General features: G+C 46.3%; 4 protein-coding genes, 1 non-coding gene and 1 pseudogene across 5 annotated transcripts in view; 1 reads left to right on the top strand and 5 right to left on the bottom strand.

Annotated features, from left to right (window-relative positions):
- LOC136319381 (mucin-16-like) overlaps positions 1–8,929 on the top strand; it is a 31,421-nt gene extending 22,492 nt beyond the window's left edge. The window contains exon 14 of the mRNA XM_066252662.1: positions 8,734–8,929. Within this exon, the coding sequence (XP_066108759.1) occupies positions 8,734–8,929 (196 nt within the window). The remainder of the gene's footprint in view (positions 1–8,733) is intronic.
- A 3,007-nt stretch (positions 8,930–11,936) lies between these two features.
- On the bottom strand, positions 11,937–12,062 carry LOC136321331 (U6atac minor spliceosomal RNA). The gene has a single exon (XR_010728594.1). It is a non-coding gene; the product is annotated as a U6atac minor spliceosomal RNA (small nuclear RNA).
- Positions 12,063–16,845: 4,783 nt separating this feature from the next.
- Positions 16,846–101,943, bottom strand: MUC16 (mucin 16, cell surface associated). The gene is made up of 63 exons (XM_066252660.1): positions 100,200–101,943; positions 85,528–89,760; positions 82,126–82,250; positions 81,967–82,034; positions 79,147–79,319; positions 77,302–77,337; positions 77,002–77,067; positions 76,258–76,376; positions 76,105–76,172; positions 73,463–73,635; positions 72,448–72,483; positions 72,175–72,240; positions 68,564–68,688; positions 68,310–68,377; positions 66,258–66,430; positions 65,907–65,942; positions 65,583–65,648; positions 63,968–64,098; positions 63,808–63,875; positions 63,023–63,195; positions 62,117–62,152; positions 61,799–61,858; positions 60,131–60,255; positions 59,793–59,860; positions 59,006–59,178; positions 58,859–58,894; positions 58,625–58,681; positions 56,647–56,768; positions 56,236–56,303; positions 54,672–54,844; positions 54,303–54,338; positions 54,004–54,069; positions 51,527–51,651; positions 51,262–51,329; positions 45,467–45,639; positions 45,324–45,359; positions 44,757–44,881; positions 44,462–44,529; positions 43,656–43,828; positions 43,511–43,546; positions 42,930–42,965; positions 42,547–42,606; positions 40,852–40,976; positions 40,695–40,762; positions 40,072–40,244; positions 39,781–39,816; positions 37,216–37,340; positions 37,054–37,121; positions 35,260–35,432; positions 34,185–34,220; positions 33,099–33,164; positions 32,054–32,175; positions 31,895–31,962; positions 31,562–31,734; positions 30,007–30,137; positions 29,604–29,671; positions 28,632–28,780; positions 26,958–27,121; positions 26,613–26,680; positions 24,656–24,822; positions 22,073–22,114; positions 21,442–21,521; positions 16,846–18,492 (listed from the first exon to the last, which is right to left on the bottom strand). Exons 1-63 carry the CDS (start codon positions 101,941–101,943, stop codon positions 18,442–18,444), a joined length of 11,820 nt encoding a protein of 3,939 aa, XP_066108757.1. The 3' UTR covers positions 16,846–18,441.
- Positions 75,802–75,926, bottom strand: LOC136321457 (U2 spliceosomal RNA; annotated as a pseudogene).
- A 301-nt stretch (positions 101,944–102,244) lies between the features above and the next one.
- On the bottom strand, positions 102,245–105,454 carry LOC136319379 (mucin-16-like). The gene has a single exon (XM_066252659.1). It carries the CDS (start codon positions 105,452–105,454, stop codon positions 102,245–102,247), a length of 3,210 nt encoding a protein of 1,069 aa, XP_066108756.1.
- A 4-nt stretch (positions 105,455–105,458) lies between these two features.
- On the bottom strand, positions 105,459–111,411 carry LOC136319378 (mucin-16-like). The gene is made up of 2 exons (XM_066252658.1): positions 107,571–111,411; positions 105,459–107,506 (listed from the first exon to the last, which is right to left on the bottom strand). Exons 1-2 carry the CDS (start codon positions 111,409–111,411, stop codon positions 105,459–105,461), a joined length of 5,889 nt encoding a protein of 1,962 aa, XP_066108755.1.
- Between the last annotated feature and the right edge of the window lie 26,696 nt (positions 111,412–138,107).

Here is a 138,107-nt window from a genome sequence, read left to right as displayed (position 1 = left end):
GTGAAAACTGCACCAAACAAAAGGAAAACCCTCCCAGTTTCGGTAGGATGATGTGGCAGCATGTGCACATGCGCAGAAGATGACATAACACCCTGTATACAGCGGAGCAGCCCACGGCCATGCTAGTCGAGATGTGGATGGTACAGAGGAAAGTTCAGTCTGTTCTGTGGCTCGCTTAATTAGAATTCGTGACCAAAGTGCAACGTGAATATCGGTGCGTTTATAACGAAGCACCACCACATAGGAATAACATTACTCAGTGGGATAAGCAGTTGAAGGAAACCGGCAGTTTGGTGGAGAAACCCCGTTCTGATAGGCCATCAGTCAGTGACGAGTCTGTAGAGGCTATACGGGATAGCTTCCTAAGGAGCCCTAAAAAGCTGTGCGTGAGCCCACATCGAACTGCACTGAATAGGTATGAAACTGGGAGAGTTTTCCTTTTATTTGGTGCAGATTTCACATTTCTATCATCTTTTGTTGCTTTCCTGTGACTGGTCAAAAGTGCACCATGACTTAGGGACACACTGTATTTCTCTGGTAAGGGATGGGGTGAACAATATTTTCAGATATGCATTGGCCACACAAATGCACCTCTTCCCCATGAATGTTACAAAGTCTTGCCAGACCAGGCGGTGGCACAGTGGATAGAGCGTTGGACTGGGATGTGGAGGACCCAGGTTCGAGACCCCGAGCTCGCCAGCTTGAGCACGGGCTCATCTGACTTGAGCAAAAAGCTCACCAGCTTGGACCCAAGGTCACTGGCTCGAGCAAGGGGTTACTCGGTCTGCTGAAGGCCTGCAGTCAAGGCACATATGAGAAAGCAATCAATGAACAACTAAGGTGTCATAACAAAAAACTGATGATTAATGCTTCCCATCTCTCTTCATTCCTGTCTGTCTGTCCCTATCTATCCTTCTCTCTGACTCTCTCTCTGTCCCTGTAAAAAAAAAAAAAAAGTGTTACACCAGTAGTGAGTTTATGGTCATTTCTAGTTCCCTTTTTAGCATGAAACAAATAGAAAGATTGTAGGCTGCCCTTTGCCCACGTGGGTGGGGAATCTGTGAGGCAACCTATTCACTCTCTTTTTAGTAAATTTAAATTTTCATTTTTTTCAATTACAGTTGACATTCAATGTTATATTACTATCAGATGTCCAATATAGTGGTTAGACATTTATATAACTTACAAAATATTCCCCTGAATAAGTCTAGTCCCCACCTGGCATCATGCATAGTTACTATAATATTGTTAAGTATACTTATTATGCTGTACTTCACATCCTCAAAAATATTTTGTAACTGCCGATTTATACTTTTTAATGCTGTCACTTCTTTTACCCGCTCTCCTCCCCACTCCCACTTTGCAACTATCACTTTGTTCTGTGTATCTGAGTCTGTTTCTGTTTTCTTTGTTTGTTAATTTTGTTCCTTGATTCCATAGATAAGTGAAATTATATATTTGTCTTTTTCTGACTTATTTCACTTAGTGTAATACCCTCTAGGTCCATCCACGTTGTTGGAAATGGTAATATTTTATTACTTTTTGTGACTGAGTTATATTTTATTATATGTATGTACTACATCTTCTTTATTCAGTCATCTAGGTCGATAGACATTTAGGTTTCTTCTCTATCTGAGCTGTTGTAAATAATGCTGCCATGTACATAGGAAAGCTATGTCTTTTTGAATTAGTGTTTTGAATTTCTTAGGATAAATACCCAGAAGTGGAATTGCTGGGTCATAAGGCAGTTCCATTTTTAATTTTTTGAGGAAACTCCATACTGCTTTCCACAGTGGCTACACCAATCTGCATACCAACCAGCAGTGGGCAAGGGTTCCCTTTTCTATAAATCTTCACAAACATTTCTTAGTTAATTTATTGATGATAGCCATTCTGACAGATGTGAGGTGATAGTTCATTGTGGGTGTAATTTGCATTTCTCTGATGATTAGTGATGCTGAGCATCTTTTCATATGTCTGTTTGCCATCTGTATGACCTCTTTGGAAGTCTCTGTTCAAGTCCTCTGCCTGTTTTTAAATTGGATTGTTTGTGGGTTTGTTTTTTGCTTTCTGGAGTCCTGCGGGGGGGGGGGGTGTGTTTTAATTTGTATGAGTTCTTTATAAATTTTGAATCCAAACCCCTTATCAAATAAATCATTGGGTATACCTTCTCCCAATTGCTAGGTTGTCTTTTCATTTTATTGATGGTTTCCTTTACTGTACAGAAACTCTTTAATGTAATCTCATTTGTTTGTTTGGGTTTTTTTGTTGTGTTTTTTTACCTGAGGAAATATATCCAATAAATATTACTAAGATCAATGTCAAATTGTTTTCTTCTAGAAGTTTTATGCTTTAGGGACTTAAATTTAATTCTTTAATCCATTTTGAGTTTATTTTCGTATTTTTTGCATGTATCTGTCCACCTTTCCCAACCTCATTTATTAAAAAGACTGTCTTTACCTCATTGTATATTCTTGCCTCCTTTGTCATCGATTAATTGACCATATTTAAGTGTGGGTTTATTTCTGAGCTCTCTATTGCTTTCCATTGATCTATGTGTCTATTTTTTTACCAGCTAGTACCATACTGTTTTGATTACTACAGCCTTGTAGATAGTTTGATATCAAGTAGTGTGATACCTTCAAATTTGTTCTTCCTTCTCAATATTGCTGTTGCTATTCGGGGTCTTTTGTGGTTCCATGTAAGTTTTAAGATTATTTTTTTCCAAAAATGTGAAAAATGCCATTGGCATATTGATGGAGATTGTAACAAATTTATAGATTGCTTTTGGTACTATGCAATTTTAACAATATTAATTCTCCCTATCCATGAGTATGGTATATGCTTCCATTTATTTGTATTTTCTTTAATTTCTTTCTCCAATGTCTTATAATTTTTGAAATACAGTTCTTTTACCTCCTTGTTTAAATTTATTCCTTGTTATTTTCTTTTTATTTGTTTTTTAAAGCTATTTTATTTCTTTTCCCCCCCAAGAGACAGAGAAAGAGGGAGAGAGAGAAAGAGAGAGGAAGGGAGAGAAATAAGAAGCATCAACTTATAGTTGTGTCACTTTAATTTTTCGCTGATTGCTTCTCATACGTGCCTTGACCAGGGGGCTTACACCAAGCCAGTGACCCCTTGCTCAAGGCAGTGATCTTGGGCTCAAGCCAATGACCTTAAGCTTCAACCTTGAGACTTTGAGCTCAAGCCAGCAACCATGGGATCATTTTGATGATCTCACACACAAGTTGGCAACCCTGCACTCAAACTGGTGAGCCTGTGCTCAAACTGGATGAGCCTCAGGCCCTGGCCAGTTGGCTCAGTGGTAGAGCGTCAGCCTGGCATGCAGAAGTCCCGGGTTTGATTCCCGGCCAGGGTGCCGGGGTCCAACCCTGGGAGGAATCCAGGGGTCCCACAGGAATAGACGGCGTCGGCACGAATCGAGTGAGAGAGCCGAATTCTTTTCTTTCTCTTTATTCTCCAGTTAGCATTTACTGCCAGGCATCTCCGCCAAATGCTGGTCTAGCTTTCTTTTTATGCACACACACTAAGTTACAATCACATGATATTCAGAATACATTGATTAATCATTGTTTTTGTATCACTATGCTTACATTTTTTAGGTAACTAAATCAGGTGGTAAGTCATTCAAAGTACAGTTATACAATAACTTGAACAACAATAACAATGTTGGTACAAACTTCTAAAAGGTCAGTACTGAATAACAACTCTACCTTACCTATGATGCTATTGTCTAGTCAAATTTTATTTATTACTATATTCATACTCTAGTTAAGTTCTAACTCTATTTTTCTCAGAGTGTTCCACCACCTGTAGGTCAGGTATGCAAGAAGAAAGGAAAGTTCCTCTACTCTACTACATGAAAAGGCTCAGGGAGGTAAAGTGATGAATTAAGTGAAGGCTGAAAGGTGCTCTGTGTATAGTTACTGTTTCCTACCTATTCATAAGTCACAATCTATTGTTTCTAACATGATTAATAAGAAGTTCTCCTACCAAATTAACCCTTTATGAGGGATATCATAGCCAGCCTCTTATGTCTATGAGCCCAGTTCAAGGGGCTTACAGGCTTTTCTGTGGAACTCAAACCCTGTCTCATTTCCAAAGAAATTACTACGAATCTACAGGGAAAGCACGGTACTATTATCCCTGTGCCACAAATGATAGCACACACCCAGAAAAGGGGGGATATAAGGCCAGATTAATTCAAAAAGGTCAAAAGGGGGAAGTATCGTTGTGCCTTTCCTTTGCGGTGACTTTGTCAACCCGCAGCTGTTAGTCTTCACTGTAGTGACCATTAACCAGCAACCATTGGTCTTCTCTGCTGTGACTTTGTCAACCAGCAGTTGTGGATCTTCTTCTGCTGTGACCTTGTTAGCCAGCACTAGTGGATCGGCTCCCGACACCAGGGCACACAGGAGAGGCGCCCATTTGCTTCTCCACCCCTCCCCCTCTCCTTCATCTCTGTCTCTCTCTTCCCCTCCCGTAGCGAGGCTCCATTGGAGCAAAGATGGCCCGGGCACTGGGGATGGCTCCTTGGCCTCTGCCCCAGGCGCCAGAGTGGCTCTGGTCGCAACAGAGCTACGCCCCAGAGGGGTAGAGCATTGCCCCCTGGTGGGCAGAGCGTCACCCCCTGGTGGGCGTGCTGGGTGGATCCCAGTCGGGCACATGCGGGAGTCTGTCTGACTGTCTCTCCCGGTTTACAGCTTCAGAAAAAAACACACAAAAAACTGGATGAGCCTCCATTCAAGCTGGCAACCTCAGGGTTGTATGTAATTATATGCATACAAAGACTATATAGCTTCTTCAGATAAGCTGTTGAAGATGGTAGCCACTAGCCATGTGTGCTATTGAATACTTGAAATATGTCTAGTTCTAATCAAGATGTACTATAAGTACAAAATTCACAACAAATTTTAAAGACTTAGCACAAAAACAAAAATGTAAAATGTTTTCATAATTATTTATTTTGATTACATGTTGAAATAATATTTTGGATCTATTGGGCTAAATAAAATGTACTATTAAATTTGATTTCTTTTTCTAAAAATTTTTTAATATGGCTATAAGAAAATATAAATCTATATAAGTGGTTCACATTATATTTATATTAAATAGCAAGTACTGTCCAGAACAGGAACCAGCCCAAATGGGCTAAAACCTGTTTTTGTAAATAAAGTATGGTTGGACCACAGCCATACTATTTGTTTAGGTATTGTGTATGGTAATTTCGCTGTTACAGGTACAAAGTTTAGTAGCTGTGACAGATAAACCACATGGCTGAATATCCAAAAATATTTACTCTCTTGACCTTGACAAAAAAGGAGCCTCAGTGTGGCCCCAATTCCGATTCTATAGAAACAACAATCTACAAAAATAATCTTTAGAGGTTGAGATGAAGGCAGATATTTTTGACTTTCCTTTTTGAGGGTGGTAAGAATGTATTACTTTTGCCAGCGAAGAAGAAAAACAATGAAAAGAACTTATAAACCTGCCTTTAAGTGTTACACATTCTGGTAGGAAGTCGAACCAGTAAATAATTAAAGGGTCAAGAAAAAGCACAAGGTCATTGTTAGATATTTGGAAATGTCAGGTAGACAATGATAATAATAGCCAGTAATTCCTGAAGGCACAGCAGGTGTTGGCCCCCAAGGCAAAGCCGTGTTTCCTACACCATATTCCCTTTTCCGTAGTGTCCTCCTGTCACCGTGGAGGAGCTCCCACAATCTACTGCACTTTTTTTTTTTTTCTTGTGGGAGAGACAGAGAGAGTCAGACAGAGGGACAGATAGGGATAGACAGACAGGAAGGGAGAGAAATGAGAAACATCAATTATTCGTTGCAGTTCCTTAGTTGTTCATTGATTGCTTTCTCATATGTGCCTTGACCAGGGGGGCTACAGCAGACCAAGTGACTTGTTGCTCAAGCCAGTGACCTTGGGCTCAAGCTGGTGAGCCTTGCTCAAACCAGATGAGCTCACACTCAAACTGGCAACCTCGGGGTCTTGAACCTGGGTCCTCCACATCCCAGTCCCACGCTCTATCCACCGTGCCACCGCCTGGTTAGTCTCTACTGCACTTTTTAATGGGTTTAAAATAACCTGCATGTTATTATTTTAGTAAGCCCTCCCCCTTATTTTTTTTATTTTTCTGAAGTTGGAAACGGGGAGGCAGTCAGACAGACTCCCGCATGTGCCCGACCGGGATCCACCCGGAACATCCAGCAGGGGGCGATGCTCTGCCCATCAGGGGCATTGCTCTGTTGCAACCAGAGCCATTCTAGCGCCTGAGGCAGAGGCCACAAAGCCATGCTCAGCGACCGGGCAAACCCTGCTCCAATGGAGCCTTGGCTGTGGGAGGGGAAGAGAGAGAAAGAGAGGAAGGAGATGGAGAGGGGTAGAGAAGCAGACGGGAGCTTCTCCTGTGTGCCCTGGCCGGGAATCGAACCTGGGACTCTTGCACGCCAGGCCTATGCTCTATCACTGAGCCAACTGGCCAGGCCAGTAAGCCCCCTTTTTAAAAATGAAACCATCCATTGAAGTTCTATCAATACTAGAGAAATAACTTTTTTTTGTTTGTTTGTTTGTATTTTTCTGAAGCTGGAAACGGGGAGAGACAGTCAAACAGACTCCCGCATGCGCCTGACCAGGATCCACCCGGCACACCCACCAGGGGGCAATGCTCTGCCCCTCTGGGGCGTCCCTCTGCTGCGACCAGAGCCACTCTAGCGCCTGGGGCAGAGGCCAAGGAGCCATCCCCAGCGCCAGGCCATCTTTGCTCCAATGGAGCCTTGGCTGCAGGAGGGGAAGAGAGAAACAGGGAGGAAGGAGGGGAGGGAGTGGAGAAGCAAATGGGCGCTTCTCCTATGTGCCCTGGCCGGGAATCGAACCCGGGTCCCCCGCACGCCAGGCCGACGCTCTACCGCTGAGCCAACCGGCCAGGGCCTGAGAAATAACTTTTAAGAACCACTTTTATCCTCTAGCCTTTGCTTTCAGGTAGTGGATTTATGTTCATGACTTCTCCGTGGGCACAGCAGCAGACTGGGCGAACCACAATGTGATGGAAGCATGTTTCACACCAGTTTTTAGTTGATAACAGTCTGTGGACAAACAGCCAGAGACACAACTGAACGAGGTTGTCATTTTGGCCTCCATGTCCTTGCACAAGCAGCAATATTATACACCTGTAAAACCCAAGATAATAAAACCCAAGATAATCATCACTTGTGTGGACAATGTCAAAGTTGTGTCCAGGCAAGACTGACTGAAGAATAAAGCTTTAATATCTGTCTCTCTTCTTCCACTTATCCAGCCACCGACCTAGCTTGGGCCTCTCTGCCTCATTCCTGGACTCCTGCTGAAGTCTCCAGGAGTCTCCTAACCTCAGACCTCTGCTACTAACCACCTAGCAAAGGGTGGCCAGATACACTTCCCAAATCATTGTTTTGTGCATGTTGCCCCTGGTCAAATATGGAAACAAAATTCCAGATCTTTATCTTGGTGCCCTAGGCCCTCCTCAGTGTTGCTCCAGCCTACCATTCTGCTCTTGTTACGGAATGTTTTGTAAGCTCACCTCTCTGTCTCCAGGCCAAGTGGCCCTCTTTGCCCCTAAGTCACCTTGCTCACTCTAAATGCAGTCTCTGCTAAGAGAGTCCCTGCCTGGCTCCCACAATCCTTTTGTTCTATTTATTTATTTATTTATTTATTTATTATTATTATTTTTTCATCAAGAAAAAATGGGACAGGGAGGACTCTTCAAATGCTATTGGCAATATCTGAGTGCCCCATAACCCCAGCTTGCTTTATTATATAGCCCTATGCAAACCAAGGAAGTCCTTGATACAAAGTAACACATCCAAGGCTAAAACAGAAACTCTCCCAAGGCATAAACAGGATGCATTAGTGAAATCTACGAACCTCTGAAAACAATCAAGGAGTCAGTGGAAGGGCATGTAAATTGCTTCCAGCAAGTGAAGGAAGCAAGTGAAGTGGGAGCCTCACAGCCAATATGGAGGTGGAGGAGGCAGAACTCAGCGCTTTGCCTAGCCTCAAATCTACAAGGGCTTTCTGCCACACAGCAACACACCTTATACCCCCCCTTCCCCCAGCGGGTTGAATGCTTGCAGGGAGCTGGCAGACTGGAGGCGGCAGGGGGCGGCTGTAAAATCCAGGACACAGCTGTGGAGGCCAGGGCCATTGGAGTAAGCCAGCGTGGGCCGGCCTGCGAAGCTGCGAAGGTGGGAACTGCTGCAGCCACTGCGAAGGTCTGGGCTCGCACACAGTCCTGCCTGTGGCATAGGGCCCGTCCTTGACAGGGCAGAGGCCTGAGCAACAGCAGAGGGGGTCCGTGTGGGCACGTGTGATCCCGCCAGCAAGGGTAGAAGTCACAGCGGCCACTGCGGAGATCCGGGCCAGTGCCCAAACCTGTCTGTGGCGTGGGCATGCCCTCAGTGGCAGCGGAAGCCAGGAGAGCTTGGGGGTGGTCTGAGTGAGCGCGTGTGGGTCTGGCTGTGGAGGTGGGAGCCGTGGTCGCTGCTGAGCATTGTCTGAGCTGATGCACCAACCCCCAGCGACGCGGACCTGTCCAGGGCAGCAGTGGAGGTTGAAGCAGCCCCAGAAGCAGTCTGAGCAGGCATGTGCAGGCCCACCCGCAGGGGCGGAAGCCGTGCCAGACGCTGTGGAGGCCCAAGCCCTTGCGCAAACTTGCCCACGGCACAGACCAGCCCTCAGTGGCAGCCCAGGCTGGGGCGGTCTTGGAAGCGGTCCAAGCGGGCACACGAGTGTGCGCAGCCCTCCTGGGGCAGCGGTGGCCTCGGTGGCCACAGAGGTGGGCTGGCACCAGCAGCACCTGAGCCCAAACACCCTGGACAGCAACAGCAGCGGCGGCCCAGTGGACAGACCACAGAACGGGTGAGTACACCCTACTGAGTGCTCATGCCGTCCATTATGCTCTAGGAGTACCTATCTTCTTTCAGTTACTCAAAATTTTCACCCTTCCTTCCACATCAGGAAATCTTTCTCTCTCCCCCAAGAAACAGTAAGCTCCATGAGGGTAAGGACGTCTGTTTCTGTTTCACCCTATATACAGAAGTGCCCAGTGCAGTGTCATTTTGTACTTATAAAATATTGCTAGACTTCGGGTTGGCTCAGTAGTAGAGTGTCAGCAGGTGTGTGGATGTCCCAGGTCCAATTCTCAGAGCACACAGGAGAAGCGACCATCTGCTTCTCCACACCTCTGTCTTTCCTTTCTTTCTCTCTCTCTCTCTCTTTTTTTTTTTGTGGTTCCACATAATTTTTTTATTATTGTTCTAGTTCTATGAAATACACGATTAGTATTATAATAGAAACTGCATTGATTCTACAGATTGCGTTGGGTAGTATAGATATTTTAAGAATGTTAATTTGTTCTATTATTGGTACAGTATACGCTTCCATTTATTTATATCTTCAATTTTTTCAGTGTTGTATAATTTTTTAACTACAGGTCTTTCACATCCTTGGTTAAAATTTTTTTATTAATTTTAATTGGATGACATTGATAAATCAGGGTACATATGTTCAGAGAATACAGCTCTAGGTTATTTTGCCATTTGCTTATGCTGCATTCCCATCACCCAAAGTCCAATTGTCTTTCGTCACTTTCTAACTGGTTTTCTCTGTGCCCCTTCTTTCCCCCGTCCCCCTCCCTCTCCTCACCCCCATATTTTTTTCTGATTTACTTATTTCAATCAGTATAATGTTATCAAGGTTCATCCATGTTGTTGTAAATGATCCGATGTCATCATTTCTATGGCTGAGTAGTATTCCATAGTATATATGCACCAAAGCTTTTTAATCCACTCGTCCTCTGACGGACACTTGGGCTGTTTCCAGATCTTCGCTATTGTGAACAATGCTGCCATAAACATGGGGGTGCATTTCTTCTTTTCAAACAGTGCTATGGTGTTCTTGGGGTATATTCCTAACCCTGGTATAGCTGGGTCAAAAGGCAGTTCCATTTTTAATTTTTTGAGGAACCTCCATGCTGTTTTCCACAGTGGCTGCACCAGTCTGCATTCCCATCAGCAGTGCAGGAGGGTTCCCTTTTCTCCACATTCTTGCCAGCACTTATTGTGTTGTTTTGTTGATGAGCGCCATTCTGACTGGTGTGAGGTGATATCTCATTGTGGTTTTAATTTGCATTTCTCTAATGATTAGTGATGTTGAGCATTTTTTCATCTGCCTATTGGCCATCTGTATGTCCTCTTTGGAGAAGTGTTTATTCATTTTTTTTTGCCCATTTTTGGATTGGATTGTTTGTCTTCCTGGTATTAAGTTTTACAAGTTCTTTTATAAATTTTGGTTATTAACCCCTTATCAGACGCATTGTCAAATATATTCTCCCATTGTGTAGTTTGTCTTTTTACTCTGTTCTTACTGTCTTTAGCTGTGCAGAAGCTTTTTAGTTTGATATAGTCCCATTTGTTTATCCTGTCTTTTATTTCACTTACCTGTGGAGACAATTCGGCAAATATATTGCTGCGAGAAATGTCAGAGAACTTACTGCCTATGTTTTCTTCTAAGATGCTTATGGTTTCACAGCTTACATTTAAGTCTTTTATCCATTTTGAGTTGATTTTTGTGAATGGTGCAAGTTGGTGGTCTAGTTTCATTTTTTTGCAGGTAGCTGTCCAATTTTCCCAACACCATTTGTTGAAGAGCCTGTCTTTACTCCAATGTATGCTCTTACCTCCTTTGTCAAATAGCAGTTGTCCATAAAGGTGTGGGTTTATTTCTCGGTTCTCAGTTCTGTTCCATTGATCTATTGATCTATATGCCTGTTCTTATGCCAGTACCAGGCTGTTTTGAGTACAATGGTCATACAGTATAACTTGATATCCGAAAGTGTGATACCTCCCACTTTATTCTTCCTTTTCAGGATTGGTAAAGCTATTCGTGTTCTCTTTTGGCTCCATATAAATTTTTGGAATATGTGTTCTATATCTTTGAAGTAAGTCATTGATATTTTAATCGGTATTGCATTGAATTTATAAATTGCTTTGGGTAATATAGACATTTTACTGATGTTTGTTCTTCCTAACTATGAGCATGGTATATGCTTCCACTTGTCTGTATCTTCCCTGATTTCTTTTTATCAATATTTTATAATTTTCTGAGTACAAGTCTTTAATCTCCCTGGTTAGATTTATTCCTAGGTACTTTATTTTTTTGGTTGCAGTGGTAAAGGGGATTGATTCCTTAATTTCTGTTTCTGACAGTTTATTGTTAGTGTATAAAAATGCCTCTGATTTCTGAGTATTAATTTTATATCCTGCCACCTTGCTGAATTCATTTATCAGGTCTAGTAGTTTTTTGACTGTGACTTTAGGGTTTTCTATATACAATATTATATCATCTGCAAATAATGATAGTTTTACTTCTTTTCGAATTTGGGTAAGTCTTTTTTTTTTTCTTGTCTGATTGCTGTGGCTAGGACTTCCGGAACTATGTTGAATAAAAGTAGTGAAAGGGGGTACCCCTGCCTTGTTTCTGATTTTTTTTAATAAAAATTTTTTTTATTTTAATGGGGTGACATGTCCAGGTTATCTTGTCATTCAATTCTGTTGCATACCCATCACCCAAAGTCAGATTGTCCTCCGTCACCTTCTATCTAGTTTCCTTTGTGCCCCTCCCCCACCCCTTCCCCTTTCCCTCCTTCCCTCCCCCCGCCCCCCGTAACCAACACACTCTTGTCCATGTCTCTTAGTCTCATTTTTATGTCCCACCAATGAATGGAACCCTGCAGTTCTTATTTTTTTCTGATTTACTTATTTCACTCCGTATAATGTTATCTAGATCCCACCATTTTGTTGTAAGTGATCCGATGTCATCATTTCTTATGGCTGAATAGTATACCATGGTGTATATGTCCCACATCTTCTTAAAATCAGTGGTTAGATGCCATGAAGTAGGTGGCAATGCCTTAACCGTATGCGTGTTGTTAGGTCTGAGAGCCTCTTCTGTCCTTGTCAAGGGGAGTGCTAACCTTCTCTCCTTTCATAGAACACTTGTTCCTGATCTTAAGGGGATTGCTTTTAATTTTTGCCCATTGAGTATGATGTTGGCTGCGGGTTTGTCATAGATGGCCTTTATCATGTTGACGTATGTTTTCTGTATTCCCACTTTGCTGAGAGTTTTAATAATTTTATTTTTTTTAATGGGGCAACATCAATAAATCAGGATACACATATTCAAATATAACAATTCCAGGTTATCTTGTCGTTCAATTATGTTGCATACCCATCACCCTAAGTCAGATTGTCCTCTGTCAACGTCTATCTAGTTTTCTTTGTGCCCCTCCCCCTTTCCCTCTCCCTTTCCCCCTCCCCCCGTAACCACCACACTCTTATCCATGTCTCTTAGTTTCACTTTTATGTCCCACCTACGTATGGAATAATGCAGTTCCTGTTTTTTCCTGATTTACTTATTTCGCTTCGTATCATGTTATCAAGATCCCACCATTTTGCTGTAAATGATCTGATGTCATCATTTCTTATGGCTGAGTAGTATTCCATAGTGTATATGTGCCACATCTTCTTTATCCAGTCATCTATTGACGGGCTTTTTGGTTGTTTCCATGTCCTCGCCACTGTGAACAATGCTGCAATGAACAAGGGGCCGCATGTGTCTTGACGTATCAATGTTTCTGAGTTTTTGGGGTATAGATCTAGTAGAGAGATTGCTGGGTCATAAGGTAGTTCTATTTTCAGTTTTTTGAGGAACCACCATACTTTCTTCCATAATGGTTGTACTACTTTACATTCCCACCAACAGTGTTTGAGGGTTCCTTTTTCTCCATAGCCTCTCCAACATTTGCTATTACCTGTCTTGTTAAAAATAGCTAATCTAACAGGTGTGAGGTGGTATCTCATTGCAGTTTTGATTTGCATTTCTCTAATTTTGCTGAGAGTTTTGATCATGAATGGGTGCTGAATTTTATCAAATGCTTTTTCTGCATCTATTGAAATTATCATGTGGTTTTTCTCCTTCTTTTAGTTTATGTGATGAATCACATTGATTGATTTGCAAATATTGTACCAGCCTTGCCTCCCAAGAATAAATCCCACTTGATCCTGGTGTATGATTTTTTTCATATATTGCTGGATCCAGTTTGCTAATATTTTGTTGAGGATTTTAGCATCTACATTCATCAGGGATATTGGCCTATAATTTTCTTTCTTTGTGTTGTCTTTGTCTGGTTTTGGAATCAGAATCATGCTCGCCTCGTAAAAGGAGCTTGGAAGTTTTCCTTCCTCTTGAATTTTTTGAAATGGCTTGAGAAGGATAAGAGTTAGTTCTTCTTTGAATATTTGGTAGAATTCACTTGTGAAGCCATCAGGCCCAGAACTTTTCTTTTTTGGTAGCTTTTTGATAACTGTTTCAATCTTATTTGTTGTAATTGGTCTGTTTAGGTTTTCTGATTCTTCCAGATTGATTTTGGAAAGATTATATGTTTCAAGGAATTTGTCCATTTCATCTAGGTTGTCTAGTTTTTTGGCGTACAGTTCTTCATAGTATTTTCTTACAATATTTTGTATTTCTGTTGTGGCAGTTGTTATTTCTCCACTCTCGTTTCTAATTTTATTTATTTGAGTCCTCTCTTTTTTTTTCTTGGTGAGTCTGGTTAAAGGTTCATCGATCTTGTTTACCTTTTCAAAGAACCAGCTCCTGGTTTCATTGATCCTCTGTATTGTTTCTTTAGCTCTATGTCATTTATTTCTGCTCTGATCTTTATTTTTTCCTTCCTTCTACTAGCTCTGGGATTTACTTGCTGTTCTTTTTCTAGTTCTTTTAGATGTAGGGTCAAGTTGTTTATTTGAGCTTTTCTAGCTTCTTGAGGTATGCCTGTAATGCTATGAACTTCCCTCTCAAGACTCCTTTTGCTGTGTCCCATAAATTTTGAGTTGATGTATGCTCATTATCATTCGTTTCTAGGAATTTTTAAATTTCTTCTTTGATCTCATTGTTTACCCATTCGTTATTTAATAATGTGGTATTTAATTTCCAAGTGTTTGAGTATTTTTCAGTTTTTCTGTTGTGGTTGATTTCTTTTTATTTTAATTTTTTTTTATTTATTCATTTTAGAGAGGAGAGGGAGAGACAGAGAGAGAGAGGAGAGACAGAGAGAGAGAAGGGGGGAGGAGCTGGATGCATCAATTCCCATATGTGCCTTGACCGGGAAAGCCGAGGGTTTTGAACCGGCAACCTCAGCATTTCCAGGTCGACGCTTTATCCACTGTGCCACCCAGGTCAGGCGTGGTTGATTTCTAGTTTACTGTGGGGCCCTGTTTAGCACCAAGCGGAGGTAGGCTAAAAGGTGCCAGTGCTCGGGGGAGGAGCAGAGCCAGGCGTCTCCTAAGCTCTGCCACTGCCCCAGGAGTTAACTGGAGCAAGGAGACCCTTCAGGGGAGTATGGGAGCGGCTGCCAGGACACGGTGACAGGCGCGCAGGCACCCTGCAGTCCTGGCGAGGCCAAAGCCGCTTGTTCTTGGTGCTGTGAGGAGTAGAGTTTCCCGGTCACCACACACCACCTTCCTCTGGCCTAGATGCTGCAGGCGCATTGGCCCTACATGAGGCTTCAGGACCCCGGAGGAACGCAAGGCCTGCCTCTGCCTTGCCCCGCCCGCATCATGCGAGGGGCCCTGGAGGAGGAGAGAGTGAATGACCGGCTTGTGGCGATCGCATTCAGACCCTCTCTCTGAGACTTCGCCTCCACCTGCTGCCATGTGCCGCCTCCTCGGATACCCAGTCTGTCGCCAAATTTTCCAGCTGCCAGCTTGGCTCTGAGCCGCGTTTCTGAGTGGAGTGTCCCAGGGATGGAGAACCCAGGCTAGCTGCAGCTTATCTTCTCTCTGGATCCGCGGAGGTGAGAGCCCGCGCCTTCCCTGCTCCCCGTTCCCCCTGGTCCTTCTACTGTTCTGGAGGGGGCTGATCGGTTTGACCCCGCGGTCCAGCCTGGAGGGCCCAGTGGTAAGGGAGGTGGTGTGGGGCGGGGTGTCAGCAGTTTGGTTTCAAGAGGTGGAGGGGAGAGAAGAGAATGGAGAGCTTAATCTGGAGCAGGGGTCCCCAAACAAGGCCCGCGGGCCAAATGCGGCCCCCTGAGGCCATTTATCCGCCCCCGCCACACTTCCAGAAGGGGCACCTCTTTCATTGGTGGTCAGTGAGAGGAGCATAGTTCCCATTGAAATATTGGTCAGTTGGTTGATTTAAATTTACTTGTTCTTTATTTTAAATATTGCATTTGTTCCCGTTTTGTTTTTTTACTTTAAAATAAGATATGTGCAGTGTGCATAGGGATTTGTTCATAGTTTTTTTAAGGCACAGGGTCCGCCTGGGGAAGGGACCCAGACTGCGGGGCTGGATGCAGGTGTTTCATCCAGACCAGGGATGAGGGGGAAGGAAATGGGAGAGGGAAGAGGAGAGGCGACCCCCTCTCTCCTCAGAGTTCTTCCAGAAAAAAAGGGCCAAGAGAATTTTTCCACTTGGGAGGAGGTAGGGGTGCAGGAGGAGCCCGAGGAGACAGGTTTTGGGGGGAGAGGTGGCCGGTAAAAGAATAGAGGAGCTCCGGAGTGAACAGGAGAGCTGAGAAATGCGGGGAGCGAGCTCTGAAGTGAGGGGCGGGGGCACCTGTCACCAGCCTTATCGGGGGTCAGCTTGCGAGGGGGCTGCGGAGTGTGTGGGGGCAGCTGCAAAGAGAAGAAACATCTAGAGGGGAGACAGATTTGGATCGGGAAATACGGGGAATCGGAACAAGAAAGAAGGGGGTTCGAAGGAGGAAACAAAGTCCCGAGAAAAAAATGAGGAGCTTCCAAAGAGACGCCGGAGTCCCGGCCGCTGGGTCCCGGATCCCGGGGCTCGGGCCTGGCTTCGGAGGAGACGTGGTGCCCGGGGCGCCGGCCGGACCGGGTTGGGGTCAGCCCCCTCCTGGTACACGGAGGCCTTGGGCAGGTCCAGGCAGACGGTGCAGCACAGCACCGCGTAGAGCCGCTCCTCCAGCTTCCCGCTGCCGCCGCCGCCTCGGCCGCCCGCAGCCGCTTCTTGGGCGGTGCGTCGGGGTCGCCGGCCGCCTCCTGCAGCTGCCGGGCGCCGGCTAGGCCCGCTTCGTCCGGCAGCCCCGGCCCCGCTGCCTCGCCCAGCGCCGCCGCCATCGCCGCCGGACCGCCTCCACCGGCCTCCTCTGCGCCGGACATCGCTGCGGGCCGGCCCAGCGGGTGGTGCGCTCCCAGGGCTGGAGGTTAGGGGGTCCGCGCGCTGCTGCCGCCCTCTCACCGCCGAGACTCCCGCAGCCCCGCTCCCTGCGCCGCCGCTTCAGTGGGTCCGGCCTGCGCGTCGCCCCGCAGCCGCCCGGGCCCCATAGTTTTTTTTATAGTCCGGCCCTCCAACGGTCTGAGGGACAGTGAACTGGCCCCCTGTGTAAAAAGTTTGGGGACCCCTGATCTGAGGTTTGGAGACCGCTTGCGGGGACTGAGACGTTGACTCACCTCTAACTGGGAGTAGTTGTAATTTTTCTTCATTTTTTAAAGAATACTTTCCCTAGAATCGGAGCCCTAACTCAGTGGCTTAGCGAACATAATTGGCGCCCCGGGCGGGACACTTGATTGGCTCCCCCCACCCCTTCCACTAGGCCTCTCATGTTTGTCTTGGAGACCATTTGGGCTTCTGTGCGAGTGGCGCCCGGGGCGTGATAGACCCCGTTGCCCCCCCCCCCCCCCACGCTACTGCCCTAACTGCCTCTCCTCAACTCTTTCCAGCAAAGAGCTAAGGGCAGAGGGAGGCAGCACCTTCCTGAGACAGTTTATCTTGGGGCGGATTTCTTGAAGAGAAGAAGAGCCCACAGGTTGCTAGGCCCGGTGGCGCACACAAGTCGGCGGAGAGGGCAGCCCTGGCCCAGGTTTCCCCTGTCTGCGTTGGCCCCGTGCACGGGCTATGCGAGGGAAGCGAGGGGAGGGAGGGGTTATAGCTCAGCCTGACTCTTCTGCTCCTCTGCTGCTGCTGCTGCTCCTGGCGCAGCTGGCAGGCCGGGCATTGGCCACCTCCAAGGCCCCGGGGATGCCAGGAGATCATTGTACCAATGTGCCGGGACAAAGGCTACAACCTGACGCACATGCCCAACCAGTTAGTTCCACCACAACACGCAGGACAAGGCGGGCCTGGAGTTGTACCAGTTCTGGCCGCTGGTGAAGATCCACTGCTCTCCGGACCTGCTTTTGTTCCTGTGCTCCATGTACACGCCCATCTGCTTACCCGACTATCATAAGCCTCTGCTGCCCTGCCGCTCCGTGCACGCGACAAGGCCGGCTGCTCTCCACTCATGCTGCAGTACAACCTAGCCTGGCCGGAGCTCATGAAATGCAACCGCCTCCCCGTGCTGGGGACGCCGAGATCCTCTGCATGGATTACAACTGCAGCAAGACCACCACAGTGCCCCCTAGACTCTTCCCGCTCAGGCCCGCCAGGGGCGCTGTCCTGATGAATGGTTGAAATTACTGGGACTTCAATTTTTAACCCTTGAATATCTTCAGCTGTGGTCATCTGCAAAATGTGTAGAGATCATACAATCTGTGTTGCACACCCCAGGCAGAAGAGCATGGCTGACTTCATGCCAGCAATGGTTTGAGCTGCTTATTGGGAAGATTCGGCCATAACTGTTTTTGCTGGATTCTGTGCAGAAAAATATGAAAAAAAGATTCATTCTTTCATATTTTCCCCCTGAGTTTTATTCATCCATACATCCAAAGAAGACCCCATCTTTTTAGAGCCTGAGTATTACTGTGGATCCAGTCTTCTGAGGTATCTAGTCATTTCAGCTCCCAAGTCTCAGGGCTGAACGCAGGGTCTCGCCTCATCCATTCCTTCCGTCCAGCCTACTTCCATCTTGGAGAACCATGAGGTAAGAGGCTGTGCCGAGTTGATCTGGAAGTCCTGGTGAATCTGAACTTCAGAGAATGCAGTAATGCAAGGACAGCAGGAGACTGCCAGGGTTTGGGGTGGGGAAAATGGGGGCAGAGAGGTGGGTGGTGGCTGACATGAGCCAGGGGAGGTGTGTCCCAAAGTTTCTTAAGCAGGGAAACCCTGCACTGAAGAGGGTACAATTTTATACGATGGCAATTTCTGCACCAGTTTTGCATTCTTATGTTTCAAAGGGAGAGAGTGTTGTTAAACCACAAGACAAAACTTGCAGTTGCCTTTAGGACTTGATGAATAGGAAGAATTTTATCTAAGTTTCTTGTGAAACAGACAGGGGCCACGTTAAGAAGGGCCCAGAGATGGATCAGTGAGGTTGATTCTGTTCCAGGCAAGCTCTTTTGGGTCCCAGCTGGGAGCAGAGGCCTCAGTCAGATCTAATCATTGCAGCTCCCTTGGGTCTCAGGTGGCAGGTGCCAGGCATCATTGCTGAATCTGAAAATCTCCCTCCTTCTTCCGCACGCACACAGTGACCTGTGAAGGGGGAGGAGCCTCAGAATGGACCGTTCACCTGCCCAAGTGTGGGAACTGCAGGGGAGAAGATGGCCAAAGCCAGAGACTGGACATGTCCCTCTCTTTTTTAAATTTAATTTTCTCCCTCAGTCCTTTTTCCTTTCTTTTGTCCTCTTTTATGTCTTTTGGTTTTTCTTTCCCCTTTCCCCTCTCATTTGCTCTACCATTTTCTCTCTGTTAACCATTCATATTCCTTTTTCCCTCCCTCCTTCTTTCCCTCCCTCCCTCCTCTTTTCTTCCCTCCTTCCTTCCCTCCCCCCTCTCTCCATGCTGTAGCTTAATTGCATACATTTAAAATGAGTGATTTGATAGGGTTTGATGAGAACGTATTGAACCATCACCACAATCAAGATAAAGAACACCTATCATCCCCCAAAGTGCCCTCATGCTCCTCTGTCATTCCTCCTTACCTGCCATGTGCAGACACGTTCTTATTCCCAGGCCACCACGGACCTGATCTCTGTCCCTATAGATAGGCTAGGATTTTGTAAAATTTGTTCATAAATGGGATCATACAGTCTTTTCTCTACCTAGCTCCTGTCACTCAGCATAGTGTGAGACTTACACATGTTATTGCATGTATTAATAACTCTTTCTTTTTTACTGCTGAAGAATCACGTCGTGGGGATATGTCCAGTGGTGGGATTTAGTCAGTTCACCCCGGTTTGGCAGAACCGATACCAAATTTTTTGTTGAGTTCAGTGAACCGGTTGTTAAAATGACACTTATAATCAGGGTTCTCTCCAAGGTGGGCACCTGGGCAGCTGCCCAATGTGGAAATCACAAATTTACATTCCTTACTTTGTTTTTACCGTTCATCTGTGCAACAGTGTATTCTAAGCGCCCACAGTAATGTTCATTCTGTCCATAGGTGAAAAAAATTTGACGGAACTATGCTTGTAATATTTATTCATTTCATAAAACTTATTATACCTTTGATGAAATACAACATTTTAATTCCCTTGTGTTGTTACTTCATTAGGAAATGAGGACACCAATCAGGAAGCAATGTGGAAATATCTTTTTTTTTTTTTTTTTTTTTTTTTTTTGTATTTTTCCGAAGTTGGAAACGGGAGGCAGTCAGACAGACACCCGCATGCGCCCGACCGGGATCCAGTGGAGCCTTGGCTGCGGGAGGGGAAGAGAGAGACAGAGAGGAAGGAGAGGGGGAGGGGTGGAGAAGCAGATGGACGCTTCTCCTGTGTGCCCTGGCCGGGAATCGAACCCGGGACTCCCGCATGCCAGGCTGACGCTCTACCACTGAGCCAACTGGCCAAGGCCATGGAAATAACTTACAAGTTTTGTTGTTTTTTGTCAGGTATTATTTTTAATATTTTAAAACTTTCTTATAATATAATCTAGTTTTGTGTACCTCTTTTATCATTCTTTTTAAAGTATTAAATGCATGAAATAATAAACTACCTTTCAGTATATCATTTTTTTATACTTAAAATGGTTATTAGGGCCGAGAACCGGTTGTTAAATTATTTGAATCCCACCACTAGATATGTAACGGTTTGTTTATCCATTCATCTGTTGGTGGAAATCTTGGTTTTTTTCCATTTTGGGCAAACCTCTTATGGACATCTGTGTACAAGTCTCCTTATATAGATGGATGTTTTTATATCCCTTGGATAAATTCCTAGGAGTGCAATGGCAGGGTAGGTATATGTAACTTTTATGAAAACAACCAACCTACTTTTTATTAGCACTATATGAGAGTTTCAGTTGCTTCACATACTCTGAAAAACTTGTTATAGTCAGTCTTTATAATACTTTAGCCGTTCTCATGTATAGTGGTAATTCTACCACTATGACTTGCAACTTTCAGTTACATTTTCTTAATGACTGCTGTTGTTAAAGTAAAGAATCACAAGATTCTTTAGACTGGGAAAGAAATTTGCAAAACATGTGCCCAGCAGAGAATTTGTATTTATAATACAGTCATGCACCACATAAAAACAGGGGTATATTCTGAGAAATGTGTTGGTAGGTGATTGTCTGTACCACACGTTACTATACAAAACAACATATGACTAGATTAAGCACAAGAGAAAATAATGCTGTTAAGAGATGCCATAAACACTAGACATGCGGCTGCTGCCAGTATAACATGGCATACTGTTTAACAGCAAATCTTTTTTATAAGTGGAAAGTGTATACTCTAAAATAATGATAATGGCCCTGGCAGGTTGGCTCAGTGGTAGAGCATCAGTCCAGCATGTGGAAGTCCCGGGTTTGATTCAGGGTCAGGGCACATAGGAGAAGTGACCATCTGCTTCTCCATCCCTCGCTCCCCTCTCCCTCTCCTGCAGCCATGGCTCAAATGAGCAAGTTGGCCCTAGGCACTGAGGATGGCTCCATGGCCTTGCCTCAGGTGCTAAAATAGCTAGGTTGCCAAACAACAGAGCAGCGGCCTCAGATGGGCAGAACATCAGCCCCAGACAGGAGTTGCTGGATGAATCCCGGTTGGGGTGCATGCAAAAGTCTGTCTCTCCACCTCCCTGCTTCTCACTTGATTAAAAAAAGTAATAAAATAAAATAAGATAAAATTAAATAATGATAGTATGGTATAGTAAATACCTAACCAGTAACCTAACTGTAACAGTCCTTTATGATCATTATCAAGTATGTACTATACACAATTTATACGTTTATACATGTGAAAATGCAGTCGCTCTGTTTACACTTGCATAACCTCAAACACTTGAGTAATATGTTTTGCCAGGACCTTGCTATGGCATGATGTCAAGAGGTGGTAGGAATTTTTTAGCTCCACTATAATCTTAAGGGACCACCATTGTATATGTGGCCCTCTGTAGACCAAAATGTTGCTATGCAATGCATGACTATATATAAAGAACTCTTACAACCCAAGAGCAAGAGGACAAGCATCACTTTCTTGCTTACCAGGAGGCAGCAGATCAGGCATGTGATGAGCACCAAGAGTCCCGCCAAGCAGATGAGGATGATGGTCCAGAAGGGTAGGTCTGGGGAGACAGGGGCTGGGCTGAGCCATGCTCTTTCATTCCCACAGGGATCTTGCTTTGTCCCCATTTCACCCCAACAGTCCTTGACATGAGTTGGCCAATTCTTATTATCATCCAAGTTCTTATATGCATGGTTCTCTTGAATGACACACAGCAGCAATATTTCCACCCCATGCCTGACCAGGCAGTGGTGCAGTGGATAAAGCATTGACCTTGGATGCTGAGAACCCAGGTTAGAAACCCTGAGGTTGCTGGTTTGAACACAGGCTCACCAGCTTGAGCTTGGGGCTGCCGGCTTGAATGCAGGGTTGCTGGCTTGAAGCTCAGGGTCGTTGGCTTGAGCAAGGGGTCATGGGCTCAGCTGGAGCCCCCAGTCAATGCATGTATGAGAAAGCAATCAATGAACAACTAAAGTGTTGTAACAAGTTGATGCTTCTCATCTCTCTTCTGTCCTGTTTGTCTGTCTCTGCCTGTCCCCCTCTCTTTCTCTCTCTTACTTAAAAAAAAAATCAGATATTCCCACCCCACCTAAGGGCTGCTGTGAGGCTTACCAGAATTCTCAGTCAGGGCATCGTGTCTGTTTGGAGAATACCCTGGAAGTGAATAAAATGGGGAATGTATGTGAGTATGTTTTTACTCTTTTTAATAAAACTCTTCAGCCTGACCAGGCGGTAGCACAGTGGATAGAGCATCGGACTGGGATGCCGAGGACCCAGGTTCAAGACCCCGAGGTCGCCAGTTTGAGCATGGGCTCATCTGGTTTGAGCAAAGCTCACCAGCTTGGAGGTCGCTGGCTTGAGCAAGGGGTTACTCGGTCTGCTGAAGGCCCACGGTCAAGGCACATATGAGAAAGCAATCAATGAACAACTAAGGTGTCACAACAAAAAACTGATGATTGATGCTTCTCATCTCTCTCTGTTCCTGTCTGGCTGTCCCTATCTATCCCTCTCTCTGACTCTCTGTCTCTGTAAAAAAAATAAAAAAAATAAAACTTTTCAAACACACAGAGGGTTAGAATAATATAATAAACATTCACCACCTAATTTTAGCAATGTATATTTCATCCAATGCATGATTATTCTTGCCCCATCCTATATTTTCACTCTTATCATATTTTAAAATATTAAAATAGACATTATGATGTTTCATACCATTTCAGTTAGCATATCTAAAAAATGAGGGCACTTTATTGCATAACTGAAGGCCATTATCACACTATAAGAGTGGATTAAACCAGTAGTCCCCAACCTTTTTTGGGCCATGGACTGGTTTAATGTCAGAAAATATTTTCACAGACTGGCCTTTAGGGTGGGACAGATAAATGTATCATGTGACCGAGACAAGCGTCAAGAGTGAGTCTTAGACGGATGTAACAGAGGGAATCTGGTCATTTTTAAAAAATAAAACATTGTTCAGACTTAAATATAAATTAAACGGAAATAATGTAAGTTGTTCATTCTTTCTCTGTGGACCGGTGCCAAATGGCCCATGGACTGGTACCGGTCTATGGCCTGGGGTTTGGGGACCACTGGATTAAAGGAAATCAAATTCGTATCTCTGGGCATGGAGGGCTGAAAGTGGGTGGGAGCATCTTTTGGCTGTCAGGGGAGAATCGTTCAATCCAGTTAGCAAGCACATGGGATCTCCCTTAAATTGTAAATTCTCACAATCTCTCTTCTCTGCCTAGAAACAAATCCATCCCCTTCTCCTATACCAAGTTGTTTTATACTCACTTTCCAAGATTCACCTACAATATTATTTCCTTCAAGAAGCCCTCTCTGATTACCACTCCCAAGTATAGATGGGCTTATATCAAATAATGTATAAATGACAATGGCCTTATTCTCATTATTTTCAACAACAACAGAAAGTCCACGAGGGTAGGGACACATCACACCCACTGGGCATGGGGGAGGACTGCAGGGTCTCTACTTCTACAGCTTCTCCCCAGCCAACTACTAAAGACGTGCGGTCCGACGGGAGGCTCCTACAATTAAAGTTAATTTTAATAAAATAAAATAATCTCATACCTCTGTAACATTAGAAGTCAGTAACAATAAAAGTCGATAGCTCCGTCTGACCTGTGGTGGCACAGTGAATAGAGGGTCGACCTGGAATGCTGAGGTCGCTGGTTCAAAACCCCAGTTTTGCCCAGTCAAGGCACATATGGGAAGCAACTAGTACAATGATGCTTCCCACTCACCCCAACCTTTCTCTCTCTCTCTTCTCTCTAAAATAAACAAAATTTTAAATTTTCTAAAAAAATCAATAGCTCCATGTGGCTAATGCAGTGGACAACACATAGACAGAACATTTCCATCACTGCAATAAGTTTTATTGGATGGGGATGCTACAGCTGGACTGGGCGAACTACAGCCTCTGGGCCAACCCAGGCCCACTGCCTGTTCGAATAGAGCCTGGGCACCAGGAGACAGGTCTATCCATCATGCCTGTCGAGGCTGATTCACATATAGTTTGCTACTGGAGGTCCTCACTGACCATCTGGCCCAGTGGTTTTTAGCATACAGATAAGGAAACATAGGTCCAGGTGGGAAATGACTAGCATGAGGTCTCAGAGCTGTCTAGGTCAGGGGTCCCCAAACTTTTTACACAGGGGGCCAGTTCACTGTCCTTCAGACCGTTGGAGGGCTGGACTATAAAAAAAACTATGAACAAATCCCTATGCACACTGCACATATCTTATTTTAAAGTAAAAAAACAAAACGGTAACAAAGACAATATTTAAAATAAAGAACAAGTAAATTTAAATCAACAAACTGACCAGTATTTCAATGGGAACTATGCTCCTCTCACTGACCACCAATGAAAGAGGTGCCCCTTCCGGAAGTGCGGCAGGGGCCGGATAAATGGCCTCAGGGGGCTGCATGAGGCCCGCGGGCCGTAGTTTGGGGACCCCTGGTCTAGGTGATGGCAAATGCCTCCTATATCCCACTGGGTGTCCTTCCCTCTCCCTCAATAGTGGATTATGCCTGGGGGACTGTGCCACCTTCTGCCAGCCTGAGCAGTTTAATGCTGACTCATCCTCAAGCCTTCAAATTCCCAAGAAAGTCCACAAGTGTGGAAGTTGAGTCCCCACTCCCCAAACTTCTGTCCCAGTGATTAGGAAGCCTTACCGTCCACTCGGACACTGTCCCTGTCCAGGGTAAAGTTCTGCAGCTGGGTGCCATTTTGGGTCAGCTGCAGGAATTCCTCATAGATGGCCACTCTGTCCACTCTTTGTGCCAGTGGCGAGAAGTGACACAGGGAGTCCACCCTGGTGTGGCTACTGTGGGGTCCAGGCCTGGAAGCACACGATGGATGAACAGGGGTCCTTGGAGTAATGCCCTGGTTCTAAGTTTTCTGTTCGAAGTCCTGCCCAAGAGAACTTTCTGCAATGACCTGAGCATTTGTGTCTGTTCTGTCCAATATAATCATTATTGGCCACAGGTTGTCAAGCACTTAAAATGTAGCTACTATATGTGAGTAAACAACTGCATTTTTAATGTAATAAAATGCAATGTGATTAATTTATAAATAAATAGCCACAGGGAGAACATTTTTGAAATGCTAGAGTAAGGACTTATGAAAATACATAAAAACAATGAAACACAGTAAAAATAGTTGAAGTCAAGGTTTCAAAACTCCAGAAATGAACCAAAAGGCTTGCAACAATATGAGGAGCGTTTAGGTAAGGAAAAAGGCTGACTTGTGATAGAAGGAGTAAGTACTGTGGCACGATAACTTGTGCGGTCCTGTTCTGCTCTCAGGATGTTCTCAGTAACTTTGAAAAACATCGGTCTCAGAGTTACAGTAATTGTGAAAAACAGCAATGATCCATAGTGGGTTTGGAGCTCCCCAAAAGATGAATCCTCATTTGTTTCTATTTGACCTTTCTAGCAAACCCTTGAGATTTTCAGGGCTTGTTTTTATTTGACTCGGCAAAGAAAGCCTATCCCCAGGGAACTTGCTAAAAACAATCAGTGGTAACTATTTTGCATTGTAGCTACACAAGGGAGTAATATTAGTTGAGACAGGCCAGAGATGAACAAAAAACTTAAAAGAAAAATTGAAGGAACGAGATGTCCATAGTGGGCTTGGAAAACCTCTAGTGTTTTGGAGGGGATCTAGAAGGCTGCAGAGGGAGGTATGTGCGCATGCCCAGGAAACACTTGGAAAGGTCTCAGTCACTTATCTCTACCTGGAAAGTTGGCTTAATGTACCAAAAACTGGTTAATGTAATCCACCACAGTCATAGAATAAAGTACAAATACTGTACCACATTATCTTAATAGACACACACAAAAGAATTTCACAAAATAGGTCTTTTATGATAAAAAAAAACACACCAAGAAAACCCACTCAACAAATTGGAGAAACCTTCTCAACCTAATAAACAATGTCCAAGAAAAATGCACAACTAATATTATAGTCAATGGTAAAAGACAAAAAAATCTTCCCTAAGGCAAAGGACAAGGCCCTTATCTCATATTAATCACACTGTTCTAGAGGTTCTAATGAGAACAATTAGGCAAGAAAAAGAAATCAAAGGTATCTAGATTGGAAAAAAAGATGTAAAACTATTTACTTTTGCAGATGATGTGATATTGTATATGGAGAATTCTGAGAAATAAACACACACACAGCATGTGAATAACATCTCAATAGGTAAATAAAAAACTTAAACTGCCACATGCGGTTATTGGCTACACTATTGGACAGCACAATCAGACTGCTGCATTTTAAGTTATTCCATGATAGCCCCTCATCTGGTATGGATTGTGAATTCATGAGCTGACTTCTTGAGCTATGTATTCTATCATCCACGTCCCCATGGGTCCCAGAACCAGGCCCCTCCATCGCTGCTGGGGTCTACACAGGTTCTCTTGGGTTTCTAAGCCAGTTGTACTCACTGATTTAGGAAGAAGCTGGGTTTTTTTTGTTTGTTTGTTTTTTAAAGTAACAGCTCTATATTCATAGGGCTCTCTCCTATAACAGCTAGGATCTGAGAGGTCACGCTTACTTAAAAAAGACAGTGTATCGTTATGTAAAAGAGAGGTTTACCAAGTCATTAGATCCTGATTTGGAACTCACCTGAACGCTAAAACTTGACAGTCAGAAAAAGAGCTCCTGATGCTGCTGTTTTGGAAGAGCTGGTTGAGCTGAAAGACAGGGTAGCGTTTCCGTCATCAGAACCCCAGCTGCGTGGTCTCAGAGGATGTTCAGCCACTGACCAACCTTCTCCATCTTTTTCTTGTCTCCACAAAGACTAGCACACGAATGTGTACCCAAAAAAGACTTGTTTCATAGTATGACTTAGCTACATGACCCTGGGACAGCTAGTGAACCTCTCTGTGCCTCTTTCTTTCTTTGAAAAATGAGAATAAGAACCTGTATTTATGAACTATTCTGAAAGTCATCATCTGACTCCATGCTCACCGCATTCTCCACACTTCTCTTGTTTTGCTGGTGTTCAGTGGTGCCTGGCTGGGCTATGACCTGGACATAGGGTAGGTTGGTGACAGTGAAATTCAGCTGAAAGTGCTGAGGGCTGGGACCGCTTGTTGGTTTGTCTGTCAGCTGATGAATTGATGTTTCCACTTCTAGAATAAAAAGAAAGTATGAAATTTCTCTATCTAGGGAAGGTTTTAACAAGAGGTTATTTAAGCCAGTATACTTATTTCTGGTAGTGTGACCTGAACTGGGTGTTTAAGGTGGGCTATAGAAGACCTTCTATCTAACTGTCTACCTTGAATCTATTCACCTGTCTACCTGTCTAAACCTCGTTTCATGAAGGATTGTGAGAGTTCACTAGGATGTCTGGGAGAGGAGACCAGGTCTCTCTGAGGCGTAGCTGGCTAGTGCAGGTGCTGACCAGCCCAGTAGGCATCTGGCACACACCTTTGCTGGCCTAAATTCCTAATGTGTCTTGCTGACTCTGGTCTTCTTTACCCTCCCGTTCCATCCTCCACGCAGCACCCAGAGGATGAGCTTTGGAAAACAAAGTTCAGAGTGTGTGGTGTTTCTCCACAAACCATTCCAGTTTCCAGAAATTCCCTGACCACCTCTTTATCCTCACCTGTCACCTCTTCCATGTCAAAATACACGTGCCAGCCTCACACACTTATTTTTAATTTAAATTTTTTTTTTATTTTTTAATTCTTTAATTCTTTTTAATTTTTTAGTGAGAGGAGTGGAGGCAGGGAGACAGACTCCCACATGTGCCCTGATGTGGATCCACCCAGCAAGCCCAGCTGGGGGTGATGCTTTGCCCTTCTGGGCCCATTGCTCTGTTGCTCAGTAATTGAGACTTTTTAGCACCTGAGGCAGAGCCCACAGAGCCATCCTCAGTGCCCGAGGTCAACTTGCTCAAACTAATCGAGCTATGGCTGAGGGAGGGGAAGAGAGAGAGAGAAAGAGAGAGAATGGTGAGGGGTGGAGAAGCAGATGGTCGCTTCTCTTGTGTGCCCTGACCTGGAATCGAACCTGAGATAGCCACACGCCAGGCCAACACTCTACCACTGAGCCAACCGGCCAAGGTCATCTCACATACTTTTTATAGCTCCCCAGACATGCCATGCTCTCTCTATCTTCTAGGTTAGAGATACACTAGCACAGTGGCCTATCTCTTCCCACCAGCTAGGTCATGTTCTCCATCACATCTTGGTTTATTTATCATTTCCTGATGAAAACATTCTAAGACAGGGATGTGTGTCTTTCCTTGAGGTTCCCACAGCCTCTTGAAATGGCCTTAGAGAAATTTTCACAGTGTGTCATCAATACCTATTTACTTGCATTAAACATTAGTTGAATGAATGAATGAACGAATAACTCACTAATAGAGGGCCTGAGAAGGCAACTCAGGATGCTCCATATTTGGGGCTGGAAATATTTACGTGTAAAAGCAAGCAGTCCTTGGAGAGGGATTGCTGCATGTTCTCTTCCTGACTCCTGATGGGTGACCCACTGCCATGAACACGGGTCATCAACATGAGCCTCTAAAATGTACCACTTTTGGCTCCAGATCCTACATTCATTCCATTGTTACTGAGGAGATGTCTCCTTCCCAAAGCCCCATCTCCATAAGCCATGAAACCAGTCCCCGTCTTGTACCTGTCACGTTAATATCTGCCAGATGGTAGGTGGCGCCCAGCCAGTGGGACGAAGCGTTGAGGGTCTTGTCTAGAAAGACTTGCTTCACCATGCTGGCCTCTGTCCTGGAGGAGAACAGCTCTCGGATGGTGACTGACATGGAGCCCAACCTAGAGTCAGAGACCACGGGGACTCAGCCAGCACCCAACCCCAGCAGGGTCCCCTGAGTTCCTGCTTTATGGATTCAAAGGCCTAAGGGAAAGCAGAGGAGAGCAGCTGGCTGCCTCTTCCTTCAGGATAGAGAAGAGACCCTGACCAAGAAGGGTGGGTTTTTAGGAGTTGGGAATAGAAGCAATAGCAGGAACAATTATGAACGTACGGGGACCCCTAAGAAGCGACTTACACATTCACTCACCATCACTGTGGTGGAAGGTATTATTACAACTATCCCCATGTTAAACACAATGAAACTGGAGTTTATAAGTATTCAGAGTTCAATACTCAACTTCAATACTCAAAGCACTGTGCCTCATGATCCTCCTCTCTGGTGTAGATGTTCTAGTTCCTCCACCCATCCCTCAGAGACCTGAGTTCAAACTCAACTTGTACAGTTACTAGGCTGTTCACTTAGCTGAGCCTCAGTTTTCCCATCTGAACAGTGGGATCAATGACTGTATCGCTCTCACAGGACTGTGATGAGAATTAAACATGATGATCACACATGAGAGTGCTCAGCAGGGGGTCTGGCCACGGTAAATCTTATTATTGAGCTGATATTGGCTGAAAGTGTTCAGAAGAGAAGAAGGTGGATGGCTCCATGAGATTAACCCTTTCTCACCCCGAAAAACATAGGGAAGGAAATGATAGGATTAGCAGACAGGGATGTGGGGAGAATGGGCACCACATCAGTGACTTCCAGCTCAAAGATGTGCTGCAGGAACCCAGAGCCATAAGCCACCAGCTCAGCCAATGCTTCTAATCTCCTCAACCTACTTCAAGTCAGTAACCAGGCAGGAGTGGAACACGTCTTGTAGTTGGCTGTCTCTGTAGAGTTTGGCAACCTAGAATAAAGGGGAAGGACAGTGGGTGAGATGGAGGTCTGTAGGGGCTGGAGTCAGCCCACTGGAGCCAGTGAAAGAGCAAGGGAGACCTGAAAAATCCTAGCTCTGTGTTCAAGTCACTGTGTGACCTTAGGCACCAATTTCTCTTTCTGAGCCTCTCTTTGACCATCTGGGAAATGGGGAAGGCAGCCATGGCTCTGCCTCTGGAAACTGCAGAATGCAGAATACTTGGGTAGAGTGAAGTGCTGAAACACTCACTCAATAGATGTAAGTTAGACAGAGGAATGGGAAGGGCACCAGGGTAAGGAGAGATGAGTGAGCGAGAGGGGGCACACCTTGTCCTGGATGTCTCTCAGCAGGGCGCTGTACTCAGGGGACATAGGGTCTGGGTTGCTGAGGTTCCAGTTGATGATGCGGAAATTTAGCTGGTATTCAGTCTGGATAGATGAACTCTGGGGGGCGTAGCCTGGGGCCAAGAAAAGGAAGTAAAGTCAGGTGAAGATGCTCAGTGTTTGGCATGGAGGCATGGTATCACAGCGCGGGCCCTGGGCAGCTGATAGCATCAACCAAAATCAGTCCCACACCTTAAGGACTGTGGACTTCCCAAGTGCAAAGTCAATCAAAGGGGGAAATGGGAATTTTACAGGGTTCTTCTGAGCTGAGTTTTACGCTTGTGCTTATGCAGATACCACTTTGTGCAACGCTTTTCCATCCTTTTCTCTTCCCGGAAAACTCCTATTCATACTTCAGGAGCCCAAAGGTAGGGAGCTCCAGGAGAGCAGGGACCTACCCATCTGTCTTGTTCTTGTCATGCCCCACTGCCTAACACATGTCTGGGCACATGTATTTTTTAGAAAGCCAGCCTTACCTTGTCCCATCCCCATCTCTGATCCCATAGCAACTGGCTGTATAGAGTCGCTGAAATTTTTGTGCCTCTAAGTGACCATTAGTTCACTTGACTATGAATTTTCCAGGGAGAGAAGCTGTGTGTTTTATCTCCATACCCAACCAGCACATGGTTTGGGACAGAATTGTCACACAGGCGCTTGTTACATGAATGAATGGGGATGGCAGTGGATACCCACAGATGAGGGGCTGAGACTCTCATCCTTCATTTGTGCACTCAGCCATCCTTCCAGTGAGGACTACCATGTGCCAACACAGGAAGAACTGAGGGCCCAGAACTAAAAACTGACTTTGTAGAGTTGGGTCATTACACATGTGATTGCAGTAAAGTGTGGTAACTGACTTTGTAGAGTTGGGTCATTACACACGTGATTGCAGTAAAGTGTGGTAACTGATGTTGTAGAGTTGGGTCATTAAACGTGATTGCAGTAAAGTGTGGTGAGTGTGGTGCGGCACCTGTGCAGGGACCAGGGCCATGCGCTGCAGGGTTGTCGTGCTCAGACTGCTGTTGTTTGGAGCTATGTCATTTTTGGTGTCTGTGTGTGTGTGGGGGGGGGTTCTCTTGTTTATTGAAAGATATTAGCAACATCACAGCCTCTGTCCGCTAGGTGCCATCCACCTCCCAAGTGATTGTCCCAGGTATGACAATTAAAAATGTCTCCAGACAGTGCCCAGTGTCTACGGAAGGTGGGGGACAGAATTGTCCCAGGTAAGAATGACTGGCATAGAGGAACGTTGCTTAGAAGAAGCCCTGAGCCAAGAGATACTATGCGCCCGTAATTTGGGTTTTGAATTAAAATTCATTACATTAATTTGGTTAAAGAATTTCATGTTACTTACCTGAAATAACAGGACATACCCTCCCCATGGAGGTTGGGGAGGGTGTCTCCCAGTCAGACTTGGACTGATTTCTTAAAGAGAAAATGAAATAAAGCAAAGATATGTAATGATCACTGTAAATACAATTTCAGCATAAACACTCACCATTGACGAAGAGGCTGTCCGTGACCAGGATGTAGGGGCCCATCTGGGTGACGCTGTGGGTCAGTTGGCTCAGCTCCCAGTACAGTCGTTCTGTGTCTAGCCCGGGGCCCGTGGGGTCAGGGTGGTAGGTGCAGACGACGTCCACATTGGTGGCCACCCCCTCTTTCTTAGGCCTGGGGAAAAAGGAATGTGGGGATTCTAGAAAGAGATCCTGAAAGCTCTGGGTGTGGGGCCAGAAAGATGGGGAAGCAACTGTGAGGTCAGTGGAAAGACTGAAAAAGGGTGATCACCCAAAGTAGCCGTTACTGGCAAATGCTCAAGAAAAAGCCTTACCTGAGGGAGACCAGTCTGCAACCCGAGTAGCAGGGGCCCAGACTGCTTTTCTTGAACAAGGATCTGAGCTGGAGACGAAGGAGGAAGAGGGTGAGCAGGACGGTTAGGTGGGGCTGGGTGGGATCTGCCCACCAGAAGCAGCGGGGCCCACGGTCTCACCAGGAGCTGCAGGACCCTCTCGGTGGAGCTGAACGTGGCCGAGCCATTGCTCATGTCTGTCGAGTACTGGAGGTTGGAGATGGTGAAGTTGAGTGTGAGGGTCTCCAGGTGGCGCAACAGAGCTGTAGGAAGAGAAGGGCAGAGACAGTAGTCACTGAGAGCTGGCCTACATTCAGTCCAGAGTCCTGCGGTCACGATCATCTCTCTTCTTTTCCAGTGGCACCACTACTCACCAACATGGCTAAGTCAAAACCATCCTATCCACTCAGTAATGTGAGCTACTATTCACTTCACCTCCCAAGTGATACCAATTCCACATGTGGAATGATCCTCACGTATATCACCTCTTTCCATCCATCTCCTAGCCCGGTTCCTATCTTCTCTCACCTGGACCAGAACCCCAACAGACTCACTGGGCACCTCATCTAAAAGATGTTCTCTGTGCTCGATAGTAGAAGAAATATTTTAAAATGAAAGTCTCACTATGGTCTCCACTGCTCTATATCATTCACAGCTCTCTACGGCCTTCAGCTTTGGGTTCAAGTTCATTGACGTGGCACTCAAGTTGCTTTCCACTCTGGTTCTTGCCAACCTTTCAGTTTCATTTGTCCATCTCTGCCATATTAAGCTTTATACTTCAGGCAAACCAAATGCCTCTCAATTCTCCATTTATGCCTACTGACCCTTTGCTCATGGACTTCCCTCTGCCAGGGCATCCCCTCTTCCTGCTCTCTTTGCTTGGAGCACTCCTACTGATTCTTAAAGTTTCCATTTGGGTAAAAGTTTCACCAGAAAGCTCTTCCCATTCAAATTATGTTTGATGCCTCTTCCCAAAGCATCCCACATGGTGTTAGTCTCACTAGTCTGGACACCACAGGAGGCCAGGCATTAAAAGGAGTTGTTGATATAATCTTTGAGATCAAGAAGATTGCCCTGAAATCATAATTTCTCACCCTAGCTTCCCAGTTCCTGTGTAACAATTGTCTAGTGAAGCTGTGGGGCTGGAGAGCTTCTCTTAGGAAGCAAAAGGGGACCCCTCAAATACCTGTGGTTGCTTCTGGTTGCACAGGTGATGACAGAGTGGGCAGGAATGTGGTGGTGGGCTCAGGAGCTGTGGAAACAGCAGGCATCAGGGAGGAGCAGAGTCCTCCTCCCCACGCAGTGGGAAGGTCTAGCAGGCTTCATGGGCTCCAGCAGGGGGTGCCCAGGGAAACCTCTCACAGGTATATCATAAACAAGAGTGAGGAAAGAATGATGGTGTGAGTAGAGGGGTGAGCAAACCTGTGAAGGAAATTAATTCAAGAAAGTGAGAATGGGTGAGCGATATAGAGACTAAATAGAGAGGACAGATAGGTGGGTGGGCAGAAAATGGACAGACTGATGGGAAACCTGGATGCACAGAGGAAGAATGAACAAAATAAGGGTCAAAAAGAAAGCAGGAAGAATAAAGACAAGGAAAAGAAATTGGTGAGATGAATAGAAGGGCAGAAAGAAGACAGATGATTAAACAGAAGGATGGTTGTCTGGATGTATGGATGAATGGATGGATGGATGGATGAAAGGAAGGAAAGCAGGAAGGAAGGAAGAATGGATAGATAAAGAGGAGAAAGGATGAATGAAAAGAATGAAGGGAGGGATGGGGAGAAAGTAGGGGAGAGAGGGAGAAAAAAAGTATCTGAGAGAAGGGATAACTGGGATCGTGGAAGAATAGATAGGTTAAAAGATAAAAGAACTGCCAGATGGGTACATGGGGTCAATTTGGCTTAACCCTGAGCAGTTACTAGAATTTGCAGCTTGACGCTGAGGCCCCATGTGGGCACCTGTAAGAGATTTTGTAGTTGGAAAGCATGAACTTAAAGTCACTATCTGACCTCAACCCCTATCCCTGTGAGGAATTCTTGTTCAAATTTCTTATTCCAACCCAAATGGATGTGGAGAATTTAGAAAGCCAATGCCATGGACGCAGTTCCAAAAAGAGACCAAGGACTCGGCATTCTTTTTCCCACTGACACTTTGACCTCACTCAAAAGACCAGCTTGAGTTTGGGGTAAGTTCCCTTTGTCAGTGAGGAGAAAGGCTTGGCTCAAGACACATGGAGGCTAAAGTGGGCACTGGAGGCAAAATTACTTACTTGTAGGAGGCTCATCTGGACCACGTTCATTATAACCTGGAACAAACAAGTCACACATAAGGGGACGTGGCAGGACAATTGCAGATATTCCATGCATTTGACCATATGGGGCTCCTGCCTGGATTCCTTTTCCAATGTGTACCAGGTGTGCATCTCTGTTTCTTCTAAGATGAAACAGAAATGTCATACCAATGGTAAAGGCTTTCCTGATCTTTCCTTTTTTTTTTTTTTTTTTTTTTGTATTTTTCCGAAGCTGGAAAGGAGGAGGCAGTCAGGCAGACTCCCGCATGCGCCCGACCGGGACCCACCTGGCATGCCCACCAGGGGGCGATGCTCTGCCCATCTGGGGCATTGCTCTGTTGCAACCAGAGCAATTCTAGCGCCTGAGGCAGAGGCCACAGAGCTATCCTCAGCGCCCAGGCCAACCTTGCTCCAATGGAGCCTTGGCTGCGGGAGGGGAAGAGAGAGACAGAGAGGAAGGAGAGGGGGAGGGGTGGAAAAGCAGATGGGCACCTCTCCTGTGTGCCCTGGCTGGGAATCGAACCTGGGACTCCTGCACGCCAGGCTGACGCTCTACCACTGAGCCAACCGGCCAGGGCCTGATCTTTCCTTCTTTGCTTCCTGGATTCTAGGCTGATGGCCAGTGTGTCCAAAGCCTGAACCCCATAAATGTGCAAAGTGCCTCCATTTTACTTGGGATAGGGCCACAACCCAGGACAAGGTCCTTGGCCAACCTTCGTCAAGTGTGACAAGAAAGCAAGGAGGGGAAGAGAGATGTGGGATTTTCTTTCCTTACTAATCCCTTAGAAAGACTGGCATTAGAGGCTGACCAGTGGAGTAGACGACCTGGCTCCTCATCTCTCAAGCTACACCCACTGGGGCAAATTATTTAACCTTTCTAAGCCTCAGGTTATTCATCTGTGAAAAGGATCAGCCTTGCAGGGTGGCTGGTGGGGGAGGGAGAGGAATCGGTGGAGAAGAGATTCACACCTGAGGTTGTCTCAACTTTTCCCTGAGAGAACGGGTAAATGGGAGCCCTTCGGAGTTAAGGGGTAGTGGGCTGAGAACTGCTAACCGTTGAGGTAGAGGCTGTCCTTATCCAGAGAGTAGGGGCCCAGCCAGGTGATGCCGTGGGTCTGCCGGCTCAGCTCATGGAACACCTGCTTAGCAGACAGGCCTGGGCTCCTGGGGGGCTGCCTGTAGGCGCAGAGAAAGTTCACCTGTGTCTTGGCACCATTCTTCACAGACCTGGGGGAGAAGAGGTTATCTCTGGAGGGTGCAGTTCCCTTGGTACCTTGCCACCTGTGCTCACTGGCCCCCTCAGATCCAGTGTTTCAGCCTTGTGGGACTTTCATGGTTTCTCCACCTGGCCATGCTCTCTTATCCCAGGACCCTACACCTGCAGTGACTTCTGTCTAGAAGTCTCTCCCCTTCTCTCCTTACCTGGGCAATTTTCTGGTCATCTTTTAGTTCTCAACTTAGACACCTCTTCTTCCTCTAAGAACCCTCCCAGGAGGGTCAGGGACCTCTTCTGGGTTCCCACCATGCCCTGTGATTCTCCCATTACAGCTCTGGTCGCCCAATATGTGATCATATATTATTTGTTCCTGTTCCCTCCAGAAGATGACCTTCATAAAGTAAGAGATTAGGACAGTCTAGTTCATTGTTGTCATGGTGAACCTCCAGCATCTAGCACAATGGCATATTATTCAGCCTTAAAAAGGAAGAAAATTCTGACATGCTACAACATGGATGAAACTTCAAGATGTATGGTAATTGAAATAAGCATCACAAAAAGACAAATACTGTATAATTCTGTTCATATGAGGTATCCAAAGTAGTCAGACTCATAGACACAGACTGTAGAATGGTGGGTATCAAGATAGGGGGTAGAGAAAAATGGGAAGTTGTTGTTTAGTGAATTTAAGTTTTGCAAGTTCTGGAGATTGGTTTTGCAGCAATGTGAATATACATACTTAATACTACCAAACCGTATACTTATAAATGGTTCAGAGGGTAAGTTTATATTATGTGTATTTTACAATTAAAAAAAAGATCAGCTTCCTTCAAGAATCTACATGGTGTAGATGCTGATTGTATCTCAGGCCTCAGCTCCTCTCCCTTGTTCTTTCTCTGCTCCAGCCACACCGGCTTCCACGCTGTTCATCGAACTTGCCAAGCTCATTCCCACCACAGGACTTCTGTAGATGGTGTCTCCTCTGACTAGAACAGTTTCATGGCCAAACTCTTCTTGCCAATTGGGACAAAGCTTAGATGTCACCTCCACAGGGAGGCTACCCTGTCCCTCTGGGTGAAGCACCTTTCCCATCACTCTGCTTACTTATGCTTGGCAGCACCTTGTATTTGAAAGCACTTTACGTCACTATGTACTCTTTGATTCCTGTCTGTTTTCCCTACCAGACAAGAGCAGAACCAGGGACTGTCTTGTCACTGTGGTACCCTACCACTTGCCTCAGAGGTGCTGTCCCATCATGTCTGCTGAATGAAAATACGAATTGAGAAGTACTTCATAAATACCAACAGAACAAAAACTGACTCAGAGACCTGAGAATAATTTCCCAATGGATACAGAGTTTTTGCTTGGGGTGATGAAAATTTTGGAACTAGATAGCAATGAGGGGCGCACAACACTGTGCATGCAATTGATGCCACTAAATTGTACACTTAACACAGTTTAAATGGACAATTTTGTGTCTGTATTTTATCACAATGTAAAAAATTAATAAGGTAATATTTTAAGAATGGATGCAGAAAAGGGCCCTCCAAGAATAGCCTGCTGCACCAGGGCAGCCCCCACGGTCAGAAGTCCATGTCCTTTGGCAGTGGGTTATGTGAGGGGGATTCTCACCTTAGCGAGGTGACCTTACAACCTGCATACCAGGGGCCGAGGCTGCTCTGCTGGAAGAGCAGGCTGAGCTGGGGAGGAAGGAGAGAGCCGACGTGGGTCAGTGGCCAGCCACGTGCCTGTGAGGGGTCACGGACAGGTGGGAGGAGTACGCAGGCCTCTCACCAGATGCTGCATGAGGGTGTCTGTGATGTTGAACTTGAGGGAACCTGGATGGCCCATGTCCGTTGAGTAGCGCAGGTTGTTGATGGTGAAATTCAATGTGAATGGCTCCTCATTGACCTCCGCAGCTATGGTGGGTGCAGAGAGAGCCAAAGTTCGCAGGGAAGTTGGGGGCCCAAGGTATACCTAAGATTGGGGATTCATAGGGCCCATGTTCTCCTCCTCATAAGCTCAAGGGTCATTTTTTTTTAAGAGAGAGAGAGAGAAAGAGAGTGAGAGAAACCAGAGGGAGAGAGAGAGAGGAGGAAAGAGATGAGAATAGAAGCATCAAATTGTAGTTGCTTCACTTTGTTTTTTATTGATTGCTTTCTTATACGTGCCTTGACCAGGAAGCGGGGCGTTCCAGTTGAGCCAGTGATCACTTTGCTCAAACCAGTGACCATGAGCTCAAGCCCCCTTTGCTCAAACCAGTGACCATAGGTTCAAGCTAGCGACCTTGGGCTTCAAGCCAGTGACCTTTGGGCTTAAGTCAATGGGATCATGTTGAAGATCCTTGCTGAAGCCGGCAGTCCTGTGCTCAAGCTGACAAGTCCGCACTGATGGTGACCTCGGGGTTTCAACCAGGGCTCTCAGCATATGGGCTGATGTCTAATCTGCTGCACCACCAGCAGTCAGGCTGAGGGTCACTCATTAATAGAGACAATTCCAGCAGTGAGCAAGAGCAGGTTTCTGTGAGCAATGATTGGGGGGTGGGTATCGAGGTGGGTCATTTCTACCTAGATGCAGGAGTGGAGGACTCTGTGAAAACACTGTGGCTTTGCTCTTTCCCAGGAGAAGTCTCCAGCTTGCCACGCTGATGGGGAACTGATGGCCCCTGATATTTTTATTCATAGTCTCTCTGCTCTCCATCTCCGGATGGAGAGTTAGAGCATAAGCTATGGAGTTATAGGAACTCTGGGTTCTGCTGTTTTCTGCTCTGTGGTTTGGAAGCCTTTCTCTGCCTGTTTTTTCATCTGTAAAGTGGAGCTAAGGTACGTGGTTATAGTGAGAATTAAAGAATAGGGTGTATATGTTTGAGAATAAATGGGGTGTTCTCCCAAAATTCATATGTTGTAACCCTAATAAATATTGCTTCCATAGGTGATTGTATTTGCCTTTAAAGAGGTAATTAAATTAAAATGAGGCCATTGCTAGAGGGGGATTCATCCAATCTGACTGATGTCCTTATAAGGAAAACAGATTAGAAGACACAGAGACACTGGGAATATGTGTGAAAAGGCAACAAGAGAAAGCCATCTGGAAGCTTGGGAAAGTGTGCTCAGAGGAAACCAACCCTGCCTGCAATTTGGCCTTGGACTTTTAGTCTCCAGGACTGTGAGAAAGTAATTTCTGCTGTTTAAGGCATCTAATCTATGGCATTTTGTTATAGCAGCATAAACTGACTAATACATTATATAACTTAGATCAGGGTCCCCAAACTTTTTACACAGGGGGCCAGTTCACTGTCCCTTAGACCGTTGGAGGGCCAGACTATAAAAAAAACTATGAAGAAATCCCTATGCACACTGCACATATCTTATTTTAAAGTAAAAAAAAAAAACAAAAAAAAAAAACCGGGAACAAATACAATATTTAAAATAAAGAACAAGTAAATTTAAATCAACAAACTGACCAGTATTTCAATGGGAACTATGCTCCTCTCACTGACCACCAATGAAAGAGGTGCCCCTTACGGAAGTGCGGCGGGGGCCGGATAAATGGCCTCAGGGGGCTGCATGCGGCCTGCGGGCCGTAGTTTGGGGACCCCTGACTTAGATGGTGTCTGGAAAGTAGTGAATTAAAATAATGTTCACTGAAAAATAAAAAACAAAAACAAAACAAAGGGAAGCCTGACCAGGTGATGACAGTGGATAGAGCGTGGACCTGGGATGCTGAGGATTGGGGTTCGAAACCCCGACAATACTGGCTTGAGTGCGAGTTCACCAGCTTGAGTGTAGGATCATTGGCTTAAGTGTGGAATCATAGACATGACCTCACGGTCTCTGGTTGAGCCCAAAGATTGCTGGCTTGAGCCTAAGGTCGCTGGTTAAAGCAAGGGATCACTAATTCAGCTGGAGCATCCCAGTCAAGGCACACATGAGAAGCAATCAATGAACAACTGAAGTGCTGCAATGAGTTGTTTCTCAGCTCTCTCTCCCTTCCTGTCTCTCTCTGTCTTTGTCTCTCTGTCTCTCTCATAACACAAACAAACAAACAAAGCAAAACAAGGGTGTAACACTGATATCAAGAAACTTTAATAGCAATAAAGAAAGACATGAATAAAAGGATAAGAAAAGAGTACCAAGGGCAGGGTTTTAGAAAAATGAAAATCGCATGAATGTGATGGGAAAACAGATCAGTGTCTAAGATTCCCCCCCTCACCCCGGCTGAAACTGTCCACCAGAGCCAGGGAAAAAGAAAAGGAATGAGTTGGGGGCCCTTCTACGTGTCTCCCTCACCAAAGACAGAAGGTAAAGGGAGAACAACTGCTCCCAACACTAAAGGGGAATGAGACCCAGGAATACTCACTGGTGGGAGGCAAGGCTGTGGCTCCAGAGGGGTAACCTGCAGAGAGAAGGCGAGAAGAACGAAGCGAGAGTTGGGATAAGCACAAAAGATGAAGGGAAAGGGATTTCTGTGATAAAGAGGCAGTGGAGAAATATTCAAGGAGGAGATAACCAGGTAACGAGACTGAAGGTGGCTGGACCCAGTGATCACTTCATCGCAAGGAAGGTGGAACCCAGACCACAAGGGGGAAAGGACGGACACAACACAAAACCTCAACTGGGAAAGAGATCATGGTTTAGCTAAGGCCCTCACCATTGACATGAAGGCTGTCCTTGTCCAGGGTGAAGGAGCCCAGCCGGGTGACTCCGTGGGTCTCATGGCTCAGCTCCTGGTACAGCTGCTCTCTGTCCAGTCCGGGGCCCGCAAGGTCATCGTGGTAGGTACAGACAAGGTCCACTCCCGTGGCTGCTCCATGCTTCTCAAGCCTGGGGAAGGAGGGATGTGGGGATGTGCAATACCAAAGGGGTCCTTCTGGATATGGAAAGCAAGAGAGTGGAAGGGAGCCGGCTGAGAGAATGCTGAAGGGGCGGCTCTGAAGCCTTGTGGAGGCTCTCCTGATGCCCCTCATCTGAGACAGCCTCATCACAATGAGGTACAGAAACATTGAAATTAGATATTGCCGGCAGGATGCAGTAGTTCTAATAGGAGAGACCTCATTTAAAACAAAATGTTCTCTGAATTATGTACACTATAAACATGCTGCTCATTTCTAAGCCTTGAGCATTCTCAGCACCTCTGGGCATGAAGAAGGCATGAAGGTTCATGCAGGGTGCTGGAGGGAGGCCAGGCATGCCAGGGACATGGCCAAGAACTGAGCCCCGTGGGCCAGTGCATGAGGGTCCACCTAACTGGTCACTCTGTCCGGGGGGTCTCACCTGAGTGAGGCTAGTCTGCAGCCAGAGGAGAGGGGGCCGACACTGGTTTTACTGATCAAGAGCCGCAGCTGGAAGGGAAAAGGGGTGGTGAGTGGGAGGGCTGGGGGACTGGGCGGGCATGAAGTAAGGCTGACACTGGTCGTCACAGAACCCTTACCTGGTGCTGTAGGATCCTCTCAGTGGAATTGAACTTCAGGGAAGCTGGCTGCCCCATGTCCTCTGTGTAGGGCATGTTGGTGATGGTGAAGTTCAGGGTGAAGAGCACCAGGGTGGGGCCAGTGGCTGCCATAGGGGAGGAAGAGAAGAATGTTCAGCTGGGACCACAGTAAAGACCAAGGGTGCCGGGGGCTCTGACCGTGGGCCACAACAGTGGACTAAGTAAGCCATGGCCTACAGGGGCTGCAAGAGAGAACATCATGGAATTCCTAACACATTGGGAACACTGACTCACTCATTCCGTGAGCACCTATTGAGCACCTACTGTGTGAGAGGCTCTGTGCTGGACACCGTGGTTCAAAGACAAATAGGGCATAGTCTCCTAGTGTTGTGGCCAGGAGAAGGACCAGACCATTATGATGCAGGGAAGCCAGGGGATGTGCCAATCAAAGACAGACACCCGCCCTGGCCGGTTGGCTCAGTGGTAGAGCGTCGGCCTGGCGTGCAGAAATCCCGGGTTCGATTCCCGGCCAGGGCACACAGGAGAAGCGCCTATCTGCTTCTCCACCCCTCCCCCTCTCCTTCCTCTCTGTCTCTCTCTTCCCCTCCCGCAGCCAAGGCTCCATTGGAGCAAAAGATGGCCCGGGTGCTGGGGATGGTCCTTGGCCTCTGCCCCAGGCACTAGAGTGGCTCTGGTCGTGACAGAGCGACGCCCCGAAGGGGCAGAGCATCGCCCCCTGGTGGGCAGAGCATCGTCCCTGATGGGCGTGCCAGGTGGATCCCGGTCAGGTGCATGCGGGAGTCTGTCTGACTGTCTTTCCCGTTTCCAGCTTCAGAAAAATACAAAAAAAAAAAAAAAAAAAAAGACAGACACCCCATCAGTAACGGGAAAGCTTCACAGAGGATGCATCATGCCACATTGCCAAAGGACAAATAAGATTTAGGTGACAGGACTGAGCAAGTGGGGAGGGAGCTCAGGCAGAAGGAGCAGCCTGGGTAAAGGCCCGGCAGGAGGATGGAGAGGTTGCACGCAGGAACTTGAAGTCCTTTCCCTATAGCCACAGGGAAGTGTAGACGGGAGACTGGAGGAGGTCTTTGAGCCCAGGAAGGGGAGGCAGTGACTCGCTCAGGGGCTCGGATGTAGTTTGTAGAGCAGGTGGTCATTCAAAGATTGTCAACAAGACGAATTATGTAGACAGAGGTGTACTGGGGTGTGGGGGATGCTGTAGTTGCTGTGTGGAGGTCAGAGTGGAAGCTACTGCACTTGTCCTAGAAAAAAATGCCGGCGCCCTGAATAAAGGGTTGAGTGATGCATGCAGAGAAAGAAAGGCCTCATGAGCTATTCCATGTGGCGAGGAGATGACCTGGTGATGGATGGAGGTGGGAGGTGAGCGAGAAGGAGGGTCAAGTTTGGCTCTGTGTCCCTGCCTTTGGTGATGAGGACAAAGGGTAAGTTTGGGAAAAGATGACAACTTTAGGGTCAGAGAGCAAAGGGAGGGATGACGTCCAGGAGGTGGGTAGGCCCACAGTCGAGAGTGGCTGTGTGATGTGGGCTGGACTCGGGATCTAGATTCTGAGCAGCTGGACCCTGAGTAGCTGCGAGTCCCTGAAGTCTAAAGAAAGGAATGAGTTCCCCCTGGAAGGTGAGTGAGCAATGAGAGATGCGGTTTTATTGAGATGGTTTGGTGTCTCCCACCTGTGGGCCTGCTGGAGGTGGATGGAGCCAGGGAAGTGAAGTATCCGGACGTCACTGGAACTGAAGGGAAAAGAAAAAGCAGGAATAAAATCCGAAATGTACTGTAACCTTAAGGGAATGGTGGCATTAGTAGGACAGGAATGATAGAGTATGCACCTCTTTCTAAGCACCAGTTACCCTGGAGTCAGCTGTGTGGACGGTGACTCCCTACACCCCCAGTTTAACCCACATTTCTATGCACAACCTCGACCTCCGGACTCCTTCCCATCCCGATGGGGGTGGTGGTGGGGGGGTAGCAGGAGGGAAGGATTGGCTGGTTGAGCAGCTCCTATTTTTAAGGAAAAGGTGGTAGTCTTAGATACACAGAAGTCTAAAACACCCACCGTTGGGGATGGAGGCTGAGGCCAAATGGGTGTAGCCTGTAAAGAGAAGGAGAGATTGTGAGGAAAAGGGCAGGGTGAGCTCTTCCAGAAAAAGGCAAAGTGGCCATTGGAGAGATGGCTGCCGGACCATCACAGTTGGGATTCACTAAAAGGAAGACAGATTACTCACTTGGAAACACAAAATCCACCCTCCCTGCTCCAGAGATGCAAACGCCTTGCTCAGATACCTCTGAAGCGTGAGGCCCCAGTCAGAGTCTGAACTTGGGCCAGAAGTCTGCTGCAGCAGAGCCCACCTGGGGAAGGAGCAGGCCCCGCCCACAGAGCCCTTCACTGTTGATGTAGTCGGGAACTAGCATCACAGAAGCTGGGGAGAAAGAGCCCAAGTGCTTGGCTGGGAGCCTCATCATTCTGGAGAGGCCAGGAACAGGTGCTCACGTCTGACTCTGGGTACCAGCCTCTGTTTCCCCCAGGCTGAAGGGGAGGTGCAGTGGAGAGTGGGAGGAGAGAACTCCTAGTCTCTTCCATCCCTAAGGGCTGGGGCTTACAGGATTGTAGAGCCTTCTGAACCTCGGAATACTCACTGTTAGGGGTGGTGATTTGGGTCTGGCTGGTGTAACCTGCACAGATAGAGAAACACAGTGAGGAAGAAGAGGGATTAGGGAAAGAGGTGGTGGAGACAGAGGATGTGGGACAAACTGAGATGTAAAAATGATGGCAGCCCCTCACCATTGACATAGAAACTGTCCTGGTCCAGGGTGTAGGGGCCCAGCTGGGTGACACCACGGGTCAGCTGGCTCAGCTCCCAGTACAGCCGCTCCCTGTCCAGCCCGGGGCCCGCGGGATCAGGGCGGTGTGTGCAGATGATGTCTGCTCCAGTGGCTGTCCCACCCTTCTTGGGCCTGGGAAGGGTGGTTAAGGGTGATGACAATAAATTAAATGAGTTCCTGAAGAGGGGTCCTGACATTCCTGAGGGCAGGACAGGAAGGAGGAAATGAGGAGGCTGGTAGAGAGGTGAGAAGTCGACTTAGATTCTCTGAGCTCACTGACTGGCCATCTTCACACTGTCGGTAGGGTGGGGGAGGTTATTCAGTTGTAAGGCAGAAACTGTCAGTGGGTGAGAGCATTATTATTAAGTTGAAAGGCAGAAACCTACATCCTTAAGAGATGAGGACAGGAAAGCTCATACTTGAGACGTGTAGAGACAGAATTCGGGGTTGAAGCAAGTGGAAAGGACACATTTGTCTTGAGAAAAATGCTAGAAACAGAATGGAAAACCTAAAGAAAATGCCCTCACTGTCAGGAGGGAGGAGGGAGTTTAGAAGGATGAGTAGGTTAGGGGTTCAGTCCTGCTGATGGGTTCTGCAGAACGTGGGGACAGTTGGTGGAGGAGGGAGAGGCACTGACCCTGGAGTAAACGCCTCCTGAATTCCACTTCTGCTAAGGACACAGACAGGGAGGGCAGGAATGAAGCAGAACACACTCCTGAGATCTGGAAGCACCTGAGCTGCTCCAGTCGCTGGTCAAGGTCTCACCTGAGGAGGGTCAGTCTGCACCCTGAGTAGAGGGGGCCCACACTAGAGTTCTTGAACAAGGGCTTGAGCTGTGGGTAAAGATAAGGAAAGTGAATGGACAGGCTGAGAGGCAAGGACAAGACAGTCATCTCTGGGAGGGACAAGGGTGATGTGGGCAGGGCTAGCACTGACAGACAGCGCAGGAGGGCGCTCAGGTGGTCTTAATGAACAGGACAGCGAGAAGTGGGTGGGGCTGGCGTCAGTTTGCTGGGCAGAGGCTAGGTGGGCAGGGCTGGCATCAGGCCAGGGCTCTCACCAGGCGCTGCAGGAGCTTCTCGGTGCTGTTGAACTGTAAGGAGCCTGGAGGCCACATGCTCTCCACATAGTGCAGGTTGGTGATGGTCAAGTTGAGGGTGAAAGGTACCAGGGGTAGTGCCGTAGCTGCAGCAGGGGAAGGGGAACACACTGAGCCTGGTCTGGGGTGGATAGAGGGCGTGGGGCTCGAGGCCACAGTCCTGAGACCAGTGGCCATTTCACTGGAGAACACAGTGATGGCTGGTGGTCCTGGGCCTAATGCCAGCATTACTGGGGTGCAGGTTAGACCATCACGTACAGCAGATGAAGGAGACAATTTATAACTTAACATTATTATTTCAGTTCAAGTGCTAACTTATTTTCCTCTATCCATCCCCCCAGCCAACACTGAGTGACCATGACTCTGTGTCAGCCGACAGTAGGGGTGATTCACAGCTGAGTTGTGCTGCAGTGACTCCCCAGCCTATGTCGTGACCCCTCTGTCCCCAAGAGCTAGAGGTGTGTGCAGGGGCCTGAACCTTCTGTCCCTGGTGGGGTAGGGGACTTCTAAAGGCTACTCAGTACTCACTGCTGGGGGTGGTTTCTGAGGTGCGCTGGGTGTACCCTGCAGAGAGATAGAGAAGGTGCCGAGTACAGGGAAGGAATCAGAGAGGCACGCATGGGGCGAGAGCAGCTCAGCAACCCAGCAGAGCAAAGGAGGCTGCTGCTCACCACTGACATAGAGACTGTCCTGGTCCAGAGTGTAGGGACCCAACAGGGTGACGCCTTGGGTCAGCTGGCTCAGCTCCCGGTACAGCCGCTTCCTGTCTGGCCCGCAGCCCGTGGGGTCAGGCCAGTGGGTGCAGACTGTGCCCACGCTGGTGGCTGCTCCACCCCTCTCAGGCCTGTGAGGAAGGAACACAGAGGTGGTGACAATGAGGAGCCACCTGCAGAAGGTCCTTGAGGATGTGGTGCGGGGCCGTCGGGTCAGGTAGAAGTGCTGCAGCTCCAGTCAGCAGGACCTGGAATGCCGTGTCACCCACCTCGGAGTGAATTTGTTTCAGGCTGTAAGCACAGTCCCATAGAGGGCCCCCTTGTGAGTCCGGGATGCCCTCACTGTCCCTCTCCCCACATTCTTTATAATCTGTTCTGCGCACAAGGATAGTCTTCACTCACTCTGCATGGAGCTCCGTCCTGTCAGACACTTGCTGGAATCCATCCTTGGCCCTCTACTGCCTGTGGTGGAGCCCCAGTGTCCCAACAGGCGCATCAGGACCCAAGGCCTGCCTGGTCGCCTCTCCGCCCTCCTCCTTGCCGGGGAATGTTTCTGTTCCACGTGTCCTCCCTGCATAGACTCTGCTTCTCCACCTGCTGTTCCCTGCCCCCTGCGACACACCCCTTCACTGCTCCCCAAGGATGAGGTTCCATCTCAGTTCCTCCGAGATCCTACACTTCCCTCATCTTTCAGGTCTCCCGTGGTGTCACTGGGCCCAGTTTCTCATCTATAAAATGGGTGTAATCATGGTATCCAGGTGTATCACATGAGGATGAAACATGTTGATATTAGTAATATGCTTAGATTAGTATAATTAATATGTACTGTATATATGTTTGCATGTAATAAATATAATACACTACTCTTGATGGCAGAATCTACGCTTTAGCCCCACCAAGTTTTGGGAGCAGAATACTGAGCTAGGTATACTGTAGGTGCTCAAGAAGTGTTCGTGGGTGGAAAGAAAACCTATGGAACTCCAGGCCAGAGGAGTGGAGAGGCCACATCGGCTGTAGGCGCACCAAACTGGGCTCTGAGGAAGGGGACTTCATGCCATCCCTCTCTGTTCTGGCACCTCAGGAAGAAAATCTTGTTTCAAATTTTATTTTTGGAGTCCTTAAGAGTTATTTCTGAGAGATGGCTACTGAGGTTTAACCCTCCAAAAGATGTCAGAATGGAGCAGGCCACTTATGCTCAGAAATGGACCCAGGGCCACTTTCCACATCTCTACACTAGGGAGGAGCAAGGACTCAATGCAGGGGTAATATAGAAGGAAGGAAAACCGATGGTTCCTCACAAAGAAAAGGGGCCAAAAAAGCTAAGTGAGAAAAGGTTTGGGCCCTGAAGAGGCGGGGCTTGAATCCCGGTTCCACCATTTGGCAGCTGTGGGCTCTGGAAAGTTCACTAGTGAACTGCACCAAGCATTCAAAAGAGATCGGTACTTATCCTTCTTAGACTCTTCCAAGAAATCAAAGAAGACACAACACTCCTTAACTCATTTTATGAGGCCAACATTACCCTGATACCAAACCTGACAAAAGCAACACTCAGAAAGAAAATTATAGACCAATATCTCTGATAAATGTAGAAGCAAAAATCCTAAATAAAATACTAGAAAATCAAATACAACAATACATTAAAAAATAATACATCACGATTCATCAGGGTTCCCTTTATGGGCACAAGGATGTTCAACATAAGATAATCGATCAGCGTGATACAACTCCACATTAATAAAGTAAAAAACAAAAATGATGTGATCAAATAAATAGATGCCTTTGACAAGATACAACATTCATTTATAATTAAAAATGCGATAACATGAATATAGAAGGAAAATACCTCAACATAATATAAGCCATATACGACACATCCCTAGCTAATATCGCACTCAATGGTAAAAAACTGAAAGCCTTTCTTCTAAGATCAGGAAGAAGACAAAGATGCCCACTCTCACAACTGTTATTCAGCATAATTGTGGAAGTCCTAGCCACAGCAATCAGGTAAGAGAGAGAAGTAAAAGACATCTAAAATAGGAGTAAAATTGTCACTTTTTGAAGATGGCAGTTTCTTTACCTAAAAACTGTAAAGAATCCATCAAAAGACAGAAACAATCAACAAATACAGTAAAGTTGCATAACACAAAAATCAATGTACAAAAATTCACTGCATTCCTAGAGTCTAACAATAAAATCTCATAAAAAGAAATGAAAAAAATCTATTTGCAATTACAATAAGAAGAGTAAAATACCTAGGGATAAACTTAGCAAAGAATGTGAAGGATCTATACATTGAAAACTATAAGACATTATTGAAAATATTGAGAAAGAAAAAAAGACCATCATAAATTGGAGGACTCAACATAGTTAAAATGGTCATATTACCTAAAACAATATACATATTTAATGCATTCCTTATAAAAATTCCAATGTCACTTTTAAAAGAAATAGAACAACCATCAAATTTGTATGAAACCACAAAAACTTTCAGATAGCCAAATTAATCCTGATAGAAAAAACAAACAAACAAACAAAAATCCAGAGGTAGCATACTTCCTGACTTCAAATTATACCACAAAGCTACAATCAGAACGGTATGGTACCGGAGAAAAACGGACCCCTACAAACAGAACAGAATTGAGAGCTCAAAATAAAGCTACACATATGTGGGTAACAAACTTTTGACAAAGGAATTAAAAACATACAAAAAGAAAAGAAAACTTAATAAAACCACATATATATAGTCAAATAATTTTTGATAAAGGGGCCAACAACACACAATGGAGAAAAGAAAGCCTCTGTAACAAATGGTGCTGGGAAAACTGGAAAGCCACATGCAAAAGAATGAAACTGGACTACAGTTTGTCCCCCTGTACTAAAATTAACTCAAAATGGATCAAAGATCTAAACATGAGACCTGAAACAATAAAGTACATAGAAGAAGACATAGGTACTAAACTCATGGACCTGGGTTTTAAAGAGCATTTTATGAATTTGACTCCAAAGGCAAGAGAAGTGAAGGCAAAAATTAATGAATGGGACTACATCAGACTAAGAAGTTTTTGCTCAGCAAGGAAAACTGATAACAAAATAAACAGAACGCCAAACTAATTGGGGAAATGACTATTTTCAAACAACAGCTCAGATAAGGCCCTCCTAAATATCCAAAATATACAAAAAAGTCATAACTCAACAACCAAACAACAACAAAACAATCCAATAAAAAAAATGGGAGGAAGAGGATCATGAAAATAGGGACACTTCTCCCAGGAAGAAATACAAATGGCCAACAGTATATATGAAAAGATGCTAATCTTCATAGTTATTAGAGAAATGAAAATCAAAACGGCAATAGATACTACCTCACACACCTGTTAGATTAGCTAGTTATTAGCAGACAGGTATAGCAAATGTTGGAGAGGCTGTGGAGAACAAAGGAATCCTCATACAACTGTTGGGTGGGAATGTAAGAGAAAAGAAAAAAAAAACACCATTATGGAAGAAAGTATGGTGGTTCCTCAAAAAACTGAAAATAGGACTACCTTATGACCCAGCAATCCCTCTACTGGGTATATTCCCCCAAAACTCAGAGACATTGATATGTAAAGACACATGCAGCCCCATGTTCATTGCAGCATTGTTCACAGTGGCCAAGACATGAAAACAACCAAAAAGTCCTTCAATAGATGACTGGATAAAGAAGATATGGCACATATACACTATGGAATACTACTCAGCCATAAGAAATGATGACATCGGATCATTTACAACAAAATGGTTGGATCTTGATAACATTATATGGAGTGAAATAAGTAAATCAGAAAAAAACTAAGAACTGCATGATTCCATACATAGGTGAGACATAAAAATGAGACTAAGAGACATGGACAAGAGTGGGGTTGTTGGCGGGGGGAGAGGGAGGGAGAGATGAAGGGGGAGGGGGAGGGGCACAAAGAAAACCAGATAGAAGGTGACAGAGGACAATCTGACTTTGGGTGATGGGCATGCAACATAATTGAACGACAAGATAACCTGGATATGTTATCTTTGAATATATGTATCCTGATTTATTGATGTCACCCCATTAAAAAAGTAAAATTAGAAAGAAAGAAAGAAAGAAAGAAAGAAAGAAAGAAAGAAAGAAAGAAAGAAAAACTTTTTTAACAATGACTTGGGGAAAATTGGAAAGCCATATGCCAAAGAATGACACTAAAGTACTATTAGACACCTTACACAAAAATCAATTCAAAATGAATCAAATACCTAAATATAAGACCTTAAATAATAAAACAAATAGAAGAAAACATAGGTACTAAACTTACGGACACTGGTCTCAGGGAGGATTTTGTGAATTTGATCCCAAAGGAAGGGAAGTAAAAGCAAAAGTAAATGAATGGGTCATCAAACTAAAAACCTCTGCGCAGCAACAAAGAAATGATCAACAAAACAAAAAGGCAAGCGACCGAATGGGAGAAGATACTTGCAAACAATACCCCTGATAAGGGTCTATTGTCCAAAATATATAAACAATTTATATAACTGAACAACAAAAACCAAATAATCCAATTAAAAATGGGCAGAGGACCAGAACAGACTCTCCCAAGAAGAAATACAAATGACCAACAGATATATGAAAGATGCTCTTCTTCACTAGCTATTAGAGAAATGCAAATCAAAACTGCAATGAGATACCACCTCACTCCTGTTAGTTTGGCTATTATCAACAAGACAAATACAAGTTGGAGAGGCTGTGGAGAATAAGGAACCCTCATTCACTGCTGGTGGGAATGTAAACTGGTGCAGCCACAATGAAAAAATTAAGTTTCCTCAAAAATTTAAGAATAGAACTACCATAAGATTCAGCGATCTCTCTTCTGGGTATCCACTTGAAATTTTTGAAAACATTTATTTGTAAAGATATGCTCCTATGTTCATTGCAGTATTATTCACGGAAGTCAAGACATAGAAACAACCTAAGTGTCTTTTGATAGATGATTGGATAAAGAGGATGTGGTACATACATACAATGAAATAGTACTCAGCCATAAGAAAGGATGAAAGAAATACTGCCATTGGTAACAATACGAATGGATCTTGAGAGCATCATGCTATGCAAAACAAATCAGATGGAGAAAATAAGAACCTTGTGATTTCACTCATATGTGGAATAGAAAACAGAAACCAGCAAATGAACAAACAAAGTCATAGACAGAGACAACAGAGTGGTGGTTTCCAGAAGGGAAGGAGTTGAGGGGAGGTTGAAGAGGGTAAAGGGGTAAAAAATACGGTGATGGAAGGACACTAGACTTTGGGTTGTGAGCACACAATGCAATATACACATGATGTGTTACAGAATTGTACACTTGAAACTTATATAAGTACATTTATTAACCCATATCACCCCAATGAATTAAATTAAAAAAATAAATATATGCAGTGTGGGTTGAGGGCATGGAAGGCCATGGGTTTATTTGTGAAGGATCAGGGATGCATCCTTTATGAAGGAATTTGGTGCATACTTTCAGGCCATTACATTTTATCATTTTGTTCTTATTAAGTATCGCATGTGAGATTTGAGGTTCTTGAAGATGGAAAGGTCCAGAGCAGGGGCCAGGGGCCAGAAACCAGGGGGATAGGGGCTGTTTCAGGTGAGGAGCTGGAAAAGGCTGAGGCCAAAGGGAGGACCCAGCTCTAGAGGACTATGGATTAAAGTTCTCCGCTGTGCCTCACAGGGACACCTTCGGTGGTCTTACCGGAGCAAGGCGAGTCTGCAGCTGGAGTAGAGGAGGCTGATGCTGGTGTTCTTAAACAAGGGCCTGAGCTGTTGAAGGAAGGAAGGAGGTGAATAGAAGGACCAGTGAGGAAGGACAGGGACAGGGCGAGGATGAGGTCGACAGAGCTGGCATCAGTCGGGAGGCAGGAAGAAACGAACGGGACATAGGAGCGGTGGGGGGACTGATAGCAGTGGACATGGTGGGCCTCGGTGGGCCGTGCAGGAATGAGGTGGGCGAGACTCACCAGGAGCTGCAGGATCTTCTCTATTCTGCTGAACTTCACTGAGCCTGGAGGCTGCATGTCTTTCACGTAGTGCAGGTTGGTGATGGTGAAGTTGAGGGTGAATGGCACCAGGGCAGGCCCAGCGACTGCAGTGAGGGTGAGAGGGAAGCTGTCACACCCTGAAGCACTGCCTGAGTGGCGAGTCTGGTATTCATGTCTGCTGCAGTGTCTCTTCCCAGAATAGAAACTTCATTTTGAATATCACCAATAATAGTAATAATAATGATGATGACAATAAAAATAGCAGCAATAATAACAGCTGCTGTTTGGTAAGAAGTTATACTCTCCGCTGCATTCTGTGCTAAGCGCTCTCCGTCCAGTACCTCCTGTACTCCTCCCTCAAGCCTTGGAGGCACATCCTGTCACTTGCCCCTACTGACAGACATGAAAATGATTTTCAGAGAGACTGAGGCACTACCCCAAGGCCACACAGCTACTTTAGGGCAGGAGCTCAGGCTCTAGAGTATGAATAACTTAGGGTTGAGTCCTGACCATCTGCTGGCTGTGTGACCTCAGAAAAACACTGATTTCTCGAAGAGCCCACCTAAGCCTCTCTTAAATGGAGAAACAGCAGTGTGTACCTGCAGGAGCTGGCATATATGTAAAGCAGGATCCCCACTGTGTGACAATCAATGAATGTCACTGTATTGGCTCTGCTGTCACTGTTCTTATTATTTATCTGCCTCCTCTCCTGACCCCTTCTGTCTCTGCACTTTGGGAATAATCCCGGTGTTGCCCTTGACTTTTTCCATTCCATTCTAGCAGAAGGTGAAGTTTTACTAGGATGCACTGCTGAAGCTAGTCTCACTAACTGACTCCCCTCACACCTCAGGTCACTTAAGACCATGTGGTCACAAGTTCCCTGGCAGGTCACTTGGGGTAGATTATAAAAATGGCCAGCAGGCCCTGGCCAGTTGGCTCAGCGGTAGAGCGTTGGCCTGGCGTGAGGGGGACCAGGGTTCGATTCCTGGCCAGGGCACATAGGAGAAGCGCCCATTTGCTTCTCCACCCCCCCTCCTTCCTCTCTGTCTCTCTCTTCCTCTCCCGCAGCCAAGGCTCCATTGGAGCAAAGATGGGGATGGCTCCTTGGCCTCTGGGCGCTGGGGATGGCTCCTTGGCCTCTGCCCCAGGCACTAGAGTGGCTCTGGTCGCAACATGGCTACGCCCAGGATGGGCAGAGCATCGCCCCCTGGTGGGCAGAGCGTCGCCCCTGGTGGGCGTGCCGGGTGGATCCCGGTCGGGCGCATGCAGGAGTTTGTCTGACTGTCTCTCCCCATTTCCAGGTTCAGAAAAATACACACACACACAAAAAAATGGCCAGCAATTCTTCAGCTTTATATACCTACACATTTGCCATGTGGTGTTAGCAGCCCTTTCCGCCAAGAGATGAGGCCTATTTCTTCATCTCTTGACTGTAACATGGCCATGACTTGCTTTGGCCAATGAGACAAGAGAAATGTGATGCAAGCAGAGGCTTGAAAGGATTTTATGCATTGAGGCATGACCTCTCTTGCTGCTAGGGACTCTGGGACCCCCATATGAATGAGCTGGAGTTAGTCTGTTGGATTATGAAAACTGAGGCACCCCACCCATCAGTCAGGCATTTTACAGAAGCAGAGTCACCTAGCTAGCCTACAGGTAGCTGCAGGCCCATGGGGAAGCCTAGTGCAGACAAGCTGCAGAGCTGACCTATATACTCATGAATAGCAGTAAATGATTGTTTTAAACCGGTAGATGTGGTGCTCATTTGTTATACAGTAAGAGCTGACTAATACAAACCCTTAACAGAAAGCAAAGTGTGCATTAAAAGGAGCTACACCTGGCCCTGGCCGGTTGGCTCAGTGGTACAGCATCGGCCTGGTGTGCAGGAGTCCCGGGTTCGATTCTTGGCCGGGGCACACAGGAGAAGCGCCCATCTGCTTCTCTACCCCTCCCCCTCTCCTTTCTCTCTCTCTCTCTCTCTCTCTCTCTCTCTTCCCCTCCTGCAGCCAAGGCTCCATTGGAGCAAAGTTGGCCTGGGCACTGAGGATGGCTCCTTGGCCTCTGCCTCAGGTGCTAGAGTGGCTCTGGTTACAGCAGAGCGACGCCCCAGATGGGCAGAGCATCGCCCCCTGGTGGGTGTGCCGGGTAGATCCCTGCATCCCGGCGCATGCAGGAGTCTGTCTGACTGCCTCCCTGTTTCCAACTTCAGAAAAATACAAAAAAAAAAAAAAAAAAAGGAGCTACACCTTCAGTTGGGGGCTGAAAACCTGAAGTCACAGAGCTCCATCCAAAGGATGGAGCTAGACTGGGCTGCCCTGAGGGTGTGACCCCAGAATGTATCCTCCCCACACTGTCCCCTTGCCTTGACCTGCCCATGCACACTGTCTTGCTCTCTCATTGTGAAGCACAGAGGCATGTAGCTGGAAAGGTAGTGGACATGGAGGGAAGGCTCTTACCTGTAGAACTGGAGAAGGATGTAGGACCAACTGAGGTTCCCAAGGAGAGTGTGGAAGTCTCAGAAACTGAGGAGGAAGCATCAGAAATGAGAACGACGCAGCTTCACCTCGGAGATGCCAGAGACACTTAGGCTTTGATGCCCAAACTGTGTCAGAAGTTGGGGGCAGGAGCATAATAAGGGCCTAAAGACCTCCTTGCCCTCATTGAGGCCTTAGCTATAGGGGAGGGAAACTAGTTGCCCAGTTGCCCCCACCAATCACTGTCGGGTCATGGGGCCATCTCAGGTTTGAACACTTACCACGGGGGGTGGAGGTTGAGGCTGGTCTGCTGTAACCTGCAGAATGGGTAAGAGTGAGGTGGGATGTTTCAAAGGTTATTAAGAAAAGGATAAAGGGGTTGGGCCATTGGTGGAAGAGCAGATGCTATCAAGAGGTTGCCTCCCTATAGACAGTGAGTTGTGCCTCCTATAACTGTTCTCTGACTTTCCACCCCTCTCTGTGTATGATGCATACACACATGGTGGGGAATGGGGGCCTCCCAAGGAGAGGAAAAGTAAGGGCAGAGAAACTGAGAAGCAGACACGGCTGTGTGCTCTGTCCAGAGTTCAGAGCATCGACAGAAAACTCTAGCATGTGTTGCAGGGGACACTTCACCACCAGATGCTCACCATTGACATAGAGATGGTCCCTGTCCAAGATGTAGGGGCCAAGCCAAGTGACACCATGGGTCTGGTGGCTTAGCTCCCCGTAGAGTTGCTCCCTGTCCAGCATGGAGCCTGCCGGGTCAGGACGGTGGGTACAAATGGCATCAACTCCAGTGGCTGCTCCACCCTTTTCAGACCTGGAGAAAGGAGGACATAGAGATGGAGACAGGACAGAGACATCATTTTCTCAGTCCTCTTGTCTGTGGGTGGCTGCTTATCTGCTCTCCTGGTCCAGGCGTGAGACACTCACAAGATAAGGGGTATCTCTGAGCCACCAAGGACCAGAATGGATGTCTTAGAGTCAAACAACCATCAACTCAACCTTCGCTCTGTCCCTTGTTGAATAATCCGCATGGCTTCTCTCTGACTCAGCTCTCACATTTTAGTGTCTTCAGCATGGAGAACACTAACTTGCTGGGGTTGTCATGGGATTCAGAAATGATAGATATAAAATACCCAGCCAGGTACAACAGAAGTGCTTGTAATTAATTAATGAATTAAACGAATATTTACAAAGCAGCCACAGCACAGTTCCCAGGGAAATGGGATAGCAGCTCTGGATGGAGACTCATCAGCTCTCAGAAGGCTGACCCAGCCCAAGTTCTGGCTCTGAGCATTTGAGCAGGAGATGCTGCAGAGCAGAGGCCCCACCGCTGCCCACCTGCCTCCCGCAGTACTGTCTCTCCAGGGCAGCAGAAGCTCGGCCTGAAGGGATAGCCTGGGGGGGGCCAGCAGGCTGTCCTGTCACAGAGCACCGGTGGGGGAAACAGTGTCCCTTGCACCTCAGCAGGATAGAAGGTACCCAGAGTTCAGCGGTTTCTAGCTCTGGACTCCTAGACACTTGATAAAGGAGCAATGTGAGTTGTACTGCCTGGCGACACTGCTTGTGATGAAAACAGCCCCTGGTTGATGATCCATATCTTTTCTGGAAGGACCTTAAATGAACATCAGTACCCATCAGGAAGCTAGAGCTTTGCACGGGCTTTCTTAGGTGTAGGTGACCTTGTTAATGCACAGAGCTGTTATAAGAGATATTGGTTCCCTTCTGGGACATGGGACATCTAAGCCAGGGTGACTCCAGCACCTATACATTGAGGTTTCATTTCTTGGTATGTGGACTGTCACCTGAAATGTCAAAAAAACAGCCTTTCCACTGCCAAGAGCTTTCCTGCAAAAAATAAATGGCTCGTGCTGCCCTGCTGCTTGCTGCCCACGTCCTTCTAAGTGTGGTAGGGTGTGGCCCGTTCACAGCTGCAGGCCTGCCTGTCTGATTGGATGATCTCAAGTGGGAGGGACACAGCACTAGCCCCTGGCCTGGGAACAGGGTGAGGCAAGCAAGGCACCCAGATAGCACATTTAAGGACGGGCTAACTCTTAGGGCTGTGCAAGCCTAGGGTGAGCACCTGAGGGTGAGCACCTCCTTAAGGCTCTAGGCCCCTTGCTTCCCATAGCGTAGTCTGGCCCTGGCCAGCCCGGCCAGCCCACACCTTGCCACACCTCCGAAGGCCAGACCAAGAGCAGGGCTCACCTTAGTGTGGTCAGTCTGCAGCCAGCGTAGAGCGAACCGATGCTGCTGTTCGTGAACAAGGGCTGGAGCTGAGTAGGAAGGAGCAGGTGGGTAAAAAATAAGTATACAGCTAATCATCATTTAAAACATAGCATTTTAACATAAAACAACAGCTACCTAACCTTCTCATACCACATTTCATTCTCTTATAGCAAAGAACCCTTTGGGATAAGTGTTGTCGTCTCCGTTTCACAGAGGAGGAGACAATACCACAAGACCGGTCACTGCTCCAAAGGCACATTGCTTGTCTGCGGCAGCTCCAAGCTTTGAACTGAGAAGTGCCTGACTCCCTAGCCCTCCCTACCCTCCAAAGCGGAGCAGAGAGGGGTGGGCGGCAGTTGGAAAGAAAAATGGGTAGCAGGGGGCTCTCACCAGATACTGTAGAACTGACTCTGTGGAGTTGAACTTCGCAGAGCCTGGATGCATGTCCTCCGTGTGGCGCAGGTTGGTGATGGTGAAGTTGACAGTGAAGGGCACAAGGGCTGGGCCAGCAGCTGCAGGGGCGTGGGGGAGAGGGGAAGAAGCTACATCCTGAGTCAGTGTTGGGCCAGATTGGTGCAAAGGGTCACTGGAACATAACTCTTGCTCATTCCAAGGACTCCGTCAGCTTGGACATAAAGGGGAAGGATGCTCCTGTCCTGGGCTTTCTTTGGGTGTCAGTTCCTGTTTATCTGAGGCTGGACATGTGGCAGGGCGAGGAGTGGAAGCAGTGGTATATTCTGTCTGCCACGTACAGAAGTAAAGATGGTGGTATCGGGGTGCCAATTAGTGACTCAAAGATGGTGCCTGCCTATGAGCCTCTAGGTTATTTACCACTTCACAGCAGGCTGAATCAAGCTTACAAGGACTAAACTCAAATTTTTACATGTCCAGTTGTAAGCATAGCCCAGACAAGTATGTTTTAGCACTTTGAACTGCTCTGCACCTGCACCCATCATCTGACAGCCATAAAAAGGATGAGCCTCGTGCCTATGAACAGCCTAAGCCCCTGCTGCCCTTCAGAGTGGGCTAACCCAGAGACCCCCGCCCCACGGAGCTGCTGAGTGACATCATCGAGGCATACAGCCTCCTCTCTGGCCCCCTCCCCCACGGGGTTCCCTTGCCCTTCCCTCCTCAGTAGTGACCCCATGCCACAACCTCTTTTTTTTATTTTTCAATTATAGTTTACATTCAATATCATTTTGAATTTGTTTCAGGTGTCCTGCACAGTGGTTAGACAATCACATACTTTCCAAAGTGTTCCCCCTAATATTTCCAGTACTCACCTGGCACCATAAAGATTTATAACAATATTATTGGCAATATTCTCTATGCTGTACTTACAACCCTGTGGTAATTATTTGTGAATATCACTTTGTACTTATTCCCTTCACCTTTTCCACTCAATGCCCCAACCCTCCTCTCCTCTGGCAACCATTAGTCTGTTTTCTGTTTCTATGAGTCTGTTTCAATTTTGTTTATTCCTTTATTTTGTCCATTGAAGGTGTCAGCTCTGAGGGTCCTCCCACCCATCAAATCCAAGGGCTGCCAATAAATCTTGAATAGGCTACTGCCATCTGGTGGTCATCTATTTCTCCTTACTCACCCTTGAAATTCCTACACTGGGTTGAACTGGCAGGAGAAAAAACGAGAAATGGATACTTAAGGACCATAAGTTTATCTAGGCTCGAGCCAGTTCTTCCTCCTACCAGAGTACCTTTGAGGACCTTTCCAGCCAGGTTCACCCTTCAATGCCTCATCTGGGAATTTGTCTGAGGGGCCATTTGCCAAATAAATTTTCCCCCAATTTACTCAGTTTATTGACTTACTAAGGCTTATTTCATGAATAATTCCTCTCAAGTATATTCTCACTCAAGAGTATATTTAAAGCATATGTACAGGACTACTTACAGCCTGACCTGTGGTGGTGCAGTGGAGAAAGCAATGACCTGGAACGCTGAGGTCACTGGTTCAAAACCCCTGGTTTGCCCAGTCACATACAAGAAGCAACTTGCAACTCTATGAGATGATGCTTCTTACTCCTCCCCCCTCCTTTCTCTCTCTCTCTCTCTCTCTCTCTCTCTCTCTCCTCTTTCTAAAATCAATTTAAAAAAACCAGGATTTTGGTTTGTTCTTTGTTTGCAGAAACTCGGTCGTTTACAGAAACAGGTTATAGAGAATGGCTTAGGATGCTGAGTGCTGGGGGTGGGACTGGTACTCAAGAGAACTGCAGGGGCTGGTAGGCCTGTCGTGACTCCGAGTGCCCTGTGGCTACACTGGAGTGATGCCACCACTCCTCCCCTCCTCTGTGTCCCGAGATCAGAACCCAACAGGAGTGACTGGGAGCGTCTTCAGAGCAGAGAATGCTTACCTGTGGGGCTGGAGAGAGGAGCTGTGATCCTGGCAGAAACTGTGGCCACCATAGACACTGGGGAGACATACCCATGAGCTTGGGGTGGGGAACCAGTATATCCCCTTGGTCCCTGGTCATTGGAGTCTGGGGTGGAGTAGGGGGTGAGTGTGGAGGCAGTGGGCTCTTGGATTTTCCATCCCTAAAGGGTGGGACTTACAGGGTTACAAGACTTCTAAACCTTAGAATACTCACTGCTGGGGGTGGTGGCCCAGGTCTGGTGGGTGTAACCTGCACAGGGAGAGAAAGATAAGGTGAGGACAGAGAAGAATGAAGGAAAAGGAAAAATGAAAAAGGAAAATCTGGGCCCTGCTGAGATGTAAAAATATGGCAGCCCCTCACCATTGATGTAGAGACTGTCCTGGCCCAGGGTGTAGGGGCCCAGCTGGGTGACACCACGGGTCAGCTGGCTCAGCTCCCAGTACAGCCGCTCCCTGTCCAGCCCGGGGCCCGCGGGGTCAGGGCGGTGTGTGCAGATGATGTCTGCTCCAGTGGCTGTCCCATCCTTCTTGGGCCTGGGAAGGGTGGTTAAGGGCGATGACAATAAATTAAATGAGTTCCTGAAGAGGGGTCCTGACATTCCTGGGGGCAGGACAGGAAGGGGCCGTAGGAAATGAGGAGGCTGGTAGAGAGGTGAGAAGTTGACTTAGATTCTCCGAGCTCACTGATGTCTAGCCGGTCTGGGCCTTTGAGCAGTCAGTGGGTGAGATAATTATTCTTTAATTACAAGGCAGAAACCTGCATCTTCAAGGCATGAGGACAGACAGCAGAGCTTATACTTGAGATGTATAGAACTGGAATTTGGGATTAAAGCAAATGCAAAAGACTTTGGCTTGAGAAAATTCTGGGGACAGAATCGAAAACCTAAAGGAAATGTGCTCACTAGTCCAAGGGAAGGGAGGAGGGAGTTCAGAAAGATAATCAGGTTAGGGGTTCAATCCTGCTCTGCAGAACCCGGGGACAGTTGATGGGGAGGTACAACTGGAAGAGGCATTGGTCTTGAAGCATGCACCTCCCGAATTCCAACCCTGCTGGGTACGTGGACAGGGAGAGCAGGAAGCAATGGGACCAAACTTCTCAGGTCTAGGAGCACCCGAGGCTGCCCTGACTGGTTATTCCAAGGTCTTACCTTAGCATGGTCAGTCTGCAGCCCACGTAGAGGGGCCCCACACTGCTGTTCTTGAACAAGATTCTGAGCTGCAGAGAAGGGAGAAGGAAGTGAGTGGTTGGGCAGGGCAGAAGTGAGATGGATGGGGCTGGCATCAGCGGTTGGGGCTTGCGGCTATGGAGACAAAGATGGGGGGGGGAGTCTACTTCCACAGGTGTGACTCCAGTGAGTGGATGGGATTTGCATTGGCAGTTGGGGCAAGAGTGAGGTGGGCCAGCATTTACTTCTGTGGGTGTGGCAGGGATTAGGTGGGCCAGCCTCAGGAGCTGGGGCAGGTGTGAAGTGGGCAAGGCTCTCACCAGTTTCTGCAGAACTCTTTCTGTGGTGTTGAACTGCCGGGAACCAAAGCGGCCCATGTTCTCCTCATAGTGCAGATTAGTGACGGTGAAGTTGAGAGTGAAAGGCACCAGGGCAGGGCCAGTGGCTGCAGTGGAGGGGGAGAGAGACGCCCACTGAGCCCACCCTACGCTCAGTGAGCCCGAGTGTGGGGCATCCCACAGTGTGTTATCACACATTGAGGAGGGGGATCCTCTTCCCCAACAAGCAGCTTCAACAGAGAGAAGACCCGACAAGTACGAACTGAGGGGCACTGGGGACAAGCATGAGAAACTGCGCCATGGAGGTAACCTCTCCATAAACAGAGAACAGATACATCTGACCCTCCAGTTGCTAAAATCCCAGACACATAGCCTCTTTTCCTAAGGTTTTTATTTTTCACCCAAGTTGTTTCTATGAGATCCATTTATTTATTGATTTAAAAAATTTGTTTGAATTTGTCTTGACCCATTGTGTTATGGGTCAAGACCTGTTTTAAGTGCTTTACTTACATTGAACTCTTTTAATCTTTGAGGTAAACCCTTTGGGGGAAGGAAGTGTTCTTATATCCATTTTACAGATGTAAAAACTAAGCCCAAGGGAAGTTAAATAATTTGCCCTGAGTCACATAACCCTAAATGGAATCTGTGTTCTTATCCTCGCCCCTCCACCTAGGACATAGGCAGGTCCCACCTGCAGGGACCTCGTTCTGGACTCAGGGAACAAGGGTCCAGGTGCTTTCAGGTAAGGTGACCAATCGTCCTCCTTCAGGGAGGACTGCCCTTCTTTTGTAAGTTCCATCCTTCCTCGAAAAGCGTCCTCCTACATGTCCTGCTTTTTGATATTGGAAGACTAACCTGTAAATGTCTGTATTTGATCGATGCAGAGTCGATCCATTGCGTGTGATGTGACGTATTTGTATCTAAATGAGTACTTTTTTCTTACAACTATTAAAAATTAGTAGGCAGGTAAGCATAATTACAACATAAAATATTACAAATGTTTTTATTATGCATTTATCATATTATAGTGTATTATTGTTGCAATGAATAAAATGTTTCTTTTATTTACAATATTGTTTTCTTCAATTTATTTTTGTCTCCTTTTCATTGTAAAAAAGTTGGTCACCTTATTTTAGGAGGCCCTAACTAACGAGTATGATAGAACTGAATAATACAGTGGTAATGTGTGCTCATCCAGGAGCCCCATCAGGGACAGTGGGTATTATAAAAGTCTATCATGACCCAGTGGGAGCCTAGGAGTGGTCATTCCAACCAGAATCTGCTGACATCCCTGACCAGAACCTGTAAGAGGTCATTTCTAAGTATGAACAGCTCATGCAGTTCCCATTTCCTGGAAATGAAAATTAAAGAGCCTAGACTAGAGAAAGAAGCTCCGCCCACTTATACCCCGCCACGCACCTCTGCAAAACTCACCCAAGGCCATTCTGATTATAATTCAACACCTACTTATAGCCTCACGTCTTTACTGTCTGTCTGTCTTGCTGGAAGACCATCAAAGACTAGGCCCCTTTCTGTTCTGTTTGCTTTGTGTTACCAGGGCCTTTTCTTCAGGAAGCACTAAATGCATTCTCATTGAATAAAGAAATTCTCATTACACTTCATTTCGGAACTATAGAGAGGAAGCCCTACCTATGGAGACTGGACCTGGAGTCGCTGAAATAGCTGGGGAGATGGTGGAGGCCACAGTCACTGAAAAGAAATCACAGTGAATCAAACATGGTGGATGAGAGCTTTCCCAGCCAAAGCAGGTCCATCCCGGAACCTTCGATCCTCTCCCTATTTATCCTCAATCCCATACCAGGCTTCTCTTTTCTGAGCAGGGGAGTGAAGGTGTGGAAAAATCAAAGCTTTCTGCCTTTTTTTCCCTCCCTGGAGAAGCGTGGTAAAGATGGCAGAGAGAAGAGATGGGCCCCATGGCAAAGCGACAGGACACAAATTGCTACTCACCGCTGGGGGTGGATGTCAGGGCTGGATGGGTGTAACCTGGAGAAACAGGGAGAGGGAGGATAAAGACTCATAAGGAGGGGGCTGGGAGGATGTGTAAAAAATCTGGGGCCAGCCTGACCAGGTGATGGTGCAGTAGATAGTCAGTCTGGGAAGCAGAGGACCCAGGTTTGAAACCCCTAGGTCACTGGCTTGAGCGCTGGCTCATCAGGCTTGAGCACAGGTTCACTAGTTTGAGCACGGGGTCGCTGGCTTGACCATGGGATCATAGACATGACCCCATGGTCGCTGGCTTGAGCCCAAAGGTTGTTGGCTTGAGCCCAAGGTTGTGGGTTTGAGCCCAAGGTCGCTGGCTTGAGCAAGGGGTCACTGGCTCTGCTTGAGCCCCCCCCCCCCGCCTGACAAGGTACATATGTGAAAGCAATCAATGAACAACTAAGGTGCCACAACAAAAAATTGATGCTTCTCATCTCTCTCCCTTCCAGTCTCTCTGTTCCTATTTGTCCCTCTCTCTGTCTCTGTTAAAAAAAATATCTAGGGCTCATTGAATGTTTATGAATGGATTTAAGCAGCATTTTTGGAGCACCCTCAGAACAAAGACTCCATAGACAAACCCCAAAGAATACTACTAGAGCAGAAGGAAGAATTTCTGTATCAGGTCATCTGTCATCTTCATTCTTCTGCCATCTGTCCCCAACCCCCTTCACTGAGTGTCTGATCTCTCAGTTTATCTCTGGAAAAGCTGTGGACATACGCCCTGAGGGAACAACCAAAGGCATTGGCAAGTTTTGGACAAGCTCCAATCCTCCCCACACCCCAGGGGACAGGAGATTCCAATGTCAGCCGTGAGCCCAGAGCACAGTCGGCACAGAAATCCCAGTGCTGCCCCCCGGCAGCACTTCCACTCACCGTTGACATAAAGGCTGTTCCTGTCCAGCGTGAAGGAGCCCAGCCGGGTGACACTGTGGGTCTCGTGGCTCAGCTCTCTGTACAGCTGCTCTCTGTCCAGCCCAGCGCTTGTGGGTACAGAGTGGTAGGTGCAGATGGCGTCCACTCTGGTGGCCCACCCATTCTTCTCAGGCCTGGGGGGTGAGAAGCAACACAGGTATGAGGGTATACGCAAGACTGATGGTGAGGGAGGCTGCAAGAATGAAATGTTTAGAAAAGCCACAAAGCTGAAATAATCTTCTTTAGAAGGCAAAACATAAAATGAGACAATATATCTGGAATCTATTAATCAATAAATGAAGAAGGTAGATTAAAACTCAAGTTGGCACAATGTTTGTTCATCTTTCACATGCCAGGCTCCTGCTACCCCACTCAGAGATTAAGGCCAAAGCCAGAAAATATTCAGGTGGGAGCAGCACCAAGACTTTCATCACCTTTGAGTACTTTAAATGTGGGTTAAGAAATGTGCATGCCACAAGGACTGTTCAGTTTTTGCTTTTTAAATATCCCTTGGTACAATTTAACTGCAGAAATTACAAGGCTCTAACCCCTGAGAGATGTTCTACACCTTGGTTAGGACCTGCCAGGAGACAAAACAGAAGGCTGAGAAACGGGGACTGGGGTAGGCTCAGTAGGAGCAGCATCACGGGTACCCAGAGCCTGCTACATGTGAGGAACACGCAGGCGGAGAACAGAAACTGAATCTGGGAGGTGTGGACCATGAGCATCGCTCCCGAGCATCTCACCTGAGTGAGGTCAGTCTGCAGTTGGAATACAGTGGGCCGATGCTGGTGTTCTTGAACAAAGAACCAAGCTGAAGAGAAATAAGAGGGAGGTAAGCAGGAGAAGGAAGGGGGCTAGGTAGCAATGAGGAAGAGTGGGCAGCAGGCAGCTCAGGGCTCTTACAATGGACTGTAGGACCTCTTCTGTTGCGTTTAACTTTGCAGATCCTGGGTGCCCCATCTCTGACACGTACGGCAGGTTGGTGATGGTAAAGTTGAGGGAAAATGGCACCAGGGTAGGGCTTGTTGCTGCAACTGGAAGGCAGATGAGAGGACCTATCCTGAGCCTGCTAGGACTCTGTTTGGTCCAACCTGCAGCTTCTGAGCCCTCACACATATGGGCTCTGATTTCTCCACCACAGGGCTCTACCCAGCTTTGTTCTTAATCCAAAGCACCATGTAAGTCATACCCAATGCTCTTGGTATCTAGAATCGGTTCTTCTCCCAGAAGCTCTGATTTGGAGGTCCTTAATGCGACACCAAGACTTTTTATCAGAGCTTCTGGGAGAAGAACAAATTCCAGATATCAAGAGCATTGGCTATGACACAGATGTCATACATTTGTACCGGGTAGAATCTGACAGTAATTAAAGATCAGAACCAGGGAAGGAAAAGAGTGTTTCCACACATCTCAACGAATCATACGTCATTCCTTCCTTTTGGGAGAATCCACATATTTCCTATAGACCACCATCCGCAACTCACTGCAGTAGACACTAAGGGACACAAAGCAGTCAGACATAGTTTTCCCATGCAGCAGCTTACTTACTTTGAGGTCAACAGAAACAAACATAGTGCTCAAATACAGAGAAAATGCAAGAGTGGGCAACGTATTTATTTTAAAAATAAGCAACAGAATTTAAAGTGAGTGATAATAAAAGTTTCCCATGCCTTCCTTGCCTAAGATGATAAAAATTTTTTAAAAGGAGAGTAAATAATATTAGTTTAAGCATAGCACTTGGTCCATATTCAGTACTCAATTATGTCAGATATGATCTGTTACCTTTTGATAACCACCATCATCACTGTCACCATTACCATTTATTTATTTATAAGAGAGAGAGAAGAAGGGGTGTGGGGGAGGAGAGAGATGAGAAGCATCAACTTATAGCTGTTTCACTTTAGTTGTTTTTATTGATCATTTTTTATATGTGCCTTGACCGGGAGGCTCAAGCTGAGCCAGTGATTTTGGGTATCAAACCAGTGACCTTTGGGCTTCAAGCCAGTGACCTTTGAGGTCAGGCCAGCGATCCTGGGATCATGTTGATGACAAGCTTGTGCTCTAGCCGGCAACTTCAGGATTTCAAACAGGGCCCTCAGTGTCCCGGGCTGACACCCAATCCACTGTGCCACTAACAGGCACCACCATCATCTTTATCATCGCCACCATCATCATCCTTCTCCTCACCATCACCATCATTATTATTAGTAAAAACCACATCCATCATCATCGGCATTATCACTATCATTATCTTCACTCTCATAATTAATACCATCATCATCACAATATATATATTTCTATCACAAGAATATAAGCTCTATGAGGGAAGATATATATATTTTTATGTTACCCGCTGTACCTCCAGGGTCTGGCATAGAGTAGGTGCTCAATAAGGTTTGTTGATTGACCCATTATTGCTAGGTTTACTGTGCCTTTTCCTCTTTATTTGAGTGAATAATGTCAGAGATGTTTACTCATCAGGCACTCTCTACCAGATGTGCCATTGACTGGTCCTTACCTGTGGGGCTGGAGAATGAAGATAGAGTCCCAGAGTTGCCAAGGTCAACTGTGGAAGTCCCAGGAGCTGTAGAAAGGCCCTTGTCAGTGAGAGCAGAAGGGCATTCATATGGCAGAAATGCCAGCAGCAGATATTATTCATTGGGTTTACTGCATGTGGGGCTTGAGCTGCGATTCCCTCCAGAACTGGGGATGAGGGATAAGTAAAGATCTTGTGTCCTCCCAGGAGTGCCTTCCCTTGTGGAGAGGACATAAGAGGGCATGAGGAGGGTCAGTTCCTTCCTTGGCTGGTGTGGGGGCAGTGGGATACCAATTGTATACTCACTGCTGGTGATGAGTGTGGAACTCCAAGGGGTGAATCCTGTAGCAAGAGTGAGCAAGGTTAGTGGGTAAAGGTTGAAGGAGAGGGGGGAGACCAAATATGGGGTAGGGTTACCCTGATGCGATGGCAGGGGTCCCCTGGGGTGGAAGCTGTTGGGAATTTTCCACCAACCCCCTCACATCAGGAAAGAAGGCCCTGAGGGTGAAGTCAGTCCAAGATGAAAAATAAGCCATTAGGTCCAAATCATTCCGGGCTCATAGCCAAGTCCCTAAGGGCCAGACAGGAAGTGTGACCTTAAGTCAGAGGGCAGAGGCTTCCCAGTAAGAAGGAAGAGACCACATCACAGCTACTCACCATTGACATAGAGACTGTCCTTGTCCAGCATGTAGGGTCCCAGCACGGTGACACCATGGGTCAGCTGTCTCAGCTCCCAGTAGAGCTGCTCTCTGTCTAGGGCGGGCGCTTCAGGGTCAGAGCGATGAGTGCAGATGACATCTACTTTGGTGGCTGTCCTGTCCTTTTCAGGGCTGGGTGAGAACCTCCACATGGTTGGTCCAATGTCTCTCCATCATTCATCCTTCCCTCCCTCCCTTTGCCAGCCCCTAAGACAGGAACTTGGGAAACTTTAACAAGGACTCTGCTGTCTTCAGGAACATAAACAAATAACTGGGAAATCACGGGACTCCAAGCCCCTTGCCTGACTGGGAAAGAAGCGTGATGATGACAGTGTTTGACATGCACAGAGAAGGCCCTATTGATGGAAGTGAACTATCCTGAAGATGTCAAGTGAAGTCAAGACAGCCAAGTCTTGTCACAGCACCTCACGGGTACAATGAGGTGCTTAGAGTCAAGCTGTAATGGGTGGCAGTGGCTCCAGAACAGTGACATTTCCTTCAGGGAGTTAGGGTTTTCAAACAGTGGGATTAGAAAACTAAAGTTACCCTCTCTAGATCACATGGACCAACAGGGCTGGGGCATTTCTTTTTTTTGTGTATGTGACAGAGACAGAGAGAGGGACAGATAGGGACAGACAGACAGGAAGGGAGAGAGATGAGAAGCATCAATTTTTTGTTGTAGCACCTTAGTTGTTTATTGATTGCTTTCTCATATGTGCCTTGACTGGGGGGCTACAGCAGAGCAAGTGACCCCTTGCTCAAGCCAGCAACCTTGGGTCCAAGCTGGTGAGCTTTGCTCAAACCAGATGAGCCCATGCTCAAGCTGGCGACCTCAGAGTTTTGAATCTGCATCCTCTGCATCCCAGTCTGATGCTCTATCCACTGTACCACCACTTGGTCAGGCTTGGGGCATTTCTAAAGCAACTCAAAGGACAAAATGGCCTGAATGATGTCCTTTGGGTCAGTCTGTCTGGAAGCATGACTCATCCAACCATGACTCAGGGCTAACATAAGGCCTCCATGCCTCAGCACCCATCTCCAGGGAGAAAGGGACTCCTACAACCCAGGGCCATGAGTGGGTGCTGCCCATAGTGACAACTACTAATTATTAAATATGTACTATGCAGTAAGCAGGCATTTTGTCCTCATTATCTTGTCATTTAATCCTCAAAGCATCTTTATAGGTCATATTGCTCAATTCCTACAATTTTTATTACATCCATTATAATATATAACACAACTTATATAATATAAATATAATAAATAACCATCTATAAATATATCTATGGACTTATATTTTTATTATTGTATTGTTTTATACATATATAAATTATACATTATGCTTGCTATACACATAACTAATATATAAATATATGCATATTTAAGCTAAATAATATAGAATTTTGATCATGTATATTAGGTATTATACCAGTGTCAACCCATTTTCACCCCCAGCTAGAATGCCCAGATGCTATTTTTAGGGGAGGGTGTCGCCTAAGCCCCCCACCATCCTTGGGTAGGCAGAGTCCCATCTGCTGAGTCTTACCCACTTAGGAGCTCCCTTTCTCTCTGTAACACTAGGTTTTTTTCCCCTCTTAGATTCTTCAGGAAAGTTTTTGTAGAGTGGGTGTCAGATTGGTCTTTTCCACACACCGCAAAGTCATATTGTGGGCAGAGCAGACAGTGCTGCTTAAGGGCTAGGTGTTTGGATCTACAACCCAAAATGGTGGGATTTCTCTGTAAAACCTGCACAATCTACTTAGCCCCGCTGAGCCTCAGTTTCTCCTTCTGCTCCTGTTGCATGAAGTAGTTGCAGGGACTGATGAGATTAAATATAAAGTATCAGCTCAGCACCCTGGGTATTAGTCATTTTTAGATGCTGTTATTGTTGTCAGTATTTTCAGTGCTTAGTATTCACAGACGGTTGCTATTCCAAAAACAGATGAAGTCATGGAGCCCATAGGTTAGGTCCCTTATTGCAGACAAGCAGTGTTCTTAGGGAGGGGCTCACCTGAGCGAGGCTAGTCTGCAGCCTGCATAGAGTAATCTCAGATGGCTATTCTTGAACACAGATTTGAGCTAGAAGAGAGGAGAGGGGAGGTGAGAAGGAATGACTGAGGGAGGCCAGGAGGAGCTGGGGCATTGGTGAGCTGAATAGGGTAGAGGTAGTGAGGGTGAGGGCATAAGTGGGGTGGGTGGGGCTGACACGAGGAGGCAGGCTGGGGTAAAGTGGGTGGAGCTGGCATTAGTGGGCAGGGCTCTCACCAGACCCTGCAGGATCCTCTCCGTGGCATTGAATTTCCTGGATCCAGGGTGCTGCATGTCTTCCTCAAACTTCAGGTTGGTGGTGGTGAAGTTGAGGGTGAAAGGCACCAGGAAAGAGATGGCTGCTGCAGCAGGGGGGAAGAAAAAGGAGTCCACACCTGAGTCAGACCTGGGCTGAGCTCTCAGACAACTTCTGAGATGAAGGGTCTAAATATGAGGAAGCAGGGGTTTGGAGTAGGCGGGAAAGCTGTCTTAGGACCAAAGACAGAAGGTTATATAAAGAGCAAAGCAAGATGCTGTTAGATGCAATAGCATACATATCTATTAGAATGGCTATTTAAAAATAAAAAAAAGGAAAATAACAAGCGTTGGTGAGAATGTGGAGAAATTGGAACCCTCCTGTATTGTTGGTGGGAATGCTGGTGGAGCTGTTATAGAAATCAGTTCCTTAGAACAATTATTTTAGTTTTTTAGTTGTTATTATTATTTTTTTAGTGAGAGGAGGTTGAGATAGACAGACTCCTGCATGTGTCCTGGCAAGGATCCACCCAGCAACCCCTGTCTGGGGCTAATGGCCAAATCAACTGAGCTATCCTCAGCACCCTCAGCCAACGCTAAAACTGATCTAGCCACTGGCTGCAAGAGGGGAAGAGGGAGAGAAGGGGGTGGGGAGAGAAGCAGGTCGTCACTTCTATGTGCCCTGACCAGGGATTGAACCCGGGGTGTCCATATGCTGGGGCAAAGCTCTATCCACTGAGCCAACTGCCCAGGGACTCTCAGAAAATTAAACATAGGATTACCATATGTTCCAGAAATTTCACTCCTAGATATACACCCAAAAGAATTGAAAACAGGGACTCACATAGTTGAACACAAATATTCATAGCTATTGAATAAAATAGACAAAAGATGGAAACAACCTAAGTGTCCATCAACAAATGAATGGATAAACCAATGCGGTCCAGCCATGCAATGGAGTAGTATTCAGCTCTAAAAGGAATGAACTTCTGATATATGATACACTATGGATGAACCTTGGAAACGTTATGCTAGCCAGACACAAAAGGACACATCTTGTATAATTCCCCTTCTGTAAGGAAGCTAGAACAGGAAAATTAATAGAGACATAAATTAGAAGAGAGGTTATCAGGGGCTGGGGGAAGGAAATGGGGAGTTAGTGCTTAATAGGGGCAGAATTTCTGTTTCTTTTTCTTTAAAAATTTAAATTTAATAAGGTGACGTTGATCAACAAGAGTACATAGATTTTGAGTAAACATCTCCACACCATTTGGACAGTCAATTATGTTGTATACCCATCATCTTACTTTTGTATTCCTCTTTATATCCCTGCCCCACCCACCCCTCCCCCACTCCCTCTTCCCCTGGTAACCACTGCACTCTTCTATGTCCCTGAGTCTCCATTCTGTATCTCACCTATGTGTACAATCATATAGTTTTTAGCTCTTTCTGATTTCTTTATTTAGCCATAAGAAACAATGATATAGTATCATTTAAGACAATAGGAATGGACCTTGATAACATTATATTGAGTGAAATTAGAGTTTCTGTTTCAAATGTTGAAAAATTCTTGTAAATAGGCAGTGGCAATGGTTGCACAATATTGTGAATAGACACTTAAAAATGGTCAAAACAGCCCTGGTGGGTAGGCTTAGCTGTAGAGCGTCAGCCCAACATGTGGAAGTCCCAGGTTTATTCCCAGTCAGGGCACACAGAAGAAGTGACCATCTGCTTCTCCACCCCTCCCTCTTCTCTCTCTCTCTCCTCTCCCCTCCAGCAGCCATGGCTCGAATGGTTTGTGTGAGCAATTTGACTCCAGGCACTGAGGATGGCTCCATGGCCTTGCCTCAGGTGCTGAAATAGCTCTTTTGCCAAGCAACAGAGCAGCAGCCCCAGATGGGCAGAGCATCACCCTGTAGGGAGCTTGCTGGGTGGATCTCGGTTGGGGTGCATGCCAGAGTCTGTCTCTCGGCCTCCTCACTTCTTACTTAAGAATTTTTTTTTAATTGGTCAAAATAGTACATTCTATGTTGGTTTCAAATCCTCTCATAGCTCTTCACCAGCATGAGGCCAAGGGCATGTTACTCAACCTGTATGTACTACCTCCATTTCTTTAACTGTAAAATGGGGGAAAATCACACTTTGTAAGACAATTATGGAAATTAAATGACTATTAAAGGAGTTAGCACATTTCAAGGGCATTATGCTGAGTGAAAAAAACCAGTCACCAAAGGTCACATGTTGTATGATTCCATGGATATAACATTCTCAAAATAACAAAATTATAGAAGTGGTTTATAGATTAGTAGTTTCCAGGAATTGGGCTGGGTGGGTGGGACTTATAAAAGAGTCAAAGGAGGTTTTTGTGGTGATGATACAGTTCTATGTATTTTTATTTTATTTAAAAAAATTTTTTTAACTTTCATTTTTTTTCTTAAGTGAGAGGTGGGAGGCAGGGAGGCAGAGACACGCTCCTGCATGCATCCTGACCGGAATCCACCTGGCAGGCTCCCTACAGTGTGATGCCCTGCCCATTTGGAGCTGCTACTTCTTCCCGTGGCAACCAAGCTATTTCAGCACCTGAGGTGAGTGAGGCCATGGAGCCATCCTCAGTGCCTGGGGCCTAATTACTCAAACCATTCGAGTCATGGCTGCTGGAGGGTAGGAGAGAGAGAGAGAAGAGGAGAAGAGGAGGGGTGGAGAAGCAGATGGTCACTTCTCCTGTGTGCCCTGACTGGGAATCAAACCCAGGACTTCCACACACTGGGCCGACACTCTACTGCTGAACCAACCGTCCAGGGCCCTGTTCTGTATCTTGATTCTGGTCATGGTTATGAAAATCTACAAATGTGATCAAATGGCATAGAACTACCCGCACACATACAGATACAGGTGCATGTAAAACTGAAATCTGAAATCTGAGTTCTGTAGATTTTAACAACGTGAATTGATTTCCTGGTTTTGATGTTGTACTATGGTCACGTCAGATGCTAATCAGGGAAGAGAAGCTGGGTGAAGAGTACAGGAATCTCTGCACATTTTTTTTGCAACTTCTTGTGTATCTATGTTCATATCAAAATGAAAAGGTAGAAATAAAAAGAAGAATTGTACAGGGTCTGGCAGGTAGTAAGTGCTGAACAACATGGTTATCTTTTATAGTTATTATCACCTATAACTGCATGTCTAATTTCCATCTTCCTCAATACGCTGCAGACTGGGTGACAGGTGGGACCACACCTGACTTCTCATCTCAACCTCTCTGCCTAGCACAGAACACGTGCCCAATAATATTTGTTTAACTAAATAGTCTGGCACTCCCAGTGCTAGGTGTGGTTACAGACATTTTCATTTAACCTTCACAATGACCTTATGAAATATGATTCCTCAGGAGGAAACTGAGTCACCGAAAGTGTAGGTAAACTGTTCAACGTGAACAGCTGGAGAGATGAGGCCACATTACTGCTCTTGAAGAGGTCAGAGCAGAGAGAGGGCACCCATGGCAGCTCCAGCTTCCCTAAACAGCAGCTTTTCCTGCAGTTCCTAGGTCCCATCTTTGAGGCTTCCTGGGAGGAGCTGGAAGAGATGTCACTCACCCGTGGAGCTGGAGAAGTGGGCTGGCACCGGCAAGGTCCTTGGGAAGAGCGTGGAGGTCACAGTAGCTGAAGAGAAATGGTTCGGAGAAGGAATGGGGCCCCTGAGCGTGGCATGAATAACTCTGTGCATCTTTCTTGTCCAGCCCAAGCCACTAATGTTCAGGGAGACAACCAGGTCTTCTGGATTCCTCTCCCCCCAGGTCCCTGGGCCGGGGATTCAGGTGCTGTCCACAGGGGCCGGAGCACCCGGTCATCAGAGCCCTGAGTACTCACCACTGGGGGTGGAGGCTGAAGTCCGGTGGGAAAAACCTGAAATGAGAAAAGGAGACGTAGTAGGATAGGAGTGGGGGAGCGATATCCGAGGTACAGGCCAATGACCACCACCCTCTATCCCAAACTGAGACTTTCAAGTCTAGCAATTTGATAGTAATGATTCAGGTGCAACTACATCTTGTTCCTAAAGGGTTGAGAAATCAAAGCCCCAGGCCCTGGCTTCATGGGCTTGCAATTTATTTGGGAAGATATACCAACATTTCTAGAACATGGGTTTGCTAACTGTGCTTCTCAGGGTCGAGAGGGGGTTCTGAGATACTGGCAGGGAGAGAGATCAATAGCCAGACTCTTGGCCCTGGCCAGTTGTTTCAGTGATAGAACGCTGGCCCAGCATGTGGATGTCCCGGGTTTGATTCCAGGTCAGGGCACACGGTGAAGCAACCATCTGCTTCTCCATCCTTCCCCCTCTCCCTTCTCTCTCTCTTTCTATCTCTCTTCTCTCATAGCCATGGCTTGGTTACAGCAAGTTGGCCCTGGGCACTGAGGATGGCTCCATGGCCTCACCTCAGGCACTAAAATAACTTGGTTGCAGAGCAATTGAGCAATAGCCTCACATGGGCAGAGCATTGCCTGTTATGGGGCTTGCCAGGTGGATTTTGGTTGGAGCACATGCAGGAGTCTATCTCTGCCTCTCCGCCTCTCACTTAACAACAACAAAAATAGCCAGACTCTTCAATCTCTATTAGCCTCAGCCAGAGGGATATTGTCATTCATCTGTCTGGAGGAGGGCTTTTGTGCCTCAGGAAAGTGTACAGATCAGTTCTCTGGAATGCACAGATGCCAAGGAAAGAGAAGAGTTTGCAAACTGGAGGGGAGTGGGGTCCTTGAGCCATCAAGGGAGACTGCTCAGGCAGAAGACCATGCATAGGTAGGGTCCCATGGCAAAAAAGAGTCTGCATCCCCTCTGGTGCCCAGATTCTCAGCTTCACTTTATGGTTACAAAAAGGATGCTCACCATTGACGTAGAGGCTGTCCCTGTCCAGGGTGTAGGAGCCCAGCTGGGTGACACCGTGGGTTCCCTGGCTCATCTCCCAGTACAGCTGCTCTCTGTCCAGCTTAGGACCCACGTGATCAGAACGGTACATGCAGACAGTATCAATTCCAGTGCTCATTCCGTCTTCCTCAGGTCTGGGTGGAGAATGGGGGGTTACACAGTGATGGGGAGGGGGGACTCCATGTAGGAGTGCAGAGAAGCAGGAGGACTAGTGGGCAGCCTGAAATGGCCTTGGGGTTGGGGGAGGGTCAGAAATAAATTGGACAGCCAAGGTCCCTGAATACAGAGGATAAAGCATCTCAAAATGTTGATATTTGTGCTAAACTTTAATATCACAATCATAACAAAGCAACATACCCCTAACAACAGAAGTGTGGCAGAGAGGAAGAAGGAGTGCGTTTGGGAATTGAACAAGGTGAAAAAAGGCAATGTCAAATTGCTGAAATCCTAGCTCTGCTACTTAATTTCTGGGTGACTCTGGATAAGTCTCTCAGTCTCTCTGTGGCCTATTGTTTTAATCTGTCAAGTGAGGTAACAGGATGGACTTCACAGCACTTAGTACTAGTAAGTGCTCTATAAAAGGCATCAAGTTTTATTATGTATTACGAGGGCTGCCATTCCTGATATGAATGGACTTTGCGATAATTTAGCGTTTTTTGAAGGCAACACTGAGGCCAAGCAGCCAGCTGTGGGTGGGGGTAAGGATGAGGCTGTGTGGTATCCTAGAGCCAGACAAATCCCAGGGCCAGCAGAAAGGATAAGATAACAGCATCATGGCTGAAGGACCATGCTGAATTTGTTTGGAGCTGTGGGCATTCCACCCTCTTTAGTAAGTCTTGACTGGTTTCCCAAGCAAGTTCTATTCATCTAGGCACCTTCCCACTCTATAGAGTGGCTAATATTCAGGGCTGCATTCTCATTTGACTTCTATTTTTTTGTCCCTGATTCTTCTGGGGTCATTGTGTCAGCCACTGGTTTTATTATTATGAGGTCTAATCTCATTCTTTTGGCCAAGACCTCTCTCTTGAGCTCTATGCCATGTCGCCAACAGCCTCAGGGATGTCCTTCAGACCTCTTAGATTCCAGATATCTCAAATTAAGCTCATCATCTTCCCTCCTAAAAGCGCAGAACCTGCTCCTCCTCATATGGTTCCACATTCATGCCAGAGCCAGAGATTTAAGAAGCTTCCTGAACTTTCTGCCATCTTGTTTTCCCCTATCCAAGCAATATCCAGGTCTGGTCCAACATCTCACTGGTGTCCCCACCTCTTCCTGTTCTATCATTACTTCAAAATTTTCCATCCCCATATCTACCAGTGTTTACTTTAGATGACATCATGTCAGGGCTCTGCTTCCAACTCCACAGTTTCCCTGGCTCTGAATGAGTATGACTAATGCTTTTAGAACACCTACTAGTTGTTCCACTTTTACCTTTGCTGTCTCTTTTTATCTTTCAGCAACTCTGGGAGATCAATGCTGATATAATTTTCACTTTAGAGTTGTGAAAACAAAGACACAGAGATGTTAAAGATGTTAAAGAACTCGCAACACCTCGAAGGGCTGGTGACAGAAACAGGATGTGACTTCATGCATTTGGACATAAGGACCAGAAGTACTCAGGCTTTTGCTGTGCAAAATATTATGGAAACTCCTTAGTATGACTTTAACTCCAGCTCTAATCTAAACACTTGATGTCATTCGCTTCTTGCAACTCATCCCACAATTTACCCACCACTTACACAACTATACTCCTGTGTACCCATTCATCTGCTCGGCAGTCCCCCCGATCAGCTAGCTTCCTTCCTTCCTTCTTTCCTTCCTTCCTTCCTTCCTTCCTTCCTTCCTTCCTTCCTTCCTTCCTTCCTTCCTTCCTTCCTCCTTCCTTCCTCTTTTCTTCTTTCTTTTATTCTTTGCTATTTTCCAGACATTGTACTCTTCAATTTCACAGAACTTCTCTCAAGCACCAGGGTAGTTCTCGCATCTGCCCCATTACTTAAGCTATACCACCCTTTGAAGTACGTTGGCCAATGTTTATTCTAGCTAATGCACAGTCAACCATCAAAACACATCCCAGGCATCACCCTTCTCCAGACAGCTTCCACTCAGCTTCCCCGGTTGAGCTAAAGGCTATTCTCTGTGCTCCTATAAACACCATATAGTGCTTTATCATTGCACTGACCCCATTCAGATGATGATTATAAGTCTGTATGGCTACTGTGGGCACCTTGAGGAAATGACTCATGACCGATTCTCTGTGTCATTAGTGTCTGTCACAGGGTACTACCATTTCATGTTTACTGAATGAGTCAATGCTGCATTTTCTGACCAATGAACATGAATGCTTTGTGGATCTGCTTATCCAAATGGATTAAACTGATAAGAACAGATACTACACTTAATCTTAGCCAAAAGGCCGAGAAGCAATTTATCCAAATAATTGAAGACACTTCTTTGAGATAGCTCTCTCTGATGCACTCAGCCAGAGGGTATGCCTTCCAAGTTTGAATCTCTTGAAGTTGAAGATCCCAATCATCTATGATTTTGGCTTTGTGGATGTCATGTTCAGATCCTCACCTCTGGGTGAGCCTGTCTGTGAGTCTCACCTGAGCAGGGCCAGTCTGCAGCCAGAGTACAGTGGGCCGATGCTGGTGTTCTTGAACAAAAGACCAAGCTGGGGAGGAGGGAAAATGAGGTAAGCTGAAGAGACTGGTGGGAAAGAACAAGGAATGTCAGGGTAGGCATTGATGGGCTCTTACCAAGCGATTCAAAACCCTCTCAGTGGTGTTGAACTTCGCAGAACCTGGAGGCCTCATGTCTGGGCTGAAGAGCATGTTGGTGATGGTGAAGTTGAGGGTAAAAGCCACTGGAGCTGCAGCTGGAGGGAAAGAGAGAGGAGACCCATCCTAACCTTGGGCCTGAGCCATATGTGGGGAGGGGACTAGGGTTATCTCTGGTCCATAGTGTCCAGTTGTTGAGGACTGAGATACCCTATCTGGCCGCCCTCCCTCCTCAGCCAGCCAAAGAGGAAGAAGGGACCTCCCTGCTAGATGTGTGATGTCCGCTCAGTAGGGAGTCCCCACCCTTTCATCCCCGAGTGCTCAAAAGCTGACAAGTTTTGGACACTTTGGTGAGAAGAGAAAGTGCCAAGACCTTTTGTGCTCAGCCTTGGGCTACAAATATGAGCAGTCAAAAAAACCAAATCCTAGTCATTGTCACTAGGAAGCAGTGGTCCAAGCAAGAGTGTGCTGTGCTGAGATCTGGAGGACAAGGAGAAGCGGGCACAGCTGAGTTCCAAGAACAGTGAGTAGAAAAGCCCTGAAGCTGGAAGGATGTTTGGGCCCCTGAGGAAAAGAAATGAGGCTGTGGTGGCCAGAGACCAGGGAGCAAGGGAGAGAGTGGGCAGGCTGTGCTGGGTGGCACCACAGTCGAGATCATGCAGGAATTCAACAGCTGTGAAATGAGACTTGAAGTTTAATGGGACTCAGAGGTCAGATTCCTACCTGAGGAGCTGGGAGTGGGGCTCAGAGATGCTGTGGGTCCTGGAAGGAATGTGGAGGTCACCAGAGCTGAAAGAAAGTACAATATGAATAAAAATTGTCGAGCCTCATCATGAAGCAATGGGAGGGTCGAGCTGTTCGTGGGAACTTGCGTCTCTAGCTTGTCCTGATCTGAGGCGTCTGGTGGGCTGTGGCTGCTCTGGGGCTGACAACCTAGGGGATGGGGATACTTTCCTCTTGGGGGCTAAGCTTGCAGAGGAAGGGTCCCAGGAGCACAAGGACATCCAGGCCCTCATTACTCACTGCTAGTGGTAGGGATCCAGTCCCGATGGTTATAGCCTGCAGAGAAGCAAAAAGGAAGGGTAAGAGGATGGGAGGAGATTGAGATGGGGTGAGGGGTAGAAATGCTGTAGAAACACAAACACACAAACTTCCCTGAGTGCTTTCTCTGAGATATATGAATAAATAAGAACAGTGTCTTTATGAGTTGCCTGCCTGATACTCTGATCCTTGTTATCAATAACCAGAAAGTAATGATCAAAGCTTCCCCAATCTTGTGTGGGTTTACTGAGTGCCTGGAACAACAGCACCCTTATTCAGTGAATAATAGAGACAGCAATTTTATATGCATGCTTCCAGACTTATTTGTATTTTCTTTACCTATTAACTATAATTTTGTCTTTACTTTTCTAGTTTTTCCCAGTACCCAACTCTCCAAAGACAGCTTGATCTGTGACAATGTACAGTAGTTCTTGGACCCCTGTAATGTTGAACTGAGATAACAAAAGAGATGGAGAGAGAGAGAGAGAGAGAGATGAGCTTGCAGAGAGAGGAAAGACTGGGTGCCAATAAGAGACTATGAAGTTGAAATATAACAGGAATTGGGAAAAAGGACTTGAATAATTATGATTCTGGATTGTGGACCAGATCCTTTGATGCTCTGAATGTAACGCAAGTAAAACTTAGACTTATTTTTATATTTTATGGTCGAACTGGGTTTCTTGAAATGACACTTATCTTTGAGACTGAGCCAAGGGAAGCCCTGTAATTTACTTTTATTGTTCAGATTTTATCTCATTTGATAAAAATGAGTCTTAGGTGACTTCTTTTTAAAAAATTCCGTTCTGAAAATGGACACTGAAGTTCAAAGAGGTTTTGTGGCTTGCCCAGGGCCACATAGAAAGTAAAAGAGAAGGCCAGGGCTTGAGTAAAGCCAGATCAGTGATTCACCAAAGCCCACACAGGTAACTATTATTTTCAAGTAATTTCCAAAGACTAATGAAATCCAACACAGGATTTAACACAGGTAAAAAGAAAATGTCCATGGTGATATAAGGGGGACACAATTAATCAAGTGTTCATTTACATTGTTATATTAGAGACCCCTTGCTGTGCCTTCCCATCCTGAGGTTTGAGGCTTGTTCTTGTTGCATTAGTCTGTAGTGTAGCCTAGTAGTTAGGGGGCCTAGGTTTTAGAGTCAATTTAAGGTTTGATTCCTGACATGGCTATTGACGTTAATTATCTGATCTTGGAAAAATGCATTTCCCTCCCCAAGCTTTGCTTTCTCTTCTGTAAGATACTCATGATACCTGAGAGAGTGTTGGGCAGGATTAGCAATACATGGTACATATAACATTCTGGGTCAGAGGAATCCCTCAGTAAATCTTAGCCTATCGTGTAGGTGTTATTGTAGGTATTGTTGCTAAGAGCGTGGTTGCAATGGAATTTATTGTTAAAAACATTCCTAACAGCTTTCTTGATTGGTTGGCAGGTGGTGCAGTGCCAGCTGGCCCTTGGAGAATGGGTAAAGGAGCACCGGCTCCTGTAGGAAGTGAAAGAAGCAGATTAGTCACTGCACTGGGAACCCATTGCCTCTTGAGTTGACCGCTGCGGGCTTACTTTACTGCCTTCCTCCCTTGATAACTACATGCTCCATTTGAGCTTCTGTGCCTGTCATTGGGATGAAAAAGACAAAAGGAAACTTTTATTTTCAGACCTTAAAAGGTGCTTTTTAGGTGTTATGAAGGGAGAGGATTGAGCTGCCACGGAAAGTCTAGGGCCCAGGGAAACATGGGTACAGAGGAAAGCACGCCGAGGAGACCCGTCTGAGGAGCAGGAAGAGATCCCAACTGCACTGAGCTGCTCACCATTGACGAAGAGACTGCTCCTGTCCAGGGTGTAGGGGCCCAGCTGAGTGACAGCATGGGTCTGCCGGCTTAGCTCCAGGTACAGCCGTTCTCTGTCCAGCTGGCAGCCTGTGGGATCTGGGTGGTGGGTGCAGATGGCACCCACTGCAGTGCTTGTCCCCTCCTTTTCAGCCCTGGGACAGAAGGGACATAGAAATCAAGACATATGAGAGGTGAACACTCCTGACCACTCCTTTCTTCAGGTGCACCACTTAGTTTTTACATCAGCAGTCTTCCTTGGGCTCATCTGCTTTCTAAAACCCATATTTTTCTGTCTCATGGGGGGGGGGGAGGATCCAGACCCCGCTACCCCCTTAAATGCAGTGTTCCACGGATTACTACAGCTACTCCTTGAGTAATGTTCTTCTTGTCCCCATTACCTCCTTATTAATTGGTTGAAGCACATTATTTCAACCGCCAGCCCCCAGGACCCTGTCTATTCATGAAGATGAATACAGATGGTGTCACTCCAGAACAAGCTTAGTACTGCTTGGTCTATGGGGTTGGGGACAGGGGGCTCCCAGGGAAAACAGTCTTGAGGACCCAGGGCCAGGCAGCATGTGGGTAGGAAAGGAAGAGGACTGGGGACCCCGTGGAAGGTGAGTGATCACCTTCGAGGCTAGTTGTGACCCTGTGCAACAACCATCACAGAGTCTGAGATGGGAATTTGATTTCAGGTTGGCAAATCCCAAGGCTGAGGTCAACCCGTTGGGAGTACCTTTTGGGCATGCAACCAAGTTTGGAGGAAAACAGTGAAAACGAGTTAAGAAGTAACCAGGGGCAACTAGTTGAAAAATAAACTTGCCCTGAATTTCAGCTGACCCTAAAGTGTTTCACTCAATGCGGGGGCTCTACAGGTAGGAAGAAAGAACGCTCTCCTCCCTTGCCTGTGACTTCTGCTTGCTGTCATCCACGCTATACAGAGCTTGCCCATTTCACACTCACATAGTTGTGCAGCGGTTCTTAAAGTGTGGCCCTGGGACCTCTGGTGTCCCCAAAACTATTACAGGAGTTCACCAAGTAAAGAATACTCTTATAATAATCCTAAAATGTTATTTTCACACTCATTCTATGAGTATGCAGTGACATTGTTTTTCCAGAGGCTATGAAGTGGAGGTATTATAAAAAATTGAATGCAGTAGATGTCCTGGTATCTTTTCCTAAACCGGACATGAAAAGGATTTGCAAAAATGTAAACAACGACCCTCTTCTCATTGTGCTGCTTTAATTTTTTTTAAGGGGTGGAGGATATGAATACTGTGTATAAAAAATTTGTCATTTATGTTAACATATAATATGTTAATTATTTTTAATGACTATGTGGATACATTTTCTGCTTTAATTTCTAGCACAGTGAATATGGGCAGATACAACCCCAAGTCCGAAGGCTCTTTGGAGTTTTGAGTACTTTTGATAAATGAAAAGGGTTGTTGAGCCTGGCAAGCTTGAGTACCACTGGTATTGTGGTTAAAAGGAGGAACTCCAGAGCCAGAACAACAAGTTCAAATCCTAGCTCCTCTTACACAATCAACTTGGCTGCTCTGCAAGGTCAAATAATAATCATGTTGTTGTGATGATGAAATGAATAAAAATGTAACCCTAGTCAGTTGATTCAGGGGTAGAGTGTCGGCCCACCATGTGGAAGTTCTGGGTTTGATTTCCAGTTAGGGCACACAGGAGAGATGCCATCTGCTTTTCATCACCCCCCCCCTCTCCACTTCTCTCTTTGTCTCTCTCTTCCCTTTTTGTAGCCATGGCTTGATTGGAGCAAATTGGCCCCAGGCACTGAGAATGGCTCTGCGGAATCTTTGCCTCAGGTGCTAAAAATAGCTCGGTTGGGAGCAGCCCCAGATGAGCAGAGCATTGGCCCCAGACGGAGGTTGCCAGGTGGATCCCAGTCTGGGTGCATGCGGGAGTCTGTCTCTATTTCTCCCCTACTCTCACTTAAAAAAAAAAAAAAGAAAAAGAAATGAATGAAAATGTGTAGTAAGTCACTTAGATTTATTGAATGGCATGGACTATGAGCAATATTATTATTGATTTTCCCATATTATGGAGAGATGGGGGTAGGTATATTAGGCTCAGCTTATTAGAGGACACTGTGACAATACACGTGGACTCTCTCCTCAGGGAATGATGTGGGGAGGGATGAACCTCTCTGGCAGGATGAGTTGAGTGGGCTGGAAGGAGGAACACACAGAGAGGCCATAAGGTCATTTAGTGTAAGGAAAGGGTCCTGCGCCCACTGACTTCGGAAGGCTCTGAGTGTGGACATAGGCAGAGAAGAGAAGACAGGTCTCTTCAGAGTTCAGGCCTATCTGAGAGTTTAAGATCACAATATATCCTGCTGGTACTCAACATCTGATTTGTTTTTACCTTTTAGATCAGTAAGACTTTCTTTGGGGGAATCCTTACCTCTTTTCAGGGATTAAACTGTAGATCTGCAGTTTCCAAAACTGTCCCCAATAGGGTGGTTATGAGCTGGGCCAGGGAGAGTGTCATTGAGTGCTCACAATGGGATATGCATTGCAATAAAGGATTAACAACTCCAAGAGTAAGACACTGTTATTATAATCATTTTATAGCTAGTGTGATTGAAGATTAGAGAGGTTATGTGACCTGCCCTAAATCACACAGCTAGCAAATGGAAGAGCAGGGGTGCACACTCAGCCACTTTGGGCCCACTATGCTACACTGCCTCTCAGCAAAGGCTCAAACACGGGCATGCGGAGAGCCAAGAAAGGAGAGAAGTAGGGTTTCGGAAGGTACTTGACAGCTCACCTGAGCAAAGTCAGTCTGCAGCCAGTATAGAGGGAACCGATGCTGCTGTTCTTGAACAAGGGCCCCAGCTGGGGAGAAATGAGAGAGATGAGCAGGAGGAGCCAGGACAGTGGGGGTGGAGGGGTTGGGGTCCTGTGGGAATTGTTGGAGGGCTCTCACCAGTTGCTGCAGGTGTCTCTCAGTGCTGTTGAATATCTCTGAGCCCAAGTTTCCCATGTCCTCTGTGTAGCGCAGGTTGGTGATGGTGAAGTTGACAGTAAAAGGCATCAAGGAAGGTCCTGCAGCTGCAGCAGGGGGAGAGTCAAGTGAGGCCAGCCCCAGCCAGGCCTGGGCTGAAGGTGGGAGCTAGGGCTCCGGACAGGCGCCTCAGCTCCAGTGCTGCGCTGGGGCCCGGCTTAGGCTGTGCTCCTGAGACACCTTGTGGTGCAGTCACTGCCCGAGACCCCCTCACACAGGGTGACCCACCATCCCAGTTTCCACAGGACCATGTGGGTTTCTGGGATGCAGACCTTCAGTTTAGAAGTGTGACTGTCCTGGACAAAGTGAGATGAGTTGGTTACCCTGTTCCCACTTCCCCTGGACTCTGAGCATCTCAGCACATGCCAGAACTGTAAGGTTCGGGGTCAGGGTAGCTTTTTAAAACTCGAGTCCCCTTTAAAACTAAAACTCGCCCTGGCCAGTTGGCTCAGCGGTAGAGCGTCGGCCTAGCGTGCGGAGGACCCGGGTTCGATTCCCGGCCAGGGCACACAGGAGAAGCGCCCATTTGCTTCTCCACCCCTCCGCTGCGCCTTCCTCTCTGTCTCTCTCTTCCCCTCCCGCAGCCAAGGCTCCATTGGAGCAAAGATGGCCCGGGCGCTGGGGATGGCTCTGTGGCCTCTGCCTCAGGCGCTAGAGTGGCTCTGGTCGCAACATGGCGACGCCCAGGATGGGCAGAGCATCGCCCCCTGGTGGGCAGAGCGTCGCCCCTGGTGGGCTTGCCGGGTGGATCCCGGTCGGGCGCATGCGGGAGTCTGTCTGACTGTCTCTCCCTGTTTCCAGCTTCAGAAAAATGAAAAAACAAAACAAAACAAAACAAAAAACAAACAAACAAAAAAAACACTAAAACTCGCCTCAGCCAGGCTCAAAGCAGAACATTTCCTTCCTCACCCTGAGGTTGTAGTTAATTGGCTGCTATTCTCTTGCTTAATGGCTTTCTCCCTTCACTTTGAAATGTAGAAATGTCAGGGAAACCTTACATTGGGAAGGGACCTGACAATTAGAAGAGTTTAAATCACAATAAAGCCAGCCTACAGGCCCAGATGATAGCAGCCTTCTAAGGGATCAGCACCCCCCCCCTTCCCCACCCAGCCATTCCAAGGGCAGAGCAAACCAGTGGGAGGTGGGGGGACTGGCTTGCTTGAAGCTTCTGCCTGCCAGGCCTACCCAGGACCTTTTGAACTAGCACAGACCTCCTTTAGACAGTTGAGCCGGGAGATAAACAATTTGGAGAAACTGAGGCACCTCTCCAATCCACATATGGAAAATATTACTTTGGGCCCTGGCCGGTTGGCTCAGTGGTAGAGCGTCGGCCTGGCGTGCAAGGGGTCCCGGGTTCGATTCCCGGACAGGGCACACAGGAGGAGCACCCATCTGCTTCCCCACCCCTCCCCCGCTCCTTCCTCTCTGTCTCTCTCTTCCCCTCCTGCAGCGAGGCTCCATTGGAGCAAGATGGCCCGGGCGCTGGAGATGGCGCCTTGGCCTCTGCCCCAGGCGCTAGAGTGGCTCTGGTCGCAATAGAGCGACACCCCGGAGGGGCAGAGCATCGCCCCCTGGTGGGCAGAGCGTCGCCCCCTGGTGGGCGTGCCGGGTGGATCCCAGTCGGGCGCATGCGAGAGTCTGTCTGTCTCTCCCCGTTTCCAGCTTCGGAAAAATACAAAAAAAAAAAAAAAAAAAAAAAAAAGAAGAAAGAAAAAAAAGAAAATATTACTTTGTACCTATAGAGGCAGTGATGTGAGCCGCTTTTTCCAAAACCCCTAACTAAATTATAAATACCTTTCTCCAACCCTTTCCAGGGCTGACATGGCATTTGGGTCCATCTCAGCATGCTTGTACCCAAGCATTTTAAATAAACAATGCTTCTGGATACACGAGCCTTGTGTTTCCGGTTCGACTCTCCCCAGTGCCCACCCACAGACCCAGGAAGGGGCTCAGCCAGTCAGCCATCTCATAGGGGACAAGGCAGTCCGCAGGGATTCTCTCCAGGTCAGACCTAGTCAGGGGTTTATACTGACCCATCAGTTTCCAAGAGAAGCTGACAGGAGGCTTTCCCCTTCCCCAGTGAACCGGCCACCTGCAGCTTTAACCTAACAAGAACCTGCATCTCTGTCTTGGGGAAATGATCAGGCCCAGAGAGCAACCCTGTAGCAATGAGGGGTGGGAGATGGAGAATAAAGACCCCAGCTTCTTCACCCTCATGTGGGGTGGCTCTAAAGCAGCGGTTCTCAACCTGTGGGTCGCGACCCCGGGGGGGGGGGTGTCGAACGACCAAAACACAGGGGTCGCCTAAAGCCATCGGAAAATACTTATTTTATTATATGGCTTTAGGCAACCCCTGTGTTTTGGTCGTTCGACCCTGCGACCCACAGGTTGAAAACCACTGCTCTAAAGCGTATGTTATGGCCCTTCTCCCTTCCAGCCTTCAGAATAAGTTTCTGTGTTGAAACCTCCCAGGTTGTGGTAATTTGTTATAACAGCTCTGGCAAACTCCTACACCAAATGACCACAAAGTCCTTTTTTTAGTACATAATGTCAATAGGTTCTGGGTCTTTAAGTGGAACAATGTATAAAGAAACCAATGTTACCATAAGCTACTTGGCATAAAAAAGAGTTAAGTTCATATGACATCTCATCAATGTTATAATGGAATGATGTGGAACAAATCAATGTTATCTGAGGACTGGCTGCATATACCCCAAAGAATTGGAAGCAGGGACTCAAATGGATATGTGTACATCCAGGTTTGTAGCAGCAAGATGCACAGTAGCTAACAGGTGGAAACAGCCTGATTTTCTGTCAACAGATAAATAGACAGATAAAATATGGTCTAGCCACACAATGGAATATTATTAATCTGTAAACAAGAATCAAGTTCTGACACAGACTGCAGCATGGAGGAACCCTGAAAACATGCTAACTAAAACAAGCAGACACAAAAGGACAGATATATCGTACAATATTTCACATATGAGATATCTATAACAGGAAAATTCATGGAGACAGTAAGGAGACTAGAGGTTGTCAGGGACTGGGTAGGGGGTGGGAGGAATGGGGAGTTACTGTTTAATAACAAGGTAAACAGATTCTATTCAGGGGGATAAAAATGTTTTAGAAATAGATAGTGGTGATAGCTACACAACAGTGTAGATGTAATTAATGCTTCTAAATTGTGCATTTAAATGGTTAAACTACATATCATAGATAATAGATAAATAGATAGATGAAAGAAAGAAAGAAAGAAAAAAAGAAAGAAAGGAAAAAGAAAGAAAGAAAGAAAAAAAGAAAGAATACAAAAGTTATTCTTACTTGTTCCTGAAGTCATGCTCACATAGGCCAAGGTGGACATCTCAGGTGTGGTCACAGGGACAAAGGACCTTTCGGACAGTGTACTAAAAGTGGTTGTAGTCTCGGCCACAGTGGAGCCTGAACCTGTGACAGCTAATTTAGTGGTCGCAAGAGTTGTAGTTATCATGATAGTGGTTGGACTTGATTCTTCGTGACTGATTTTAGGTGCAATTGAGGTCATGGTGCCCTGTGTAATGGCCTTGGAAAATTCTGGAAGTCCAACTGAGGTTGTTGGTTGGGAGGTTTGTGTGCTCCAGGAAGTTGCAGTAAAAAGCTCACTGGTGGTTGCATGGGCACTGGCAGGCTCAAGGACACCAGGAGAAACAGTTAGAGCTGGGACATCTGTGCTGGTCCCTGATGTGGGGCTGGTTGCCGGGAAGCCTGTGCTCTCTGATAAGCCATGAGAAAGAGTTGAAGTTAAAATTGTTGCGCTGAGGTCTGTCCCAGGATGGGGGGAGAGTGAAGTTTCCACAGGAACACTTAGCAAGACTGTTGGATGCTGATCAACTCTGCTGGCCTCATTCACAAGTGTGGTGAAGAGAGAGGATGTCTTTGGTGGTGGACCAAGGGAAACAGTCTTAGTTGGAAGAGCCATACTAATGTCCAACCCTGGTGGGATGGATGGTGAGGCTGTGGTATCTGGTAAGTGAGGAAAAACAGTTGAAGCAGGAAAATTTATGCTTGTCTCTGCACTGGGGCGAGTGGCCAATACAGTTGTTGCTGGTTCTCCAGAAGAAAGAGTCAGAGTTGGCATAGCCAAACTGGCATCTGTCTCAGAAATAGTGGCCTGTGAGGTCACCTCATCTGATATACCAGGAGAGAGAGTTGGAGTTGAAAGAACTGAACTGGCTTCTGCCCCAAAGTCAGTGGCCACGGAGGGTGTGGGTTCAGATTCACTATGGAAAATACTGGGGGTTGTTTTGGGAACTGTTAGGCTGTTCTCTTCAGAATGAGTGACCAAGAAAACTGTTGTATCAGGCCCACTAGGGGAAACAGTCCCTGTTTTAAGAGTTAAAACAAATGAACTTGCTTCTGTCTCAGAATGGGTACTCTGTAAGGCTGTGGTCTTTGGCTCATGCAGAGAATCAGTCAGAGTTGGAAAAGTTGTACTTGTTTCTGCTCTAGAACTTGTAATCAATGAGGTCACCATCCCTGATACGCCAGGGGAGAAGGCTGTAGTTGAAATTACTGAACCAGCTTCTGCCCTAGGGCTGATGGCTATTGAGGGTGTGCTAGCTGATTCACTATGGGAAGAATTTGGAGTTGTTCTAGAAACAGGTGTAGTGGTCCCTGAAGAATGCAACCATGAGGCTGTTGTTGTACCTGTCTCACCAGGGGAGATAGTTAAAGTTGGGACAATAGAACTGGCTTCTGTCCTAGAATGGATGACCCATGAGGCTGTGGTCTCTGGCTTATGTGGGGAATCAGTCAGAGTTGGAATAGTTGTATTGGTCTCTGCCTCAGAACTAGTAACCAGGGAAGTCACCAGCCCTGGCACAGTCGGGGAGACAGTTGGAGATGGAATGGCTGAGCTGGTCTGCACCTCAGGATGAGTGGCCAAAGAGGCTGTGGCTTTTCGTTCACCAGGAGAGAGAGTCAGACTTGGAATAGCTGTACTGGCATCTGTCCCAAGACTGGTGACTGATGAGGTTGTGCTGTCTAATACACTGTAGGAAAAATTAGGCATCGTCTTGGACACTGTTGGGTTGGTCTCTGCAGGGTGGCTGACCAATAAGACTGTTGTATGTGGCTCACTAGAGGAATCAGTCAGAGTTGGAACAGCTGAACTGGTTTCTATCCCATGGTGGATGGTCCATGCAGGTGTGGTCTCCAGTTGATCTGAGGAAATGGTCAGAATTGGAAAAGTTGTACTTGTCTCTGCTCTAGAACTAATAGCCTGTGAGGTCACCACTCCTGGTATACCAGGTGAACCAGTCCTAGCTAGAACAGTTGAACTGGATTCTGCCGTAGGACTCATGGCTGTTAAGATTGTGTCGTCTAATTCACTATGGGAAACACCGAAAGTCGTTTGGGAAACAATTGGGTTGGTCTCTGATGCACGGGTAGCCATGGCATCTGTTGTATCTGGCGCACCAGAGGATACACTCAGAGTTGGAACAGCTGACCTGGCTTTAGTTTGAAATTGTGTGACCCATGAGTCTGTGGTCTCCAGATGAACTTGGGAATTAGTCAAAGTTGAAAGAGTTGTGCTGATCTCTGCCCCAGAACTAGTGGTCTGTGAGGTTACCACCCCTGGTACAACAGGTTGGGCAGTCTTAGCTGGAACAGTTGAACTGGTTTCCACCTCAGGACTAGTGGCCATTGAAGTTGTGCTATCTGATTCACTGTGAGAAACACTAGGAGTTGTTCTGGGGGAAATTGTGCTGGTATTTGCAGAATGGGTGACCAAAGGGATTCTTGTATCTGACTCACCAGGGGAAACAGTCAGAGTTGGAATGGCTGAACTGGCTTCTGTCTCAAAATGATTAAACCGTGAGGCTGTGGTCTCTGGTTCATGTGGGAAGTCAGTCATAGTTGGAAAAGTTGTTTTGGTCTCTGTCCCAGAACTGGTGACCAGTGAGCTTACTACTCCTGATACTTCAGGAGAACCAGTCATAGTCGGCACAGCTGAACTAGTCTGCGCTCCAGAATGGGTAACACATGAGGTTGTGGGTGCTGGTTCAGTAGGAGAAAAAGTCAGAGGTGGAATAACCTTACTGACATCTGTCCCAGGACTAGTAACCTGTGAAGTCACCATATTTGGTACACCAGGAGTTATAGGTACATTTGGAACTGCTGAACTGGATTCTGTCCCAAGACTGATGGCCGTTGAGGGTGTGCTGTCCAAGTCACGATGGGAAACACTGGGAGCTGTCCTGGGCACAGTTGGGCTGGTCTCTGCAGGAGGGGTGGCCAAGGACACCTTTGTATCTGATTCATGTAGGGACTCAATCAGAGTTGAAAAAGTTGTACCGGTCCCTGTTCCAGAACTAGTGACCGAGGAGGTCACCATAACTGGCACATCAGGTGAGGCAGTTGTCATCGGAATGGCTGGATTGACTCCTGGCCCAGGACTGGTGGCTGTTGAAGATATGGTGTCTAGTTCACTATGGGAAAAATTCAGATTTTTTCTGGAAATGGGGGTGCTGGTGTTTGAGGAATGGACCCATGAAGCTGTTGTATCTGGTTCACGAGGAGAGAGAGTCATAATTGGAACAGTGGAACTGGCTTTTGTCCTAGGATGGGTGACCCATGAGGCTGCTGTCTCTGGCTTGTGTGGGGAATCAGTCAGTGTTGGAAAAGCTGTACTAGTCTCCGCGCTAGAACTGGTGACCTGTGAGATTGTCAGTCCTGATATAGCCGGGGGAAAAGTCAGAGTTGAAATGATTGAATTGGTCTGTGCCCCAGGATGGTTAACCAGTGACACTGTTGTATCTGGCTCACCAGGGGACTCAGTCAGAATCTGAACAGTCGGATTGTTCTCTGCTCCAGAACTAACATCCAGGGATGTCACCATCCCTGGCGTAGTAGGGGAGACAATTGAAATAACAATGGATGAACTACTCTGTGCTGTGGAGGCTGTAGTCTCTAGTTCATCTGGAGAACCAGTCAGAGTTGAAATAAACATACTTGTGTCTGTCCCAAGACTAGTAACTGGTGAGGTCATCTTCCCCAGTACACCAGGGGAGACAGTTGTAGTTGAAACAGCTAAACTGACTTCCTCTGCAGAACTAATAGCTGTTACAGGTGTGTTGTCTGATTCACTGTGGGAAACATTCAGGGTTGCCTTGGAAACAGTTGAGCTAGTCTCCACAGGATGGGAGACCCATGAGGTTGGGGTCACTGGCTCACCAAAGGAAACAGTCAGAGCTGGAATAGCTGTACTGGTCTCTGCCCCAGAACTAAAGACCAGTGTGGTTGTGCTCACTGAGCTTCTATTGAACATGTATGGGATTTCCCTGGAAACTGCTATGCTGGTCTCTTCTACAGGGTTGGTGGCCAAGGAGGCTGTCATCTCTGGAACATCAGGGGAAACATCTGGGGTTGTGATGATCACTCTTGTTGTGCTCGTGCTGGCCGTTTCACCTGATGTCCTGAGGGGAGTCAGCATTCCCGAAGTGGAAGCAGAGACGCTGGTGGTCAAAGTTGCTGTGGTAGTGGTCTGTGCCCGCTCTGTCCTTCCTGTGGCAAGTCCTGTGAATTGTGGGACAAACACACAATTTGGACAGGATGATTATTACCACTTACTGGATTGGTAAGAGCTTTTTTTTTCTCCACATGAAGAAAAGGAGAGAAATGTCTCTGCCCCAAAAGTACTTGCAATGCTTCCGGAACGGGAAAAGGAATTGTGATTGACATTCCTCTGCCTCCCCGTATCATCTTGGGCCATAACTCCTAAGCTGACCACTCCCTTCTCCCAGATGTTTTTGTACTCTCCATCCTCTGAGTCATTGTTAAAACAGTTTTCTCTGCTTGATGCGACCATCTTTCATCAGATTCCTAACTTTCTGTTCTACTTCAAACCCCAGCTCAAATCTACCTTTATAAAAATTCATGTCAGAATTCATCTCTCTCTTCTCATTATCTCCATATTATATTGTCTGAATCTGAACCTGAGCAGCACCACACCTCACAGTATCCTTGGCAATAGCTATTAGTGTCTGCTTGCTTGGCATATAGTAGGTGCCCAACATACATTTGTTGAATTAGTGAATTAATTAGTAAATGGACACATGGATAGATATATATGTAGAAAAGTCTCCTCTTGCTTAAGAGAGATCATGTATCATCATGCTTAAGAGCTTGGGTTCTGGGATAAAAGAGTCCCGTACTAAGATACTGACTCCTCCTCTAAATGGATGGATACATTACCAATTCTTGCTAGGTCTTCATTTTCTCATCTAATAGTAAAAGGATAAAGTATAGTGGTCATTTCAGAGTGTTGATAAAAATACACCCAGAACAGTGCCTGTTGGCTCACAATAAGAGATTTATAACTACTACTAGTCTTATTATTGTTATTGTTATCACCGCTACTATCCACTACTATTATTGTTACTGCTACCTCTGCTACTCCCTACCACTACTTCTGTTATTATTATTGTTATTATCATGCTACTACCTACCATTACTGTTGTTATTATTATTGTTACTAATATTGTTATTACCACCTACCATTATGGCTATTGCTACTGCTGTTATTAGTATGACAGCTACAACCTACCATTTCTGTTGTTACTACTATCACTGCTACTTTCTATTATTACTGCCATTGCTACTATTACTACTGTTACTAACACTACCACTACTATCTACCATTAGTGCTGTTGTTACCACCATTACTACTGCCATTATTACTACCACTGCTGCTGTCTAATGTTACTGCTGTTACTACTTTTTTTTTCCTGAAGTGAGAAGCAGGGAGGCAGAGAGACAGACTCCCTCATGCACCTGACTGGGATCTACCTGGCAAGCCCACCAGGGGACAATGCTCTGCCCATCTGGGGCGTTGCTCCGTTGTGGCTGGAACCATTCTAGTGCCTGAGGCGGAGGCCACAGAGCCATCCTCAGTACCCGGGCCAAATTTGCTCCAATGGAGCCTTGGCTGAGGGAGGGGAAGAGAGAAACAGAGAGAAAGAAGAAGAGGAAGGGTGGAGAAACAGACAGGTGCTTCTCTTGTGTGCCCTGGCTGGGAATCAAACCTGGGACTTCCACACACCGGGCTGATGCTCTGAGCCAACTACCACTGAGCAAAGATTCTGTCACTACTATTTTTTTAATTTTAATTTTTTTATTCAGTGAGAGGAGGGGAGGCAGAGAGACACTCCTGCATGTGCCCCAACTGGGATCCACATAGCAAGCCCACTAGGGGGAGATGCTCTACCCATCTGGGGCATTGCTCCATTGCTTAGCAACCTAGCCCTTCTTAGAGCCTGAGATAGATGCCATGGAGCCACCCTCAGTGCCCAGGGCCAATATGCTCCAATTGAGCCATGGCTGTAGGTGGGGAAGGGAGAGAGAAAGAGAGAGAGAAGTGAAAGGGGATGGATGGAGAAGCAGATAGGCACCTCTCCTGTGTACCCTGACCAGGAATCAAACTTGGGACATCCACATGCTGGGCTCATGCTCTACCACTGAGCGAACCAGTCAGGGCCTGTCACTACTATTATTCCCACCTATTACTATTGTTATTACTAATATTACTATGACCACTAGAGTTATTACTACTGTTAATATTACTAGAGTTATTACTACTGTTATTACCACTACTATTGCAACTGTTACTACAACTTCTACTTTTTATAATTTTACTACAAAATAAACTTAAATTTACTGAATTAAATTTGCCAGGAACCACACTTGCTGGCCAATATAACTGGAAGGCAGAATCTGAGGAAGAGTAAAGTGTCATTGGCTGAGACAAAAACTGCTGAGCAGAGCTTCAAAAACTGGCTCACAAGGTTTGACAAGATGATGATGGAGTAGACAGGCGTACCAACTTCCACCTCCCAGAACCAAAGTGGATTACAAACTAATTTTAAAAATCATCATCTGGAAAAACCACTTTGGACTAAACTAAGAGGACTCTTCAACCAAGGAACACTGAAGAAGCCACACTGAGACTGGTAGGAAATGCGGAAATGTGGAGAGGGCTGCCCAGCTACCCAGAGCGAAAGGCAGCTGGGAGAGACTCATGTGGTGGAAAGTGAATTTAGCAGAGAGGGGAGGGTACTGAGTCCCAGGAACAAAGCCCTGGCCTGCAGCCCCAGAGCCTAGAAGAGGTGTATGGACAGTATTTAGCTGGAAACAAGACAGGATACTGTTTGTGAGAAAGACATTGATTTCTCAGACCCAGGATTCTTCTTAAAGGGACCGTGCAGAAAACCTCTCTCACAACCACTCACCTGGGGCTCCAGGGGATGGGGAGAGAGGAGAAGACTGGAGTAGCAGGAAGAGGGTGTAATCGAGGAGGCACAGAAAGAAATACTTTGAGGGACAGCCACCCTAACCCCTGAGACGAGTCACTCCCCAAATCTGAAGTGAATATTTCCCCTGGAAACAGCAATACCAGCAAAGGGAAGCAGGACACCAGCCAAACAAGCTCTCCTGCGGCACTTAGAGCAGAGTCACTTAGAAGGGGGGAGCTTTCGGGACTACAGTAGTGAGTCTTAGGGTCTGAACTGCAGTGCCACCACCCACATGGCTGAGGGCTCGCCCAAGGTCGGGTAGTGGCGGGACGTGAAAGCATGGTTCTGTCGGCAAGGGCGGAAGCTGGCTGGCCACCACTGATACCCAGGTGTGAGCTCAATCTTGCCCGGCTAGGGAAGAGGGGACGTGAAAAAGTGGTCAAGCCCAGCTGCAGGCCACCTGCAATCCAGCCTGCAGGGAAGGGCAGGAGCCTCAGAAGGGGCAGAGACCCTCCCTTGAGCAAGGGCGCATGAATACAGCCTTGCCCCGCCCGCAGAATCGAGGCTTGTGACCTGACTTGGGAGCCGGCTCCTCCCGCAGGGGTAGAGCCAGAAGCCCAGAACAGGCAGAGTCCCACTACTGAGCATGGGCATACAGTCCCACCTGGCCTCTGGAGCCAAGGCTTGCAGCCATCCCACCAGCGGGCTCCTCTTGCAGGGGCGGGGCAAAAGCCTGGACTCAGGCAGAGACCTGCAGCTGAGCAAAGGTGCTCACCCCTGCCCTCAGGGCCAAGCATAATGCCACCCGCAGGGGCTGGGCAAAGGCCAAGGCCACCGAGGCTTATAAACTCGAGCACATGACCACAGCCACTCCTGAGAAGGAGAGGTGGAAACCAGAGCAACAGCCCCAGTGGGCAGACACCAGAAACACCCATACCTGAACACCCTAGGCAGCAACAGCAGAGGCGGTGGAGAGTCTGCAGACAGACCACACCTAGGCAACACAGAAGCCACACCCACTGGACTCCAGTGGCCAAAACCTTCTTTTACACAGACAAAATGAGAGGCAGAGAAATGCAACACAAATGAATCAAGAGAAATCCCTAGAAAAGGACCAGAATGAGTCAGATATAACCAAATTACCAGATGCAGAGTTTAAAATAATGATTTTTAGGATGCTCAAAGATATTAGAACAACAAACGATGGTCATTACGAACACCTAAATAAAGAGATAACAAATATAAAAAAGGACATTGAAATAATAAAAAAGAATCAGTCAGAAATGACAAATACAATATCAGAAATCAAGAACACAATGGAAGGAATAAAAAGCAGGATGGATGAAGCAGAGAATCAAATCAGCAAGTTAGAAGACAAGATAAAGGCACGGAAGCAGAGCAGAAAAAAGAAAAAGGACTCAAAAAGTCTGAGGAAACTCTAAGAGAGCTCTGTGACAACATGAAGAGAAATAACATCAGCATCATAGGGGTTCCTGAAGAAGAAGAGAAATAACAAGGAATAGAGACTTTGTTCAAGCATATCATGGCTGAAAACTTCCCTCAAGAAAGGCAAGAAAACATCTCACAAGTTCAAGAAGCACAGAGAACTTCATTAAAGAGAAACACAAAGAAATCTACACCAAGACACATCATAATTAAAATACCAAATCTAAGTGATAAAGAGAAAATATTAAAAGCTGCTAGAGAAAAAAAAACTATTACCTACAAAGGAGTCCCCATAAGGATGACTTCCGACTTCTCAACAGAAACACTTGAGGCCAGAAGGGAATGGCAAGAAATATTCAAAGTAATGCACAACAAAAGCCTACAACCAAGACTACTTTATCCAGCAAGACTATCATTTAAAATTGAAGGAGAAATAAAAAGCTTTACAGACAAAAAAACCTCAAGGAATTTACTACAACCAAACCAAGGCTGCAAGAAATGCTAAAGGGCCTGTTGTAAACAGATCAAAGGAGAAAAAGAATATAGCAAAAGAGGAATACAGTTTTAAAGAATAAAATGGCGGCCCTGGCCGGTTGGCTCAGCGGTAGAGCGTCGGCCTAGCGTGCGGAGGACCCAGGTTCGATTCCCAGCCAGGGCACATAGGAGAAGCGCCCATTTGCTTCTCCACCCCTCCGCCGCGCCTTCCTCTCTGTCTCTCTCTTCCCCTCCCGCAGCCAAGGCTCCATTGGAGCAAAGATGGCCCGGGCGCTGGGCATGGCTCTGTGGCCTCTGCCCCAGGCGCTAGAGTGGCTCTGGTCGCAACATGGCGACACCCAGGAGGGTCGCAACATGGCGACGCCCAGGATGGGCAGAGCATCGCCCCCTGGTGGGCAGAGCGTCGCCCCCTGGTGGGCGTGCCGGGTGGATACCAGTCGGGCACATGCGGGAGTCTGACTGTCTCTCCCTGTTTCCAGCTTCAGAAAAATGCAAAAAAAAAAAAAAAAAAGAATAAAATGGCAACAAACAACTACATATTAATAATAACCTTAAATGTAAATGGATTAAATGATCCGATCAAAAGACATAGGGTAGCTGCATGGATAAGAAAACAGGACCCATACATATGCTGTCTACAAGAGACACACCTTGCTGACCTGTGGTGGCGCAGTGGATAAAGAGTCGATCTGGAATGCTGAGGTCGCCGGTTCAAAACCCTGAGCTTGCCTGGTCAAGGCACATATGGGAGTTGATGCTTCCTGCTCCTCCCCCTGTTCTCTATCTCTCCCTCTCTCTCTCATAAAAAAGGTATAAATAAATAAAAATCTACAAGAGACACCTTAAAACAAAAGATGCACATAGACTAAAGATAAAAGGATGAAAGAAAATATTTCAATCAAATGGAAATGAAAAAAAAGCTGGGATAGCAATACTTATATCAGACAAAATAGACTTTAAAACAAAGGCTATGGTAAGAGATAAGGAAGGTCACTACATAATGATAAAGGGAGCAATCCAACAGGAAGATATAACCATTATAAATATCTATGCACCTAATATAGGAGCACCTAAATATATAAAGCAGACTTTGGTGGATTTAAAAGGTGAGATCAACAGCAATACTATAATAGTAGGGGATTTCAATACCCCACTAACATCACTAGATAAATCCTCAAGAAAAATATTAACAAAGAAACAGCAGACTTAAAAGACATACTAGATCAACTCAATTTAATAGATATCTTCAGAACCTTTCACCCTAAAGCAGTAGAATATACATTCTTTTCAAGTGCTCATGGTACATTCTCTAGGATAAACCACATGTTAGGGCACAAAAGTGCTCTCAACAAATTTAAGAAGATTGAAATCATATCGAGCACTTTCTCTGATCACAATGGCATAAAACTAGAAATCAACCACAACAGAAAAACTCAAAAATACTCAAACACTTGGAAACTAAATAGCATGTAATTAAATAACGAATGGGTTAACAATGAGATCAAAGAAGAAATTTAAAAATTCCTAGAAATGAACGATAATGAGCATACAACAACTCAAAATTTATGGGACACAGAAAAAGCAGTCCTGAGAGGGAAGTTCATAGTATTACAAGCATACCTCAAGAAGCTAGAAAAAGCTCAAATAAACAACTTGATACTGCATCTTAAAGAACTAGAAAAGAAAAGCAAGTAAATCCCAGAGGTAGTAGAAGAAAGGAAATAAAGATCAGAGCAGAAATAAATGACATAGAGGCTAAAGAAACAATACAGAGGATCAATGAAACCAGGAGCTGGTTCTTTGAAAAGGTAAACAAGATCGATGAACCTTTAACCAGACTCACCAAGAAAAAAAGAGAGACGACTCAAATAAATAAAATTAGAAATGAGAGTGGAGAAATAACAACTGACACAACAGAAATACAAAATATTTTATGTAAAAACTAAAAAGAACTGTATGCCAAAAAAACTAGAAAACCTAGATAAAATGGACAAATTCCTTAAAACATATAATCTTTCAAAAATTAATCTGGAAGAATCAGAAAACCTAAACAGACCAATTACAACAAATGAGATTGAAACAGTTATCAAAAAACTCCCCAAAATAAAAGTTCTGGGCCCGATGGCTTCACAAGGGAATTCTACCAAATATTCAAAGAAGAACTAACTCCTATCTTTCTCAAGCTATTTCAAAAAATTCAAGAGGAAGGAAGACTTCCAAGCTCCTTTTATGAGGTGAGCATAATTCTGATTCCAAAACCAGGCAAAGACAACACAAAGAAAGAAAATTATAGGTCAATATTCCCAATGAATTTAGATCCTAAATTCCTCAACAAAATATTAGCAAACCGGATCCAGCAATATATGAAAAAAATCATACACCATGATCAAGTGGGATTTTTTCTGGGGAGGCAAGGCTGGTACAATATTCGCAAATAAATTAATATGATTCATCACATAAACAAAAAGAAGGAGAAAAACCACATGATAATTTTAATAGATGCAGAATAAGCATTTGATAAAATCCAGCATCCATTTATGATCAAAACTCTCAGCCAAGTGGGAATACAAGGAACATACCTCAACATGATAAAGGCCATCTATGACAGGCCCACAACCAACATCATATTCAATGGGCAAAAATTAAAAGCAATCCTCTTAAGATCAGGAACAAGGCAGGGGTGCCCCCTTTCACCACTCTTATTCAACATAGTTCTGGAAGTCCTAGCCACAGCAATCAGACAAGAAGAAGAAATAAAAGGCATCCAAATAGGAAAAGAAGTAGTAAAACTATCATTATTTTCAGATGATATGATATTGTATATAGAAAATCCTAAAGTCTCAGTCAAAAAACTACTGGACCTGATAAATGAATTCAGCAAGGTGGCAGGATATAAAATTAATACTCAGAAATCAGAGGCATTTTTATACACTAACAATGAACTGTCAGAAACAGAAATTAAGGAAGCAATCACCTTCACCATTGCAACAAAAAAATAAAATAAAATACCTAGGAATAAATTTAACCATGGAGATTAAAGACTTGTACTCGGGGCCTGACCAGGTGGTGGTGCAGTGGATAGAGCGTTGGACTGGGATGCGTAAGACCCAGTTTCGAGACCCTGAAGTCACCAACTTGAGCGCGGGCTAATCTAATTTGAGCAAAGCTCACTAGTACCCAAGGTCACTGACTTGAGTAGGGATTACTTGGTCTGCTGAAGGCCCACGGTCAAGGCATATATGAGAAAGCAATCAATGAACAACTAAGGTGTCGCAAAAAAAACTGATGATTGATGCTTCTCATCTCCGTTCTTGTCTGTCTGTCCCTGTCTATCCCTCTCTCTGACTCTCTCTCAGTCTCTGTAAGAAAAAAAAAAGACTTATACTCGGAAAATTATAAAACATTGATAAAAGAAATCAGGGAAGATACAAACAAGTGGAAGCATATACCGTGCTCATGGTTAGGAAGAATAAACATCATTAAAATGTCTATATTACCCAAAGCAATTTATAAATTCAATGCAATACCGATTTAAATACCAATGACTTACTTCAAAGATATAGAACACATATTCTAAAAATTTATATGGAACCAAAAGAGAACAAGAATAGCCTCACAGCAATCTTGAAAAGGAAGAATAAAGTGGGAGGTATCACACTTCCGGATATCAAGTTATACTACAAGGCCATTGTATTAAAGCAGCCTGGCATAAGAACAGGCATATAGATCAATGGAACAGAACTGAGAACCCAGAAATAAACCCACACCTTTATGGACAACTGATATTTGACAAAGGAGGTAATAGCATACATTGGAGTAAAGACAGCCTTTTCAACAAATGGTGTTGGGAAAATTGGACAGCTACTTGCAAAAAAATGAAACTAGACCACCAACTTACACCATTCACAAAAATCAACTCAAAATGGATAAAAGACTTAAATGTAAGCCGTAAAACCATAAGCATCTTAGAAGAAAACATAGGCAGTAAGCTCTCTGACATCTCTTGCAGCAATATATTTGCCGATTTATCTCCACAGGCAAGTGAAATAAAAGACAGGATAAACAAATGGGACTATATCAAACTAAAAAGCTTTTGCACAGCTAAAGACAATAAGAACAGAATAAAAAGACAAACTACACAATGGGAGAATATATTTGACAATACGTCTGATAAGGGGTTAATATCCAAAATTTATAAAGAACTTGTAAAACTCAAAACCAGAAAGACAAACAATCCAATCCAAAAATGGGAAAAAGAAATGAATAAACACTTCTCCAAAGAGGACATACAGATGGCCAATAGGCAGATGAAAAAATGCTCAACATCACTAATCATTAGAGAAATGCAAATTAAAACCACAATGAGATATCATCTCACACCAGTCAGAATGGCGCTTATCAACAAAACAACACAGAATAAGTGCTGGCGAGGATGTGGAGACAAGGGAACCCTCCTGCACTGCTGGTGGGAATGCAGACTGGTGCAGCCACTGTGAAAAACAGTATGGAGATTCCTCAAAAAATTAAAAATTGAACTTCCTTTTGATCCAGGTATCCCACTTTTAGGAATATACCCCAAGAACACCATAGCTCTGTTTGAAAAGAAGAAATGCACCCCATGTTTATGGCAGCACTGTTCACAATAGCAAAGATCTGGAAACAGCCCAAATGTCCATCAGTGGACGAGTGGATTAAAAAGCTTTGGTATATATATATACTATGGAATACTACTCAGCCATAAGAAATGATGACATCGGATCCTTTACAATAACATGGATGGACCTTGATAACATTATACTGAGCAAAATAAGTAAATCAGAAAAAACTAAGAACTATATGATTCCATACAGAGGTGGGACATAAAAATGAGACTCAGAGACATGGACAAGAATGTGGGGTTTATGGGGTTGGGGGTAGGGGAGGGAGGGGATTGGGGGAGGGGAGGGGCACTAAGAAAACCAGTTAGAAGGTGACAAAAGACAATTAGACTTTGGGTGATAGGAATTCAGCATAAGCAAATGTCAAAATAAACTAGAGATGTTTTCTCTGAACATATGTACCCTGAGTTTTCAGTGTCACCCCATTAAAATTAATTTTAAAAAAAGAAACTGACTCACAGGAAGGAGAAAGAACTATCTAAAAGCTTCTCAACAGAGATCACAAAGCCTACTGGAGCCTGGCCCAGGGAGACAGACAGAAAGAAGGGGATTTTTTACTCTCACAGTGAAGCCATGGTGCTGGGTTGTTGAGAATAGCCTGAAATACACAATGCTGAGAGTAGACATTCTAAAGTGATTGATATATGTATGGTGATGCTGCTGCTGCTGCTGAGGAATTACAAAGCGCCTGGCATCCTTTCTCTCATCATGATCAGAATGTGACTTCACACTGTATCATTGCCTTTTACAGAGGAGAAAAACAGAACCTCAGAGATCATGATTTTCCAGGGTCACACAGCTGCTGAGTCATAGTGTCAGAAATCAGAACTAGGTTTGTGTGCATCCTAAACCTGTTAAAAACCACTGTTTATATTCACTTCATAATTGGATTTCAGTGTGGGATCCAAAGTGGAAAGACAGGACAAGAGGGGGAAAGTCCATCTTGGAAGGGTCCTGACCAAGAATACTCTAATTCAGTGGATCTCGGTCTAAGGGAATGTTGGCTGTCACAACTGTGTGTATGTGGAGGGTACTATAAGTGTCTGGTGAGTAAAGGACAGGGATACTGTTAAATATCCTACAACACATGGACAACCCCACAACAAATAATTATCTGGGCCCTTACTTATGAACTGTGTTGAGTGTGGAGAAACTTGAGAAACACTTGTCATCGTTCCAAAGTCCATGGTCTCTGTTATTCTGGTATCCATAATGGGTAATAAAGATGTTCCAACTGTCTGGGTCCAACTTCCTTGATTACTGACCACAACCAAAGGTCCATAAGTAGTGCTACTCTCTGCACCAAGAGTGGTATCTACTGTATTTGAGGTGGTTGGTGGGTAAGTTATCCCATGAAAATCTTGGCTGGTTGAAGAGTCAGTAGTAGTAAAGGTTGAAGAGAACGATGTTGAAGCTGATGAGGGCAGGCTCCTTGCAATGGTAGACAGAGAAGCATACCCAGAACCTGGTTCTGTTTGAGAAAATGGACTGAGAGAGCAGCCTCCAGAATTGGCACATAAAACTCCAGTTGATACTGAGGAAACCATGGCTTCTGATGAAGAGGGTATCAAAGAGTCATCTGACATTGTCCCAACTGAGGACAGAATATCAGTGTCAGCAGTACTGGGATTTTTCAAAAGATGAGGAGACAGAGAAGGGGAAGGTACATGTGGGGATAGAGCTGGGCTAAATTTCAAGGCTGTAACTATCAAATTAGAACGAGAAGTCAGAGGCAAAAGTGGCAATGTCTGCAATGTTGAGGTTGAAAAGGACAGAGGCACTGATGTAGAGACAGTGGTCGACTCTACGGAAGAAGAAGTAGCCAAAGGGAATGCCACCTGAGAGGATTCAGAAGATATTGAAACAAGAGAATCTAATTGATGCCAAGAACTGGAGGGCCTTATTTTGGTCACAGCTGTGTTGGCGGGAAGGAAAGATGCCCTTGTGTCTGTGGAGGCTTCAGAAGTGGTCAGTGTGTCGACCATAGTGGAGTCCCTCACAGTTGGAAGAAACTGGACTCTAGGACCCAAGCTTACGCCCACCATGTGTGGGCTGGACAGCAGGCCAGGATCCCGAAGTGATGTCATGGAAGAAAGAGAGGTGGGGCCACTTTCTGGTTTTGTGGGAGAAACGAGAGGAGGTGAGGTTGTGTCCAGAACATGGTTCAGTGAAGGAGAGCTGCTTTCCTCTACCAAGAAAGGACTTGTCCTTGACACACCCTCAGGACCCCTACCCATGAGAGTTGTCACTTCTGCATGGGTGAAACTTGGAGTGACAGCTGAGGAAGTCGCTGGATGGGAGGTTGTGGTCGATATGTCCAGGAAAGTGGTGTCCTGTGATGTAGCCTCAAGCTGACCCATAGGCGTGGTGAGGGTCCCCTTTGCAAGCTCTGTCCTGGTAGAGGAAGTAGAGAGCCAGGCCGTTGCCGTGGGCATGTCTGGTGTCACAGTGGAGGTAGCAGGGCCTGAATAAGACATCTTGCTGGAGGAGCTTTCCTCAGTCTTAGGGAAGTTGGTCACTTTCTCAAGGGGCATTTCAGAATAGTCAGTGATTGTCTCCGTGGCTGAGGCCAAAGGCTGGGAGGTGCTGGTCTCTCTCATTCCAGGGGTCACGAAGGATGCTGACTCCATCTCAAATCCTGTAGTGTCAGAAGAGCCTGTCACTGGTGTGGAAGTGGTGGTTTCCATTTGGATAAAAGAGGGAACCACTGGAGAAGAGATTCTCGATGGCTTTGTACTAACAGAAAATGAAAAATATGTTTTCTGCCCAAAGCCGGTGGTTCCCACATTGCTTACAGCTCTGTTGGTCACAAGGGGAGTTGCCCTTCTCTCTGTGGAGGATTCAGAAGTGGCCGGTGTATCAACACCCATGCTGTTCCTCAAAGTAGGAGGTACTGGGCTGCAGGACCTGAGCTTGTGCCCAAGATGTGTGATGTGGTCAGCAGACCAGTGGCCGGAAGTGAGGTCCTGAAAGAAGAGTAGGTGAGGCCACTCTCTAGTTTTGTGGGAGAAACTGAAGGAGGTGAGGTTGTGGCCAGAATGGACTCCAAAGAGGAAGAGCTGCTTCGCTCCACCAAAGAAGGACTTGTCATTAACACATCCTCAGGACCTGTGCTCATGAGAGTTGTCATCTCTGCTTGTGGAAAACTTGGAATGAAAGCCGACGGAGTTGCTATCCGGAGGTGATGGGTGAGGTTTTCAGGGGAGTTGTGCCCTGTAATGTAGCCCCAGACTGACCTGTAGGAGTGGTGAAGGTCCTCTCTGCAGGTTCTCTTATAGTAGATGAGGTAGAGAGCTCGGTTGTTGCTGAGGTCATTTCTGGTGTCACTGTTGAGAAAGTGGGGACTGAAAAGAATGTCCTTCTAGAGGAGCTGTCCTCAATCCTGGGGGTGTAGGTAGCACCGTTGGAGGGCACTTTGGAGGTGTCAATGATTGTTTCCATGGCTGAGCCCAATGGTTGGAAGGTGCTTGGTCTGGTAGCTGTGGATGATGCTGACTCTGTCTCAAATCCTGTAGTGTCAGAGGAGCCTGGTGCTGGTGTGGAAATGGAGGTTTTCATTTGAATGGAAGGTAGAACCACTGATAAGGAGACTCCGGATGGCCCTGAGTCAAGAGGGAAAGAGGAATATGTGTTATGTTCAGATCTGATGGTCCCCACGTTGGTCCCAACTCTGTTGGTAGCAAAAGGAGTTGCTCCTGTGTCTGTGGAGACTTCAGAAATAGCTGGTGTGTCAACTACCTGGTGTTCCTCACTGTTGGAGGTGACTGGGCCAAAGAACCCAAGCTTGTGCCCAACATGTGTGTGGCAGTCAGCAGGCCAGGAGCCCAAAGTGAGGTGACAGGAGAAGAGGAGGTGGAGCCACACTCTGGTTTTCTTGGAGAAACTGTAGGAGGTGAGGATGTGGCCAAAATGGATTCCTGCGAGGAAGAGCTGCTCTGCTCCAACAAAGAAGGGACTTGTCCTTGACACAGTCTCAGGACCTGTGCTCATGAAAGATGTCACTTCTGCGTGGGTTAAAGTTGGAGTGACAGCCGAGGGAGTAGCCGGGGAGGAGGCCGTGGTTGATGAGGCCAAGGGAGGGGTGTTTCGTGATGTAGCCCCAGGGGAAGCCGTCGGCATGGTGAGGGTCCTCTCTGCAGGTTCTGACCTTGTGGATGAGGTAGGGAGCCTGGCCGTTGGCTTGGGCAAGTCTGGTGTCATCGTAGAGAAAGCAGGGCCTGAATAAAACTTGCTCCTTGAAGAGCTTTTCTCCATTCTGGGGATGTCAGTCACACCCTCAGGGGGCACTTGGGAAGAGCTGGTGATTGTCTCCGTGGCTGAGCGCATAGGCTGGGAGGTGCTTGTTTCCCTCTGCCCAGAGGTTGAGGTCAATGCTGACTCTGTTTCAAACCCTGTAGTGTCAGAGGAGCCAGGCACTGTTGGGGAAACAGTGGTTTCCCTTTGGATAGAAGAGGGAACCACTGGTGAAGAGATTCTGAATGGCCCTGTGCCAGTGGGGACAGAGGAATATGTTTCCTGTCCAGAGCTGCTGGTTCCCACATTGGTCACAGCCTTATTCTTGGCAAGAGTTGTTGCCCCTGTGTCTGTAGATGTTTCAGAAGTGGCTGGTGTGTCGACTGCCGTGCTGTCCCTCACAGTAGGAGGTGACAGTGATCCAGGACCCAAGCTTGAGTCCAACAAGTATGAAGCGGTCAGGTGGCCAGTGGCCGGAAGTGAGGTGATGGGAGAAGGGGAGGAGGAGCCACTCTCTGGTATTCTTGGAGAAACTGAAGGAGGTGAGATTGTGGCTGGAAGAGACTCCAGTGAGGAAGAGCTGCTTTGCTTCACCGAGAGAGGACTTGTCCTTGACACATACTCAGGACTTCGGCTCATGAAAGATGTCACCTCTGTTTCGGTGACACTTGAAATGACAGCTGAGGGAGTCACTGGCCCGTAGTTAATAGCTGATGTGTCTAGGGGAGTGGTGTCCTGTGATTCAATCCTGGAATGACCAGTAGGTGCAGTGAGGGCCCTCTCCACAGGCTCTGTCCTGGAGAAAGAGGTAGGAAGCCAGGCCATTGCTGTTGGAATTTCTGATGTCACCGTGGAGAAAGCAGGTCTTGAAAGAGACGTCCTGATGGAGCTGTCCTCCATCCTGGGGATGTTGGTCACGCCCTCAGAGAGCACTTTGGAAGAGCTGGTGATTGTCTCCTTGGCTGAGCCCAAGGACTGGCTGGTGCTGGTCTCCCTCATTCCGGCAGTCATAGAGGATGCTGACTCTGTCTCAAATCCTGTAGTGTCAGAAGAACCGGGTACTGGTGTGGAAACAGTTGCTTCCATTTGGATGTTAGAGGGAACCACTGGTGAAGAGACTGGGGATGGTCCTGTGCCAGGAGGGAAAGACGAATGTGTTTCATGTCTAGAGCTTGTGGTTCCCACATTGGTCAAAGCTGTGCTGGTGGCAAAAAAAGTAGTGCCTGTGTCTACGGAGGGTTCAGAAGTGTCCGGTGTGTCAGCGACAGTGGTGTCCCTCACTGTTGGAGGTGACTGGGCCCAAGAACTCAGGCTTGTGCCCAACATGTCTGTGGCAGTCAGCTGGTGAGGAGCCAGAAGTGAGGTGATGGGAGCATGGGAGGTGGGGCCACTTTCTGGATTTGTCGGAGAAACTGGAGGAGGTAAGTTTGTTGCCAGAACGGATTCCTGCGAGGAAGAGCTGCTTTGCACCACCAAGGAAGAATTTGTCCTAGACAAATCCTCAGAACCTCTGCTCATGAGAGTCGTCTCCTCTGCGTGGGTGAAACTTGGAGTTACAGCCAAGAAAGTAAGTGGGAGGGAGGCCATGGCTGATGTGTCCAGCTGAGCGGTGATCTGTGATGTAACCCCAGGGAGACCTGTAGGGGTGGTGACAGTCCTCTCTGTGGGCTCCGTCCTGGTGGAAGAAGTAGAAAGACTGGCCATTGTTTTGGGCATGTCTTGTGTCACAGTGGAAAAAGCAGGGCCTGAATAAAACATCCTGCTTGAGGAGCTGTTCTCAGTCCCAGGGATGTTGGTCGCTTTCTCGGGGGGCACTTCAGAAGAGCCGGTGATTTTCTCTGTGGCTGAGCCCAATGGCGGGGGGGTGCTGGGCTCCCTCGGTTCGGGGGTCATGGATGATGCTGAATCTGTTACAAATCTTGCAGAGTCAGAAGAGCCTGTCACTGGTGTGGAAATGGTAGTTGCCATTTGGATGAAAGAGGGCACCCCCGGAGAAGAGACACTGGAAGACTTGCCAGCAGGGACCGAAAAATATGTTTTCTGCCCGGAGCCGGTGGCCCCCACATTAGTTACAGCTCTGTTGGTCACAAGGAGAGTTGCTCCTCTCTCTGTGAAAGCTTCAGAAGTGGCTGGTGTGTAAACTACCATGCTGTCACTCACAGTTGGTGGTGACTGGGCTGTAAGACCTGAGCTTGTGCGGAAAATGTGTGAGGCAGTCAGCTGGTCCTGGGCCAGAAGTGAGGTCCAAGGAGAATGGGAGGTGGGGGCACTCTGTGGTTTTGTGGGTGACACTAAAGGAGGTGAATTTGTCCAGAATGTACTCCGAGGAGGAAGAGCTGCTTTGCTCCACCAAAGAAGGACTTGTCCTTGACACATACTTAGCACCTGTGCTCATGAAAGATGTCACTTCTGTGTGGGTTAAAGTTGGAGTGACAGCTGAAGGAGTAGCCGGGAACGAGGCCGTGGTTGATGAGTCTAACCATGATGTAGCCCCAGGGGAACCTGTCGGCATGGTGAGGGTCCTCTCTGCAGGTTCTGACCTTGTGGATGAGGTAGAGAGCCTGGCCGTTGGCTTGGGCATGTCTGATGTCATCGTGGAGAAAGCAGGGCCTGAATAAAACTTGCTCCTTGAAGAGCTTTTCTCCATTCTGGGGATGTCAGTCACACCCTCAGGGGGCACTTGGGAAGAGCTGGTGATTGTCTCCGTGGCTGAGCGCATAGGCTGGGAGGTGCTTGTTTCCCTCTGTCCGGAGGTCGAGGTCAATGCTGACTCTGTTTCAAACCCTGTAGTGTCAGAGGAGCCAGGCACTGTTGGGGAAACGGTGGTTTCCCTTTGGATAGAAGAGGGAACCACTGGTGAAGAGATTCTGGATGGCCCTGTGCCAGAGGGGACAGAGGAATATATTTCCTGTCCAGAGCTGCTGGTTCCCACATTGGTCACAGCCTTATTCTTGGCAAGAGTTGTTGCCCCTGTGTCTGTAGATGTTTCAGAAGTGGCTGGTGTGTCTACTACTGTGCTGTCCCTCACAGTAGGAGGTGACTGGGCTCCAGGACCCAAGCTTGTACCCAACAAGTGTGAAGCGGTCAGTTGGACAGTGGCCGGAAGTGAGGTGACTGAAGAAGGGGAGGAGGAGCCACTCTCTGGTATTCTTGGAGAAACTGAAGGAGGTGAGATTGTGTCCAGAACATGGTTCAGTGAAGGAGAGCTGCTTTCCTCTACCAAGAAAGGACTTGTCTTTGACACATCCTCAGAACCTTTGCTCATGAGAGTTGTCACATCTACATGGGTAAAACTTGGCGTGACAGCTGAGGAAGTCGCTGGATGGGAGGTTGTGGTCGATATGTCCAGGAAAGTGGTGTCCTGTGATGTAGCCTCAAGCTGACCCATAGGCGTGGTGAGGGTCCCCTTTGCAAGCTCTGTCCTGGTAGAGGAAGTAGAGAGCCAGGCCGTTGCCGTGGGCATGTCTGGTGTCACAGTGGAGGTAGCAGGGCCTGAATAAGACATCTTGCTGGAGGAGCTTTCCTCAGTCTTAGGGAAGTTGGTCACTTTCTCAAGGGGCATTTCAAAATAGTCAGTGATTGTCTCCGTGGCAGAGGCCAAAGGCTGGGAGGTGCTGGTCTCTCTCATTCCAGGGGACACGAAGGATGCTGACTCCATCTCAAATCCTGTAGTGTCAGAAGAGCCTGTCACTGGTGTGGAAGTGGTGGTTTCCATTTGGATAAAAGAGGGAACCACTGGAGAAGAGATTCTCGATGGCTTTGTACTAACAGAAAATGAAAAATATGTTTTCTGCCCAAAGCCGGTGGTTCCCACATTGCTTACAGCTCTGTTGGTCACAAGGGGAGTTGCCCTTCTCTCTGTGGAGGATTCAGAAGTGGCCGGTGTATCAACACCCATGCTGTTCCTCAAAGTAGGAGGTGACTGGGCTGCAGGACCTGAGCTTGTGCCCAAGATGTGTGATGTGGTCAGCAGACCAGTGGCCGGAAGTGAGGTCCTGAAAGAAGAGTAGGTGAGGCCACTCTCTAGTTTTGTGGGAGAAACTGAAGGAGGTGAGGTTGTGGCCAGAATGGACTCCAAAGAGGAAGAGCTGCTTCGCTCCACCAAAGAAGGACTTGTCATTAACACATCCTCAGGACCTGTGCTCATGAGAGTTGTCATCTCTGCTTGTGGAAAACTTGGAATGAAAGCCGACGGAGTTGCTATGGGAGGTTATGGGTGACGTTTTCAGGGCAGTTGTGTCCTGTGATGTAGCCCCAAACTGACCTGTAGGAGTGGTGAAGGTCCTCTCTGCAGGTTCTCTTATAGTGGATGAAGTAGAGAGCTCAGTTGTTGCTGAGGTCATTTCTGGTGTCACTGTTGAGAAAGCGGGGACTGAAAAGAATGTCCTTCTAGAGGAGCTGTCCTCAATCCTGGGGGTGTAGGTAGCACCCTTGGAGGGCACTTTGGAGGTGTCAGTGATTGTTTCCATGGCTGAGCCCAATGGTTGGAAGGTGCTTGGTCTGGTAGCTGTGGATGATGCTGACTCTGTCTCAAATCCTGTAGTGTCAGAGGAGCCTGGCACTGGTGTGGAAATGGAGGTTTTCATTTGGATGGAAGGTAGAACCACTGAAAAGGAGACTCCGGATGGCCCTGAGTCAAGAGGGAAAGAGGAATATGTGTTATGTTCAGATCTGATGGTCCCCACGTTGGTCCCAACTCTGTTGGTAGCAAAAGGAGTTGCTCCTGTGTCTGTGGAGACTTCAGAAATAGCTGGTGTGTCAACTACCCTGGTGTTCCTCACTGTTGGAGGTGACTGGGCCAAAGAACCCAAGCTTGTGCCCAACATATGTGTGGCAGTCAGCAGGCCAGGAGCCCAAAGTGAGGTGACAGGAGAAGAGGAGGTGGAGCCACACTCTGGTTTTCTTGGAGAAACTGTAGGAGGTGAGGATGTGGCCAAAATGGATTCCTGCGAGGAAGAGCTGCTCTGCTCCAACAAAGAAGGACTTGTACTTGACACAGTCTCAGGACCTGTGCTCATGAAAGATGTCGCTTCTGCGTGGGTTAAAGTTGGAGTGACACCCAAGGGAGTAGACAGGGAGGAGGCCGTGGTTGATGAGTCCAAGGGAGGGGTGTTCCGTGATGTAGCCCCAGGGGAACCTGTAGGCATGGTGAGGGTCCTCTCTGCAGGTTCTGACCTTGTGGATGAGGTAGGGAGCCTGGCCGTTGGCTTGGGCAAGTCTGGTGTCATCGTAGAGAAAGCAGAGCCTGAATAAAACTTGCTCCTTGAAGAGCTTTTCTCCATTCTGGGGATGTCAGTCACACCCTCAGGGGGCACTTGGGAAGAGCTGGTGATTGTCTCCGTGGCTGAGCGCATAGGCTGGGAGGTGCTTGTTTCCCTCTGCCCAGAGGTTGAGGTCAATGCTGACTCTGTTTCAAACCCTGTAGTGTCAGAGGAGCCAGGCACTGTTGGGGAAACGGTGGTTTCCCTTTGGATAGAAGAGGGAACCACTGGTGAAGAGATTCTGAATGGCCCTGTGCCAGTGGGGACAGAGGAATATGTTTCCTGTCCAGAGCTGCTGGTTCCCACATTGGTCACAGCCTTATTCTTGGCAAGAGTTGTTGCCCCTGTGTCTGTAGATGTTTCAGAAGTGGCTGGTGTGTCGACTGCCGTGCTGTCCCTCACAGTAGGAGGTGACAGTGCTCCAGGACCCAAGCTTGAGTCCAACAAGTATGAAGCGGTCAGGTGGCCAGTGGCCGGAAGTGAGGTGATGGGAGAAGGGGAGGAGGAGCCACTCTCTGGTATTCTTGGAGAAACTGAAGGAGGTGAGATTGTGGCTGGAAGAGACTCCAGTGAGGAAGAGCTGCTTTGCTTCACCGAGAGAGGACTTGTCCTTGACACATACTCAGGACTTCGGCTCATGAAAGATGTCACCTCTGTTTCGGTGACACTTGAAATGACAGCTGAGGGAGTCACTGGCCCGTAGTTAATAGCTGATGTGTCTAGGGGAGTGGTGTCCTGTGATTCAATCCTGGAATGACCAGTAGGTGCAGTGAGGGCCCTCTCCACAGGCTCTGTCCTGGAGAAAGAGGTAGGAAGCCAGGCCATTGCTGTTGGAATTTCTGATGTCACCGTGGAGAAAGCAGGTCTTGAAAGAGACGTCCTGATGGAGCTGTCCTCCATCCTGGGGATGTTGGTCACGCCCTCAGAGAGCACTTTGGAAGAGCTGGTGATTGTCTCCTTGGCTGAGCCCAAGGGCTGGCTGGTGCTGGTCTCCCTCATTCCGGCAGTCATAGAGGATGCTGACTCTGTCTCAAATCCTGTAGTGTCAGAAGAACTGGGTACTAGTGTGGAAACAGTTGCTTCCATTTGGATGTTAGAGGGAACCACTGGTGAAGAGACTGGGGATGGTCCTGTGCCAGGAGGGAAAGACGAATGTGTTTCATGTCTAGAGCTTGTGGTTCCCACATTGGTCAAAGCTGTGCTGGTGGCAAAAAAAGTAGTGCCTGTGTCTACGGAGGGTTCAGAAGTGTCCGGTGTGTCAACGACAGTGGTGTCCCTCACTGTTGGAGGTGACTGGGCCCAAGAACTCAGGCTTGTGCCCAACATGTCTGTGGCAGTCAGCTGGTGAGGAGCCAGAAGTGAGGTGATGGGAGCATGGGAGGTGGGGCCACTTTCTGGATTTGTCAGAGAAACTGGAGGAGGTAAGTTTGTTGCCAGAACGGATTCCTGCGAGGAAGAGCTGCTTTGCACCACCAAGGAAGAATTTGTCCTAGACAAATCCTCAGAACCTCTTCTCATGAGAGTCGTCTCCTCTGCGTGGGTGAAACTTGGAGTTACAGCCAAGAAAGTAAGTGGGAGGGAGGCCATGGCTGATGTGTCCAGCTGAGCGGTGATCTGTGATGTAACCCCAGGGAGACCTGTAGGGGTGGTGACAGTCCTCTCTGTGGGCTCCGTCCTGGTGGAAGAAGTAGAAAGACTGGCCATTGTTTTGGGCATGTCTTGTGTCACAGTGGAAAAAGCAGGGCCTGAATAAAACATCCTGCTTGAGGAGCTGTTCTCAGTCCCAGGGATGTTGGTCGCTTTCTCGGGGGGCACTTCAGAAGAGCCGGTGATTTTCTCTGTGGCTGAGCCCAATGGCGGGGGGGTGCTGGGCTCCCTCGGTTCGGGGGTCATGGATGATGCTGAATCTGTTACAAATCTTGCAGAGTCAGAAGAGCCTGTCACTGGTGTGGAAATGGTAGTTGCCGTTTGGATGAAAGAGGGCACCCCCAGAGAAGAGACACTGGAAGACCTTCCAGCAGGGACCGAAAAATATGTTTTCTGCCCGGAGCCGGTGGCCCCCACATTAGTTACAGCTCTGTTGGTCACAAGGAGAGTTGCTCCTCTCTCTGTGAAAGCTTCAGAAGTGGCTGGTGTGTAAACTACCATGCTGTCACTCACAGTTGGTGGTGACTGGGTTGTAAGACCTGAGCTTGTGCGGAAAATGTGTGAGGCAGTCAGCTGGTCCTGGGCCAGAAGTGAGGTCCAAGGAGAATGGGAGGTGGGGGCACTCTGTGGTTTTGTGGGTGACACTAAAGGAGGTGAATTTGTGTCCAGAATGTACTCCGAGGAGGAAGAGCTGCTTTGCTCCACCAAAGAAGGACTTGTCCTTGACACATACTTAGCACCTGTGTTCATGAAAGATGTCACTTCTGTGTGGGTTAAAGTTGGAGTGACAGCTGAAGGAGTAGCCGGGAATGAGGCCGTGGTTGATGGGTCCAGCATAGGGGTGCCCCTTGAGGTCGGTGTAAAGGGACCTGTAGGCATGGTGCAAGGCCTATCCACCGGCTCTGTCCTGGTGGAAGAGGTAGGGAGCGTGGCTGCTGCCTTGGGCATGTCTGGTGTCACTGTGGAGGAAGCCGGGACTGAAAAGGATGTCCTTTTCGAGGAGCTGTTCTCAATTCCGGGGATGTCGGTCCCACCCTCGGGGGATACTATGTAGAAGCTGGTGATTGTCTCTTTGGTGCCCAATGATTGGGACATACTGGTCTCCCTCATTCCAGTAGTTGTGGAGGATGCTGACTCTGTCTCAAATCCTGTAGTGTCAGAAGAGCTTGGCACTGGTGTGGAAATGGTGGTTTCCATTTGGATGTTAGAGGGAACCACTGGTGAAGAGACTGTGGATGGTCCTGTGCCAGGAGGGAAAGAGGAATGTGTTTTGTGTCTAGAGCTGATGGTTCCCACATTGGCCACAGCTGTGTAGGTGGGAAAAAAAGTTGCTCCTGTGTCTTTGGAGGGTTCAGAAGTATCCTGTGTGTCAATGACAGTCGTGTCCCTCACAGTTGGATGTGACTGGGCCCAAGAACCCAAGCTTGTGTCCAAGAGGTTGAGAGGCGGTCAGCAGTGAGGAGGCCAGAAGTGCAGGGTGATGGGAGCATGGGAGGTGGGGCTGCTTTCTGGGTTTGCTGGAGAAACTGGAGGAGGTAAGTTTGCTGCCAGAACAGATTCCTGTGAGCTGCTTTGCACCACCAAGGAAGAATTTGTCCTAGACAAATCCTCAGGACCTCTGCTCATGAGAGTTGTCTCCTCTGTGTGGGTAAAACTTGGAGTGTCAGCCGGGGAAGTAAGTGGGAGGGAGGCCAAGGTTGATGTGTCCAAATGACCGGTGACATTTGATGCAGCCCCAGAGGGACCTGAAGGCGTGGTGACACTCCTCTCTGTAGGTTCTGTCCTGGGCGAAGAGGTAGTGAGCCTGGCCGTTGCCTTGGGCATGTCCTGTGTCACAGTGAAGGGAACAGGACCTGAATAGAACATCCTGCTTGAGGAGCTGTTCTCATTCCTGGGGATGTTGGTCGCTTTCTCAGGGGACACTTCCGAGGAGCTGGTGATTTTTTCTGTTGCCGATCCCAACAGCTGGGAGGAGCTGGTCTCCCTCAGGTCCTGGGGGTCATGGAAGATACTGACTCTGTTTTCAAGGTCCTGTAGTGTCCAGAAGAGCCACGCCACTGGTGTTGGAAATTGTCGGTTACACTTTGGGATGAAGAAGGTACCCCACTGAAGAAGAGTCACTAGAAGACCTACCCAAGCCAGGATTTGAAAAAATATGTTGCCTGCCCGAAGCTGGTGCTGGTCCATCATTGCTTACTAGCTCTGTTTGTCACAAGGTCGTTGGCCCTCCTCTGAGTAAATACTACGGAAGTGCCCGGTGTGTCAACTACCCACGCTGTCCACTCAACCCCCCCCCCCTGGCGGTGGACTGGGCTGCAAAGAACTTGAGCTTAGTGCCCAATATGTTGTGAGGAGGTCACAGCAAGCCTGGTGCTGCAATTGAGGTCCAGAGGGAAGGGGAGGTGGGGCCACTCTCGTGGATTTTCCTGGAGTAATTGAAGGAGGTGAACTTGTGGTCTGAATAGACTCCAAGGATGAAGAGCTACTTTGCTCCACCAAGGAAGGACTTGTCCATGATACATCATGGGGACCTCATGCTCATGAGAGTTGTCTCCTCTGCGTGGGTATTAAACTAGGATTGATAGCAAAGGTTGTCGCTTTCAAGGAGGCCATGCGTAAAGTGTGTAGGAAAGTGGTGCTCTGAGATGCAGCCCCAGTGGGACCAGAAGGTGTGATGAGAGGTCCTCTCCACCAGCTCTGTCCTGGTGGATGAGTAGGAAGCCTGGCCGTTGCATGGGCATGTCTTGTGTCACCCACGAATGTAGCAGGACCTGGAATAAAACGTCTTTCTGGAGGAAGTTTCCTCCACCTTGGGGTTGTCGGTCGCATCCTCATGGGGCACTTCAGAAGAGGATAGTGATTGTCTCCATGTCCGAGCCCAGAGGCGGGCGGGGTTGTTGGTTGTTCTTCAGTTTGGGGTTCATTGGATGATGCTGACTCTGTCTCAGAACCTGTAGTGTCAGAGGAGCCAGCGTTCTGGTGTGGAAATGTGTGATTTTCCTTTGGATGGAAGAGGCGAACTCTTGGAGAGTAAAACTGACTGGATGGCCCAGTGCCAAAGAATGACTGAGAATGTGATTTATTTCGTAGAAGCTGTTTGCCTCCCACCATAGGACAAAGCTGTGCTTGTAGGCCAAAACGAGTTGCCCCCGTTTCGTTGGGAGCTTCAGAAGTGGCTGCATGTGTAGAACGTCATGGTTTCCCTTCACTGTAGTTAGTGACTGGACCTCAGAACCCTAAGGGTGTGCCCAACTCGTGGTGTGGGGCTGTCACCGGCCTGGACGTAATGGAAGGTCACGGCGAGAAGAAGAGGTGGAGCCACTCTTCGGTTTTGATGTGAAAAAACTGAGAGAAGTTGAAGGTTGTGTCCAGAACAAAACTTGGCGAAGAAGAATTGCTTTCCTGCTCCAAGAAAGGTCTTGTCCTTGACACATACTCAGGACCTGTGCTCACAAGAGATGTCCACTCTCTGCATGGGTTAAAGTTGGAGTGACAGCCGAGGGAGTAGTAACCAGAAGAAGGTTGTGGTGAGAGTACAAGGGAGGGGGTGTTTCGTGATGTAGCCTGAGGAGAAACTGTAGGCAAGGTGAAGGTCCTCTCTGCAGGTTCTGACCTTGTGGATGAGGTAAGGAGCCTGGCTGTTGGCTTGGGTGTGTCTGGTGTCATCATGGAGAAAGACGATCCTGAATAAAACATTGGCTCCTTGAGGAGGTATTCTCCATCCTGGGGATGTCAGTCACTCACCCTCAGGGGGCACTTGGGAAAGAGCTGGTGATTGTCTCCGTGGCTGAGCGCATAGGCTGGGAGGTGCTTGTTTGCCCTCTTTTCCAGGGGGTCAAAGACGATGCTGACTCTGTTTCAACCCTGTAGTGTCAGAGGAGCCAGGCACTGGTAGGGAAACAGTGGTTTTCCTTTGGATAGAAGAAGGAACCACTGGTGAAGAGATTCTGAATGGCCCTGTGCCAGCGGGGACAGAGGAATATGTTTCCTGTTCTGAACTGATGGTTCCCAAGTTGGTCACAGCCTTGTTCTTGTCAAGGGGAGTTGCCCCTGTGTCTGTAGAGGTTTCAGAAGTGGCCAGTGTGTCAACTGCCATGTTGTCCCTCACAATAGGAGATGACTGGACTCCAGGACCCAAGCTTGTGCCCAACAAGTGTGAAGCAGTCAGCAGGCCAGTGGCCGGAAGTGAGGTCCAGAGAGAAGGGGAGGTGGGCCATTCTCTGGTATTCTTGGAGAAACAGAAGGAGGTGAGATTGTGGCTGGAAGGGACTCCAGTGAGGAAGAGCTGCTTTGCTTCACCAAGAGAGAACTTGTTCTTGACACGTCCTCAGGACTTCTGCTCATGAGAGTTGTCACTTCTGCGTGAGTAAATCTTGGAGTGACAGCCGAGGGATTAACTGGGGGAGAGGCCGTGCTTGATGTGTCCAGCAGAGGGGTGCCCCTTGAGGTCCCTGCAAAGGAGCCTGTAGTCATGGTGAGAGTCCTCTCTGCTAGTTCTTTCCTGGTGGAAGACGTAGGTAGTGAGGCCATTTTCTTGGGCATGTCTGATGTCATCGTGGAAAAAGCAGGGCCTGAATAAATCGTCCTGCTGGAGGACGTATCTTCTGGCCTGGCGACATTAACCGTACCCTCAGAGTAGATTCCAGAAGAGTCATTGATTGTCTCTGTGGCTGAGTTGAATGTTTGGGAGGTGCCGGTCTTCCTTGGTCTGGTTGCTGTGGCCGATGCTGACTCTGTCTCAGATCCTGTAAGGTCAGAAGTGCCAGGCGCTTGAGTGGAAATGGTGGTTTTCATTTGGATGGAAGATGGAACCACTGGAGAAGAGACATGAGATGGTCCTGTGCCAGGACGGACAGAGTAATGTGTTTCCTGTCCAGAGGTTACGGCTCCCACATGGGTCACGGCTGTGTTGGTGGCAGAAGGAGATGCCTCTTTGACTGTGGCGGTCTCAGAAGTGGCCTGTGTGTCTACTACCATGCTGTCCCTCACAGCAGGACGTGACTCACCTCCAGGAATCATGCTGGTGTCCAACTTGTACGTGGCAGTCATCAGGATTGGGGCCAGATATGAGGTCATGGAGGAAGGGGAGGTGGGGCCACTGTCTGGTTTTGTGGGAGAAACTGGAGGAGGTGAGGTTGTGTCCGGAACGAAGTTCAGTGAAGAAGAACTGTTTTCCTCCACCAAGAAAGGACTTTCCCTTGACACATCCTCAGGACCTGTGCCCGTGAGAGTGGTCATCTCTGTGTGGTTGATATTTGGAGGAACAGCCATGTTTGTTGTTGGAATGGAGGCCGTGTGTGACGTGTCCAGGGAAAAGATGTCCTGTGCTGTAGCCCCAGGAGTTCCTGTGGGGGTGGTGAGGGTCCTCTCCGCAGGCTGTTTTCTGGTGGGAGATTTAGGGAGTCTGGCCATTGCTGTGGGCATGTCTGTTGTCACCGTGGAGAAAACTGGGCCTGAAGAGAGCAACCGACTGAAGGAGCTGTCCTCCGTCCCGGGGATATCAGTGTCATCCTCAGGGGGCACTTCAGAGGAGCTGGTGATTGACTTCGTGGCTGAGCCCAACGGCTGGCTGGTGCTGGGCTCCCTCGGTCCGGTTGTCTTGGCGGATGCTGACTCTGTCTCAAATCCTGTAGTGTCAGAAGAGCTAGGCACGGGTATGAAAATGGTAGTTTTCATTTGGATGGAAGAAGTAACTCCTGGAGAAGAGACTCTGAATGGCCTTGTACCAGCGGGGACAGAAAAATGTGTCTCCTGCACAGAGCTAGTGGCTCCCATATTGCTTACAGCTTTGTTGGTCACAAGGGAAGTTGCCGCTCCCTCTGTGGAGACTTCAGAAGTGGCCGGTGTGTTGACTGCCAATGCTGTCCCTCACATTTGGAGGTGACTGGGCTGCGGGACCTGACCTTGTGCTCATCATGTGTGTGGTGGTCAGTAGTCCAGGGGCCTTAAGTGATGTCATGGGAGAAGGGGAGGTGAGACCACTCTCTGGTTTTGTAGGATTACCTGGAGAAGGTGAGTTTGTGGCTGGAATGGACTCCAGGGAGGAAGAGCTGCTTTGCTCCACCAAAAAAGGACTTGTCCTTGATACATCGTCAGGGTCTCTGCTCATGAGAGTTGTCACCTCTGCTTGTGTAAAATATGGAGTGGCAGCCGAGAGAGTGGCTGTCTGTGAGGCCACCGGTGACATGTCCAGGTGAGTGGTGCCCTGGGATGTAACCCCGGGGGAACCTGCAGGTGTGGTGAGGGTTTTCTCCCCAGGCTCATTCCTGTTGAAGGAGGTAGGGAGCCTGGCCGTTGCTGTGGGCATGTCTAGTGTCACTGTGGAGAAAGCAGGACGTGAAAAGGACGTCCGGCTGAAGGAGCTGAACTCCGTCCTAGGGACGTCAGTTTCACCCTCATGGGGCATTTCAGAAGAGGTGGTGATTATCTCTGTGGCTGAGTCCAACGGTGGGGAGGTGCCGATCTCCCTCGGTCCAGAGGTCGCTGTGGATGCTGACTCAGAATCAAACCCTGTAGTGTCAGAAGAGCCAGGCACTGGTTTGGAAACAGTGGTTTCCATTGGGATGGTATAGGGAACCACTGGTGAAGAGATTCTGAATGGCCTTGTGCCAACGGGGACAGAGGAATATGTTTCCTGTCCAGAGCTGGTGGTTCCCACATTGGTCACAGCTGTGTTGGTCACAAGGGAAGTTCCCCCTCTCTCTGTGAAGGCTTCAGTAGTGGCCGGTGTGTCGACTACTATGGTGTTTGTTAGAGTTGGAGGTGATTGGACTCCAGGACTCAAGCTTGTGCCCAACATGTTTGCGGACGTCAGCAGGCCCAGGTCCAGATGTGAGGTCACGGGAGAAGAGGAGGTGGGGCCACTCTCTGGTTCTGTGCGAGAAACTGGAGGAGATGAGGTTATGTCTGGAATGGAGTTCAGTGCAGAAGAGCTGCTTTGCTCCCCCAAGGATAAACTTGTCCTTGACACACCCTCAGGACCTCTGCTCATGAGAGTTGTCACCTCTGTGTGGGTAAAATTTGGAGTGACAGCTGAGGGAGTCGCTGGCCTGAAAGCCGTGTTTGACATGTCCAGTGGAGGGGTGCTTTGGGATGTAACCCTGGGGGAACCTGTAGGCATGGTGAGGGTCCTCTCCGAAGGCTCATTCCTGTTGAAGGAGGTAGGAAGCCTGGGTGTTGCCGTGGGCATATCTGGTTTCACTGTGGATAAAACAGGGCCCGAATCGAACGTCCAGTTGGTGCTATCCTCCTTCCTAAGGACATCAGTTGCACCCTCATGGGGCACTTCGGAAGATCTGGTGATTGTCTCTCTGGCTGAGTCCAACGGTTGGGAGGTGCTGACCTCTCTCGGTCTGGGCTTCGTGGAGGATGCTGACTCAGTCTCAGACCCTATAGTGTCAGAAGAGCCAAGCACTGGTTTGGAAATGGTGGTTTTCCTTTGGATGGAAGAAGGAACCACTGGTGAAGAGATTCTGAACGGCCCCGTGCCAGTGGGGACAGAGGAATATGTTTCCTGTTCTGAACTGATGGTTCCCAAGTTGGTCACAGCCTTGTTCTTGTCAAGGGGAGTTGCCCCTGTGTCTGTAGAGGTTTTAGAAGTTGCTAGTGTGTCAACTGCCATGCTGTCCCTCACAATAGGAGATGACTGGACTCCAGGACCCAAGCTTGTGCCCAACAAGTGTGAAGCAGTCAGCAGGCCAGGGGTCAGAAGTGAAGTCCAGAGAGAAGGGGAGGTGGGGCCACTCTCTGGTATTCTTGAAGAAACTGAAGGAGGTGAGATTGTGGCTGGAAGGGACTCCAGTGAGGAAGAGCTGCTTTGCTTCAACAAGAGAGGACTTGTCATTGACACATCTTTAGAACCTATGTTCATGAGAGTTGTCACCTCTGGGTGGGTGACACTTGAAGTGACTGCCAAGGTTATCGTTGGCAGAGAGGCCAAGGGTAACGTGTCCAGAATTGTGGTGCCCTGTGATGCCACCTTGGGGGGACCTGTAGGAGTGGTGAAGGTCGTCTCTGTCTTGGTGGAAGAGGTAGGGAGCCTGGCCATTGCTGTGGGCATGTCTGGTGTTTCTCTGGAGAATGCTGGGACAGAATAGGATGTCCGGCTCGAGGAGCTGTCTTCCATCCTCGGGACATTAGTGGCACCTTCTGGAGGCACTTCGGAAGACCTGGTGATTGTCTCCGTGGCTGAGTCCATTGGGTGAGAGGACCTCATTTCAGAAGTCTTGGTGGATGCTGACTCTATCTCAAATCCTGTAGTGTCAGAAGAGCTTGGCACTGGTTTGAAAATGGTGGTTTCCCTTTCAGTGGAAGAGGAAACCACTGGAGAATAGATTCTGGATGGCCCTGTGCCAGGAGGGAAAGAGGAATGTGTTTCATGTCCGGAGCTGGTAGTTTGCACATTGGTCACAGCTGTGTTGTTGGAAAGAAAAGTTGCTCCTCTGTCTGTGGAGACTTCTGAAGTGGCCGGTGTGCCAAGTACCCTGCTGTCTCTCACAGTTGGAGTTGACTGGGTCCAAGAACCCCAGCTTGTTCCCTACATTTGTGTGGCAGTCAGCAGGCCAGGAGCCCGAAGGGAGGTGATGGGAGAAGGGGAGGTGGGGTGACTCTCTGATTTTGTGGGAGAAACTGAAGGAGGAGATGTTGTGGCCGGAATAGACTCCCGCGAGAGAGAGCCTCTTTCCTTCACCAAGAAAGAACTTGTCTTTGACACATCCTTGGGACCTGTGCTCCTGAGAGCTGTCACCTCTGTGTGGGTGACACTTGGAATGACAGCCAAGGTTGTCGTTGGCAGGGAGGCCGTGGGTGACGTGTCCAGGGAAATGGTGTCCTGTAATGTAACCCCTGGGCAACCTGTAGGCATGGTGAGGGTCCTCTCTGCAGGCTCTGTTTGGGTGGAAGAGGTAGGGAACCTGGCCGTGGTTGTTTCTGACGTTACCTTGGAGAAAGCAGGGACTGAATCGGATGTCCTGCTTGAGATGCTGTCCTCAGTCTTTGGGATGCTGTCCGCACCCTCGGGGGGCATTTTGGAAGAGCCGGTTATTGTCTCCATGCCTGAGCCCAGTGGTTGGGACATGCTGAGGTCCCTCATTCCGTGGGTTGTGGAGGATGTTGACTCTGTCTCAAATCCTGTAGTGTCAGAAGAGCCAGGCACTGGTGTAGAAATTGTAGTTTCCCTTTGGATGGAAGAGGGATCTACTGGAGAAGAGACTCTGGATGGCCCTTTGCCAGAGGGGACAAAGGGATGTGTTTTCTTGCCCCAGCTGGTGGTCCCCACATTGCTTACAGCTCTGTTGGTGGCAAGGGAAGTTGTCCCTCTCTCTGTAGAGGCTTCAGAGGTGGCAGGTGTGTTGACTACTATGCTGTCCCTCACAGTTGGAGGTGACTGGGCTTTAGGGCCCCAAGCTTGTGCCCAACATGTGTTGGGCAGTCAGCAGACCAGGAGCTGGGAGTGAGGTCCAGGAGAATGGGAGGTGGGGCCACTCTCTGGTTTTGTGGGAGAAACTGGAGGAAGTGATTTTTGTGTCTGGAACAGATTCCTGGGAGGAAAACCTGCTTTGCTCCAGCAAAGAAGGACTTGTCCTTGAGACATCCTCAGGACCTATGCTCATGAGAGCTGTCACCTCTGCATGTGTGAAACTTGGAGTGACAGCTGAGGGGAGTCGCTGAGAAGGAGGCTGTGGTTGGTGTGTCCAGGCGAGTGGTGCCCTGGGATGCAGCCTCAGGGGCACCTGTAGAGATGGTGAGGGTCCTCTCTGCAGGCTTGGTCTTCATTGTAGGAGCTCGGGAGGTCTGGCCGTTTCCACGGGCATATCTGATGTTATCATAAATGGAGCTGGGTCAGAATAGAATGCATAATTGTGTATGTAGTTCAGTCAGCTCTTTGTCTCATACATTTAATTAGGGAAATCTTACATTGATCTTATTTGTCAATGCCCTAAATTGGTGGTATTTGTATGACATAGTCCCTCCCCTAAATTGTTGACTTTGTCTATCAAGTTTCTTTATTATTTTGCTTTAATGTCTGTTTTTTAAGTTTATTTTTTTTGCTGAACTATTTATTTCTGCTTACTACTCTCCTGTCCACCATACTTTCCACATCTTACATTTCTTTAAAGCTTCTTAAGAGTATATTTGAACAGGAAGACAACTAGGAAGATTAGATCATTATTTTATTTTAATATTTTTTAACTCCAATCTCATTGCGTGAATTCTTTTTTCTGTTTATTTGTAATGGAAGAGCTAAGTGGCACAGGGGCAAGAATAGCCGTACCCTGCAGGGGCAATCTGCTGGGGCATTTCTCTAAGAATCTCGTCTTAGCCAAGGAGCATGAACCCTTACCCTACATAGCAAAAGTGGCCTATGTTATCCAAGTCTGTGTGTGTCCTCCCTGTGAGTGAAGGATTCAGGATGGTCTGAATTAGAGCGATCCTTCACACTGGGGTTAGAGAACATGTATAGAGAACTACTCTGTGGCATTTATTCCTGATAAATTAATTAGATACTAATCATATATATTACTAAGTTGAAAAAATAAAACTGTTCAGTTAATAAATTCTCAAGAAAAAACAAGCAACTTTCTCAGAAAAGAATGACAAGAAGTCCGAGAAACCTATATCAAACCTAGTTTATGTTCCTCCTTAAACAATCCATCTTCTGACCCCCAAGGTGAGGAGCAGTGACCCAAAAGAGACAGCTTTGAAGGAAACAGAGAGGATGCTAATGCTACTCAGGCTGATCGCAGTCCTAAGAGATTTGGGGCTCCCGATGGGCCACGTGGTGCCTCCATATTCACCCTGAGTCAATGCCCTTGCCCCACCACTCCCTGGAGGAGAAGGGAATAGAGGTGTTACTCTTCCATCCCCTTGGAGTATGAGTCCCTGAGGAACATTCTTACTGGACACTGGCTCAGCAATATCCTCATTTGTCTCTGAGAGGGATTTAAGTAATATTTGGCATTTAAAGATTTAAAGGTTTAATTAAAGAATAATTCAATCAAACTCTCAACCATGGGCATAAGTAATGAAAAGCTTTTTGTTGATTTGGTTGGTCTCAAGCAGAAGAACTTTTGCAAAACTGTGTCCTTAGAACCTGTAAAATTTTTATCATTCTTTTTATACCTTCACTTATTTTAAATATTTATATGTAAGTTAAATTTAATATCACAATATTATTGCAGTTATTGAGAAATCTGACTCCTGGTTAAAAACCTATGTGTGATTTTTCAGACCCAACCACAAGACATTACTTCAAGGATATTAGCTACAAAGAGACTATCTGGACCCCGGCTGTTTGGCTCAGTGGTAGAGTGTCGGCTCAGTGTGTGAATGTACTGGGTTTGATTCCTGGTCAGGGCACACAAGAGAAGCAACCATCCGCTTCTCCACCCTTCCCCTTCTCTCTCTCTCTCTTCTTCTCCCCTCTCGCAGCTGTGGCTTGGTTGGAGCCAGTTGTCCCGGGCACTGAGGATGACTCCCTGGTCTCTGCCTCAGGAGCTAAAATAGCTCAGTTACCAAGCAATGGAGCAATGGCCCCAGATGGGCAGAGCATCACCCCCTAGTAGGCTTGCCAGGTGGATCCCAGTTGGGGCACATACAGGAGTCTGTCTCTCTGCCTCTCTGCTTCTCCCCTTAAGGAAAAAGATAAAATAAAAGAGGACATCTGTCCTCCCTCCACCAGATTTGGTGAACAGCCAATATGTTGCAGTCACTCAAGAGTGTGGCCAACAAGGACTTTGGCTCTTCTTAATCAGCTTTGCTCTTAGGCATATTTGCATTCCCAGTCCAGAGTATTCATTCCTCAGTCTCCTTTTCTGGAGTATTTCTGCTGTGACTCTGTTGTGCTCTCTTGATTTATCAGGGGGCAGAGAGAGAAAACTTTATGATACTTTTTCCCATTTTGATTCTGTATTTTTTCACTCTTAGCCTTCCCTCTCCCCATCTTCCTGACTCTTGAGCCCCAAAAATATGAAGAGCTTTTTGTTCAAGGTCCTCACTACAGTGAGACCACCCTCACATCTATGCTAATCCCCTTGGTCCGCAAACTACATGACAATCCATGGAGAAAATAGAACAGAGAGGAGTTAGTACTGTCTTCAGTTTTACCTCTTGCTTATACTATCAAAGTAAGTGGTTAAGGGCTTGATTATTTTCATCGTTTGGCTTGTTATTTTAATCGAATATTCCAACTCTTGGCAGCTCAGTGCTCTTACTCCAGCTCAGCTGAACTCTGGACAGATGTTATAATAGTTAAAACTTGTAACTAGTCCTGGCCAGTTGACTCAGTGGTAGAGCGTCAGCCTGGCGTGCAGAAGTCCTGGGTTCGATTCCCAGCCAGGGCACACAGGAGAGGCGACCATCTGCTTCTCCACCCCTCCCCCTCTCCTTCCTCTCTGTCTCTCTCTTCCCCTCTCGCAGCCGAGGCTCCATTGGAGCAAAGATGGCCCAGGCGCTGGGGATGGCTCTATGGCCTCTGCCTCAGGCGCTAGAGTGGCTCTGGTTGCAACAGAGCGACACCCCGGATGGGCAGAGCGTCGCCCCCTGGTGGGCAGAGCGTCGCTCCCTGGTGGGCGTGCCGGGTGGATCCCAGTCAGGTGCATGTGGGAGTCTGTCTGACTATCTCCCCGTTTCCAGCTTCGGAAAAATACAAAAAACAAACAAACAAACAAACAAAAAAACAAAACTTGTAACTAAAAAAAAATAGCAATCAAGAATTGCTTAGTTTGCCTGACCATGTGGTGGTGTAGTAGATAGAGGGTCAGGCCTGGTAGACTGAGGACCCAGGTTCAAAACCCTGAAGTCACCGACTTGAGCATGGGCTCATCTGGCTTGAGCTCAGGGTTGCCAACTTGAGCATAGTTATCATAGACCTGACCCCATAGTCACTGGCTTGAGCCCAAAGGTCACTGGCTTGAGCAATGGGTCACTGGCTCAGCTGAAGTCCCCTGGTCAATGTACATATGAGAAGCAATCAATGAACAACTAAGGTGCTGCAACTATGAGTTGATACTTCTCATGTCTCTTCCTTCCTATCTGTCTGTCCCTGTCTGTGACACTCTCTTTCTCTTGCAAAGAAAAAAAAGAATGGCTTATTTTGAATAGCAAAGGAAACCAGTAACAACACAAAAATTTAACCTACTGAATGGCAGAAGACATTTGCAAATGATTTATCTTATAAGAGTTAATATGCAAAATCTATAAATCACTGATAACAACTCAACATAAAAAAAGTCTATTGAAAAATGGGCAGAGGACCTGAAGAGATGTTTCTCTAGAGGACATATAGATTGCCAATGAACACATGAAAAGATACTCAACATCAAGGAAATGCAAGTCAAAACTACAATGAGGCCCTGGCCGGTTGGCTCAGCGGTAGAGCATCAGCCTGACATGTGGAAGTCCTGGGTTTGATTTCTGCCAGGACACACAGGAGAGGCACCCATCTGCTTCTCCATCCTTCCCCCTCTCCTTTCTCTCTATCTCTCTTTCCCTCTCACAGCAATGCTCCATTGGAGCAAGGTTGGCCTGGGCACTGAAGATGGCTTCATGGCCTCCACCTCAGGCACTAGAATGGCTCCAGTTGCAGCAGAGCAACGCCCCAGGTGGGCAAAGCATCGCCCCTTAGTGGGCTTGCCAGATGGATCCTGGTCGGGTGCATGTGTGAGAGTCTATTTTTCTGCCTCCCCACTTCTCACTTCAAAAAAATACAAAAAAACCCCAAACAAACAAACAAACAAACACACCCCACAATGAGATATCAGAATGGCTGTCATGAAAAGGACAATAAATAACAAGTGTTGGCAAGAATGTCCAGAAAAGGGAACTGTTGTGCTTGGTGGTAAGATTGTAAACTGGTGCAGCCACTTTGGAAAAGAGTATGCCTGAGATGCCTTAAAAAGTTAAAACTTCTACTACAGTATAACCTAGCAATTCCAATTCTGGGTATTCATCCAAAAAAAACAACCCCCCACAAATTTGAAAAAATATATATGTGCTCTTATGTTCATTGAAAGATGATTTGAATAGCCAAGAAATGAAAACAACCTAGGTGTCCACTAATAAATAAATTGATAAAGAGGATTTAATATAGATGCAATGGAATATTAGTCATAAAGAAAGAAAGAAATCTTATTATTTGTGACTACATGAATGGACCTAGAGGGTCCATGTTGCATGAAATTAAGTTGGACAGAGAAGGACAAACACCACATGATTTCATTTATATGGAGGATTTAAAAAACAAACTAATTCAACAAACAAAACAAAACAGAAAGAAATGCATATAGATACAGAGGACAAATTGAAGAGTGGGGTTTGGGGAGAAAATGGAAAAGGGATTTAGAAGTACACACTTTCAGTTATAAAATAAGTCATGGGTATGTGAAGTACAGCATAGGGAACACAGTCAATAGTATTGTAATCACTGTGTACAGTAGCGGAAGGTTACTAGATTTATTGTGGTGCCCGCTTTGTAAGGTATACAAATGTTAAATCACTCTATTAATTAATTTAAAAAAGAGTTGTTATCTTCCTTCAACCTGCCCTTTTAAGTATTATCTTGCATACTCATATCTGGGTTGGAGAAAGGTGGATTTTGACTAAAAGGTACTGAATTTGCTTTAGAAGTACCTGCAGATTCTAAGCAAAAATAGAAGTACACTAATAGAAAAAAAAAAAACAGAAGCAGAAATCAGATTCTGGACAGTAATCTTTTCTTCTCTCATGCCATCATTTCCGCCAAAACTAAGAACCTGCATGGGCTTATGGTATCTTTGGATGTTCCTGGACTTCTGTGGACAGACCTGTGACTGAAGCAGCTCTTCATTTGTTAAAGAGGTAAAAAAGGGGAGGCACATATGAGAAAGTAATCAATGAACAACTAAGGTGTCGCAATGCAAAACTGATAATTGATGCTTCTCATCTCTCTCCCTTCCTGTCTGTCTGTTCCTGTCTGTCCTTCTCTCTGAATATGTCTCTGTCACACACACACACACACACAAATATACATATATTTATATATAAATAAAAAATTTACATATATATGTAGTTTTGATTTTAGAGAGAAAGGAAAGGAGAAAGGGAGGGAGGTAGAGAGTGGGAGGGCCAGGAAGGGAGAGAGAGAGAGAGAGAGACAGGAACATCAGTCTGTTTCTGTATGTGCCCTGACCAGGATCAAATAGGCAACCTCTGCGCTTCTGGATGATGCTCTCACCAACTGAGCAATTCAGCCAGGGCTGCTTTATCTTTTTAAAAACACTCATTAAGAAAAAATACTTATATTATCTTAACTAGACATAAGCTTTATAAAGGCAAGAACTCTATGAACATATTCTCTCCTCTATCCTCAGCATTTAAATGTGTACTGTCAGCACTCAGGGACAAGTTCTCAGGAGTGGCTAGAGTGATGAGAAAACTGGAGGAAAATCAGAGAAGCTAAGGGAAGTGAGATTCAAGAAAGAGTGTGGTCAATATGCGAAATGCTGCCAAGAAGTTACTTGTTCCATAATTAACCACCGAATTACCTACTCTTTGTCATTATTCTATCTTCTATCCACTTTCTATTAAATGCTTTCTATGCATTTGAACAGCTCATGATTCCATACCTCTAGCTCAGATTCATGCTCTAATTTCATATATTCAGATGATTACCAGACATTGGTACTCTGCTGTCACAGGTACATCAAGCTTAACGTGTCTACAAAGAACTCCCCCTCTTCCAACCCAGCTGTTCTCTTTCCTGTATTACCCAGCTCTTCATATGGAAATTCCACTCCTGCCTTTCTCCAGAATGTGCTCAGCCTTCCACAAGTTTGGTAGCTCCTTGAAAAGGCCTGTGTCCCAGCCAGTGCCCAATTGGGGAAGGGGAATCTCTAATCAAAAGCACAAGCTGCCTCTTCAAAATTTTAACTGGATACTAAAGAAGGAGGCCCTGATCTCAGTCTTCTCTCCCTCGAGACCAAGCCATTGACTTTCCCTTTAGGTTTGCTGTAGGGAGGGATAATATAATCCTAACCACTTTGTACCAGAATAGGGCTTTTATTCCAAATACTAAAATCTTACCATTGGAATTCTAATGGATGACACAAAGGTCCTTACACAGCTGTAGCTTAGCAGGCAACTAGCAAAGCCTTCTCAGGTCCTACTGGCAGGATAACTCTGGGCAACGTCACAGGCAACCATGAGAGGACAGCAGAGATGGATTGACACCCACCTGCCAAGGAATAGAGAATTGTGGGCTACAGTGTGCAGCCAGGGCACACATTAGAAGTGCCTGGGTAACACAGCCTGGGATGCAGCTTAGACCTACACTGAGTAAGTCTGCCAGGGGACCAGATGGTTCTGTTGCTGCTCCATCCTGCCCCCCCCACCAGCACACCATGTGTGTGTGCACACTGCATGTGCATGTGTCTCCTGAGGTGTGGAGGGAAGAATCAAAAATCCCTCCTTTGCAGCGGTTCTTAACCTGTGGGTTGCGACCCCAGTGGGGTTGCCTAAGCAATAGAAAAATATATAATGCATATCAGGTATTTACATCCTGAATCATAACTGTAGCAAAATTACAGTTATGAAGTAGCCACCAAAATTATTTTTTGGTTTGGGGTCACCGCAACATATGAGGAATTGTATTGCGGGGTCACGGCATTAGAAAGGATGAGAACCACTGAAAGCAGTTGTTTGTGATAAAACCAATGATAACATTTTAAATCACAATGATTATTAAGCTCAAATATGCATATTTTACTTTCTTTGATAGGTTTTTCTTAATAAAGTTCTGATGATTATTTCAGGAACCTACTTTTATTTGAAATAAGAACATACTCTGTGTATAAGACAGAAAACATGCTTTATGAAAGAACTATCTTACCGAGTTAATATAGCATATTCAGCTCTTAGTTATGTAGCACTAAAAGAGTATGAACAAATTGGGAAACAAACTTGTATTTGGGATCATTTTTAAAGTCATCATCTGGGATTGCTTCTTCCTGAAAGGAGAAAAAAAATGCAACAGTAAGTATCTAGGGAAGAAAAATACTTAAGTACTCTTACGACAGCAGTCTTCTACTGGTGTCCACGTGCCTCTTAAGGTACTTTTTATTGGGTGACATGTCTTTGAGTCTTTTAAATACAAAGAATTGGGTTTAAAAAACAATAGTGATTCAATACTAACCATTCATTAAAGAAAAATACAGGCAAAATCTCACAAAAGTTGTATGTTCCTTCCTACCTTCCTACTACAGAATTATATCTAAATGTAAACTATTTCTAGGCTCAAAAGTCTTGATCACCATGCCATACTTCTCTGCAATCAACTCTGAAAATACATTTTTAAGAAAAATTTATTTACTGATTTTAGAGAGAGAAAGGAAGGAAGAGAAAGATCAATTTGTTTATCCACTTATTCGTGCATTTATTGGTTGATTCTTGTATGTGCCATGTCCAGGGATTGAACCCTCAACCTTGCCATATTGGGATGATGGTCTAACCAACTGAGCTACCCGGGCAGGGCTGAAAATACATTTTCAGTTTCCTGTAACCATGAAGTTCTAAAGTTGTGCTGTCTTATACAGTAGTCACCAGCCCCATTGTGCTTCAGAGCATCTGAAGAAATGAATTTGAAAATATTTGTCATTTTAATTAATTTAAAATGTAAAGTTATTTAATTTTCTTAATAGAGATTTTAACATCTCTATTAAGTTTATTTACAATATTTACATTATTTGATGCTACTGAAAATTATCTTTTACAAAGATAAGTTTCTGGGTTTCTGGGGTACATTTCTTTTTAAAAAAATTTTTTTATAAATAAATTTTTATTAATGTTAATGGGGTGACATCAATAAATCAGGGTACATATATTCAAAGAAAACATGTCCAGGTTATCTTGTCATTCAATTATGTTGCATGCCCATCACCCAAAGTCAGATTGTCCTCCGTCACCCTCTATCAAGTTTTCTTTGTGCCCCTCCTCCTCCCCTTCCCCTCTCCCTTTTTCCTTCCCATGCCCTGCCCTCCCCCCATCCCTGGTAACCACCACACTCTTGTCCATGCCTCTTAGTCTCATTTTTATGTCCCACCAATGTATGGAATCATGTAGTTCTTAGTTTTTTCTGATTTTCTTATTTTACTTTGTATAATGTTACCAAGATCCCACCATTTTGTTGTAAATGATCCGATGTCGTCATTTCTTATGGCTGAGTAGTATTCCATAGTATATATGTGCCACATCTTCTTTATCCAGTCTTCTATTGAAGGGCTTTTTGGTTGTTTCCATGTCTTGGCCACTGTGAACAATGCTGCAATGAACATGGGGCTGCATGTATCTTTATGTATCAATGTTTCTGAGTTTTGGGGGTATATACCCTGTAGAGCGATTGCTGGGTCATAAGGTAGTTCTATTTTCAGTTTTCTGAGGAACCACCATACTTTCTTCCATAATGGTTGTACTAGTTTACAGTCCCACCAAAAGTGAATGAGGGTTCCTTTTTCTCCACAGCCTCTCCAACAGTTGCAATTACCTGTCTTGTTGATAATTGCTAATCTAACAGGTGTGAGGTGGTATCTCATTGTAGTTTTGATTTGCATTTCTCTAATAACTAATGAAGATGAGCATCTTTTCATATATCTGTTGGCCATTTGTATTTCTTCCTGGCAGAAGTGTCTGTTCATGTCCTCTTCCCATTTTTTTATTGGATTGTTTATTTGTTTGTTGTTGAGTTTTATGAGTTCTTTGTAAATTTTGGATATTAGGCCCTTATCTGAGCTCTTGTTTGAAAATATCATTTCCCATTTAGTTGTCTGTCTGTTTATTTTGTTGTCAGTTTCTCTTGCTGAGCAAAAACTTTTTAGTCTGATGTAGCCCCATTCATTTATCTTTGCCTTCACTTCTCTTGCCTTTGGAGTCAAATTCATAAAATGCTCTTTAAAACACAGGTCCATGAGTTTAGTACCTATGTCTTCTTCTATGTACTTTATCGTTTCAGGTCTTATATTTAGGTCTTTGATCCCTTTTGAATTAATTTTCATACAAGGGGACAAGCTGTAGTCGAGTTTCATTCTTTTGCATGTGGCTTTCCAGTTTTTCCAGCACCATTTGTTACAGAGGTTTTCTTTTCTCCATTGTGTGTTGTTGGCCCCTTTATCAAAAATTATTTGACCATATATATGTGGTTTTATTTCTGGACTTTCTATTCTATCCTGTTCCATTGGTCTGAGTGTGTATTTTTCTGCCAATACCATGCTGTTTTGATTGTCGTGGCCCTATAATATAGTTTGAAGTCAGGTATTGTAATGCCCCCAGCTTCATTCTTTTTCCTTAGGATTGCTTTGGCTATTCAGGGTATTTTATAGTTCCATATAAATCTGATGATTTTTTGTTCCATTTCTTTAAAATATGTCATTGGAATTTTGATGGGAATTGCATTAAATTTATAAATTGCTTTGGGTAATATGGCCATTTAGGTTATATTTATTCTTCCTATCCAAGAACAAGGAATACTTTTCCATTTCATTGTATCTTTTTCGATTTCCCTTAACAATGCTTTATAGTTTTTGTTATATAGGTCCTTTACATTCTTTGTTATGTTTATTCCTAAGTATTTTATTATTTTTTTTGCAATCGTGAAGGGGATTATTTTTTTGAGTTTGTTTTCTAATATTTCATTGTTGGTATATAGAAAGGCTATGGACTTTTGTATGTTAATTTTGTATCCTGCTACCTTACTGTATTGGCTTATTGTTTCTAGTAATTTGTTTATGGAGTCTTTGGGGTTTTCGATGTATAGGATCATATCATCTGCAAAAAGTGATACCTTTACTTCTTTTCTGATATGGATGCCTTTTATTTCTTTCTCTTGTCTGATTGCTCTGGCCAGAACTTCTAGCACCACATTAAATAAGAGTGGAGAGAGTGGACAACCCTGTCTTGTTCCTGATTTAAGGTGGAAAGTCCTCAGTTTTATGCCATGTAATATGATGTTGGCTATGGTTTATCATATATGGCCTTGATCATGTTGAGATATTTTCCTTCTATACCCATTTTGTTGAGTGTCTTAAACATAAAGTTGTGTTGTATTTTATCGAATGCCTTTTCTGAATCTATTGATAAGATCATGTGGTTTTTGTTCTTTGTTTTGCTGATGTGGTGTATTACGTTAACCGTTTTACGTATGTTGAACCATCCTTGAGATTCTGGGATGAATCCCACTTGATCGTGATGTATTATTTTTTTAGTATGTTGTTGTATTCGATTTGCCAGTATTTTGTTTAGTATTTTAGCACCTGTATTCTTTAGAAATATTGGTCTGTAGTTTTCTTTTTTGGTGCTGTCCTTGCCAGGTTTCGGTATGAGGGTTATGTTGGCCTCATAAAATGTGTTTGGAAGTATTGCTTCTTCTTCAATTTTTTGGAAGACTTTGAGTAGATTAGGAACTAAGTCTTCTTTGAATGTTTGATAGAATTTGCCTGTATGACCGTCTGAGCCTGGACTTTTATTTTTGTGGAGGTTTTTAATAGTTTTATCTATTTCCTCCCTGCTAATTGGTCTGTTTAGGCTTTCTGCTTCTTCATGACTCAGTCTAGGAAGGTTGTACTGTTCAAGGAATTTATCCATTTCTTCTAGATTGTTGAATTTTGTGGCATATAGTTTTTCGTAGTATTCTACAATAATTCTTTGTATATCTATGATGTCTGTGGTGATTTCTCCTCTTTTATTTCTGATTTTGTTTATGAGTCCTTTCTCTTTTTTCCTTGGTGAGTCTTGCCAAGGGTTTGTCAATTTTGTTGATCTCTTCAGAGAACCAGCTCCTTGTTTTATTAATTTTTTTTCTTTTTTTTTTTTTTTTGCATTTTTCTGAAGCTGGAAACAGGGAGAGACAGTCAGACAGACTCCTGCATGCGCCCGACCGGGATCCACCTGGCACGCCCACCAGGGGGCGACGCTCTGCCCACCAGGGGGCGATGCTCTGCCCATCCTGGGCGTTGCCATGTTGCGAGCAGAGCCACTCTAGCGCCTGGGGCAGAGGCCACAGAGCCATGCCCAGTGCCCGGGCCATCTTTGCTCCAATGGAGCCTTGGCTGCGGGAGGGGAAGAGAGAGACAGAGAGGAAGGCGCGGCGGAGGGGTGGAGAAGCAAATGGGTGCTTCTCCTATGTGCCCTGGCCGGGAATCGAACCCGGGTCCTCCGCACGCTGAGCCAACCGGCCAGGGCTTAGTTTTTTCTATAGTTTTTCTGTTCTCTATTTCATTTATTTCTGCTCTGATTTTTATTATTTCCTTTCTTCGGCTGGTTTTGGGTTGTCTTAGTTCTTCTTTTTCTAGTTCTTTTCTTTTTTTTTTTTTTTTAAATTTTTTTTTTTTTAATTTTTTATTTATTCATTTTAGAGAGGAGAGGGAGAGACAGAGAGAGAGAGAGAGAGGAGAGACAGAGAGAGAGAAGGGGGGGAGGAGCTGGAAGCATCAACTCCCATATGTGCCTTGACCAGGCAAGCCCAGGGTTTCGAACTGGTGACCTCAGCATTTCCAGGTCGACGCTTTATCCACTGCGCCACCACAGGTCAGGCAATTCTTTTTCTAGTTCTTTAAGGTGTGAAGTTAAGTGGTTCACTTGCGCTCTCTCTTGTTTGTTCATATAGTCCTGAAGTGATATGAACTTCCCTCTTATTACTGTTTTTCCTGCATCCCAGAGATTCTGATATGTTGTATTGTCATTTTCATTTGTCTGTATATATCTTTTGATCTCTGCGCTTATTTCTTCTTTGATCCATTCATTTTTTAAAGATATTTTGTTAGCCCTGGCCGGTTGGCTCAGCGGTAGAGCGTCGGCCTAGCGTGCGGAGGACCCGGGTTCGATTCCCGGCCAGGGCACACAGGAGAAGCGCCCATTTGCTTCTCCACCCCTCTGCCGCGCTTTACTCTCTGTTTCTCTCTCCCCCTCCCGCAGCCAAGGCTCCATTGGAGCAAAGATGGCCCGGGCGCTGGGGATGGCTCTGTGGCCTCTGCCTCAGGCGCTAGAGTGGCTCTGGTCGCAACATGGCGATGCCCAGGATGGGCAGAGCACCGCCCCCTGGTGGGCAGAGCATCGCCCCTGGTGGGCGTGCCGGGTGGATCCCGGTCGGGCGCATGCGGGAGTCTGTCTGACTGTCTCTCCCTGTTTCCAGCTTCAGAAAAATGAAAAAGGAAAAAAAAAAAAAAAAAGATATTTTGTTTAGTTTCCACATTTTTGTGGGATTTTTTCCCTCTTTTTTGCAGTTGAATTCTAGTTTCAAGGCTTTATGAATATATGCTTGGTACAATTCAGTTTTTCTGAATTTGCTGATGTTATTTTTGTGACCCAACATATGGTCAATTCTTGAGAATGTTCCATGTATACTAGAGAAAAATGTCTACTCTGTCACTTTGGGATGAAGTGTCCTGTAGATGTCTATCATATCCAGGTGCTCTAGTGTTTCATTTAAGGCCAATATATCTTTATTGATTCTCTGTTTGGATGACTGATCTAGATTGCAGCTATCAGTAAATAAATATAAAATGAATGTTTAATGTAACAAAAACAAAATACCATTACTATGATGAAGAAAGAAATATAAAAATAATTTCAGAGAACAGTAATGTAGAAACAAAAACAACTAAATGATGAAACTTTAAAGTATTAAAGTGAAAGGAGATTATGATAAAAGTAAAAGTAAACTGAAATTTTTCATATGCTTCTTAAATGGGATTAAAAAAGAAAAACAGCCTGACCAGGTGGTGGCGCAGTGGATAGAGTGTCGGACTGGGATGCGGAAGGACCCAGGTTCGAGACCCCGAGGTCGCCAGCTTGAGCGTGGGCTCATCTGGCTTGAGCAAAGAGATCACCAGCTTGGACCCAAGGTCGCTGGCTCCAGCAGGGGGTTACTCGGTCTGCTGAAGGCCCATGGTCAAGGCACATGTGAGAAAGCAATCAATGAACAACTAAGAAGTCGCAACGCGCAACGAGAAACTGATGATTGATGCTTCTCATCTCTCTCCGTTCCTGTCTGTCTGTCCCTGTCTATCTCTGCCTCTGTAAAAAAAAAAAAAAAAAAAAGGAAAACAAAATGGAAGTGATGATACAATTTAAGAGCTATTTAGGCCAGGGCCGGTTGGCTCAGGGGTAGAGCATCGGCTTGGCGTGCGGGAGTCCCTGGTTCGATTCCCGGCCAGGGAACACAGGAGAGGCACCCATCTGCTTCTCCACCCCTCCCCCTCTCCTTCCTCTCTGTCTCTCTCTTCCTCTCCCGCAGCCGAGGCTCCATTGGAGCAAAGATGGCTCGGGCGCTGGGGATGGCTCTGTGGCCTCTGCCTCAGACGCTAGAATGACTCTGGATGCAACAGAGCGACGCCCCAGAGGGGCAAAGCATCACCCCCTGGTGGGCATGCCGGGTGGATCCCAGTCGGGTGCATGTGGGAGTCTGTCTCTGACTGCCTCCTCGTTTCCAATTTCAGAAAAATACCCCCCCCCCCAAAAAAAGGCTGAGTTGGAACCAGGTATTTTTTTTTTCTGTTAGAAGATTGGTGGGAGGTTTTCTGGTTCAATACCTATCTCCTTTACCTCTGATTTTCCTCTAAGCCAGGATTTTCCTCTAAGCCAAGTCTGTCCCCAAACTTTTTACACAGGGGACCAGTTCACTGTCCCTCAGACCATTGGAGGGCCGGACTATAAAAAAAACTATGAACAAATCCCTATGCACACTGCACATATCTTATTTTAAAGTTAAAAAAAAAACGGGAAGAAATATAATATTTAAAATAAAGAACAAGTAAATTTAAATCAACAAACTGACCAGTATTTCAATGGGAACTATGTTCCTCTCACTGACCACAAATGAAAGAGGTGCCCCCTCTGGAAGTGCGGCGGGGGCTGGATAAATAGCTTCAGGGGGCCACATGTGGCCCGCAGGCCGTAGTTTGGGGACCCCTGCTCTAAGCAACCCGTATGTGTGCACACGCGCACACACACACACACACACACACACACTCCCTTTTACCCAGCTACGTGCACAGAGGGCATTGGAGTCTCTGGGAGAGATGTCCGTGCACGTGCTGTTTAAGGCTAGCCAGCTGGTCTCAATCCTTTCCCTTCCACTTGAGATGGTGGGAACAAGGTGGTTGCTGAGTTGGATGTGGGAGAATTGCTAAATCCACTGCTGAATTGCTCTTTTTTTCTCCTTCTAATCTAATCCTGGGGAACAGAGAAAGAGCAGTTTTCCTGCGATTTGGGGCTTTGTCCTCCAAAACTCTCTGTCTTTGACCCCACCCTGAGGGGTGGGATGGGGAAGGGCTGCTGGCAAGACATTAAGGAGAAGGTGGTTTCAAGGTTAAAAAACATTTAGCAGTGGCCCACCCATCACCTTTCTCAAGGAGCCAGAGTTACATTGACCCCCTGTTAGGACATGTGCATGGTCTCAGAAGTCTCCCTGTGACTCCCTTCCCACCACACCTGTCCTCCAGCCCACAGCAGGGCAATGGCTGAGAGCCAGGGAGTAGAGGCAGGCCTTCATATGTATGTTTAAATCTGAAATTCTCCTCACTGGCCAATCATCACCCCAATAATCAATTTATCCCTTGGTCTATGCGTGGTGATTTGCTGTATTTATCTTGTTAAAGCCCCATCCAGAAAGGCCAAATCCATGGTCTAGTTCTTATAAAAACTGTTCAGCTTTGCTCAGGTCTGTGGCTATAGGCGGCTGCTCCCTTAAGCTCAGCAGTGTCCTGGACTCTGGGCATTTGAACTCCTGTATCACCAGTCTTGGAGATAGGCTGCCCTAGGGAAGTGACCTAACCTTGGGCAGGGCAGCTCCCTTCTGAAGAGAGCAATTTTCTGTACAAGTCTCAGTTGTCCTAGTAGTTGGGGAAATTAGTGCCTCCATCTGAAAGGAAATCTGGCTGTGTACAATTGTAAACACTAGAGAGAGAATCAGTTTATGTGTCAAGAACAGAGTCTTAGAATGTTAATAGAGGTTTTCCAGGTGGGTGAAGGAGAAAGCCTAAACTTCTTAGCGTAGTATAAGGACTCTTAGTTGTACGGAATATCGTTAATTTTTGAGTTTTATTTCCTGCTGCCGAGTCTTAGCACATACTCTTCTTTCTGCTTGAAATACCCTTCTCTTTTCTGCCTCTAAAATGTCTTCTCATTTATAAAGAGTTGGTTCAAATATCACATCTCTGAAACCTTTCCTCTTGTACTTTTTATTTCATTATGTTTCTACATATCTTAGTCCCATAAAATGGCATTTACTGTGTTATCTCAGCATGGATACTGCAAAATGGAACCTGCTCGCAAATGGCTTGTTTCCTATAAAATAAGGTAATCCCATTCAATCCCGTTTATGCATTTATCCTGATTCCATCTTCAGTTATCTTCTTTTTTGTCATTTCACTTTTTATTCACAAATAGCGTCCTCTAGTTATCTGTACAATAGGACGTAGTGTCTAATTCTAGTTTTCATTCAGATGTTACCCTTCAGACTTAGGTAGTGTTCAGAAAGCAGAATGTCTGTCATCTCCTTGCTGTTGCCAAGAAAGAGGCCTAGAACTCAGGACTCTTCCACATGTGCTGCTTTTTTTTTTTTTTTTTTTTGGTATGTGTTAAATACATATAACGTAAAATTTACCATTCTAACCATTTTTAAGTGAGTACAGTTCAGTGATATCGAATGCATTCATAATGTTATGCAACCATCAGAACTATCCATCTCCATAACACTTTTCATCTTGCAAAACACAATCTCTCTACCCACTCAACCCTATTTGCCCATTCCTTTTCCCTCCCCTTACCTTGGCAACCACCATTCTGCTTTCTGTCTCTATGATAAGTAGAATTATACTGTATTTGTTCTTTTGTGTGACTGAGTTATTTCACTTAGTATAATGTCCTCAAGGTTCAATTGTGTTGCAGAATATTTCAGAATTTCCTTGCTTTATAAGGCTAATATTCCATTGTATGTATATTCCACATTTTGCTTATGCATTCATCCATGGATGAACACTAGGTGCTTCTACATTGTAGCTATTGTGAATAATGCTGCTATGAACATGGGTATACAAATATCTCCTCAAGACTTTGATATTTTGCTTTCTAATTACTGGTCATGCAATCAAAAAGAGAAGAGAGGTTGGTTTGGGATGATTTGCGCTTAGTAAACCTATGCTGTCTTCTTGTGATTACCATGTTGTTTTCTTAATTGTTCATAATTCATCTATCTAGGAATTTGATATCAGACTTGACTGGACAACTGCAGCAAGCTGGACCCTTTGCAGTTTTCTCCCGTTTTTGAAAATTGGGTCAGTGTTTGACTATTTCCATTCTGGTTTCTCCTTCACAATCTATGTCTGCAGACTTGATATCCTATATTTAATTATCTTTGACCTAGAGGTTTGAATATATTTAAAAAACAACCTGTTTTGGGCTTCAGCTAGTTATTCACAACATATATGCCCTTTCTAGTTTAAAGAAGACTGTTTCCATCATGGAGAAGATGGAAGCAAAATACAGGTTGATCAGTGTGATTTCAATCCATCACCTTGTAACCTTATGCCATTTTTTTTTTCAAACGATGAACCATAAGTCTCAGTTCATCCTGTGTTCTCGCCTCCCTGTCAGGTGTACAGGTTGCCACTTTAAAATTTTTTTAATTGTTAAATGCTCTTCTTTCTGCCTCTTACATGTGTTCTTTAAATTTGTTTATTTGAAAACCACTTATTCTAAAGAAATTAAATTGATTTATTTGTATTTCTCTTCCTTTTATTCATTGGGATTATTTCAAATTGTATAGTAGAATTCCTTTTTACAATCTTTCATTCCTCTTTAACAATATTCACCTTTATTTATCTTTAGCTATGTGTTTATAATTATGTTTTTCTGCTCTGAAACTTTAGGGAACATGTAGAATTAGGAATATAAAACACAGTATAATTTTTAGCACATAGTATTATCATTTCTAACCCAGTTCTTCCATCTTTTTACCTCGGAGGCAATAATGAGAGTCTAGCCACCTGTTGGTGCTTGTAAGGCTCCTAAGTGTCTTTTGGAGTACTGGTGTCCTGGGAGAGCCTTGTGGCTATCAGATGACACCACGGGTGCTAACCTCCTCCTTCTCCTGTGTGAATGTTTCACTGCCACTGGGACTGGTGTAAACCTAGGATTCTGACTCTAAAGCACCCTGTGATACATCCCATATTGGTTCATGGTCATTAACTCAGGAAGTCTGTATTCTGTTCTCCCATTTCTTGACTTTTTTTTCCCCCTGATCTCCCTTCTGATTCATTTCATCTTGTGAAAAACATCTTCAGCAATTTTAATAGACTGGAGGGTGGAAATCGTTTCTGGCCTGTAAGTATCTTTACTAGCTGAACATATACCTGTATGTGTAATGGACAAAACTTATGATCACTTGAAGCAACAATGCAAGCATAGAATATTCCTCACAGGTCCCTGTATCTCTTCCTTTGATATATTTATCTATTACTTACCTTGAAGAATTAATAACCATTCTTAGCAACTTCTAGAAATGCTTACTGGAAGTTGTGCTGGAAAGTATTCTTCACTACCTATAAATCTGTTTTTCCTGCCCTCTGTTCCTCTATAGGCTGATAGCTTTCTGACTAGCATCAATTATTTTCAACTCTAAATACTTTTTACATCTTAAAACAGTGTCTTAAGTCACCTTTCAGTGTACCTTTCTAATGAGCACTTATATGTTTGAAAATACAATATCTGTTTTTATGTTGGGGTAGACAGTGGTCGGCAAACGCATTAGTTAACAGAGCCAAATATCAACAGTACAACAATTGAAATTTCTTATGAGAGCCAACTTTTTTATTTTTATTTTTTTTAATTTTTATTTATTTATTTATTCATTTTTTTAGAGAGGAGAGGGA

Source organism: Saccopteryx bilineata, chromosome 1 (assembly GCF_036850765.1).
Source record: "Saccopteryx bilineata isolate mSacBil1 chromosome 1, mSacBil1_pri_phased_curated, whole genome shotgun sequence".
NCBI classification, from domain to species: domain Eukaryota; kingdom Metazoa; phylum Chordata; class Mammalia; order Chiroptera; family Emballonuridae; genus Saccopteryx; species Saccopteryx bilineata.
Note: the sequence above shows the minus strand (reverse complement) of the source record. Positions and strands in the feature narration are given on the sequence as shown.

Excerpts from the sequence above, each read along its gene's own strand:
- MUC16 (XM_066252660.1), bottom strand. The coding sequence starts at position 101,943 with ATGGGTGTTGATACACCGGCCACTTCTGAATCCTCCACAGAGAGAAGG. Across the intron at positions 56,769-58,624 it reads TCCTCTCTCCAGCCCCACAG|CTGCTGGCCCAGCCCTTGTG; the intron begins GTAAGCATTCTC and ends ACGCCCCTGCAG. Across the intron at positions 18,493-21,441 it reads GCCTGATCTGCTGCCTCCTG|GTCACTGTGTGCGTGCGGAA; the intron begins GTAAGCAAGAAA and ends CCCCCTTCACAG.
- LOC136319379 (XM_066252659.1), bottom strand. The coding sequence starts at position 105,454 with ATGGTAGTTTACACACCAGCCACTTCTGAAGCTTTCACAGAGAGAGGA.
- LOC136319378 (XM_066252658.1), bottom strand. The coding sequence starts at position 111,411 with ATGGAAACCACCATTTCCACACCAGTGCCAAGCTCTTCTGACACTACA. Across the intron at positions 107,507-107,570 it reads GACCTTCACCACTCCTACAG|CAACTCCGTCGGCTTTCATT; the intron begins GTCAGTTTGGGG and ends AACCTCCCATAG.